Genomic DNA, 121,896 nt, shown 5'->3' with positions numbered 1-121,896 from the left:
CATTCACACACATCAACATGGAAATCACTCACACACATCAACATGGAAATCACTCACACATATCAACATGGAGATCGCATTCACACACATCAACATGGAAATCACTCACACACATCAACATGGAGATCACATTCACACACATCAACATGGAAATCACTCACACACATCAACATGGAGATCGCATTCACACACATCAACATGGAAATCACATTCACAGACACGAACATGGAGATCGCATTCACACACATCAACATGGAAATCACATTCACAGACACGAACATGGAGATCGCATTCACACACATCAACATGGAGATCACACACACACATCAGCATGGAAATCACATTCACACACATCAACATGGAGATCACATTCACACACATCAACATGGGGATCACACAGACACATCAACATGGAGATCACACACACACATCAACATGGAGATCACATTCACACACATCAACATGGAGATCACACACACACATCAGCATGGAAATCACATTCACACACATCAACATGGAGATCGCATTCACACACATCAACATGGGGATCACACAGACACATCAACATGGAGATCACACACACACATCAACATGGAGATCGCATTCACACACATCAACATGGAAATCACTCACACACATCAACATGGAGATCACATTCACACACATCAACATGGAAATCACTCACACACATCAACATGGAGATCGCATTCACACACATCAACATGGAAATCACATTCACAGACACGAACATGGAGATCGCATTCACACACATCAACATGGAGATCACACACACACATCAGCATGGAAATCACATTCACACACATCAACATGGAGATCACATTCACACACATCAACATGGGGATCACACAGACACATCAACATGGAAATCACTCACACACATCAACATGGAGATCACATTCACACACATCAACATGGAGATCACATTCACACACATCAACATGGGGATCACACAGACACATCAACATGGGGATCACACAGACACATCAACATGGAAATCACTCACACACATCAACATGGAAATCACACACATCAACATGGAAATCATTCACACACATCAACATGGAAATCATTCACACACATCAACATGGAGATCACATTCACACACATCAGCATGGAAATCACATTCACAGACACGAACATGGAGATCGCATTCACACACATCAACATGGAGATCACACACACACATCAGCATGGAAATCACATTCACACACATCAACATGGAGATCACATTCACACACATCAACATGGGGATCACACAGACACATCAACATGGAAATCACTCACACACATCAACACGGAAATCACACACATCAACATGGAAATCATTCACACACATCAACATGGAGATCACACACACATCAACATGGAGATCACACACACACATCAGCATGGAAATCACATTCACACACATCAACATGGAGATCACATTCACACACATCAACATGGAGATCACACACACATCAACATGGAGATCACACACACACATCAACATGGAGATCACATTCACACACATCAACATGGAGATCACACACACATATATCAAATGGGTATTACACACACATCAACATGGAGCTCATACATACACCCCAACATGGAGATCACACACACAACACAGAGATCACACAAGTCAACGTGGAGATCACACACACACAACCTGAAAATCACACACACATCAACATGGAGATTACACACACACACATCAACATGAAGATCACATTCACACACATCAACATGGAGATCACACACATGCAACACGGAAATCACACACACATCAACAGGAGATGACACACACATCAACATGGAGCTCACATATACACCTCAACATGGAGATCACACACACAGCACAGAGATCACACAAGTCAACATGGAGATTGCTCTCTCTACACACACACACACAGGCACAAGCCCCATCATTCATGACAGAGCCATCTCTTGTATCTGCTAGCGAAACAACACCCGTGGAAAGTCACCTCAAACTTCTAACCTCATCCCTCACAAAGGAGAAATGGAGGGTTTGGTTTCGGCTTTCACTGGAGTCTGCAGCAAGAACTGGCATCATGCTGCCCACTTCCCGCCTCTCTCTGCCCGGACCCCTGCCTCAGAGACGCCTGTCCTCAGCCCAGCCCTCAGCTGCAGCCAGGCCTTTACCCCCCATAACCCCCTCAGGGTCCCCACTCCCTGCAGCCCTGTCCCTCCAGGATGCGTGGCCTTGTCCTGTGTGGGGGTGGCCGAGAGCACTGCCCCAGCCCCGGGTACCTTGGGCAGGAAGCTGGCAGAGGCCAGGGCTACCATTCAAACAGGGGCAGGTGGTTTTGCCAGGAGGAAGTTGACAGTTCAACTTCAAACATGGGTGACGCAGGCCCCACACTGCCTGCTCCCCGTCCCACCCCTCCCTGAGCATGCCGCCCCGCCCTCTCCCTCCCTGAGAGCGAGACACCGGGCCAGACATCCTCACCTGCAGTGCCGAGCTGCCCAGGCTGAGGCAAGAGAAGGCCAGAGACCATGCCCATGGGGTCTCCGCAACCGCTGGCCACCTTGTACCTGCTGGGAATGCTGGGTGAGTACCCCTTCCGGGTGTCCTGCGAACATCCGGGCTCGCTCCAGTGCAAGGAAGGAGATCCCAGTTTTACCCAAGGCTGACTCTGGGGTCCACATGTCACCCCTCTGGAGCGTTGTGGAGATTTGGGGCCACTGGGATCCCGGCCTGCCCCCACTGCCCAGCTGCAACTTGGCCCTCTGCCCTGCATGTCCCACCCACCAGGAGCACAACCTTGCCTCTCTCCTGCGCTGTTGAGAGCCCTGCTTTACCCCCTCCAGTGCAAGAGAGACTGCAGGGGGGACCCGCATCCGATGGGGCCCAGACAACCTGATTCCTAGGCTGAGTTGGATTTTAGCAGCGCATACAGGCCTCCCTCTGCAGAGTCCCCCCTGACAGCCCAGCCTTTACTTGGTGGCCTCCAGAGACATGGAAACACCGTCTCTGATGCAGCTCTGATGATGCTCTGGACAGAGAGTGGGCCAAGGGAGAGTGGAGCCGCCTCTGAGGACAATGTCTGAGCAGATGTCAAGGACTCAAAGCGGAAGTCCTAGGCCCTCTCACACCCAGTCCTGGGTCAGTCCCAGAGGGGCCCAGCCAGGCCGGCTGGGATGAGTACACTCTGGGCCTGCTTTCCCTCGAGCCCTGGGTTGTAAGCCCGACGCTGTGTGACCTCAGATAGGTCCCCAAGCCTCTCCAGGCCTTGATCTCCCCATTTATGAAATGTGGGGGTTGGGGTGTGAACTGGATGAGACCTGACCACTTCCTGAGGATTTGGAAGGTCTGGCAGGGTGACAGAGGTGCGTGACTCCGGGCTGGAAACAGGAGGATGCGAGCGGCTTCCAGGCTGGCAGGGAGAGGGTCTGGAGGCCTCGCCTGCCTGAGCAGGGAGCCTCGGCAGCCTCCTAGGGAAGCTGGGCGTGCAGGTGTGAGTGTGGGGAAATGTGTGTGTGTATGAGTCTGTGTGCATGTGTGTGAGAACTGTGTGGGGGGAATGTGTGTGTGTGAGAGTCTATGTTCATGTGTGTGAGAAATGTGCATGGGGGAATGTGTGAGTCTGTATGTATATGTCTGTGTGTGAGTCTGTGTGTGAGTCTGTGTGAGTCTGTGTTCATGTGTGTGAGAAATGTGCGTGGGGGAATGTGTGAGTATGTGTGTGTGAGTCTGTATGTGTGAGTCTGTGTGTGTCTGTGTGTGTGAGTCTGTGTGTGAGTCTGTGTGTGTGAGTCTGTGTTCGTGTGTGTGAGAACTGTGTGTGGGGGAATGTGTGAGTCTGTGTGTGTGTGTGAGTCTGTGTGTGTGAGTCTGTGTTCATGTGTGTAAGAACTGTGTGTGTGTGAGTCTGTGTGTGTGAGTCTGTGTTCATGTGTGTAAGAACTGTGTGTGTGTGAGTCTATGAGTCTGTGCGCATGTGTGTGAGAACTGTGGGGGGGGGAATTTGTGAGTCTGTGTGTATGTGAGTCTGTGTGTGTGAGTCTGTGTTCATGTGTGAGAACTGTGTGGGGGGGAATGTGTGAGTCTGTGTGTGTGAGTCTGTGAGTCTGTGTGCATGTGTGTGAGAACTGTGTGTGTGTGCTTTCATGAGTACAACGCGGCCTCCAAATACAGGATTATCTCCCCAACATGTGACAATGGCACCTGTGCACACATGTTCACATGGCTCTTCTCACATGTAACAACAACAGGTACAAAATGCCTTCTGTCCCAAAGTAAGAGGCCTAGAGACAGACCCCTGGCTGGCTTCGGGCACTCTGCTGAGGAGGGACCAGGCCCTTAACCCCCCGCACCTGCTCCTCACCTCTGGCCTCAGACTCCATTGAGATAGGGAGGCTCCCAGCCAAGTATGGGAGCCCATGTCCTGCTCTAGGGCCCTCCTACCTGAATCCCATCATGGGTGAGGCTCCTGATGGGACCAGGCAAGTTCCCTGGCCCAACACAGGCCAGAGTCAGGAAGGCTTGGAGGTACCCCCTTCACCCCCAGTATGGGGGCCAGCTGGAACCCCAGGAACAGGCAGTTCCCAGCGTCTGAGTGAGCCGGTGGGTACCAAGCATTCCCATTTTTCAGTGCGTCACTGTTTACAAAGCACTTTTAAAGCCATTTTCTACTGCAAGCTTCACAGCAGCCAATGAAGTAGGTGGGCCCGTTGGCCCCATTTTACAGTGGGGAAAAGCGAGGCCCAGGAAGGCCAAGTGCAAACCCAGAGTGCAGCAGCTGGTGCATAGCCGAGCTGCCCCCAGCCCAGCATTCCTGCCTTCACAGAGGCCCCTCCCTGTACCCTTAGCTAAAAGGAAGGCCACCAAAGGGAAGGCCACTCCCCTGTGGGAAAATGGCCCCGGGACACAACCTCCACCAGCAGAGATACAGCCACCAGAGCTGGGGACACCAAGGGCCAGGGCTGGGGCTGGAGTCAAACAGTGCAGGCACCCTTTGAGCCATTCCAAGGAGAGATGCCGCAACGCCAGAGCCCTGGGGACACCGCAGCCTCCTGGCTGGCATCGGGGCTTGGGGACCTTTGGACCCTGAGGCATGAAGATGCCCCCAGCATGTCTGGGTGCTCGCGACAGGCCAGGGCTTCCCACAGCTACTCCCCTCTCAGCCCTACCCCGCCTGGACAGCTGCAGGTAGTGAGGTGGGGAGGCGGCTCTGACAACTGCACGACCCTGACTGGCCCAGGCGATGCGACTCTAAAAGCCAGCATTGGGACATGGGAAAGTCATGAACTCTGTAGTTTGAATTCCAGTCTGCCACTTACCAACTGGGCGATCTTGGACTAGTTCCGTAAGCCTCAGTTTCCTCATCTGTAAACTGGGTACAACAGTACCTCATAGAGGCTTATAAGGATGCAATGCATCAATGCACACAGAGCTTGAGTACAATCCTGGCATATAGTATAGTAAGTACTCAATAAACAATAATAACAGCAACAACTATTATTATTATTATTACCAGAAGTTCAAGACCAGCCTGGCCAACATGGTGAAACCTCATCTCTACTAAAAATATTATTATTATTATTATTATTATTATTATTATTATTACCAGCAAGAAACAATGCGAGGTAGGAGCCAATGGGGATAAGGGTCTTGCCAGAGGCCTGCACGGGCATCAATCTCTCTACCCCTCAATCCTCTTGCATAGGCTATTTATTCACTAATTCATTCATTTATTCATCTACAAATATTATTGAGCATGTCCTGTGCATCCGGCTCTGTGCAAAACACTGGGGATACAGAGACCAAGGCAGGAGTCCCTGCCCTCAAGGATCTGACCAGCTAACAGGAGACCTGTTAGAGAACACAAGTAAACAAGCACCAAAGACCGGGCATGGTGGCTCATGCCTGTAATCCCAGCACTTCAGGAGGCCAAGGTGGGTGGATCACCTGAGGCCAGAAGTTCAAGACCAGCCTGGCCAACATGGTGAAACCTCATCTCTACTAAAAGTATAAAAATTAGCCGGGTGGGGTGGCACGCACCTGTAATCCCAGCTACTCAGGAGGCTGAGGCAGGAGAATCGCTTGAACCTGGGAGGCAGAGGTTGCAGTGAGCCGAGATCGCACCATTGCACTCCAGCCTGGGCGACAGAGCAAGACTCCATCTCAAAAAAAAAAAAAAAAAAAGGCACCTGAAATATTTACACATTTTGACATACTGAGTGCAACGCGGGGATCAGCAAGTGCCTCGGGCACAATACAGTCTGCACTAGGAGGACACCCCCTTGGCTGGGCAGGCAGAGAGGGCCTCTCTAAGGACGCGAGGTCTCATCTGAGAATCTGAGACCTGAATGAGGGATGGAGCCAGCCAGGCAGAGAAGAAAGGGAAGAGGGTCCCAGGCCGAGCGGATGGCAGGGCAAAGGCAAGAGGAAAAGACAGGCCTGAGAGCGTGGGGCTCCCACTGGAGCAGGGCAGCAGGTCCACTGTCCCAGGCTGGGTGAGGCCCTGGGTGGATCATGCTCCTCGAAGACCCAGAGCTCCCCACCTCCAGCAGGGAATGAAGGGACCTGGGGGCCCGGGGGCTGGCACTGGCCTTCCTGGTCACTCTGTCGCCACCAGTTCAGAGGGGTTTTCCCTGCAGTGACCAGGTGGCAAATTCAGCTCAACCTGACAAAACTGATTGAACATCTGCTGTGTGTGTGTCTGTGTGTGTGTGTGTGTGTGAGAGAGAGAAATTGATTGAACATCTATTCTGTGTGTGTGTGTGAAACTGAACAACTACTGTGTCTGTGTGTGTATGTGAAATTGATTGAACATCTACTGTGTGTGTGTGTGTGTGAAACTGATTGAACATCTACTGTGTGTGTCCATGTGCACATGTGCTGTGTGTGCCTGTGAACACAGATGTGCACAGCCCTGTGGAGGGGAGCTTTGGAGCAATGCAGACCTAGTTTGATTTCTGCTTGGCCACTCACAAATGAACATCTCTCAGGGTCTCATCTATAAAAATAGGGGTTCCTTGCTGTGCCCACCTCAAAAGATCACTGCAATCATTACATCGGGTTTATTCAGAGACTACCTATGGACTGAACACCTACTATGTGCCAGACACTGTTCTAAGTGCTGAGGACACAGCAGTGAACAAAACAGTGGAAAATCCCTGCCCTGGTGGATCTGCCATAACAGTCAGGGTGTGATGGGGAGACAGACAAGAGACAAGCTAAGCTAGTGATTATGCAAATACTAGACGGTCAGGAGAGGTGTGGAGACAGACAGAGAGGAGGGCTGGGACCGGAAGCCTTGGTGGGGTGTGTGGTACCTAGGGAGGATTCAGCGGTTCTCATAAGAAGATATTTGAGTCAATGTTTGAAAGAAGGCAGTGAGCCCACCGTGTGGGACCTGAGGAGGAGTGTTGCAGGCAGAGGGGCATCCAGCCGCAGGTCAGCGAGGGGGTCCATGAGACAGCCACGAGGACCACAGAGGCCTCCCTGAGGACTTGGGCTGTTTCTCCCATGCACTGGAGAGCCACACAGGAGCAGAGAGGTGAGCATAACTCTCACCTCTCCAGGTCCTCAAGTGCATCTTGAACCCCAGGCCAGATGCATTTGGAAATTCAGAAGGTTTCAGATTGTAGAAGGAAATACTGTGTACATACTGTGTGCTCTTAACACACACAGTGAGGCCTGGGGCAGCGCCCTGCGTTCAACACATTCCCATTTCTGCAGTGAAACATGAATTTGCACACTTAGAGGGATGTAAAGACAGCAAACACCCTCCCACCAAATGCATTAGAACAAGACTTTTAGATTTTGGATTTTGAATTGCAGATAAGAGATTGTGGGCCTGGATCACTTCCTCTATAACTGCCACTATCACCGCGACCAGCATCATCATCATCAACATGTACCTTTCAAGGCCTGACTTTCATGGTGTCCAGAGAGACCCTAATACTCCTCTCCAGGGGACAGATACGGTAGGAATAGCGTAGGAAATGGGTGGTGGCAGTCTGCACAGACGACAAGGGTCCCAGGCACTGCCACAGACTCCCACAGAAGCATCTGGAATGAACCCCTCCCTCCTTCTGGCCCCAGTTTCCCCCATCTGCACTCCAGAGCAAGCAGGCTCTGGGGCCTCCCTGGGGTAGACTCCCACAGGCCCTGCCAGGCGATGGAGACAGGGTTTCTCTCCTGACTCTACCACCAGCTAGCTGTGTGACCTTGGGCAAGTCACTCAGCCTCTCTGAACCTCGGTTTCCCAATCTGAAAATGGGGGTGAGCATGGTCCCTTCTTCACAGGGCTGTGGGTGGAAAGAAGGAGCCTAGTGCATGAGAGAGCTTTGGGGTAGGTAAAGCTCTAAACAAAACCAAAGGCTTGTCGCTGTGACGGCAGAGACACCGTATATGGTGCGAAACTCATGCAAGAGCAGACCACTAGCGCGAGAGAGAAATAACAATTCCAACAGCAAAGGCCATTCTGGCCACGACCCACTGTCCGCTCACTGGGACAGGCCCTCGGGGAGCCAGATTAGAGACCTGAATCTGCTGTTCCTTCCTGCGGGCTCCATTCCCAGGCCTCTCCTGGTTTCAGCCCAGTGTGATTCTGTATGTATTTTGCACATAAAAGCCGCTTAATCATAAATCAATCATTTCATCTGTGCGCAACCCAAGAAAGGGAATTTTGGTCCTTTACGATCTTCGTTTCCCTAAAGCCCTGAGATGGCTCCAACTCCACAGATGACTGTCGTTTCAGAAACAGAGGGGCTTCTGGCCTTTCAACTCAGCCAACATAGAGGATTCAAGAAAGATCCAGAATCCTCCCCCAAACACAGGCAGAGCTACTGTATTTGATGGACATCAATGGCTGTAGCTATGGGGAGGTCTGTGGACTGTTAGAAGCAATCATGTTTACGGGAAAAAGGGAACGCCTGACTTGCAAACTACACTAAATCAGTCATAGGTTTCTTATTTGTGAAACAAACTGGTGATGGCGCCCTGTCCTCTGAGGCTCCAGGACGACATAGGGTCTTCGGTGAAAAATCCTCATCCTGGGGTCTGCACAGGGTAAGGATGCTGTCATTTTGTTATCATCGGTCACGATCACAGGCCCCTCCCTGTGAGTCCGGGTGCCTGCGGAACCCTAAGCAGGCCACACCCTTGCCTCCATTTCCCAGGGTTCAGGGGCGTCAGAGGCAAATCCCGAAGGGTCCACGCAGGACCTAGGAGTGAGCCAGAGGCGGGGGCCAGGAGGGCAGGTCACAAAGCCAGCCGCCCTGGGCTGAATTCTGGCCATGCCGAGCTCTCACTCCCGTGCACCACGACGGCCTCCTCCTCTGTAAACTGGGACCCATCATGGAAGACAACAATATTCATCTGTAATTCCAAAGCCCAAAAAACATTTGTAAGTTTCTGGCAAATGCATTTGGTGCAAATCCTGACCTGAACGAATGGGAGGCTATTTATAATCTTGACGCATCCCACTTAGTGTGAAATTGCATATGTTTCGCTGCAGACACTGCCATGTGTTTGAAGCCCGGGCTCTCTAGACACATGGCGACTGTAGGGTGCCAGCAAGGCATTGACAAAACAGAAGGCAAGGGCCACTGCCACTGCCTGGGGCCGCCAGAGGCACAGCCAGTGGAACCAGGATGTCCTATTTTTCTTTTTTTTTTTTTTTTTTTTTTTTGAGACAGAGTCTTGCTCTGTCGCCCAGGCTGGGGTGCAATGGCCGGATCTCAGCTCACTGCAAGCTCCGCCTCCCGGGTTTAGACCATTCTCCTGCCTCAGCCTCCCGAGTAGCTGGGACTACAGGCGCCCGCCACCTCGCCCGGCTAGTTTTTTGTATTTTTTAGTAGAGACGGGGTTTCACCGTGTTAGCCAGGATGGTCTCGATCTCCTGACCTCGTGATCCGCCCGTCTCGGCCTCCCAAAGTGCTGGGATTACAGGCTTGAGCCACCGCGCCCGGCCAGGATGTCCTATTTTTCAAAAATGCCTGGATCTTGAAATTTGTTTAAAAAGCAAAACAAAATTAAAAGAAACCTTTTTTAAAAAATTGGCTCGGCCGGGCGCGGTGGCTCAAGCCTGTAATCCCAGCACTTTGGGAGGCCGAGGCGGGCGGATCACAAGGTCAGGAGATCGAGACCACAGTGAAACCCCGTCTCTACTAAAAATACAAAAAATTAGCCGGGCGCGGTGGCGGGCGCCTGTAGTCCCAGCTACTCAGGAGGCTGAGGCAGGAGAATGGCGGGAACCCGGGAGGCAGAGCTTGCAGTGAGCCGAGATCGCGCCACTGCACTCCAGCCTGGGCAACAGCGTGAGACTCTGTCTCAAAAAAAAAAAAAAAAAAAAATTGGCTCAAAATTTTAAACACTGTGCAGCGCAAATAAAACTCATGGGACACCGTCATGAGAGCCAAAGTGAGAATTACCCTGGATACCTTGGGGGCAAGAGGAATGAGAGGGATGGGGAGGCGGATATAAATGTCTTGGAGCTGCTTTCGAATCCTCACCAAGACCTCAGGGCAGGCAGGGCCAAAAATATTGTCTCTGCCAATGCAAAGACAAGAGACAGGGGCTCCTGGGGTGTGATAAACCTTGTAACTTCTTTAGCCCTGAGTTTTGCCTGGGTTTGCCCAGTCCAGGCCCTAAATTGTGAGAGCTCCAAGGGGAGGTGGGCAGGAGAAGAAAGGGGTCTTCAGAGAATTCTCATCCGTAGCCCCAGTTGCTCGGGGTGAGGCGTGGCTGGTGGATAAGGAAACGGCATAGTGCTTCCAGGCCTCGGGAGGCCTCCTGGTCTCGAGTGTCAGGGATTCTGTCCACAGCTTTGGCAACAGCAGGAGCCTCAGGCTTCTTGAGGCTAGAAAGGATGGCGCAGGAGTAAGCTGTAGACTCTCCAGAGGGGTCAGGGAGACCCTGAACACAGACTGCAGGGCTCAGGGGAAGGAGGGTGCTGGTCTGACCCCTGTGAGAAACAACTAAAAAATGAAAATAGGTTGTGGACCCTCAAAACCTCAATGTTCATTCTGCTCCCTAGATTATAAGTGAAAAACAAACAAGCAAACAAACAAACAAAAAAACCCTGAACACATTCATGGACAGGCAGAAAGAATATACACTACACACTCAGGTAGCTTCCAAGTCAGCTGCCCATCTCACTGCCCTTCTCCAACAGCCGCTGAAATCCATCAGGAGCTAAAGATTAGAGATCGTAGGTGTTTGAACCAGGGGGAAGGTGAGGGATTGTGGAATCTAACTTCCTTACTTTACAGATTAAGAAACTGAGCCCAGAGAGGTTGAGTGGCTTGCCAAGGTCACACAGCACATTCATAGCTAAGTCTTCCCACTGCATGTTTTACTGACTGAACGGTATCACAGATTCATTCCTGTTGATCAGGATTGCACACCAGGGCCGTGCAGGAATCAATGAAACCTGGGGCAGGCCATCATGGGCTTCCTGCTGGAGTGAAGGGAGACAGTTTGGGTCTCACTGGCAAAAGCTCAGACTCGGTGCCAGACGGCTAGGGTGGAGTTTGGGCCCCAGCACTCATTAGCTGCTTGGACAAGTCATTTAACCCTTCTCAGTTTCCTGCTCTGTAAAATCGGGACCAAAATAATCGTACCTACTTCATAGCATTGTGGTGAGGACTGGGAGAGTTAACATGTAAAAGACCCAAAAGAGTGAAAACTGTTAAAATGTTGGTGATGGTGACAGTGATGGTGATGATGTTGACGGTGATGGTGATGATGGTGACGGTGATGGTGATGGTGATGGTGACAGTGATGGTGACGGTGATGGTGATGATGGTGACAGTGATGATGATGGTAACAGTAATTGTGGTCATGATGGTGACAGTGATGGTGATGATGATGGTGATGATGATGGTGACAGTGATGGTGATGATGGCGACAGTGATGATAGTGATGGTGACAGTGATGGTGATGATGATGTTGACGGTGATGGTGATGGTGACGGTGATGGTGATGGTAACGGTAATGGTGGTGATGATGGTGACGGTGATGGTGATGGTGACGGTGATGGTGATAATGATGGTGACAGTGATGGTGATGATGGTGACAGTGATGGTGATGATGATGGTAACTGTGATGGTGATGGTAACAGTGATGGTGATGGTGACGGTGATGGTGACAATGATGATGACGGTGACGGGGATGATGATGGTGACAGTGATAGAGATGGAAGGAGAAGAGAGGAAGTGCTGCTCATCTGGGGACCAGACAGGCACCCCGGAGGAAGGTTCCAGGGCGACACTATAGAACGCATAAATATCTTTTTTATTAAAGCATTTGTTAGAGCATTTTTTTAAAGAATTTCAATTGGTTTTCCAGCTTGTTCAGTCTTCCCCAAGAACGTTCTCTGAGAAAGGCCTAGGCTATTCTGTGTGGAATTTGCCATGATTGTCAGGCCCGGTCCCTGTCCCCAGGCCTTCAGGGTCTGACTGCACGAGCGCTTCCAGGTCAGATGCAGGTGGTGTCCATCTCTGCATCTCCAAACCTGGCACTCTGGAGGAGCGATTGGGTGGCTGGGAGCAGAGAGCATGGGTTTTGGAGTCAGACACATGGTTCGACTCCACCTGCCTGCCGTATCACCCGGGACAGGGCATTTGCCCTCTCCTGACATTTATACCAGGAGCGTACTCAACTCTCGTGATGGGGCTGTGTGGAAGGCTAACAATAATATCTATGATGAACATCCCGAGGGCTAAGTATGCAGCAGGTGCTCAATAGTTGGCAGCTGCTGTTAATAATGAACATTGAGTATGATGACTCAGGAAATAGAGATGCTCCTTGACCTACAGTGGGGTTACCTCTCAATAAACCCATTGTAAGCTGAAAACATCCTAAGTCAAAAATCATCTAATACCCCAATAAACCCATTGCAAACTTGAAAAGTCGTAAGTTGAACCACCCTAAGTCTGGACCGTCTGCGCAAAGTTTCCAAGTTAGAAGAAAGAAGTGGTGAACCCCATGGTCTGGCTCTCTGTGCTCCTGGACAGGGAATCTTCCCACTGGGAAAGGTCCCCGAGGGTCTGCCGCCCTGGGCACAGTGTCCCCCAGCCCGGCCTATTCTGCAGACCAGTAGCACCAGCTCTGAGCACCGAACACAGGCCAGGAAGGCACTGGGCTAAGCCCTTTACACCGATTAACTCATCTCGTCTTCACAACAGCTCGAGAAGGCTAGTCCCATGCTCATCCTCATGCTATGAGTGAGGAAGTCAAGGCTCGGAGGCATAGAGACAGGACAGACGTGCTCCCCAGACTCTACAGGCAGGAAGTGGCAGAGCTGATACTCAGAACTGGAGCAGTAGAAAGTTACTGGTGACTGAAAACCCATCCTGAACTGTGTAGCACTGAAGGGCAGATCTGCGGACTCCCACTCCCCCAGGCGGCACTTCAAGCTGCCTTAGCCCTCGAGACTTAGCCAGAGGGATGACTCTTTCAAGGCGGACTGCCCTGCTTCTAATGGGCAGCTGGGATGAGAGGGAGGTGGGAATGAGAGGTCAGGAGCGAGAGGTGCGGGCAGAGCAAAAGGGCCTCCCTCCCGATCTTTCTTGCTGGCTGGACATCTCCCCAGTGGCCTCCTGCGGCTGCCCTGCCCACTGCAATAAATCAGATGATTGATTGGGTGTGGTGGCTCATGCCTGTAATCCCAGCACTTTGGGAGGCTGAGGCAGGTGGATCACCTGAGGTCAGGAGTTCAAGGCCAGCCTGGCCAACATAGTGAAACCTCGTCTCTACTAAAAGTACAAAAATTAGCTGGGCATGGTGGTGCAAGTCTGTAGTCCCAGCTACTTGGGAGGTTGAGGCAGGAGAATTGCTTGAACCAGGAAAGTAGAGGTTATAGTGAGTCAAATTCATGGCACTGCATTCCAACCTGGGCAAGAGAGCAAGACTCTGTCTCAAAAAATAAAAATAAAAAATTGATCAGATGCTTGACAACTGGGCCATCCCTTTCCACCCAGGCCAGACCTCTGCACACTTCCCTGTTGATGAGAATAACCTTCCCCTTCCAAGGCCCGTGACTCCTAGAGCAACAGCTGTGAAAGGATCTTGCAGATTCAAGGGAAACTTACCACAGGGCCATGATGACTTCATCATGAAAAGTCTTGATTCGGGGGCAAGGATGAACTGTGGGGCACATCACCCCTTAAAATTCAACCACCAGCTTGAGAACACTCAAGCAAGAACAGCTTTTTCAAAGCACACCTATTTTTTAAGAGATGGGGTCTTGCTATGTTGTCCAGGCTGGACTCGAACTCCTCGGCTCAAGTGAGCCTCCTGCCTCAACCTGCTGAGTAGGTAGGACTACAGCCTTGAGCCCCTGGCCCAGCTCAACACACCTATTTTTTAACACCCAGCAACAATTTCTCACAAACAATTTGAACACAGCCTTTCACTATTAATATATAATAGTGAAAGTTATATTATATTAATATAAAATAGTCAACAGTCTCCTTGACCCAGTGCCATAAATCCAAGAGTAAACCCAAGTCAGACAGATGGAAATCAAAATACTCTACCTGCACCCTAACTGATCATGCTAGGTGGTGAATACAGAGGTTAAGCTTTGAAGTCACGTGAGCTTGCTACTCCACCTTGTCCCCACCCAAATTAAACCTCTTCCCCAGCCACAGATGAGCTGGCCAGCTGCTGCTCTGCTGAGAGCCCTGCAGTGGGCCACTTTGCCCCCGCTCCACAGTGAGACAGGGCTACAAGGAGGCAGAGCTTCCATGTGGTCCACACGGAGGAAGGCTGGTTCCCTACAGACCCCTGTTCCCTGACCTGTCACCTCGGCTCCCTTGCCAACTAGCTGGCTACACTACTGTGGGCAGGTCCCGCCATCTCTTTGAGCTTCGTCTTCTCCAGAAATGGGCAGCTGTTAAAGATAAGTGGCTGTCAGTCTTACTCTGCCTTGGGAATGCTGGAAAGTAGCAAATGTTCTCTTGGGTTCCCTTTCTTGCTCATTTCTTGCTCATTTCTTGCTCATTTCTTTCTTTCCTTTTTTTTTTTTTTCTTTTAAAGACAGAATCTCACTCTCTTACCCAGGCTGGAGTGCAGTGGTGCAATCTCAGCTCACTGCAGCCTCCACCTTCCAGGTTCAAGCAATTCTCCTGCCTCAGCCTCCCGAGGAGTTGGGATTACAGGCATGCACCATCACGCCGAGCTAATTTTTATCATTTTTAGTAGAGACAGGGTTTCACCATATTGACTGGGCCAGTCTCAAACTCCTGACCTCAAGTGATCCGCCCACCTCGGCCTCCCAAAGTGCTTGGATTACAGCCATGAGCCACGGCGCCTGGCCCTTTTCTGGCTCATTTCTCCATTCTCTAGAACTAAGGAGCTCAAATGTTTTCGAGAGGAAGCAACACACAGGACATTTTTACATTGCAACCCTCAACACACAAAAAGTGGTCCTCACCCTCACAATGTATAGTGCATTCTGACATTCTTTTTTATTTTATCTTAATGGTTTTCAGACAGTGTCTTACTCTGTCACCCAGGCTAGAGTGCTGTGGCATAATCATAGCCCACTGCAGGGTCCAACTCCTGGGCTCAAGCAGTCCTCCCACCTTGGCCCCGCTAAGTGCTGGGATTACAGTCATAAGCCACCGTGCATGGCCTCTCTATTCTATTCCATTTCATTTTTTTAAAAAATTTGATGGCCCGAGTGCCATGGCTCACACCTGTAATCCCAGCACTTCAGGAAGCTGAGGCATGAGGATCACTTGAGCCCAGGAGTTCAAAACCAGCCTGGACAACATAGTGAGACCCTGTCTCTAAAAAAAAAAAAAAAAAAAATTGTAAAAAAATTAGCCAGGCACGGTGGCTCATGCCTGTAATCCTAGCTACTCAAGAGGCTGAGGTGGGAGGAGCCTTTTGAGCCAGGGAGGTTGAGGCTGCAGTGAGCTGTGATCGTGCCACTGCACACTAGCCTGGGTGAGGAGAGTGAGATTCTGCCTCAAAAAGTAATAATAATAATTGATGGTTACATTATTACAAAGGTTAGCATGAGGGAATTTGAGGTAGGGAGTAATGGAACTGGCATATACCTTGATTGTGATGGTGGTCACACACATCTATATATGTGACATTCACGGAATCATGCAGTAAAGAAAAATCAACTTCATGTATGTTCATTTTAAAAGCAATGACTTTTTAAGAAGAAAAAAAATCGATGGTTGCAACCCACTAAATAGAATTCATATCACTCAGGGGTTCCAACCTGGAGTACAAAAATTCCTGTCCCTAAAACCCATGAGTTTGGATGAGTGTGGATAGGGGGAGGCAGAAAGGGCCATTGCTCAGGCTGTGGGCGGGTGAGCTGGGGAGAAGGGAGAGGGTGGTTGGCTTCACTTCCTGACCCTCCTCTCTCCTTTCTGCAGTTGCTTCCTGCCTCGGACGGCTCAGCTGGGATGACCCAGGTAAGGAAGAGCCACATGGAGAAAGGCCTGGGGCAGGGGGAGAGTGGGGCTGTGGTTTTGTCAGACCATAGGGGACCTCTCGATGAAGCCATCGCTTCTGCCAGAGTGAACCCCACCCTACAGAGAGGGTGAACCCCAGCATATACACAGGCACATAGATGCAGACACTGCACATTTAAGATGCTCACATGCAGATGGGTGCCCTCGATAGCCGTAAATCACCCACAAATGCCAGATGTCATGATAATTATTACTATGACCCACTCACCATGCACAGGAAACATTCCAGCTCATAAATGCACCTTGCAAAGTCCTATTTCCTACCCAATCCTGACAGACACTCCATGGTCAAAGATGTTTAGAGGGGAGTCTGCGGAGAGAGGCTGCAGACTGATTGTGAGGTGTGTGGAATGTCCAGCCTTAGAGGTTGGACTTTAGTCGGAGAGACTGTTTCCCAAATAGGGTTCCATGGAGCATGCTGGAGAAAGAGCAGGCAACACCACATCTCCCACTGGAGACTGACGGTGTCCACCAGCCTAGTAAAGGCTCTGAGAAATCCTGCAGCGAAGAAATTATTACACTTTTTAACTCAGCAGTTTGCACCCTCATTTCACCACAGACCTCTCCTTCACATTGACTGGGATAACATGGGGCTGACTGTATCTGGGGTGAATTGTAGCTGAAGGGTCTTGAGATGCCACTGTGCAGCCAGAGGGAGTGACAGGGGCCTTAGCAGGCCCTAAGCACGACCTGGACCCTGCACTGACATCCTGGCTCCAAGCTTTGGCACACTGCTTGACCTCCTTGAGCCCCAGTTTCCCCAGCTGTGAAAAGGGCAGAAAATCTCTTGCCTGGTGAAGCTGCAACGAGCCAGCTCGCTGGGCAGACAGCCTGCAAAGCGCCCCACCAATGTTAGGTGTTGAGACGCGCTCGCTCTGCCTCTAACTAGCCAAGCGTCTTTGGCAAGCCCTGGCCCTCAGCTTTGGCCCCAGACTGTCCTGGTCAGAAGAAAAGGGCAGCCTGACCCGTGGTTCCCGACCAGGGAAAACCTCCCCTCAGAATCACTTGGAAGAGCCTTTCACATTTCTAAAAATTTCTTGAATCGGTGACACACTCATCCAGCTCAAAAATTCTAAAAAATATATAAAGATCTATAGTGAATAGTCTCACTTCCATCTCTATTCCCGTCTATCCCAGTCACCCCCACGTCGGCCCCAACACCCCAGGTAATGACCACGTTTATTTGTTTCTTGTATATTCTTCAAGAAGCTCTTTATGCACAAACACACACACACCTCACACACACCCCACACACACCACACATACCACACACACACTCCGCACACACACCACACATACACCCTACACACACCCCACACACACACACACCACACACACCACACACACCACACACCCCACATACACACAACCACACACACACCACACACACACCACACACACACCACACATACACCACACACACCCCACACACACCACACACACCCCCCACACACATGCCACACACCCCCCACACACACACCACACATACACCCTACACACACCCCACACACACCACACACCACACACACCACACACCCCCCACACACATGCCACACACACCCCACACACACATCACACACACACCACACCCCCCACACACATGCCACACACACCCCACACACACCACACACCACACACACACATGCCACACACACACCACACACACACCACACACACCACACACACCCCACACACATACCACACACACCACACACACACCACACACACCCCACACATACCACACACACACAACCACACCACACACACCACACACACCCCACACACACACCACACATACAACTACACACACACCCCACACACACCACACATACACACAACCAAACCACACACACCACATACACACCACACACACGCCACACACACGCCACACACACACCACACACACCCCACACCTCACACACACACCCCACACACACCACGCATACATACAACCACACACACATACCCCACACACACGCCACACACACCACACATACACACAACCACACCACACCACACATGCCCCACATACATACAACCACACCACACACACACCACACACACCCCACACACACCACACACACCACACATACACACAACCACACCGCACCACACACACACCCCACACACACCCCACATACACACAACCACACACACATGCCACACACACACACCCCACACACACTCCACACACACCCCACATACACACAACACCACACCACACATACACCCCACATACATACAACTACACCACACACACTCCACACACACCACACATACACACAACCACACCACACCACACACACACCACACACCCCACACACACACCACACACCCCACACACACAACCACACATACAACCACACACACACACTACACACACCACACATGCACACAACCATACCACACACATTATACATACCATGCACACCCCACATACAACCATACACACACACTACACACCCCACATACACACAACCACACACACACCACACACACACCACACACACCACACATACACACAACCACACAAACACCACACACACACCACACAAACACCACACACGCACCCAACATACACACAACCATACCACACACACCACACACACCCCACATAAATATAACCACACTACACACCACACACACACACAATCACATACACTATACCACACCACACGCACACACCACACACACCGCACACCACATACACCACACACCCCACACACATACCACACACACACACCCCACACCACACACACCCCACACACCCCACACACACACTACACACACCACACACACCACACACACACAACATGCACTACACACAACACACACCCCCCACACACCCCACACACATCACACATACCCCACACCACACACACCACACACCACACACACCACACACACCACACCACACACACCACACACACATACCTACCACACACACTCCACACACACCACACCACACACACACACCGCACACACACCACACCACACACACCACACACACATACCTACCACACACACTCCACACACACCACACCACACAGACACACACACTGCACACACATGTATATTTTTCCCCTCATGGAGTTCGATTAAAATCACACAAGCCACATGTCTGCCCATGACCCAGCAATTCCACTCCTAGGTATTTACCCAAGAGAAATGGAAACGCCCACACAAAGACCCGTACGTGAATGTTCACAGCAACTTTGTTTGTAGTAGGCAAAACCCGGAAACAAATCAAATGGTGAATGGAAAACAAATGTGGCATGTGCATGTAGTGAACTGTTATTCGGCAACAAAAAGGAATGAACTACTCATGCGCCCAACGACATAGCTAAATCTCAAATACGTGCTAAGCAAAAATAGCCAAACCAAACAAAATGAAACATCTGCTTTATGAGTCCATGTCTATGACATTGTAGCGCAGGCAAAACTCATCTTTTGTGACAGAAAGCAGATCAGTGTTTGCCTGAGGCTAGATTCAGGGGAATTAACTATAAAGGGGCCTTAGGGAACTTTCTAGATGATGGAAATGTTCCATATCTAGATTATGGTGGTGGTTATATGCATGTATACATTTGTCAAATTCCATTGAACAGTACCCTTAAAATAAGTGCATTTCACTGTATAAATTTACCTCAATAAAATTAATTTTTTTTTAGATGGAATCTTGCTCTGTCACCCAGGTTGGAGTGCAGTGGCACGATCTTGGCTCACTGCAACCTCTGCCTCCCTGGTTCAAGCGATTCTCCTGCCTCAGCCTCCCGAGTAGCTGGGATTACAGGCGCCTGCCACAACACCCAGCTAATTTTTGGTATTTTTTCTTTTTTTAGTAGAGACACTGTTTCACCATGTTGGCCAGGCTGGTCTCGAACTCCTGACCTCAGGTGGTCTGCCTGCCTCAGCCTCCCAAAGTGCTGGGATTACAGGCATGAGCCACCACACCTGGCCTAAAATTAATTTCTAAAGATTGTTTAAAAAGCAGACACCAGCCCCAATCTCAGACCCCTTGAGACAGAATTTCTAGGACAGGGGCCATCCTGCTGGACAGGGGGTGCCAAGAACACCTTGCCCATTTATCTGAGCTCCCTTCTGGCTCTGAAATCTGGAGCCCCACCCTCCTGGGTCAGGGCCCTCTGGGAAGCCCCTGCAGTGCCCCAGAAGGGATGAAGCTCACAGGGGGTGAGGCAGGCAGCCCACGGGTCAGGAGGGAGCTTGACTGGGCGTGGGGCCTGGTAGGGAGAGGGTAGTGAGGGGTTCCAGTGGGGAACCCCTCCCAGCCTGACCCCCACCACACTTTTCTGACCCCCAGATTTCCAGACAAGGCTCACCCGTTCCAACTCGAGGTGCCAGGGCCAGCTGGAGGTCTACATCAAGTACGGATGGCACATGGTTTGCAGCCAGAGCTGGGGCCGGAGCTCCAACCAGTGGGAGGACCCCAATCAAGCGTCAAAAGTCTGCCAGCGACTGAACTGTGGGGTGCCCTTAAGCCTTGGTCCCTTCCTTATCACCGACAGACATCAGAGCCAAATCACCTGCTACGGACGCCTGGGCTCCTTCTCCAACTGCAGCCACAGCGGAAGAGATGTGTGTCGCCCTCTGGGCCTGACCTGCTTAGGTGGGTAACTAGCCAGCCACATGGGCACCCTGGGCCTGGGCGCCAGCCCCAAGGAGACCGCCCAAGGCCTGTGATCTAGGGTCTGAGCAGGCTGGTGGAAGGGGTCGGGGGACCCCAGTTTATAACCACTCCCCAAGACACATACCCAGGAGGGAGACTGGAAGGGGCCAGCACCCATCTGTAGGATGGCAATGGAGGACCTAGTTCTGCCAATCACTGACTTCATCGGCGCCTCTGAACCTCTATTCTTCCATCTGTGAAGTGGGGTGGTACTTCCCGCCTCTCAGGAGGCTTACAGACAACGTGTGGGTCAAGCGGACCTGGTGTACCAAGCGGCGTTCATGCCAGGAACTCCTAGTCCTCTCAAGGTTGCCAGCTGCCCCCGGCCCTCCCCACACCACCCATTCCTCCCTCACCAGACTGTCTCATTGCAGAGCCCCAGACGACAACACCTCCACCCACAAGGCCCCCGCCCACCACAACTCCAGAGCCCACAGGTAAGAGGATTCTGAACCCCCCGCAGGGAGTCAGAGCTAGCAAATAAAAACCCAGGACGCCCAGTTACATTTGAATTTCCGATAAAGTGGAAATGTTTAGTATTGGTTGTTCTACATAATATTTGGGACCCCACCACCTCCCAAGGCCAAGTGTTGGTCAGCAGCTGTCCACAAGTTGGGGCCAAACAGCAAGGAGTGCCCAGGAGCCCTCAGCGCTCAGCTGTCTCCCCCTCCTGCTCTCTCTTCTCCCAGCTCCTCCCAGGCTGCAGCTGGTGGCACAGGCTGCAGGCCGGCACTGTGCCGGCGTGGTGGAGTTCTACAGCGGCAGCCTGGGGGGTACCATCAGCTATGAGGCCCAGGACAAGGCCCAGGACAAGACCCAGGTCCTGGAGAACTTTCTCTGCAGCAGCCTCCAGTGTGGCTCCTTCTTGAAGCATCTGCCAGAGACCGAGGCAGCCACAGCCCAAGACCCAGGGGAGCTGCAGGAACACCAGCCCTTGCCAATCCAATGGACGATCCGGAACTCGAGCTGTACCTCCCTGGAGCATTGCTTCCGGAAAATCAAGCCCCGCAACAGTGGCCAAGTTCTTGCCCTCCTCTGCTCAGGTAAGTGAGACCTGGCCAAGCCCCATGACACCTTTTGCTGCATCCCAGAAGGTCAGGGAACATATGTGCAGCACGGGGCACTATGGAGAATACAAGGGAAGTGGAGGCCTGGTCTTGGCCTCTAAGAGGCAAGAAGGGTTGGGGTGGGGAGGATGCATCCACACTCAACGCCTTGGTAATCTCTGCAAAGCTACACACCCCAAGCCCAAAGGAACCACTGGCTCAGCTGCCACATGGGGAAGGGGAGTCGGCAGGACTTCCAGGAGGAGGCAAGGTCTTTTCGTGGGTTCAGGGGAGAAAAAAATGTCTAGGTAGGAATTGTGGCGTGTGCCAAAGATGGGGCACTTGGAGGGGTGGGCCTTGCAGAAGGGGCGTTTGTAAATCCCAAGGGTTGACGTTGCAGCAATGGTGAGAGGTGGGAGGGCCCTGAGGCCCGGAGGTAAGAGCACAGCAGGCAAAGAGAGAAACAGACAGCCCCCAGGAGGGCTCTGCAGAGGGTCCTGCGCCGTGCGCTGACAAAATAAAGAGAATGATGCCGCTGTGTGGTTGAGGGGAGGAGGCAGGTGAGACTGAGTCTGTGAGACCCCAGTGGGCCAAACCAGGATCAATGAAGAAAACTAAAGGGAAGAAACCGCAGCTGAAATGAAGGGAGAATCCTCGCAGCACGCCTCCCTCCGGAAGTAGCGGGTTCCTATGGTCAGAAGTGTTCTCAGTAAAGTCTGGATTGTACTTACCGAGAGCTTACTTCGTGCAGGGACCGTTCCTGGGCCTTCTAAATTTTCCACATGGCCTTAGGAGGCGGGTGTTATTATTATCACCCCTCTTTACAGTGAGGAGGCTGAGGTTTAGAGAGGCTAAACCTCTTGCCCAGTACTATGGAGCACTTGCTGGGATTTCTGTTCAAGCAGGGTCACTCTAGAGCCTGTTGTCTCAGCCTTGGTGACTCCATGTGGTCCTGGACCAGCAGCAGCCGGTTAGAGATGCAGGTGCTCAGGCCCCAGCCCAGACCTTCTGAATCAGAATCCACTTTTCAGCAAGGTCCTCAGTGATTTACGTGCACAAATCTAGGAATCACTGCTCGGGGCCACCTGGCTGTCCTGCCAGCACGCTGAGTACCTGGTGTAAATTAGTAAAATGCTGCCCCTCCCCCAGCACAAGCAGCTCCCAGGGGTCTCTTGGCCTGATGAGGGAAGCAGGGGCTGGCTCACACTCCCACCCGCCCCTCAGCTACTATCCTTCCTGCAGGTTACAACCTGTAAAACCATACCCAGGGTTCTTACCTTTGAAGCTTCTTCTAAATAGATTTACTAGGGCTTTGAAGGTGGATGTTGCTATGGAAACTGGCCAAAGCTGGTGAGATCCCAACTCTCTCTAAGCTGAGCGTGTGTGGGCCTCAGCTACGGACTCCCAGGCCCCACCTCGGCAGGCAGAAATAAATGCGTGCCTCTGTTGAGCCAGGCCCCCCTTGCTGAAAGCCTGGCCCTCAGCGTTCAGTGCCTGGGCAGCAGGATCTGTCCCAACTGTGAACTGCCAGGACTCAGGGCAGTAGGTCTTTCCAACCCCTGGGCCTCAGTTTACCTCTTCTGAAAAGTCCTTCTTCTTCCCAGAGTGCAGCGGGAGAATGACAGGATGTTTCCAAGTGGGAAGCGGACCCAGGTGGAGCCTATTTCCCACGCTCTTCTCTTACCTCCACCTGGCATGGGGCCGACTCCCTGCTGGTGGCTGCCAACAGGTTCCTTGCAGAAAGCGCCTACGCTGCTGTGTCTCAGGATGGTGCTGGCAGCTGCCCAGAGGCACCAGAGACAGCGCTGGGTCAGGGGAAGAGCCACAGAGGGTACCAGAAGAAGGGAAGGGCAGAAAGGAAGGCTGCCTCTTCTGGTGGTCCCACACAGTGCCTTCCCCTAGCCAGGGCCCCGATTTGCCAGTGGCATGGGGCCCCAGGAAGCAGCACAAAGGCTCAGGGCCACATTTGCACCCTCCTTTCCCATTGCTTCCCCTCTCAGGTTTCCAGCCCAAGGTGCAGAGCCGTCTGGTAGGGGGCAGCAGCATCTGTGAAGGCACCGTGGAGGTGCGCCAGGGGGCTCAGTGGGCAGCCCTGTGCGACAGCTCTTCAGCCAAGAGCTCTCTGCGATGGGAGGAGGTATGCCGGGAGCAGCAGTGTGGCAGCTTCAACTCCTATCAAGCGCTGGACGCTGGTGACCCAACATCCCGGGGGCTCTCCTGTCCCCATCAGAAGCTGTCACAGTGCCACGAACTTACAGAGAGAAAGTCCTACTGCAAGAAGGTGTTTGTCACATGTGAGTTGGCCACAGCCCACAGTGGGTGGAAGCAGTTACAACTTTACCTCTAGGACCCGGTCAGGGTGCATGTCTCTAAAGGGCAGCCCTGGGGAGCTAGACAGAGAGTCCCAGAGACCCAGAAAGGATGGAGAGAGGGAAATTGGAGGGCCAGGGAGTAACAGTACTCAGACAGCAATGGGCATGAACAATAACAGGAGACAGGGCAAGCAACAGGCAGAGATCACTGTCAGGCAGCTGATGAGTCACAGAACTTCTCTTTCTACCTTCTACTTTTGCAAGGTGGAAGCCAGAAAATCAAATGGTAGATAGCACATATTTGCTACATGAATGGTAACTAAATGGCAAGTAAAAGAGAGAAATGGATGGATGGATGGATGGATGGATGGATGGATGGATGGATGGATGGATGGATGGATTGGTGGGTGGGTGGGTGGATGGATGGATCAGTGGGTGGGTGGATGGATGGTTGGATGGATGGATGGATGGATGGATGGATGGATGGATGGATGGATGAACAGAAGGATGAATGGACATATGGATGGATGGATGGATGGATGGATGGATGGATGGATGGATGGACAGAAGGATGAATGGACAGATGGATGGATGGATCAAGAATAGAGGCCCGGCCGGGCGCAGTGGCTCACGCCCGTAATCCCAGCACTTTGGGAGGCTGAGGTGGGTGGATCACGAGGTCAGGAGATCAAGACCATCCTGGCTAACACGGTGAAACCCCATCTCTACTAAAAATACAAAAAATTAGCCGGGCGTGGTGGCGGGTGCCTGTAGTCCCAGCTACTCAGGAGGCTGAGGCAGGAGAATGGCGTAAACCCGGGAGGCGGAGCTTGCAGTGAGCCGAGATTGTGCCACTGTGCTCCAGCCTGGGCAACAGAGCGAGGCTCCGTCTCAAAAAAAAAAAGAATAGAGGCCCAGCTGGCTATTGGTATAAGATCATATGTTGCTTTATGATGGTATATGATGGCAAGGTGATCACTAACAACTGGCAAACGGTAGAAAATTAAATAACTTATAACAAGTGCGGCAAATGATAGCTAGATGATCAACTGTTAGATGATAAATGGTGGGTGGGTGAGTGGGTAGCAGGGAGTTCTAGAGATGGATGGAGGGACAGTCAAATAGATCATTGCCTTCCGTGCATGCTGATGATTTCTCGGATGAGCAAGGGTGACTGGTGGAAGCCAGGCAGCCAGCAGCTTCCCTCCCACAGTTTTTCTCCCCCAGGGCTGGGACTGACCTAACTCTTCCTGCTTCCCCAGGCCAGGATCCAAATCCAGCAGGCCCAGCCGCAGGCACCGTGGCAAGCATCATCCTGGCCCTGGTGCTCCTGGGGGTGCTGCTGGTCATGTGCGGCCCCCTTGCCTACAAGAAGCTGGTGAAGAAATGTAGGTGTCGTGGCCCTGAGTGGCTCCATTTCCATGTGCAGAGACTGGAGGGGCTGCCCTGGAGTCTCCCAGAGGAGGAGTTGTGCCTCCAGAGAGCTGGGCATGCAGGGCACCTCTGCTTCGCCCCCCAGCCTTCCCTTCTCCTGCCCATTAGCCATTTTCTGCCCCAAGTAACAGAAACAGAAAGTAAACAAAATTGCAATTGCCCATGTGTCCATCTCTGGCACCCAGCTGAGACCCACTCCAGGCCAGGGGTGCGGCCATTCCCGAGGCTGTGGCAGGCCCAGAGGGTGTTCAGCACGGCCTCTGATGGCAGGAGACACACATCCCAGGCCTAGCCCCACCACTTACCACTGCCCGGGATGCTGATTGGGACACTTCCTCTCTCCGACCCTCAGTTTCTTCATCTACCAAATGGGCGATCGCACACCTTGTGAACGCGGCGGGTTGTTCTCCTTGCCTTGCAGAACTTAAGAGGAAATTATTCAGACAAAGAAATGAGAGGGGAGAGATTGGGAACGGAAGGCCCAGCAGGGGAGTATTGGGTCCTAGTGCCTGCCCAGGTCTAGTTCTAAACGCCTGTGGTCTTTTCTCCTGGGGAGCCAGCCACCTCTACAGCATCCTTGGCCTCTCTTTTGGCATATGATGGCTCCAATTCCCTTCCCAAGCAAGTTAGGAAACCGAGGTTGACGAGAGACTCCGGGGGGCAGAGCCCAGCAGCCCTGCCCTCAGCTGCACCTGCTGCCACCATCTCCCTCCCAGGCCCTGCCCTGTCCCCACCCCTGCCTGCCCCCACCCCTACCTTCCCCCACCACTCTGATGCGCCTTTCATGTCTCTTGCCCAGTCCGCCAGAAGAAGCAGCGCCAGTGGATTGGCCCAACGGGAATGAACCAGAACAGTAAGTGTCCCCGCAGGCAGGAGCCTCCCTCAGGTGCTGGACAGAGACCATGGAGGCAGAGTTGAGGCTCTCTGCTGACCACAGATGGAGCCTGTGGCTGCTTGAAGCCTCTGATCTCCACGGTGCTTGTCTGACACGTGACTGTGGCCAACAGACGTCCCCACACCAGGGAGGGTGGAGGCTTCTTGATGGGCAGATGGCTGAGCGGTTTCTACCACTGAAGCCTCAGAGTGGAGAAACATCTCATGGTATCCTTTCTGTGCCTCGCCTCATCTCTAGGGTCCCCAACAGCGTTCGCCTCCTCCAGCAGTATTCCCCAACGCAGTGGCCAGTGGATGTTAACAGGCGGCACTCACAAAAGAGGCCTCCCTGATCAACAGATCTGGAAAACCATGAGTTAGGCACAGCTAAGCATGGCTATGTCAGGACTTATCAGAACCTTAATGGGCATCTTTGTATTGCCCATCTCCAAAGCAAGGATCCATTAAGAAGGGCTGTCCAAGCTATTTTTATCATGGAACAACTTACAGGGCCAGTATGAGGACATTTTGGTGCAGCCAGCCCAACACCATCCCTGGTCTTCATCCTCCCTCCTTCCAGCCACAGCCAGAGACACCCTAATGGATGGAGACATGGCGCTCTTCCTGCCTCCCATTCCACCTTCTTCCTCCTTCCTAAGTCCAGGGCCAAATCCTTCAAGAAGGCTCTGTGTTGCCCAGCCTTGCTTAATAACACACAGACCCTCGGTTCCTGGAGGGCAGGGAGCATATCTGTCCTGTCATCTGTGCTCCAGTCTCCTGCTTGGCAAATGCTTGATGACTGACTCATGGAACGCCCCACCCCGCCAGTCAGATTGCTGGGTTCCCAAACCTGCTCTCAAAGTCTGCTGCTGATCCTGCTAGCACGAACCTCCCGGGAAGAGAGGAGAGGGGGATGCATTGAAGGGGCTGTGAGTGCCTTTGCCCTCTCCCTGCTGACATCATGGGAATAGGAGATTAACGTTCTGGGCACCTGCTGGGGAAGGAGGCAGAGGACACAGCCACAAGTCTAATGACACTGTCTCCTACCATCTGCCCAGTGTCCTTCCATCGCAACCACACAGCGACCGTCCGGTCCCATGTTGAGAACCCCACAGCCTCCCATGTGGATAACGAATACAGCCAACCTCCCAGGAACTCCCGCCTGTCAGCTTATCCAGGTAAGCTCCAGTGGGTGCTCCCAGGCACGCAGGCAGGGCTGGAGCAGGCCGCCAAGGCAGGTCACGTGATGCCCTTGAAGGTGGGGTGATGGCCCAAAGAGAGAAGGGAGACCCCAGGACGCAGGGGGATCAAACGTCGCAGGATGCAGCAGGGCTGCGGAAGGGATGTAGTCTTTACAGGCCCCAGCTGTCCTGTTTGAGACCATGAACTACTCATTTGGAGAGAAGAATGCACTCAGAAAGCCATCAACCCCAGCCTTGCTGTGACCTAATGGGCCTGTTTCGCTGCAGGGCCTTGAGGGGCCTGGATGGTAAATGAGGCCCCTTGGATTCCCCCGGGCCAGAAGAGAGCCATTAAGTGGGCTGCAGGAGCGCTGCACTAAAGGCTCCCTGACTGGCCGTTACCAATGAAGCCCCAGGGAGCCTGGAGTTCAGCATCATTAGTGAACGTTTGGCTGATTTGATCAAAACAGATACCGGGCTGTCACCGGCTCATAAAGCCGCTGTGATCTTCCAACCCGCTGTGGGCAGCGGCTCTAGGACCCAAGGGGCTCTGTGGAGTCACAAACCCTCTGCAAACAGCGTCCTTTCTTTCCCCAGCTCTGGAAGGGGCCCTGCATCGCTCGTCCACACAGCCTGACAACTCCTCCGACAGTGACTACGACCTGCACGGGGCTCAGCGGCTGTAACGGTGAGCCTGTCTCCAGCCTGACCCCAGCACCCCGGGGTCCCCCACAGTCCTGGGGGTGATCAGCAGCCACTCAGTGCCTCCCCTTGGTCCCGCCCTGCCCATACATGAATAGGGGACCCCCAGCATCTTTTTTTTTTTTTTTTTTGAGACGGAGTCTTGCTCTGTCGCCCAGACTGGAGTGCAGTGGCCGGATCTTGGCTCACTGCAAGCTCCGCCTCCCGGGTTCACGCCATTCTCCTGCCTCAGCCTCCCGAGTAGCTGGGACTACAGGCGCCCGCCACCTCGCCCGGCTAGTTTTTTGTATTTTTTAGTAGAGATGGGGTTTCACCGGGTTAGCCAGGATGGTCTCGATCTCCTGACCTCGTGATCCGCCCGTCTCGGCCTCCCAAAGTGCTGGGATTACAGGCTTGAGCCACCGCGCCCAGCCCGGGGACCCCCAGCATCTTGATTGTTGTAAAGGGAAAGACAAATGTCAGCTGTTTAGGTTATACGAGCTGGTCTGACAACTAGAGCAGAGGAATCATGGACCTTAACAATCAACTCTTAACTTCATGCGGAAGGCCACACAGGCAGAGTCCCTACGAGCTCCGTGATGGAACCACACCCCTCCAGAGCTGCCAACCTGCCAGCAGGGAGAAGGAGCCCCCGGCTCAGGACAGCAGCCATCCCCAAGATGGAGCCCAAAGCATGGGTCCTGTCCCCCACCTCCCTGCATCACCTCTGCAGTGTCTTCCTCTAACACGTTTCCTTCTCACCCCACAGAACTGGGATCCAGGAGCAAAATGCCAAGAGCCAGACCTGCTTGTCCTAAGAAAACTGTCCGCTCTTCACGTGAAATGATGTCCCTATTTCTACCCCGGCCAGAACATGGACAGAGGCCAGGAGCCTTCCAGACAGGCGCTGCTGCTCCGAGTGGCAGGCCAGCTTACACTGCTGCATGACAGCTCGGCCACCCCTCCACGCGTGGAAGCTGTGGCGGGCAGAGCCCCAAAACAAGCAGCCTTCCAACTAGAGACTCAGGGGTGTCCGAAGGGGGCCCCCTTTCCCTGCCCGCTGGGGAGCGGCACCTGAGTGAAATCGGCTTTCTTCTCAGACTCTGTCCCTGGTAAGCAGTGACAAGGAAGCTCACAGCTGGGCGAGTGCATTTTGAATAGTTCTTTGTAAGTAGTGCTTTTCCTCCTTCCTGACAACTCAAGCGCTCCGACCTCTTCTGTGCAGCCTCCACCCCTGCGGATCCCTCAGGGGAGGCACAAGAAGAGGACTCCCGGGGACCTCTGCAGCCATGGTGGTCAGAGGCTGCTCACCTGAGCACAAAGACAGCTCAGCGCGTTCACCGCAGCTGCCAGCCAGGGTGACCGCTGACCCACAGCCTCACCCCACTCCCTCTGTCTTGCGACTCCCCTCCCCAACCCCCTCATCCAAAGACACCTTCCTCTCCAGAGAGCAGGGACCACCAGCTGTCAAGCCCACAGGGCACGAGTGCCAGCCAGGGCCCTGCGCAAAGGGATGCCTAGTAAACCTTAACCAACTTGGTTTTTTGCTTCACCCAGCAATTAAACGTCCCAAGCTGAGGTAGCATCAGCCCATCACAGTTCATCTTCTAACCCAAGAGTCAGAGATGAGGCTGGTCATGTTCCCTTTGGTTTAAATAACTCCCTTGACTAAAACAGACTCCTCTGGTACTTGGAGATCTTGGACATATACCTAATCCAGTGGGACCTTGGCTTCCTTAACTACAAGTGAGAAGGGGAGGTCCACCCAGGAGCCTCGGGTCTGATCAAGGGAGAGGCCATGCGGAGCTCACTGTGGCGGCTCCCTAAGAAGGTGAAGCAATGTGGGAACACATCTTGAGGACGGGGCCTTTCTCCACACCATTTGATGCTATTATCTTCTGAGAGCATAGGCATCAATGGTCCAAGCCACAGAATCTAAGTCTGGAAGAGCAAAGGGAAGTTACTAGGACATGAGGTGTGGTAATCCCAGAATCTGCTCAGCTTTCCACCCACCACCAACACCTTCCAACCAGGCCTTGCCTTCTGAGAGCCCCCGTGGCCAAGCCCAGGTCATAAATCTTCCCCTGACCATGCTGGGAATCCAGAAACAGGAACCCCATTTCTCTTCCCACATCTGGTGGAGGTGAGGGGGCTCCTCAAAAGGGAACTGAGAGGCTGCTCTTAGGGAGGGCAAAGGATCTGGGGCAGGCAGTGTCTCCCATCAGTGCCTTTTTTAATAAAAGCTCTTTCATCTATAGTTTGGCCACCATACAGTGGCCTCAAAGCAACCATGGCCTACTTAAAAACCAAACCAAAAATAAAGAGTTTAGTTGAGGAGAAATGAGTCTTTAGAAAACTGTTTTTCAAGGGGTGGCTGACTTAGGTGATGCATTTCAAAAAGATGTTTGGTGATGCGATGGAATAGAAGCATTTTAGTCTTCAAGGTGTCGCTGTTGAGTTCCTGCCTTGGCTAGAAAAGGCAACCCACTGCTCCCCCAGCCAGTGCTCAGGAGGCTGGTGTCCATTTCCCCCGGCTGTGGAGGACGTACTTCCGTGACCTGGACAACCTTCCCATTCCTGCATCCCAGCAACCTGCTAGAACAGGGGCACCCCTTCCACCCACCTGTGTGTCTCTCAAACACTGCCCATTCCCCAAAGTAAATTATGTTCCTGGCTAAATCATGGGACCTGGCCAATAAGTGTTTGGGTGTGCAACCCCTGATTCTAGCACATTAGGTCAAGGATACCAAGGACCAAGCAACAAGTCTAGCTTTCACATTGTCACGTGGCCGGACATGGTGGCTCATGCCTGTAATCCCAGCACTTTGGGAGGCCAATGTAGAAGGATTGCTTGAAGCCAGGAGTTCCAGACCAGCCTAGGCAACAAAGTGAGACCCCATCTCTCCCAAAAAGAAAGTTTTCAATTCGCTGAGCATGGTGGCACATGCCTGTAATCCGTTATTCAGGAGGCTGGTGCAGGAGGATCACCTGAGGCCAGGAGTGAGGCTGCAGTGAGCCATGATCTTGCCATTGCACTCCAGCCTGGGCAACAGGCTTTTTTTTTTTTTTTTTTAAATATACAAATAATTAGCCAGGCATGGTGGCACACACCTGTAATCCCAGCTACTCAAGAGGCTGAGGCAGGAGAATCGCTTGAACCTGGGAGGTGGAGGTTGCAGTGAGCCAAGATGGCGCCAGTATACTCCAGCCTGGGAGCCACATGAGTGAGATTCTCTCAAAAAGAAAAAAAAAAAAAAAGTTATCATGCACCCAGGGACCTGGGAGTACGGAGAAGAAGAGAGCTGTAAGGACATGACATTCATATGGCCTCACCACATCCAGCAGAGCAGTGTCCTAAGCTAGGAATCTAGAGACTCTAAATTTGATGCTTAGGGTCTGTCCCCCTGCAGCGGGAGGCCCACTGTAGTCTGGTGAAAGGCAGCCAGTGATCTCCCAGGGATGCAGGGAGGGAGGCGCGAGGAGCGCGTGTGTGTGCTGCCCTCTGAGGTGAGGTGGCCAGGGAGAGCGGGAGGCAAAAAGCACAGGGCGGGACACGTGGGCTGACCAGCTGAGGCAGCTCATGACGGTCCTTTCTTAGAAAGTCGGCCCCTCCGTGCCCCCTGCCACCACTCTGGCACCAACCCAAGGCAAGTGACCTATGTGCCTAGAGGGAGATTTGTAGCCTCTTCCTACAAAGCCAAATAGCTTCCAGCTGTCCCTGATGTCCTGTGTCCTCAGCCTTGGACACCTGCAAGGCCAGGCCAGAGTTCAGCTGGGGGTGAAGGGCAGTAAACATTTGACCGGAGCCCAGCGACTCTCAGCTCTGTCCTTGGGAGGCGCTTCTGGCACCACCAAGGCAGTGGGGAGGAGCCCCTGTGCCTCTGAAATCCAACTGACCCAGTCCAAGTCCCACCTCCTCCCAAGGCTGTGCAACATGCTCACCGAACCACCTGCCCTGTGGTTTCCTCCCATTTAAACTGGGGATGAAAGGGCTGTTGCGAAGACTCCAGGAGATAATGCACCTGAAAGCACAGCACAGCCTGCAGCCCTGCTGAGTATTTAACACTAGCGATTCAGGGCATCTCTAGGCATCCTCCGCAGGCAGCCGTCACCTTGCAGGGAAGGAGAGGCAGAGACCTGACTTGAGGGACTGTTAGAAGTCCGGTCTAAGGATTCCCTCAAAGCTGCCCGTCCTGCTGAGCTGAAGACGCCCTCCCCAGCCGCGGGACAGGCAGCTCAGCAGCAGACCTCAGGGCGACACTGGGGACGGAGGCACGCTGGGCCAAGGCCTAGAAGACCGTTGGTGCCACAGCCAGTTTAGCGGCCCGCTGTCCCTCTGAGCACATCCTGCAAGCCCAGGTTAGAATTAGATGGGTCTCAGACAGGCTAACATGCCGACGTCCCGCCAGTCCGGCAGGTGGCAGGATCACGGCACCTCCCGAGCGGGCTGAGGACCAGACGCCCCCTCGTGGCATCCTGTGGCCTTGCATGCCATTGCCCTCGGTCCAGGACAAGGCAAAACGCAGGCTCCAACAGGAAAACCGCTAAGAAGGAAAGTGGAAGAGCGGGAGAGGGAAGGTAAATGCTCCCAGGGCCAGCCCTGGGGTGAGCAGGCAGGGGAGGGCTGACATCCAGACGGATGGGGCTTTGGGATGTGAATCACAGAGGCCCCTCCACAGAGCACGATCTGAAGGCCGCAGAAGAAATCAAGGCATCCACATGCAGCCACGTCTTCACTCAAAGCCACCAACACCACACCACATGTGACTCATCAAAGTTTATTATGGCAATTAATTACACAAACATACAGGCGGTCGGTCATCCAGCTCAGAAGCACTCAAACCAGTAGAGTCCATTAGTGATTTCTCTTTATAAATAACTTAGGAGAAGCAAGCACATTTGGTAAAGAACCGGCACCGCGGACCGAGCGTCACGCAGATGGCACATAGGCCGGGGAGGGGCAGGCACCAGAAGGTCAAGGTCTCTCCTTGGCCCCAGCAGCCCCGGGCCCACCAGACGCTGGGTCCTCAGGTAGTGGACATTTCAAGGCACGTACAACTTCCTAAGCAATAGCAGCTCCAGGCTCTTCCCTGAGACCTGGTTTACCTCTGGAACAACCAAGTTAACACTCATCACACCCCTTTGTCTATTGTCTTCATTCTGATTACTGAACATGCCCCAATCCCCACAGTGCAGGGGGCTGCATATTACACAGAGCCATAATCCCCACCCTTTACATTCTGAAGACAGGGAGGTGCGAAAAAACTGCCCCTATGTAGTGATGGTGTTTTTTAAAAAGCACCATTTGGGAAGTTACGTTAGGGCCTCTTTTGATGCCTTAGGATGGACACTGGGGGTGGGAGGATTACATCAAAGGAGTGAGGGGCAGGGGAGGGAAAGGGAGGGGGCTGCTTGTGAATGAGATTCAAGGCACTAAAGGAGTGGATGGATGCGTGGGCCTCGGGCAAAGTCACCCTAAAGTGGGGGGTCCCAGAGGAGAGAAGGGTGGCTGAGGAGGTGACCTGGCCCTCCACTCCTAAACGAGGCCCAATGTGACCACAATCTCCAGGGCTAGAGCTGCTCCCTTCCCTCTGGCCAGAGGGCCCAAGGCAGCCCCCTGGGTTCTCCAAATAGTGCAAGCAAGGTCTGGGGACAGTCTTCACGACCCCCAGCCTTCTTGCTGCACTGGCGCTGCCGCCACTCAAACAGGACACAGGACAAGCTTGTCTGACATCAGGTACTGGAGTTAAATTATGGCTTTATAGGACTCAAACCTGTTGTTTTTCCCAACTCTGTTCTCTCCCTCCAATCCAACCCCTGCCACAGTGCGTGGGCAGGCTAGACACCAACTGGACTGGACAGACACCAACAGCTGCATCCCTTGGCATGGGGCTCCACGTCAAATATGCCAAACCCCAGGGGAGCCGGCGGGGCTGGAGACCCGGGGCCTCCTCCTCGAGATAACTCTGCACTGGGTTCAGATGGCCCTGAGTGCAGCCGCAAGTAGATGCTCATAAATGTGCGCACACGCTCACTCACACAGACACCGGCGAGAGGTGCCGGCTGGACTCCAGCCTGGCTAGCACCACTACAGCCAGGCACTGAAAGTAGGGGCTTCTAGGAGGACCTCCGGCCAGAGGGCCAGCAAGTGCCGTGACCAGTCACACTGCCCGGTGCCTTGTCCCTCCAAGGCCTCTGGGTGCCAACGTAAGTCCACAGGGAGCACCAACGCCACCTCCAGTTGACCTTCGAATCTCGGCGATGGCTGGGCCAAAGGTTGAGCGTGGGTGGGACTCGGGAGGGGCCGAGGGCCAGGAGTACGGCTAATACCCAGGCCAGGCAGGCCCCGGGGGCGGTGGAAACCCATAGGGAGGGGCGGGCCCGGGGGGATAAGGGGGCTGCGGGGGCAATGAGGGCTGGGGCTGGCCTGGGAAGCTGGGGAGCTGGGGCTGTATTGGGTAGGGAGGTTTTCCTCCTGTTGCAGGATATGGAGACTGTTGAGGATAACCAGGACTGGGGGCCCTGCCTCCCGCCAAGGGGTAACCAGGCCCAGAGGTGCCAGTCGGGGTCCCAGGATAGCCCGACCGGGGTGGCGTGCTCCTCTGTGGGGACCAGGAGTAACCCACGGCACCCCTGGGTCCAGGCTGGGCTGCCGGGTAAGTGGGGCCCAGAGGCCCGCTGTAGAAGGAGGGCTGGGACACCACCGGGAAAGGGGCCGGTGGCAGGGCTCCATGGGCAGTGGGGCCCACAGGCAGGCTGGGGGACGGGCTGTAGGGCAAAGGGTAGGGAGGCATGGCTGATGGTGGCTGCGGCTGCTCTTCAACCACAGGGGGCGTTGCCTGGGGGACTGGGCGCGCCGGGGGTGGCGGGCGGGGTGGGGGGGCATCGCCGGCCAGCTCCTGGGAAGCCCTGGGCTTCCTCACCACTTCCTGGAGCTTTTCCACGCGAACCCGGCGCAGGTGGGACAGCATCCTCATGGAGGAAAAATTCTCCAGGAACGTTTCCAGGGGCACCTCGCCCTCCAGGAACTTCTCAGCCATGGCCTGGAAGACGTAAGGTCCAGTGACAACAGGGGCCGGCTGGGATCAAGGTCTCTTGTTTTTCCCCAGGGTCCAAATTCAGCTACAGCCCTCCCACCTCGCGCTGCCTCGGGCACCCCCTCCTCCTCCCTGGCCATATGCCCCTTCTCACAGCTGACAGATGGTACATGCACTGTCTCCCTCACTAGAACATCAGTCCCTCGAGGGCGAGAACTGCCTCTGTCATGGTCACCTCTGTCCTGGCGCCCTGGCATCAGGCCAGGCCCACAGTGGCCACTGCATGTATGTACTGAACACCTGGCCGAGCACTAGCCCAGGGACTGGCAGGGCCTGGAAGCTTCTTCCACCCAAAGTGGACAGCACCAGTTTGCCCACAGAGGCTGAAGAGGTGGCCCGGACGGAAGCGGGAAGCAAGAGCAGAGTGGGGGGCTGGCCTCAGCCCCTGGGGGCCTCCTGCTGTACTGCCCTCTCATCCAGGGCTGCAAGCTGCCCTTGTCCACTATCACTCGTTTCTGCTTCAGCTAGGGGGACTGAGTTCCTGTTATTTGTACCCAAAAGGCCTCCCCAGGACTAAAGATGTCCTTCACCTCTGCCATCTACGAAAGCTCCTTTGTCCCATGCTTTGCAGACATCTGCTCCTCCTTCCAAGGGCCCCTGCTGCAGGGACTGACACCCCGGCGAGGGAAGGGGGGTGTCGCCTCGCCCTCTCACCTCGGACTCTTCTTCAATCTTCATGCCTTCCACCTGCAGAAGGTCTAACAAGGTCCCTGGCTGCAGTGCTGAAGAAAATTTCTCTGGAAGGGAGGAGGGAGGGCAGAACGACTGGCATTTGAAAAGTGCTTCCTGATTCGGTGTTAAAGGCACTTAGCATGCCCTCTGTGTGCATCCAGGCCCAGCCACCACCCCAGGGTCCACCAAAGGGTCCTTTCGGGTGGGCTTAATGGGCACTTTTGGTCCAGTTCCTTAGACTACTTTCCTGAGCAGAGAAGGGCCCGACTGAACCCAGCCTCGACCTTGGCCAAGCCTCCCCTGCACCATCCTGGGAAGGGAAACGACTCGGGCTTCAGAGCCCGACCGACCCGGTTCTGCCTGCCAGCCAGGGGAGTCACCTAATCTGAGCGTGAAGCTGTCTCACCATCAGGACGACTGCCCTCCCACCTTCAAACGTGACAGGTCCTGGGACACAAAGAGCCCAGAGCAGCTCAGGAGCAGCTCAGCAAAGCACAGAAGCCGAGCTGCCAGGGGTAACAGCGGCAGCAAAGGATGCAGGCTGTCTGGATTCAAATCCCAACTCCACCTATTTCTAAGCTGGGTGACCGTAGCCAAGTTCTTGAATCTCTCTGAGCCTCATTTTTCTTACCTATAAAACGGAGTAACAACAGTCCCCACCCTTCTACGGCTGTTGTCAAAAACCGTACATAAAGCACTTAGCACAGGGCTGGGAACACGGTGGGCCTCAGTAGCTATGGGCCTTGCCCATCCTGGGGACGGGACAGGGAATCCATCCTTCATGCTGTTCCAGCTGCTCAGCCCCATCCAACCCTGAATGGGGACCCTGAGTTCACAGAGGAGCCACCCTACCCAGCTTTGCCTTCTGCTCCTGGCACCGCTCCACAAGCTTCCGGAGCTCCTGGTATTTATCTGAGAGGTTTGAGCGGCTGATCTCCAGGGGTCCCTGGAACTCCAAGTTCTGCTCCGCCAGGCTCCGGTTGGTGGCCAGTGCCATCTCCCGTTCCAGCTGCAGGTCCTGGACCTAAAAGGACAGGACAACAGAACCTAAGGAAAACGTCCATCACCCTGAACCTCCTGGCAGCCTGGGTCGGGGCCTTCGGGGCACATCCTCACCTTGGGGTGGAGAGGCTCATCCGTGGGCGATACTCAGCCCTCAACTAGACAGACAAAGCCAGGTTCAAACCCTGAACGAAGTACTCTGCACCTCACTTAATCTTTTAACCCACAGCCACAAGGTGGAGACGCATGGGAACCTGGAGCTAAAGGTGAAGAGCTTGCCCAAGGCCACGTGACTGATATCCACGATGGAGTGTGCAGAGCCCCAAGGAGGGGCTGGACCAATTTACATGAGAAAATCAGAGGCTTTCTGAGAAGGGACCAAAAGTCCAAATTACTTATCCCCAAGCTTCAGAGTGAAGAGACCTACCATGGTGGACTCAGGTGGCCCTGGCCAGATGCACAGGCAAGACATGCAATGAGGCCCCAAAGTTATTGTGAGGGGTGAGAGAGCCAGGGCCCTGGACCAGACCATGCCACTGACTTAGGAGAGACCTGGACCTGCCTCCTATGCGGCACGTGTGTCCTGCAGAGAAGCTGCACAGATGAGCCAGAGGGGCCACCCTGGACATTCCCTGCTGCAAACACTTCCCCAAGCCAAGTGGCACACTACTCCTCTGCCAGCTCTTCGTCACTGCCAGCCAGTGAGGCAGAAGCCAAGGCACCCTTCCCAGCTGCTGTGATCTCATGCCCCATGAATCCACCAAAGAGTCCTCTCCTGAGAGGAGGGCTGAGGAGTCAGACCCGCACGCTGAGCCAGCGGTGACAGTACACTGACAGCAGCATGGGGCACCAGAAGACAGGCCTCGGCACCTGCCACAGGGTGCAGGGAACAGCTCAGCAAGACCGACTCTGAGTCAGGCCCACACTGTGCAGCTTCTCTGTGCAGCTTCTCCACCATGGTCAGCGTGTGACAGACCAAGCCGGACTGACTCATGCCCCACCAGACATAGGAAGCCCATGGGCATTCTGAAAGAGGAGGCTTCAGGGAAAGGCTGCCCCTCCTGCTGTCCCAGCTACAGGGGCCTAGGCCCTGCACTCTGGGGCAGGCCCATAGCCTCTTCTTTGTGCTCCAGATTGGAAAGAGGAATGCCACAGCTCCCTGCCCTTCCTGAGCCCTCCAGACGAAGCTGCCATGGTTCAGGGATTGTAGGGCCCAGGGGTCTATCCAGCCTAGAGCCCACGCTGCTGCCTTCTAGAGACATGGTCTCACTCTGTCGTCTGGAGTGCAGTGGCATGACCATAGGTCACTGCAGCCTCGAACTCCTGAGCTCAAGCAATCTTTCAGCCTCAGCCCTTCCAGTAGCTGGGACTACAGGCACGTACCACCACGCCTAAGTTCTTTCATTTTCTGTAGAGATGGGGTTTCCCTATGTTGCCCAGGCTGGCCTCAAGCAATCCTCCCATCTCATCATTCCAATAGCTGGGATTACAGGCAGTAACCACCATATGTGACTCTCAATCTAATTTTTATTAGCCATGGAAACTTTATTTACATGGCTGACCCAGAGTGAAAGGCCTAAAGCCCTCCTGCTCACCCATCCCTTGCAGGGCCCCATGGATCCTCTGGCCTTCCTATACGTCCACTGCCTTTTCGTTGCGTCTAAACCAACAAATCTACGCTGTATCATTTTCCCCTAAATCTTGCCCTACTTATTTCTGCTCCCGGTTCCCACAGCCTTCTGACATCTTTCTCCATGAAGTGGGTCAATGGGTAGAAACATACAGTTAGAAGAAATAAGTTCTAATGTTCAACAGCAGAGTAGGGTAACTATGGTCAGCAACAATGTATAGTATATTTCAAAGTAGCAAGAAGCATAAAATGTTCCCAACACACAGAAACCACAAATACTCAAGGTGATGGAGACCCCAAATGCCCTGACCTTATGATTACACATTCTTTTTTTTTTTTTGGACAGAGCTTCGCTCTGTTGCCCAGGCTGGAGTACAATGGCACAGTCTCGGCTCACTGCAACCTCTGCCTCCTGGGTTCAAGCGATTCTCCTAACTCAGCCTTCCTTGTAGCTGGGACTACAGGCATGTGCCACCATGCCCAGCTAATTTCTGTATTTTTAGTAGAGATGGGGTTTCACCGTGTTGGCTAGGCTGCTCTCGAACTCCTGACCTCAGGTGATCCACCCACCTCAGCCTCCCAAAGTGCTGGGATTACAGGCGTGAGCCACTGCGCTCAGCCTGATCATCACACATTCTATGCATGCAACAAAGACTCGGATCTACCCCATAAATATGCAAAATATGCATCAATCTTAAAAATTGCATATCGATGCATATTAGAGGTTCAGTGTGAAGTCCTCCCAGTCACTGAAAAGAGGTAAGACTAAAAATAGGTAAATAAAAGCTGTTTTCACATGTTTTGCTGCTTCTGAATTCAATCTGTCCTAGTATATTACTTTGGTGGAAATAAGCAGGAAGAATCTATACTCATACAGATATATAGCTAAGGAAGGAGTCGCTACTAACCTTTATAGATAATTATCAATTTTCTTTGAATCTACAGCAAAACTCCACAAGAAGTATCTAAGTTCTTAAAAGTTGCTATGTAAAATTTAAAAATTAGCCAGGTGTGGTGGTGTGCACCCGTAGTCCCAGCTACTTGGGAGGCTGAGGTGGGAGGGTTGTTTGAGTTCAGGAGGTCGAGGCTGCCGTGAGCCATGATGGTGCCACTGCACTCCAGCCTGGGCAACAAAGTAAGACCCTGCCTAAAAAAATAAAAATTTTAAAAAATTGCAAAGTGGGAGATAAAACCATTCTAACTATCCTTACTAAGCTACAGTGTTTCCTTTCTAAATCTGGCCCCCACCCCAAAGCAGCTGCCCTCCACACGCCCCTCCATGCACACTCTTCTACATGGAGAGCCCCTGCCACCTCCCTTCTCTCCAAGCCGCGTCCATGCCCCAAACTAAGAGAGAGCTCCTGTCTCTTCTCACAAACCCACAGTGACTCAATTACTGTCTTACAGCCCACGATAAAAAAGTTTGCCAGTGGTCTGAAGTCTAAGTGGCTTGTCCTGCTTCATTTCCACCTGATCCATGAGTGTTTCTTTCCCTCAGAGAGTTCAGATCGATGGGACAGGTGTGGCTGCACACCACAAAATTCAAATGCCTTCTGCCCAAGAGGTCGCTTCTGCTCACATTTCCCATGATTCTCTGCTTTGTCACGATTCTGTCCGCCTGCTCAGCTCTGCACACTCTAGAGGCAGGCCTTGGGCTTCCCATGGCACCACGCTCACAGTGCTTCATATGTGACAAAGGAATGCAGACAGAGCCGCACTGTGCCTAGCACCAGGCCAGGCAGGAGCAATGCCCTGGCAGAGCTCACAGCCTCACAGGCCATTTGAGTCGGCCCTGGGGCTTTGACAAGTGAGCTTTGCTCCACATCCTTGCTGAGGACTGAAAAAGCCCTAGGGTGGCAGGATGTGCCCCATGGTGTCCACCTCTCCTCACAATCTGCCCACCAGGAGGTCTTTTCAACCCAATGCTCAGTCACCTCCATCCCAGTGAAGATTCCTCACTTAGGAAGCAGAGCAGGCAGCAGGCGGCAAGAGTGCAAGCCAGAACAGGAGCAGGGGACTCACCGGCCTGGCGCCCCCCCATGGCATGGAAGCGCAGAGACACTGGATGGGGGAGCGTCATTCTTTCTTTCAAAATACTACATGTTCACAGAAGAGATGCACCATACCTGCTCATCCGTGCAAGCAAACATGTACTCCAAATACAAATCAAATGAGCTGGCATGACTTGCATTTGTGTCTCTCCCTCACATTAGGGACAGGAAGTGGGAGCTTCCAGAACAACGGATGAGCTGCAGTCACTCAAAGGGTGACCGTGGGTATTTCTGGCTGTGTGGCCTGACCTCTCCCATCTCGCAGGGGACATCCCAGGGTCACAGGAGATACTAGGGGCAGGGAACATCTTTTATTAAGTTTAAATCTCTGCACAGGCAGGATTCTGTTTGTTTCCACAGGGACTCTGTGATTAAGAGCGAGAGGATTAGGGAGGAGTTATGAGGAGAAACAGGATCCAATGGGAGATGAGCCAGATCTCAGCCCGAGAATGGCTCCTAGAAGCCTTAGAGTCACCTGGAGACATGGGATCGCACAAGGCTCTTGGGGAAAAGTAGGTACAAAACCATGCCAGTGCTCTGAGGAGCTGCCTCCAGATCTGGGCTGGAACGACAGTGTGGGGACTCCTGGGGCATCCGGGTCCTGGGAAGGCACCAGAAGGCGTGGACTCCCCAGCACTGCCAAGAACTCCCAGGAACTGGTCTGAAGCCTCAGGGATTCCTCTGAGTCCAAACCAGGATGAAGTTCACAGAAAAGGGGGATGAATTTGGCCAAAACTTCCAATAAGCCAGCATCCTTCACAAGCGCCTCTTAACAAGCCTCATCTGCTGGCCTCTGTCGGGCCCCATAGCAGCCTCCTTCTACCTCAGGGGACTCCAGGGCCAGCTGGTCAATCGCCTCCGAGTCATTCTGCAACTCCTCCAGCTCCTGCAGGGTCTTCTCCTTCAGCGTCTCCATCCTTCCCTGTGAACACAGCGACACCAAAGTAACGAACGGGCAGCCCAACAGGAAGGGACCCCCGAGCCTGTACATATGATTGATCAAAAACAAACCGGAGTTTTCCTGCGATAATACCACTCCACTGGGAGGCTCGAGGACGGGCAGAGATCTCTGAGAGCACGTTCCTGCGGCTCAGCCCACCCCCTCCCCAGGGAGACCAAGGAGCTGCCCCCTCCACCCTCTCCTGATAAACAGGATATGTGAAAGCACTTGCAGCCAGAAGCAAAACCACAATCCTCGGGTGCTAGATGGAGCTCCCCAAGGAGCAGAGGAAAAGGCAGGAGGAGAGGGCCAGGCAGCAGGGACGGAGACTAAGTCTGGCCCAAGGCTGCCTGCAAGCACTGATGCCATCATGTCCTCTGGTAGGTGTCTATTTCTGTCTGAACCAAAAATATACCAAGCTCCTCACATGGGGGCTTTGCTGGCTTCGACATCACCGGTTCAACTATGTCACTGCTTGTTACATTTAGTGCTCCAGAAACCTCAGGTTTCCCTCCAGAATTCCCCTCAACTGCAGCCCTCTCCATGTGTCACCAAAATGGACTGTCATATGCGCATCCTCATAGGAGCAGGAAAAAAAAAAATCAGCCAGTTGGCCTCGCAGGCAATCAGGAAGGAAGGAAATTGACTGACCTAAAGAGGACATCTGCTTTGACGGACAGCTGGTGTCAGCGGCCCTCTCCGTCACTCTGCCTAGAGGGTTATCGATTGTCTGTGTGGTAGATGGTTCACAGCCAGGCCTAGGAGGGAACCCCAGGGACTGAAGACAGGAAGCACAAATACACCCAGCACCTGCTTCCTTTCTGCTGACAGGGTCCTCCATTTTCATCTGGTATCTTTTCCAGAGGTGCATTCCATAGCTTTTTTTTTTTTTTTAGACATGGTCTTGCTCTGTTGCCTAGGCTGGAGAGCAATGGCACAAACAGGGCTCACTGCAGCCTTGATTTCCTGGGCTCAGATGATTCTCCCACCTCAACCTCCTGATAGCTGGCACTATAGGCGTGCGTTACCACCTCCAGCTAAGTTTTACATTTTTTGTAGAGACAGGGTCTCACTAGTTTGCCCAGGCTGGTCTCGAACTACTGGGCTCAAACAATTCTCCTGCCTTGGCCTCCCAAAGCGCTGGGATTACAGGTGTGCACCACCATGTCCGGCTCCATAGCTTTCACGTTGGTTTTTCTCATTACAAAGGTTATGTTAGTTTTCAAAAGATTCCAGCACCACAGAAATCTAGGGTCCTCCACAGCCCACCTGCACCAAGACTCAGCTAGGGTGAGCCAAGGCTGACAACCCAGCTGAGAAGGCGTTCTAGAATCAAAGACCAAGGTTACAGCTGTGTGGTCAGATGCAACCTTCTCCAGGTCTCAGTTTCCCCATTCGCAGCAGGAAGGGAATGACATCTCCTAGGGCCATCAGAAAGATAAAAGGAGGACTGAGAAACGACACATGTTCCCATGCACCAGGAAGTCCCAGTGCACTCCTCAGGGGACTCCCCACCCGCTCAAGGGTGCCCTGGTTTAAACAACAAATCATATGGCCACTGATAAAGAGCTACCCATACAGGGACGTGACCAGTGTTTGCTATGTCCTGAGGGTTAAAAGTGGCCCCAACCTCTAAGCAGGGATTGCCAAACTTCAGTGTGCACCTGAATGCCGGGAAAGCTCACTGAGGATACAGGTGGCCGGCCCCTCCCACAGAGCTCTGCATCAGTAGGTCAGGGCAGGGTCCAGAAATCCGGAATTCCTCCTGGAGAGACTGACACAGTTGGTCCAGGGCCAGATTTTGGGAAGATAACAGCTCCATGCCAGTCATATCAGAGTGGAGATCCCTGGTTTCTGAGCAAGGACAACGTCAGTTTTCCCTGTGCTGTTCTCCCCTAACAAGGAGAGGTAGCAGCAGCCAGCCATGTCATATGCAGACAGGGTATCAGAAAGGTTAGAGTCACAGCCAGCAAACGGCAGAGCCAAAATTCAAATCTGCATTCTGTCCACACATCACCTTACTGCTCCAAAACCCTTGGTCTAAAAGCCCCAGAGCCAGGTCGGACATGGTGGCTCACACCTGTAATCTGAACACTTTGGGAGATCAAGGTGCAAGGCTCATTTGTGGCCACAAGTTCAAGACCAGCCTAGGCAATATAGCATCTGATTGTAAAAATTGTAAAATGAAATAAAATAATTAAAATAAGTAAAAGCTGGGCCAGGCGCAGTGGCTTATGCCTGTAATCCCAGCACTTTGGGAGGCCGAGGTAGGCAGATCGCCTAAGGTCAGGAGTTCGCGACCAGCCTGGCCAACATGGTGAAACCCTGTCTCTACTAAAAATACAAAATTAGCCTGGCGTGGTGGCGCATGCCTAAATCCCAGTTACTCAGGAGGCTGAGGCAGGAGAATCACTTGAACCCGGGAGGCAGAGGTTACAGTGAGCGCAGATCATGCCACTGCACTCCAGCCTGGGCAACTGAGAGAGACTTGGTCTCAAAAAAAAAAGAAGAAGAAAAAAGAAGTAAAAGCTGGCACTGGAGCAGTGGAAGAGCAGCCTGCAGCTGGCCTGGGCTGGAGCAGAACTCTGGGAGGAACACTGGCAGCACACTCCAAATCCAAACCCAAATGAACTGGCCACAAACAGGAGATACCGAAACACATCAGGGGCGCAGGCTCCAGCCGGCCAGAGACAGCTCGAGTCCAGGCCCTGCCCCTCGCACAGGTGGAACCTCCCTGAGCCTTGAGTTCTTCACCAGTAAAATGAGACTCACAGCAGCACCTCCCTCACAGGGCAGGTACGAGGTTCAGTGGAATAGCACAGGCAAAGTGCTGGCTCGGTGCCAGGCCTGGAACAGGACTTGCCGGGCCACAGCAGCTGCACCCACACCGGCTCCACCCCAGGGGAGGCCCGCCACCAAGCATCTGCTCACTCTGCAGTCAGGGCACAGCACCACAGGTGCAGCCAAGTGGAGGACGGAAGCTCTGTCGCGGGCAGCTGGCCGACCACACACACACGTAGCACAGTCAGCACCACCATCTGTCCAGCAGGTTCAGGACTCAGTCTCATACTCGGAGGTCTCACGTGTGGGGAGGCCCCTAGAAGAGCTGAGATTCCCTGGGACAGGCACCAACTTCCCCGCCCAGCTGCTTACCATGGGAGGTGCCACCAGATGTTCGACAAGTATCACACTGAATAAGGTAACACAGCCTCCAACAACACAACACAAACTTTTTGGTCTCAGGAACCCTTTTCGCTCCCAATGTTATGGAGGACGCCAAAGAGTTTTGTTTATGTGGATTACAGCTATCGGTGTTTACCATGTTAGAAATTAAAAGTGGAAGAAAAGATTTTTGAAACCGGGTCTCGCTCTATCGCTCAGGCTAGAGTGCAATGGCGTGATCTCAGCTCACTTTGGCCTCACATCTCCCAGATTCAAGCAATCCTCCCACCTCAGCCTCCTGAGTAACTGGGACTAGCAGGCATGTGCCACCACACACCCAGCTAATTTATTTTTTTAATTTTTTGTAAAGATGGGGTCTCACTATTTGATCCAGGCTGGTCTCAAACTCCTGTACTGAAGTAATCCTCCTGCCTTGGCCTCCCAAAGTGCTGGGATAACAGGTGTGAGCCACCACACCCAGCCGAGAAATTTTTAAAACACAAGAATACACAAACAACACCTTCCATTAGCTTCCTGAATGACGACATGATCATGGGCCACGCAGCCTCTGAAAACTGCACTGTATACTCACGCAAGAAAAGAGGGTGATGAGAGAAAGTCATGTCTCAGAATGATGATGAAAACCACTGTAACCTCACGGATGGCCTGAAAGGGTTTTTGGAAACCTCCAGGAGTCCCCCTGAAACACACTTTGAGAGCCACTGCTCTAGAGGTTAACAGATGAGACTCTGGAGCCGAACTGCCTCAGTATGAACCCAGGTCTGCCACTTACTAGCTGTGCCATCGAACCTGTTTGTGCCTCAGTTTCTCAATCTGTAAAACAGAGCAGTGTGAGGAACATGATAAGCACCACTAAGCATTTGCTGCTATGAGGACACCGGCAACCGTCTTACACAGTGGGCGTCAATATCACCCCAACCTCACAGGGGAGGCTGACAGAGGTGACGTTACTTGCCCAAGGTCATGCAGTTTGGAATGGCAATGTCTTTACTGGTCCAGGAATTCTCAACATGTGCCTCTTTTTAGAGTCCTTGAGTCCTAAGTCCTCCTCCAGACCTAGAACTGCAGAATCTCCAGTATTCTTTTTTTTTTTTTTTTTTAACGGAGTCTTGTTCTGTCACCCAGGCTGGAGTGCAGTGGTGCAATCTCAGCTCACTGCAAACTCTACCTCCCAGGTTCAAGCGATTCTCCTGCCTTAGCCTCTTGAGTAGCTGGAATTACAGATGCCTGACACCAGCCTGGCTAATTTTTGTATTTTTAGTAGAGATAGGGGTTTCACCATGTTGGCCAGGCTGGTCTTGAACTCCTGACCTCAAGTGATCCACCTGCCTCAGTCTCCCAAAGTGCTGGGATTATACGTGTGAGCCACTGCGCCCAGCCAATTCTTAATTTTTTTTTTGAGACGGAATTTCACTCGTGTTGCCCAGGCTGGAGTACAACGGTGCAATCTTGGCTCACTGCAACCTCCACTTCCCGGGTTCAAGTGATTCTCCAACCTCAGCTTCCCCAGTAGCTGGGATTACAGGCATGTGCCACCACGCCCAGCTAATTTTGTATTTTTAGTAGAGATAGGGTTTCTCCATGTTGATCAGGCTGGTCTTGAACTCCCAACCTCAAGTGATCCACCTCCCTCAGCCTCCCAAACTGCTGGGATTACAGGCGTGAGCCACCGCGCCTGGCTGATTCTTAATTTTTAACGAAGTTTTCATTTTAACTAGGCTACCCGGGTCTGACGAGTTTGGCATCTATTATCTTATTTTCCCCTTTCCCCACCACTCTGGGGGAACTCAGGTGGATGCAACCCCAACTGACAGAGGAAAAGCAAAGACCCCAGGGGAGGAAGGGCCTTGTCACCCAGTCACAGCAGAGGCAGGAGGAGAACACAGGCAGTGCTGTTTCTACAGAGTGAGTCCCCACACAGGACCCCAAGGGCACTTCCTAAGACTTGGCTCTGTGTGGACACAGCGGGACAGGTGACACCCAGGTGCACAAGACAGGAGTCTTCATGCTGGGATTTAGGCTTCAGATTTGTAGTGATGTGACAATGCACGTTACAGAGGGAGGCAGCGTCACACACTGTCAAGACCAAGGGGCTGAACGTCACGGCCACGGCTCATGAGAAGAGTGCCCAAGCTCTGGCCAGCTCCGCGGGGGAGAGTCACGTGAAAACAGTGCCTGCCACAATGTCAGGCTTCTAACAGGCCAGGAGTCCCCCCTACACGGAGGCTGAGTCTGGGAAAGGGACTGGGGGCCTCCCCCAAGCTGGTACCTCCTCTGCTCGTGGGGCTCCCATTTCAGAAGGCACTGCCGGCATGTGCCAGACAAACATGTCCCAAACGAGGAGTGCTCAGAACCCTATTACCAACTTTGCCAAATAGCTGGAGGCCAGATGTTCTTTTTGGGACTCAATTTTCCTTATCTGTAAAATGGGCAAACAAACCCTTACATGGCTCTGTTCTTCTGAAATCAAAGCCCTCTGTACTATCACACTGGTCTTTAATTGAAACAATAAAGAGATCAAAGCCCTCTGTAAACTCCACATCCTCTCCAGTACGTAAAGCCGGCATGAGCCTAAGTGCTCCCTATTTCACAGATAAAATGAATTCCAGAAAGAAGCAGGAAGGATACTACCCCTGTGTGGGTGTTTCCATTTCACCAACATCTTTGCCCCACCTGCTCGGCCTATCAGAGGGCTGTGATGAGGATAAGGTGTTTAGCCATAAGGCCCGAGATCCAGAGATTAGGAGCCCACCCAAGCACGCTGATTATCCCGTCCCTCCCTGTTCTGCCTCCAGGTTGGGGAGGCCCACCTCGCCGCCCTCACACAGCATCTCAGGCTGGGCAGGCAAGTGCCACCTTGTGGGGTTTACTGCAGCATCACCCACCCCTGGAAATTACGGGTCCCTTTCTCTCACCAGTGCCACAGCCATCACCCGCTCCTCAGAGCCACCAGCGAGGCTGGAAGCAGCAAGGCACTTTCCCGAGTCCCTAATACAGAGGAGGAAGAACAGGAAACTCTTCTGCCCACATCCCACAGGGCTACCAACTAAGAAGATGCCCCTGAAGCCTGGCCATCCACTGCTGGCGGCGTCTGACTCCATCACCCAACGCGAGAGCAACTCCAAAATAACACTTCTCGGAGTGACTCCAGCCACCGTGGATGTCTCAAAGTAGAGAACTTGGGGGTTCCTAAGATATCCTTCGGGGACCCAGAGTCCTTGCGCTTTTGCTTCTGGAGGGTGTGACGAGTCCAACTACCTGGGCCCCTCGGTACCAGGGCCCTGGCCCAGAGCCCCTCCCACTGCCAAGATGCCCGGAAGGATGTGGCACTGCTCTGGTGACCTCCGGGGTTTGCTACGCAGGAGTGGGGAGTTGTTGAGGGTGAGAATAAACCAATCCCTTGAAGACAAAAATGTCTCGCTCATCTTCATCAACCCAAGCCCAGCAGACTGGCTCGCAGATAGCTCACAATAACGTTTGCTCAAAAAGTGATGGAGACAGGAAGGAGAGAACAAGTCAGTGAAGACACGGGGACACAGAACGGGGCCTTCTTCCCCTCACCCCCGCCTGCTCCCATTTCTCCACTCCCTGACTGAATCAATACTTATGAAGCAATTGCATTGCCAAGAACACTGGGAGACCCGCATCAAGGGAGGAAGGATAAATGGGGTAAGCAGGATGTGAGCAAATATTTGTGGGGTTCTTACTATGAGCCAGACACGGCATTCACAGGTAAGAGCTGATCCTAACTCTCAAGTAACTCAGTTTCATTTTAAAAAGCCAAAAATACTCACAATAATTTATCATGAATATAGGTGAGAGTGGCGTAACAGAGGCAGAGACCAATGGACTAAGGAGGAGAGACAGGCTGCTCTGTGGGCCTGGAAAGCTTGGCCACAGGGGTCTGCGCGTGCCAGCCCAGGTGGAGCCACTGCAGATCCAAGTGGCTGGCAGGGGAGAAGGAGGGAGGGCTGCGGGGCAGGCGGCTGCACAGCTTCACAGGTACAGCAGAAAACACCTTTTCTAGAGCGATATCATCAACTCGAAAGTGATCTGGCTGGGAGGGAACAAGGTGAGAAAGCTATGCGTGAACCAGTCTGTGTTCCCTGCACAGAGAAGAGGAATAGTGCCCCTGGTTCTTCACTAACAGCGCCTGAGAAGGAAGAACACTTGCTTTTGTTTTTTCCTTTTGCTTTTTAAAGTTGTCTCTCTGCAGTTCTCACCCCCACCAAAGGTCTCAAACCCAGTGGCCTGCAAGGGCCAGGCCGGCAACAGGAGGCCAAGCGCCAGGCAGGGAGTGTGTCTGGCTAGAAAGCTGCCCTGCTGATTCCAGGCCCCTCCTGCAACCTTGCCAGCTTTCCCAGACCCTTCCGCTCTCCAAAGGGAAGCCAGAAATCTACATCTAGGTGCATCTTCCCATTTTTAAATTTCAGCTCAAAGCTGTGAGAAACTCTGAGTAGGCCACCAAAACCCACTGGCTGCTGTGTGTGACCTGAATTGATGCCATATCCTCTATGGGAGACAAGTGCAAGGGTACAGATCACAGAAAAGGGAGTGGGGCAGAGGGGAGAGGTGACAAAGACATCCCACGGGAGTCCTGGAGCCCCACCGTTTGCCACAATGCACTGAAAGGAGGTTGGGGTGGGGACACAGGCTGAACGCGCTGGAGCTTTGCTATCAGAACCAAGGAAGCAGCATTTCTGGGTGCAGCCGGACCGGCCATCTGGCACCTGTTGCTTTGATCTCTGGTCTCAACTTCTTTCCATTACTTTTTATCTTGACTAAATCGATCCCACAGGTCTTGAGCACAGGGTACACGATCTGGTAAAAGATAGCGCAGGGCCGGTGCATCTACGCCAAAGGCAGGGCCATGTCCCCAGCAGGGGAGGCCACAGAACTTCCTAACAGACATGGAAGGGGGACTATGGGGGGGGGGTTCAAACTTGGGGCAGCCTTCCAGATCTGTTCTTATCGGAAAAAAAAAGTCATGCACTGATGGTTTTGTTCAATGAGCTAATCAGCTCAAAAACAAATCGTTTCCACTGATCAGAGATCCTCTCCAAGGATAACCTTCAAAAAAAAAAAAAAAGCTGAACTGTAAAATGCAGCATTTTCTAGACAGTGAGGGCACTGAGATCAGAGTGTAGGATGCCAGGCCGAGACAACTTGCACTGCCCTCACCCCTTGCCCCTAAGTGGTTCATGCCAAGTCTCCCCCCAAATTCTGTGTCTGCACAGAATTCTGTCCTGTGCAGCAAGGAATTTGAAAACAGATGCCTTGAGTTTGTGCTTTGGCTCCACAGCTCTCTAACTGTGTGGCCGTCAGCAAGTCTTTTAACCTGGGTTTCCTTAATGGGGCACCATGGTGATAATCCTACCTTAGGGGTTGCTGTGTGGCTCAGAGAAGCAAACAGCCCAAAAAGAGCTTTGGAAACTCCTGAGCACTGAACAAATATAAATTACTCCACCTCCTGGGGTTATTCCTGCAACCCCCGGGCTGCAATCTTGTGTCAAGTGAAATGGCTGCTGACATTGGGCAGGGGGGTTCCAGCCTCCACTGGCTCCAGCACCCAGGAGCTGAAGCACAGCTCCCACCACTCCCCTCGCCTTACCAGACAACACTTACTTGTCAGTGACCTCAAGCCCGAAATCACACTGCAAGGACGGCTGTGATATCCCCTGGTTTCTTACAATTCCCCACATCCACCTATGGCACCAGAAAAAGCTACTACCAGAGCAACCTGCAAAGTCCAATCTGCACATGTTAAAAAGGAACTGGCCCCATCTTACCCCGTATGTCAGAAACACCTGCTGTTGCCTTAGAAACCTTCCTAATTGTGCTACTGAATGAGGAAATACTTGTGGGCCTGATCTGGTTTTCTTTTCCCAGAATGATTCCAGCTGTGTATCCAAGTGCCAGACTGTTTTGTTTCCTGACTTCCCACAGGAAGTTAAAAAAAAAAAAAAAAAATCAAATCATCAAGTTCTTCTTACTGGTCCCAAAGCAGCACTGAACTGACCTTCCCACAACTGGAAAAGTTACCGTGTAAACCATGAGGCGTTTTTAGTTTTCGTTTTTTAAGAGATGAAGGCCTCACTCTGTCACTCTGTTGCCCAGGCTGGAGTGCAGGGGCGCAACATGAGCTCAATTCACAGCCTCAAACTCATGGGCTCAAGCAATCCACCTCACCTCCCAAGTAGCTGGGAGTCCAGGCCTGTGCCACTGCCCCCACCTGTTTTTCATCCTTTCTAAGGAACTGCTGGGGTTGGGGCTGGGGTGGGGTTGGAGATTCCTCCCACCCACCAGGGACAAATAGTTCAGACGACGTGAAGAGGGGCCGGACGCGGTGGCTCAAGCCTGTAATCTCAGCACTTTGGGAGGCCAAGGCGGGCGGACCACAAGGTCAGGAGATCAAGACCATCCTGGCTAACACGGTGAAACCCCGTCTCTACTAAAAATACAAAAAAATTAGCCGGGCGTGGTGGCGGGCGCCTGGAGTCCCAGCTACTCGGGAGGCTGAGGCAGGAGAATGGCGTGAACCCAGGAGGCGGAGCCTGCAGTGAGCTGAGATCTCGCCACTGCACTCCAGCCTGGGCGACAGAGTGAGACTTTGTCTTAAAAAAGAAAAAAGAAAAAAAAAGACCACATGAAGAGGCTTTAGAGACGAAAACTCCTGGATTTCAATCCCATCCTGACCCTTCACTAGCTCTATCACCATAGGCACATTATTCGGCCTTTCTCATTCTGTTTCTCATTTGTAAAATGGGGCTAATACTACCAACACTATGGGATTGTAAGGATTAAATGAGAATTAAACAAGACCACCAAGCAGCAGGTCCGGCACCCGGCAGTACTCATTCCCACACCCTCACAGCTTACTGTTAAGAAATGCTGCCTGTCAGCTGTGCCAGGCACCCAGCTAGGTCTAGAACCAGATGACTCTGAAAGAGCTGATCCCAGACGGAAGCAAAGGGTGTGGCTTTCTGAAAGAAGCTCCAAACCAATCTAGACAAGAGGCCTCAAATATAAGCATACATGGGGGAATGCACAATCTCTCATAAGGAAATTGCTTTATGAAGGAAACTGTCATCTTTACATAAATATTTACATAACAACTGACTGTTCCTCAATCCACTGAAAAACTCCATCTGACCCCCCTTTGCCCAGAGGCAGGGCCGTCAAGTGAGAAGACTTAAGAATAACGAGCCCACTCACTGTGCCAAATGCTGGGAGGCACCCGGAGTGGCAGAGGACTTCAGGAAATTAAGCCGCTCGGCTGGCTGGGAGGCTCTAACAGCACCGGGCAGGCCGCAGAGCCCAGCGCTCACACCCTGCCCCGTACGCCACAGGCTTGGCTTTGCTGACCCAGTCCGTCCCCTAAAGGGACTCCTCCCAAACCTGCTGAACCTCCGCACACACCTGCATTCCAGCATTCCTAGATCTCCACTCCCCTCACTCATCAACGTTTTTTCTCCCCCAACCAGACTCTCCTCCCAGTCTCCTTTTCTATCAGTGGCTTCAGCTCCTGGCCCTGACTTCCAGGTCAGCTCAGACATGTGAGTCCCTCCACCTGTGAGGTTCAATCACCAAGTTTTAGCTAGCCAGTGTTCCAAAGGCTCTCTCACACACCCATCCCTGCCCTGTGCAGGCTGCAAACTAGTCCTCCCGTCTCCAGGGTCTCTTTCTCACAACCATCCCACCAGGCTCCCCGGATGTGTGTCCTATCACACTGCTTCCCTAAGGCTGGCCGTCTTGCCCCGCTCCTCCCCTCACCTACCACCTGTCGAGTAGCCTAACCAGTCTGGACAGGACGCCTCCCTCCTCTGCCCATTTGCCCAGTTTGGCCTAATCCTGTCACTTTCAACCTTTTTCAAAGGAGATTTTTTTTTTCCCCCAAACAAACATTTAATCCAAGCCATACTGCACAGAACACTTCACAACACATATGTTCTGGGCAAATAGGTTGGGGAGAGCCCTGTCCTCACAGTTCAGTTTCCCCCTTGACCTAGAGTTGGCCCCTGAGACCACCGTCCTAACCCCTTATCCCTGCTGCTCCCAACCCTCACCAGCCCCTCCCCGGGTCCCCTCCTCCACTCCCTTTCAGCTGTGATGTCTTGCCAGCAGTGCAGAGCGTGGGGAGTCATCAAAGCAGGCCTTACCGCCTCCTGCCCAGTTGCCCTCCGGAGCCTCACTGTCCCATCAGTGTCAGGAATGGTGACAGGCCCTGTGTCTGAGGTTTAGAGGCTGCTCACAGGCCGGTGGCTGGCCCAGGTGTTCTACATGCAGCAACTCGGGTAACCCTCACCATGCCTACGCCGCTGTCCATCCTCAGGCTTTCCTCATTTTAAATAGGAGAACACTGAGGTTCTGTGCCTGCCCACAGTTTCCCAGGGAGGAAACGCAGAGCCTGAACTGCAACGGAGGCCGTCCAGCGTCACGGCCCATGCACCTCACTGTGCTTGGCTGCCTCGATCAAGTCCACATCCACAGAACACCAGGCCTGGCTCTGGGGACCAAGTTCATCAATGGTCGTTGGTAAGGATATCTTCAACTAGACCCCTCAAGAGTAGAACCTGTTCTATTTTCTTCAGAACCCAGCATGATGCTGTCCTAACAAATACTAAAGTGGTAACTACTCTCCTTCACCAGCCCTCAGACTGAAGTCCGAACAGGTGTACAGGCCCAGGAGCCCCAGCAGCACAGGAGCAGTGCCTCCTTTGAACCTCAGCTCTGCAGGAGACCCAGGGATTAAAGACTCTGAATCTGTAAGGCAGACAGCCCTGCACTCTTGCTTACTGGCTGGGGAGAGCCTGGATGGGTGATTTAAAATCTCTGTGCCTCAGTGTCTTCTATAAGATGGAGCTTTTGTAAGAACGAATTGAGTTTCATGGCTAGAAAGTCTAAAGTCTGGCTCTCAGGCAGGGATCAATAAACAGCCGCTCATGATTTCTATCACCGTGGCTGGGCACAGAAACTCAGCCCATTCTTACCTCTGCAACTCAAGCACTTCCCGTGTGGACTCTGAGGACAGAGAATTTAAGATTCCTCCAGAGATGGCATCAGTCAACAGAGGAACATAACTCCAATGGCTGGATGTGATCAGATCAACAGCATTCAGCGTCAGTCAAAATGTTGGCCAAGAAACAGGTGACTGAATAGGCAGCTGGTTTTTGAAACTTCCTGACAGTAAAGCCCAGCCACTTGGCAAGGCCTTTTCCTTCTTTGGCCCATGACTGACTTGAAAAGAAAAACATACTGACTTCACCCCACTTCCACTTATATCTCCTTTGTCCCTACTGTTCAGATGACTCAGAAAGGATTTCAATCTGCAGCTGTCCATCCGCCCCCACTTCTGATCTGCACAGAGCAAGCTGAGCAAGAGGATTCAACTGTCCCTTAAGGAGGGATCAAGAGGAAAGTCAAGGCAAAGACACACTCAGGACCAACATCCAGGAGTGTGCACCGGTCATGCAAGGTGTGTATTCAAAGCCCAAGATGATGAGATCGCTGAGGTGGGGCCATCCTAGGCGGATAAAAGGTGGGGCAGCTGCAGATCCTACCCCTGCCAGTGATAAGCCAGACCCAGAACTTCCGGGTCCAGTGGAATCATCCACAGGTAGACGGGTATAGCCACAGAAAAAGAGAAACCAAGCCAGGCCTTCTCAAATCAATTCTGGACTCAGGCAGGAATCCATGAAGGCCATTATCAAACAAAGGGTGGCAAAGCTGTATCTGTGACCACACTGAGCTCTGTACTCATTTTCATGCTTGTACAGAAAGTCTGCCCTGAGCCCGCCTCAGCCCTCTCCAGCCCTCTTTGACACCCCCCAGCAACCTTGGGAGAACACAGTCAGAGCTCCCATGGCCCTCTCATGGCTCCCCAGCATTTGGTATTATGTTCCAAATCTTGTGCTCCTTGGGTTGGTATACAACGCCCTGTATCAGCTGACCCCGAGCCTCTGTTTCTCCATGGGTTGCTCACACCATCCCAACTCTCTTTGTTCTACCTACTAGTCCCAGAACAAAAACCACACTTCCAGTCACTTGACATACATTCATCTCTAAAGATCAGTCAGACAGGGATCCTGCCCGGGAAGGAGTTCACCGCACAAGCTGCCCTGCCTTTGCTCTTCCTCTCTACTCTGCCCGGAATACTCTTTCCTACACTTTCCCCATCTAGAAAATGCCTGCTCCATCCCTCAAAAGCCAGCAACTCTCTAAAGCTTTCCTTGCTCCTTCCTCCCAAAGAGTTCATCCTGCCTTTCATGGTACTCTGTACACAGCACATAGCATTTCTTATTTAGAAATCAGCATGTTCCTCCAGCAGGAGTGTGAGCTCCCCAAGGACACAGCCCATGTCGTGTTTGTTTCTGCATCCCAGCGCCTAGGTCAACACTGGGCACATACAAGGTGATATGGTTTGGCTCGGTGTCCCCGCCCAAATCTCATCGTGAATTGTAATCCCCATAATCCCCACATGTGGAGGGAGGGACCTAGTGGGAGGTGATTGGATGGATCATGGGGGCAGTTTCCCCCATGCTGTTCTCGTGATAGTGAATGAGGTCTCATGAGCTATGATGGTTTTATCAGTGTTTGACAGTTTCTCCCACAGACACTCTCTCACCTGCCACCATGTGAGACGAGCCCACTTCACCTTCCGCCATGACTGTAACTTTCCTGAGGCCTCCCGAACATGCGGAAGTGTGAGTCACTTAAACCTCTTTCCCTTAGTAGTTACCCAGTCTTGGGCAGTTCTTTTTATTACAGCAGTGTGAAAAAACAGACTAATACACCAGGCATCCAAGGAATGCTGACTGGACAGGGACTTCCGCTTTTGGCTAACATGGAGGGAGGGGAACTAGATTTACTCTCCTGCCTCAAAAAACTAAAAAGCCAGACAAAGCCAAAAAAAACACATAGAACAACAGTTTGTAAACGCTGGACATCAGACAACACAGAAGAGTGACCCCTGACAGTGGAAAACAAAAAGCTGAGTACTACAGCTGCTCCAAGTTACTCCTAGAGGGCCTCCAGGCCCAAGGCACAGGGAGTGGAGGAGAGGAATTCCAACTCCAGGGAGGCCAGGGTAGCCAGAGTTCACAGGGCAGAGTACCAGAGAGGAAAGGGCCACACAGAGAACCCCAGAAACCTACAGAGGGTCCCCCTCCGGCTCTCAGCCGGTACTGATCTGTACCCGTCCAAGGCAACAATCCTTGGACCTCAAATTGAAACAGAAATAGTCTTGTGTGCCCACCAGCCGCAGTGGAAAAACCTCATCATTCACAGGACATTGGTAAAGTACTAAGGACAGTACTGCCTCAGTAGTGAGGAAAAATCAGGCCTGGGCCTAAGGCTGTTCTGACCCCAACTAACAAGCCTTGAGAGCAACCTTTAAAGAATCAAACTGTTCCCAAGTAACTTAACAGTGTTCCAAAACAATGCCAGGAACATTTATAGAAATACAAAAATATCCAGCACCCCATAAAGTAAAATTCACAACATGTGATATACAATTAAAAATTACCAGACATACAAAGAAACAAGAAAATAAGACCCATAGTGAGGGAAACAATAGAAACAGACCCAAAAAATACACAGATAATGGAATTAGCAGGCAAGGACATTAAAACAGTTACTAAAACTGTATTCCATATGTTCAAGAAGCAAAAGGAAAGATTAAGCATGTTAGAGACAGGGAAGATATTTAAAAGACCCAAATCAAACTTCTACAGATGAAAACTACAAAGTCTATGATAAAAAGTATACTGAAAGGGAGTATCAGCAGATTAGACAATGCAGAAGAGACCAGTCAATTTGAAGACATAGCAACAGAAACTATCCAGCACAAACCAGAGAGAAAAAAAAAAGAGACTAGCGGGAAAAATAAATGATCAGAGAGCTATGGAACAACTTCTAGCACCCTTATATACATGTAACTGGATTCCCCGAAAGAGAGGAAAGAGAAAAGGGAATGAAAAAAATATTTGCAGAATTACTGACTGAAAAATTTCCAAATCTGATGAAAGCTATAAACCCACAAATCCAAAAAACTCAATGAACCCAAGCACAAAAAAAATGAAGAAAACTACACTACACAAAGCACATCATCATTACATTGTTTAAACTCAGAAAAGCAGTCAGAGCCAGGCATGGTGGCTCATGCCTGCAATCTCAGCACTTTGGGAGGCCAAGATGGGAAGACTGCTCGAGCTCAGGAGTTTCTGACCATCCTGGGCAACATAGTGAGACCCTGTTTCTAGAAAAAAATAAAAAATTAGCCCGGCATGGTGGCACAGACCTGTGGTCCCAACTACTTGGGAGGCTAAAGTGGGAGGATCCCTTGAGCCCAGAAATCTGAGGCTGCAGTGAGCTATGATCATGCCACTGCACTCTGGCCTGGATGATAGAGTGAGACTCTGTCTCAAAAAAAAAAAAAAAAAAATGGAAGAAAGAAAGAAAAGCAGTTAGAAGGAGAAAAAGATACATTAAAAACAGAAGAGCAAAAAATAAAAATAAACAGGCCAGGTGTGGCGGCTCATGCCTGTAATCTTACCACTTTGGGAAGCCGATGCCATAGGGTCACTTTAGGCCAGGAAGTCAAAACCAGCCTGAGCAACATAGCAAGACCCTATCTCTACAAAAATAAAGAATAATCATTTAAAACAATTACCCAGGCATGGTATACACACCTGTAGTCTTAGCTACTAGGGACCCTGAGGTGGGAGGATCACCTGAGCCCAGAAGTTTGAGGCCTCAGTGAGCTATGATCATGCCACTGCACTCTGGCCTGTATGACAGAGTGAGACTCTGCCTCTTAAAAAAACAAGAAGAAAAAAGGAAAGAAAAATAGCAGATTACTCATATGAAACAATGCAAGCAAAAGACACTGGAACATCTTTAAAGCACTGAAAAAAAAAAAATAGTTAATCCAGAATTCTTTTTTTTTGAGACGGAGTCTCGCTGTGTCTCCCAGGCTGGAGTGCAGTGGCGTGATCTCGGCTCACTGCAAGCTCCGCCTCCCAGGTTCACGCCATTCTCCCGCCTCAGCTTCCCAAGTAGCTGAGACTACAGGCGCCCGCCACCACGCCCGGCTAGTTTTTTTTTTTTTGTATTTTTAGTAGAGACGGGGTTTCACCATGTTAGCCAGGATAGTCTCGATCTCCTGACCTCGTGATCCACCCGCCTCGGCCTCCCAAAGTGCTGAGATTACAGGCTTGAGCCACCGCGCCCGGCCAATCCAGAATTCTATACAGGGAAAATGCCTTCCAAAAACAAAGCCAAAATAAAGACTTCTCTAGACACCCAAAAGCTGAAAGAATCCATCACTAACAGACCAGCACCACAAGAAATGTTAAATGGACATCCTCAAGTCAGAAGGAACATGAAACAAGACAGAAATGTGGATCTACATGGAGGAATAAAGAGCACCAAAAATGTTCAACAGATGAGTAAATATAAAAGAACTTTACATTGTAATCTCCTTAAAAAATGATTATTTAAAACAAAAATAACAATGTGTTATGGGATTTATGGCATGTGTAGAGGTAAAACAGGTGACAACAGTATGAAGTCCAGGAGGAAGGAAATGAAAGTAAACTATTGCAAGATTCTTACACTAAAGTGGTATGACATCACTTGAAGACAGGCTGTGGCAAATTAAAGATGCATACTATATATCTTAAAGCAACCACTAAAAAAAGTGTTAGAATAAACCAACAAAGGAAACAAAATGGAATCATAAAAATTACTCGATCCCAAAGAAGTCATAAGAAAGGAAAAAGGGAACAAAGCACATGGCACAGATTGAAAACAAACAGCAAGAAGGTAGATTTAAACTTCACCGTATCAATAATCACATTAAATCTAAATAGTCTTAGCATCCCAATTAAAATGCAGCTTGTGAGACTGGATTAAAAAGCAACCCCCGGCCAGGTGCAGTTGTTCACACCTGTAAACCCAGCACTTTGGGAGGAGTGGGCAGATAACTTAAGGTCAGGAGTTCAAGACTAACCTGGCCAACACAGCGAAATCTCGTCTCTACTAAAAATGCCAAAAAATTAGCTGGGCACGGTAGGCACATGCCTATAATCCCAGCTCTCAGGAAGCTGAGGCATGAGAATCATTTGAACCCAGGAGGAGGAGATTGCAGTGAGTCAAGATCACACCACTACACTCTAGCCTGGGCAACAGAAGGAGACTCTGTCTCAAAAAACAAAAACAAAAACAAAAAAAACACCCGTCTATATGCTGCCTACAAGAAGCCCACTTTCAATATAAAGACACAAATTGTTTAGAAGTAAAAACACTTTTTAAGAGATATACCATAATTTTTAAATCTTCTATTTTTAAAAACCCTTTTATACGCAACAAAATTTACCATTTTAATCATTTTTAAGTATACAGTTCTTTCACATTAAATACATTTGCTTTGTTGTATAACCATCACCACCATTCCTCTCCAGAACATTTTCATCACCCTAAACCGAAATTCTGTATGCATTAAGCACTAACTTCCCATTCTCCCTTTCTTCCATCGTCTGGCAACCACCATTCCACTTTCTGTCTCTACAACTGGACCACTCTAGGAACCTCATGTAAGAGGAATACAACAATATTTGTTCTCTTGTGACCAGCTGGTTTCACTAAGGATAATGTCTTCAAGGTTCACCCATATCACAGGATATATCAAGTCTTCTTTCCTTTTTAAGACTGAATAATATTCTATCTAATATATATACCACATTTTGCTTAGCCATTCACCTGTCCATGGACACTTGCGTGGTTCCCAACTTTTAGGCTATTGTAAATAATGCTGCTACGAACATGGGTATACAAACACTTGTTCAAGTGTCTGCTTTCACTTATTTGGGTATATACCCGGAAGTGGAATTGCTAGATGATATGGCAATTCCATGTTTAATTTTTTGAGGAACTGCCATGCTGTTTTCCACTGGCTATACCATTTTCCATTCCCACCAAAAAAGCACAAGGGTTTCAATTTCTCTACATCCTTGTCAACATTTATTATTTACTGGTTTTTTTTGTTTGCTTGTTTGTTTTAATAGCTATCGTAATAGGTGAAGTGGTAGCTCACTGTGGTACTGATTTGCATTCCATAAGGACTAGTGAAGTTGAGCATCTTTTCATGTACTTATTGGCCATTTGTGTATCTTCTTTGAAGAAGTATCTATTCAAGTCCTTCACCCATTTTTGAATCGGGTTGTGTTTTTTGTTGCTGAGTTTACATATTCTGGAAATCAATTCCTAACACTAATTTTTTAAAGCTGGATTAGCTATACTAATATCAGACAAAGTAGATTTCAGAGCAAAGAACATTTCCTGGGGCTAAAAGAGTCATTTCGTGGTAAATGATACGGTTTGGATATCTGCCCCCTCCAAATCCGTTAAAATTTGATTCCCAATGTTGGAGGTAGGGCCTAGTGGTGAGACATGTTTAGGTCACAGGACAGATCCCTCATGAATGGCTTGGTGCCCTCCCCGCAGTAATGAGTTCTTGCTCTCTTAGTTCACATGAGAGCTGGTTGCTTAAAAGGGCCTGCCTGGCATCTCTCTTGCTCCCTCCGTGGCTGTGTGACACACCTGTTCCCCTTTCACCTTCTGCCACGAGTAAAAGCTTCCTGAGTCCTCACCAGAAGCAGATGCTGATGCAATGTTTCTTGTACAGCGTGTAGAACCGTGAGCCAAATGAATCTCTTTTCTTTATAAATCGTCTGCTTCAGGTATTTCTTTATAGCAACGCAAAACAGCCTAATACAATACAACAAAGAAGGTCAATTCATACATGGAATATAATACTCATAAAGGTTTGTGCAATTAACAACGGAGCTTCGAAACATGTGAAACACAAACCGATAAAACTACCAGGGGAAAGGGAGAAATCCACAATTATAATCAGAAGTGTCAATGTCCCTCTCTCAATAACTGAAAGAACAGAAGACCAAAAATCAGTAAGGACACAGCAGACTTGAACATTACAAACCAACCTGCCTGAACTGAAAGTTACAGAACACTTGATCCGGCAATAGCAGAATAGGCAACTTCCTCAAGGGCTCACAGAACATTTACCAAGATAGACCATACTCTGGGCCATAAAACAAGTCTCAGCAAATGTAACAGGGAAATATGTTCTCTATTTAAAAGAAAATAAATTAGAAATCAGTGTTTACCAGACAGGAGAATAAAGTAATCCTATAATGCTGACTTTACCTGTGACTAGTTGTAATCCTGCTTGAGGTGGGACCAGATAAATCAGTAGCGGGACTGAAAATACTTACAGGTCTTCAAAGGTAGGCCTACCTGCCTGAGCTATCTGTTTGACGTTCACTGGAGAGACTCCCTCTCCAGCCCATCCTAAGCCCCAGGGGTCCTACTTGTCAGCCTCGGCTAAATCAAGACAAACCTGTTTGATATTTGCTTAGTCTTTCACGTAAACCAGTAAAAGAAGATAAAGAGGTGAGATATGAATTGGAAGGAGCACCTACTAAGTAAACACGCCTTTAAACCTAGCAAAACCTCAGACAGGGCTGCCATTAGACACCTCTCTCTCTTTCGGTAAGCTCCTGGGAACAGACCGAAACCTTGTGGAAACGCCACCTTTCAAGGACACTTCTAACAGAATTTCCACACAACAGAGATCCAGCTGGATTAAAAGAGCTAAATCCATTAAGCCAGGTCTTCAGTGATCTGATTTTGTCAGCCTGGAAAACCCCTACTATTACTGGCCAACAGTGTCCAGAAATGATTCGTACCGCTAGCTAACCCAAAGGCCTCTTAAGGGCAAATTAACAAATTTCAAAGCAATAAACAAAAAGAAAACAAGAATCCTCAGGAATAATCTCACTTCCAAGCTACCAGTGGCCTAGCAAATCTACAAAGTTCTTAACAGGCGGTGTTTCCCAAACTTGCCTTACAGTAAGAATCACCCAGTGCGTTCGTTAAAAATAGATTTCTGGGCCCTCCTCCAGACAATAGCACAGGAATCTCTAGAGGTGGAGCTCTGTATTTTTAACAAGCATCAGAAATTATTCTTAAGGTCCAGCACCTTTGGTAAACTAAAGGGTCTGAGAGGCAGTATCACACAGTTAAAAGCACCTTGACTTCGAAATGAGACTGATGGCTTAGAAATCCCACTTGCGGCTGGACACAGTGGTTCACGCCTGTAATGCCAGCACTTTGGGAGGCAGAAGCGGGTGGATCACCTGAGGTCAGGAGTTCGAGATCAGCCTGGCCAACATGGTGAAACCCCGTCTGAACTAAAAAATACAAAAATTAGCCGGGCGTTGTGGCGGGCACCTATAATCCCAGCTACTGGGGAGGCTGAGGCAGGAGAATCGCTTGAACCCAGGGGGCGGAGGCTGCAGTGAGCGGAGATCACACCACTTCACTCCAGCCTGGGCAACAGTTCAAGACTCCGTCTCAAAAAAAAAAAAAAAATCCAAACTTGGTCACTTACTGGCTGTGTGACGCTAGCCAGGTTATCTAACACCTCTGCAACTCACTTCATCTGTAAAATGGGATCATCGCCTATTTGGACATGTTCACAAAATTCGGTATGTTCAGAAAGCCCTAGAACAGCGCCCAGCATATGAAGCCAAGCAACAAATCACAGCTATTGCTACCTGCAAAACAGCGGCAGAAACTGCTCAGAAAGTCTACAATGAAAATGTGCTACTTAATGGAAATTACAAAGGCATGGAATCACATTTCCAAGATAATCTAGGAAAAAGGTTTTTCTGAGCACTACCACCGCAAAGAACAAAGACTCACTTTAGCGTCCAGTATGTTCACCGCAACAGTCCCCAATCCCACCCAGAACTACAGAGTTCAGGTCTCTGCAGGGCTGCAGCTTTGGACAACAAAGTAAGAGTCTTTCCTTCCCCAGTTCCTCGGTCACCACCACCTCCAGCTCTAAGGCCAAGAGTCACAGAAATGACAGTCTGGTGGCAGCATCTTGATGCATTAGTAGGAAATGGGACTCCAGGAGCCAATAAAAAGGGTGGAAAAGGCCTTAGGTAGCAACAGGAGAATTGAGAGAAGGGAAATGAGTCTGGGAAGTTTCTGGAGCTGAAGACTGACATTCCCAGGGTAAGTGAGCCCAGACAAGGTGTAGCTAGGAAAGCACTGCCTCAGCTCAGCGACTAAAACCCCAGGTTGTAGAGTCAACTCTGCCAGTAACTCGCAAAACAGCTCCAGGTAACTCCTTCTCCCATCGGTAAAGTGGGAAATCTCCTCATCTGCTGAGGAGGAAATGGAGAGGAACCAGGCATATAATGGGTATGTATGCATCACTGCCCTTTGCGCCCAGAGGGTCCTGCGGTAAGAAATGGTCAATGATGCCGGGAGGTCCAAGTCTGAGTCCTGAACAAAGCCAAAGCTGAAAGTCTCCTCTCTCAAAGTCCTGGAGAAAGGGCACAAGCCAGTAAGTCAAAGACAAAGTCCCTCCAACTCTCACCCTGCCACTGGTCTCCCGCGTGCCCTCTGGCAAGTCAGACCCTACTCTTAGGCCTCAGCTTCCCCATCTATACAATGGGCTAATTGGCTCTAATGTCATCAGAATTGTGACCGCAAGATGCTCACATACGGGGCGAGGGCCTGCGGAGATGGAGAAAGGAGGGTGGCGGTGAGGGGTGAAGCGGAACTGGAGGTGCGACCCGCAGGGGAGCCGGGGCGGCGCCTCGCGCTCTCCCCGCGTCCCTCCCACCGCTAGGGGCAGGGGCGCCGGCCCCCGGCGCGAGTCACGCGCCCCTCGTGCCCAATCATCGGCCTCTGCCAGGATGAGGCGGGCAGGCGGGGGCGCTCCGGGAGCCACCGCCGGCGCCGCCCCCACCGTCGTCCTCTGCCCCGCCCGCCTGCGGCAGAGCTGGGACCCTCCCCAGTCCCGGCTCACCTGCCAGGGCCGCCGCCGCCGCCGCCACCGCGGGTTAAACCGCAGCCGCGCCCACACTTCCGGGGTCCGCCAGGCCCGCCCCCTGCCGGATGTGACCCCCCTTTCAACGTCCGGCGCCCCAGTGGCGCGCGTGCTAGCCCCGCCACCCCGTTGGGCGCCCCGCCTCGCGCGCCTCTGGGTTACCACGATATCGTGCCACACACACACGCTCGCAGTCACCCGTGCCACAACCACGGGAGCGCCCACGAGACCCCTCCCGCGCACGCCGCACGCCCCCCGGAAGAGGCCCCGCCCACTGGGCGGAGACCAGGCCGCTCTGGGCGAGTGCGCCGGCGCGGACGTCCACTGTCTTCCGAGTGGCCCCGAAGACTCGCTCAGTACACAGCTCGACCTTGGGAGGCTGCTCGGAGGGACCCCAAAGGAGCGGGAAGCAGATGGAAGCCCAGAACCTAGGAGGAGCCCCAGATGGGCTGAGCTCAGACTGAGGAGCCCCAAGGCCACCACACACTCATTTCCATTTACTAGTTAATCTCTTTCCCCCACCCATTTATTCTACAGAATTACCGATATTCCCTATCTCCTCCCTTCCCCCCTGGAAACAGGAGATTGCAGCATAATTAGGAAGCCGCCTCTGCTCTAACCCTTTAAAAAAGGACCCTGAAGTGACCTGATGTTAACTAATCAGGTGTTTTTTGTTTTATTGTTTTGTTTTGTTTCTATTCTGTTTCCTTTCCCATCTACGAAACCCACTGCTCTGCTATTTCCCAGCGGGATTTGAGACCAAATAAGTCTATTTACAATGGTAACTGATGTCAATGTCTTAAGTTTCCAACCTCTCAAAATCAAGAGGTTGACCAAAAGGGGAGAAGTGTTAAGCTTAACCTAAAGCTCTCTCCTGACATATTTTAAGTTTGTCCTAAAGGTTTCTCCGTACATAGTGAACTGGAACCTACTCATACCAATCACAGAGTTTCAGCCAATCACAGGCAGCCAACTGTTCAAACCTTGTTCCAATAAGGCAAATGTCAATCTGTCATTATTAGGGAACCAAACTGGATCCCTTTGCCCTCAGAAAGCCAAACACCGAAGTACCAGGTTTTTGTAGACGGGAAGATTTGTTGCAAGTCAACTGGCGAGGAGACATGCTCAAATCTGTCTCCCCAAGCCAGGGGCTGTGGCAGGTGTTATAGGCAGAGGGTAATGAGCCGTGATCTGATTGAGTCTTGCAGTGAGCAGTGATCTGACTAGATCTTGCCATGGGATGATGCCATGCCTCAATCTGATTAGATCATGGATTATACCATGTATCTACTTCTTAATTCCGTTCCCGTTCTTTGGTCTAAGCATTTAGGTTGCGCCTGTGGTTGCATGCTTGGTTCTTCTGGGCACGCTCAGGTTACATAACTTGCAACCTGGGGTCCTGGCAACTGAAAAAACAACTCACCACTTTATTACACAAAGTTGAACCAGGTGGGGCTGGTTCTGTGCTTACATAACGGGTCCAACTCTTTCTGTACTTCGCTTCTGTATTCTGGACATCTCTTTCCTTTTTCTTTTCTTATTTTTAAATTTTAATGATTGTTATTTTTTAATAGAAATGGAGATTCACTATGTTGCCCAGGCTGGTCTGGAACTCTTGGGCTCAAGCAATCCTCCAGCCTCGGCCTCCCGAAGTACTGGGATTACAGGTATGAGCCGCCACGCCCAACCTACTTTCTGTTTTCTATCCATAAATGTTATCTGACCACATGGCAGCCTCAGAGTTACTCTGAACCTATTCTGGTTCTGGGGGCTGACTGATTCACAAATCATTATTTGCTCAATTAAACTCTGTCAAACTAAATTTGTCAAAACTCCTTCTTGTAACAGAAGGGGTCCATAAAGAAGGCAGTCTCAGCTGCTGCTGACCCTTCCGAGACACTAGTGACTCCTTTGGGGGTGCCATGTTGGTTTTGCAAACGTGTCACGTGGTACATAATGTCAGAGTGACTCCCATTGACAGCACCTGCCTGAAAGCTAGGTTGAAATTGTTTCTGAGGGGTAGGGAGGGCCAGGCCAGGTGACCTTAATTTTTTGTCATAAGCCTTTTTGTATTATGTGATTTTTTTTTTTTTTTTTTTTTTTTAAGACAGAGTTTTGCTCTGGTTTCCCAGGCTGGAGTGCAATGGTGCAATCTCTGCTCACTGCAACCTCTGCCTCCCAGGTTCAAGTGATTCTCCTGCCTCAGCCTCCCGAGTAGCTGGGATTACAGGCGCCTGCCACCACACCCAGCTAGTCTTTGTATTTTTAGTAGACTCAGGGTTTCACCATGTTGGCCAGGCTGATGAACTCCTGACCTCCGGTGATCCACCTGCCTCGGCCTCCCAAAGTGCCGGGATTACAGGCATGAGCCACCGCGCCCAGCTGCTATGTGATTTTTAACTCTGCATGTGTTTCATTTCTGAAGGAAAGTAATTAGGAAACGCTATTGATGGATTAGCTTGAGTTTATATCCAGCAATCTCTTCACTGATTGGTACCATGTTGGAAGGCAGAACATGGACATGATGGCTGGAACAAGTGTAGTCATCCTGAACCATGAGGCGACCATAGAAATAGAGGTCACACTAGTGGCACAACAAAATAGAAGAAACCTGAGCCCTGATTCCGTAATGGACCATGACACCGCAGGATGGCTGCCTCTACGTTCTGTGTGAGACAGAAATAAACCACCTTGTGTCACTGTTGTTTTGGGTTTTCTGTCACTCGTGCCCTTTAAGTCTTAGACTCTACTTCTAGAAAGCCCCTATACCGTAAGACTGGGTAAGTGCCCCCTTATGTGTTATTCAAACACCCCACCCTTCTTAGCATTTTCTACACTTTTCTGTAGTTGACCTTTCACTCCCCCTAGATAGTAACTTCTCTAAGGACAGGCAGAGACTCTATTTTACACATCATTTTATGCAGATGCTGGAAACTGCTAACGCTAAAAAAAAGAAGAAGAAGAGGAAGAAGAGGAAGAGGAGGAAGAGGAAGAGGAGAAGAAGAAGAAGAAGAAGAAGAAGAAGAAGAACAACAACAACAACAACAACAACAACTTGTGAATGAGACAGACACAATGATTCTACCAAGGATGTTGAGGGGAAACGACACACTGCTGCCTATGCTCTGTCTGCGTGTCCTGAGTCACTGCCACATTATCTTATGGGGGCAGAGGGTGCTGGCCCTCCTGAATAACCAAAGATAGAGAATTAGGACAAAGGAGGGAGGAAGAGAAAACTGCAGGAAATTCAGGTCATGGGAGGGACGTGGCATTGGGAAAAAGGATACTCTTTTTATCTGGTTCCTGCTATTTTCCACTTTGGACCTTTTGCAGCTTCCCTTGGCTCTAGCCCCATCCTCTCCAGTCCTGATCTCCTATCAGATACACCTATGTTCCCACATTCTGTACCTCAGTTACACCCAATTTCATTCATATCTGGAGCGGCCCTGATAAATGAAAAATTAAAAAAAGTTATAAACACAAACAACCCCAGTTAGAGAAGGCGGTGCCTTACTCTGTTTCTCACATTCACTTAATTCCTTTGTTCATTCCACATGCATTCACTGAATACCCACACTGCTAAGACCTGCGGATACACAGATGGACAGATACCCTCTCCAGCCTCAAGGAAGTCACGTTTTTGGTTGAGATTGGAGAGAAAACAAGGTATCTCTAGCCCAAGATGCCTCAGTCCTTCAAATGACCCTGATCAGGAACGAAAAAATATGACAGTACATTGCAGTATATATTTCATTGCCTCTCTACCCCCTTCTAAAAAGGGGAGTTTGGTTTTGCTTGTTTGCTTGCCTGTTTGCTCAGCTGCTCAGCCCTGGACCTTGTCATACTGGTTGAATGGACGGACAAGTGACATAAACAAGTAAGGAAGACAAGACAAGGAAGTTAAGAGTTCGAGGTAACGAGACATTTGAGAAGCTGAGGTATTGCGAGAGATTTGGGAACTGGGTTGGAAGAGCAGTTTTGTTGTTGTTTTGGGGTTTGTTTGTTTGTTTTTTGAGACGAGTCTCGCTGTCGCCCGGGCTGGAGTACAGTGGCACGATCTCGGCTCACTGCAACCTCCGCCTGCTGGGTTGAAGCGATTCTCCTGCCTCAGCCTCCCAAGTGCTGGGACTGCAGGCACCTGCCACCATACCTGGCTAATTTTTTGTATTTTTAGTAGACAGGGTGTCACCGTGTTAGCCAGGATGGTCTCGATCTCCTGACCTCGTGATCCGCCCGCTAGGATTACAGGTGTGAGCCACTGTGCTAGGATTACAGGTGTGAGCCACTGTGCCCGGCTGGAAGAGCAGTTTTTAAAGGAAGTTTTGATTTGTGGCATGTAGAATCTCTAATTTGGTCTTCAGAAGATCACCAGTGAAGAGTTACTTTATCTTTTTATTTCTAGAGTTGGGAGTCAGATCTGTCTGGCTGGTTTCTCTCTTCTACTTCCTCCTTGTGGCTCCCGTGCTGTGCTGAGCCGTTCAGCCTGCACAACTCAGACAATGGATTATGCCTCTGAGGTAGGACCTGGCAGCTGCCTACAAAATTATCCGTTCTCTGTTTTTCCTTAAAAACAGTACATTTCATTCAGGATTGCAATGTGCCCAGTCAGCTAAAAGACTGCATTTCCCAACTGCCTTTGCTGTTAGTTGTGACTAGGTGACTCTGATATAAGCAGGAGTGTTGAGGGGGATTTCCTGGAAGGCTGCTTTAAAGGAGCTGATTCAGCTGGGACGTGAGTCTTTTTGCCTTCCCCCGCCTTCTTCTAACTACTCACTAGATGTCAGATGTGCTGGCTGGAACTCCTGCAGCCATATTGGACTATGAGGTGACTTTGGAAATGGAAACGATTCAAACTCTGAACAGCCTATCTCCAGATTTATTTAAGGGGGAAAAAATAAGTTTTATCTTTTTAAAGTTGTGGTTATTTCAGGTTTTCTATAATATACACCTAAACTTAAACCTGATACTACTACACAGTTACAGTGTGTCTTAGTCTGCTCAGGCTGCCATAAAAATAAATAAATAAATAAATAAATAAACAAATAAATAAATAAAACACAGACTATTACAGGCTCACGCCTGTAATCCCAACACTTTGGGAGGCCAGGGCGAGTGGATTACCTGAGGTCAGGAGTTTGAGGCCAGCCTGGCTGACATGGTGAAACCCGCATCTCAACTAAAAATACAAAAAAGTACCTGGGCATGGTGGCGGGCACCTGTAATCCCAGCTACTCCAGAGGCTGAGGCATGAGAATTGCTTGAACTCGGGAGGCGGAGGTTGCAGTGAGCTGAGATCGAACCACTGCACTGCAACCTCAGCAACAGAGCAAGACTCCGTCTAAAAAATAAAAAAAAAAAAAAATGCACATATACATAATCTTGCATAAATGCAAATTGTGATTATAAACATGGTTAAGCATAGTTTGGGGATGTTTTATTTTCTTTTTCTTCTTTGGTTGTTTGGTTGGCTCTCCTGCTGATTGACAGCCTAGTACACGTCCTCCTGTATAATCTTATCCAATCTGTGTATGTTGGCCAAAAGAGGCTCAGGGCAGGAGTGGAGAGAACCAAAGGTGAGTGAGGCATGAGCACATTGGTGAAGGGTGTGGCCATTGTTGCTCTTCATAACCACAGCAGCAGTTCCTCTCCCTCTTCCAAACCACCATCCCCCTCCCGCCCTCATCCCTCCCGCCACCCAACCCCGCTTGCCATGGCGGTGGAATATACTTTGACCAATGGAATGTGAGCAGAGGTGGTGATGTGTGTCACTTCCAGGCGGAAGTCTTTAGGAACCAGAGTCCCATTTCTCACCCATCCCCTTCCCCTGCATCAGGACAGAGCGTCCTTCAGCCTGAGTCCCTGCGTGGCTGCGAGGAGCAGAGCTCTCTGCCAACCCAGGTCGGCTGTGAGTGAGAAATCAGTCTTAGTTGTGTTGATCCTCTGAGATCTGGAGGATGGAAACCGGCTTATCTTCATTGAAGCAGGAGGGTATAACAGGAACTGCTCATCATCTACTTCCTCCAGTAATCCAACTCCAACTATCACCCTAGTCTGTGGCCACCCAGCTAAAGACTACATTTCCCAGTCTCTCTTTCACCTACCAGTGCCCCTGTTAACTTCATTATGGCCAGTGACATATGAGCAGAAGTAATCTTTGCAACTTCTGGACTATGCCTTTCCTATAAGGAAAGGGGCGTATCCCACTTCCCTTTCTCTATTTCCCACTGGCTGGAATGCAGATGTAATGACGTGAGCTGAAGCAGCCATAATGGACCAAGAGACGAATACCACATGTTGAGGAAGGCAAGGCAACAAGAAGGAATTTGGGTTTCAACCACTGGAGAGCCACCTGGACTATTATATGAAAGATAAATAAAATTTTGTTTTGTTTTGTTTTGAGACACAGTCTTGCTCAGTCACCAGGCTGTAGTGCAGTGGCTCAATCTCGGCTCACTGCAGCCTCCACCTCCCAGGTTCAAGTGATTCTCCTGCCTCAGCCTCCCGAGTAGCTGGGACTACAGGTGCCCGCCACCTCGCCCAGCTAGTTTTTTTTTTTTTTTTTGTATTTTTTTTCAGTAGAGATGGGGTTTCACCATGTTAGCCAGGATGGTCTCGATCTCCTGACCTCGTGATCCGCCTGTCTCGGCCTCCCAAAGTGCTGCAATTACAGGCTTGAGCCACCGCGCCTGGCCTGATTTTTGTTTTTAGAGATGAAATTTTGCTATGTTGCCCATGCTGGTCTCAAACTCCTGGCATCAGGTGAGCCTCCTGCCTCAGCCTCCCCAGTAGCTAGGATTACAGGCGTGCCCCACTGCACCCAGTAGGAAAAGATATTTCTGGTGAGCTGTGGAGAAGCCAGCAACTGGAGGAAGAATGCATTCACCCCAGTGGCACCCATGGCATTTAAATCCCTGCCCCCCAACACAAATTTTTTTAAGAGCAAGATTCAGGGAGTGGTGTGATTATTATAAAGCTTTCGGCCAAGACCAGCAGGCTCCATCCCATTAGGTTGAGCCCCTAGGAACTCTGAACTTTGGCCGCCACTGCAGCTCCCTACACCTGGATCCGTATTGGTCTCTGGACAAGGACCTGCCCAGGAACGTTGCGAAGGTTCTCAAGTTTTTGGAAATGACATGGTATCAGCAGATAAGGCCACAGGGAGTCAAAGAAATCCCCCCAACCCCTGAGATCGGCTGGACATCAGAATGAAAGGGCAGCCTCTCTTCTGGGCAGCATCCCAGAACAGCCCTCGGACCAGCCAGAGGTCAAACAGCCTCTGCTCGATCCTCGTGCAGGCCTAGAGGCTCCCAAAGCAGCACATTCATTCCTTCCTCCCACTCCATAGAATCCTGTGAGATTTCCAGACTACCACGGTGTCAGAAAAACGAGGGGGAGGCAGGGCTCAGTGGCTTATGCCATAATCCCAGCACTTTGGGAGGCTAAGGTGGGTGGATCACTTGAAGTCAGGAGTTCAAGACCAGCCTGGCCAACATGGCGAAACCCTGTCTCTACTAAAAATACCAAAGTTAGCCAGGCATGCCAGCGAGCACTTGGAGTCCCAGCTACTCAGGGGGCTAAGGCAGGGGAATTGCTTGAACCCGAGAGGCGGAGGTTGCAGTGAGCCAAGATTGTGCCACTGCTCTCCAGCCTAGGCAACAGAGCGAGACTCCATCTCAAAAAAAAGAAAAAAAAGAAAAGAAAGAAAAGGAAAACTAGGGGGAATGGGGACTGAGTTTAGACACCATAGTGATCACCCTCTTAGCCACAGCTTCCTCTGCCACAGGGTGATATGGCAATGCCTTCTGTCACTGGGCAGGTCACAGAGTGCCACTCCAAGGGCCCAAGCCAGGGCAAGGACCATTCCTAGGGTATCCTGCCAGCTCCTCCCAAAGACACATGCTCAGAAATGAGACTCTGGCATCTACCTACCTAGGATCATAAGTTCTGCCCCTTTCTGTGGCCCAGAATTGGTAGCATAATCAGCCTCAGCTGTGTAAGGAAGTCATCACCCCTCTTTCCCCCAGAGAAGGCCTCCTCCTTCTTTCATTTTTGGGGGAATTTTTGGTTTTCTTTTCTTAGATATGGAGTCACACTCTGTCTTCCAGGCTGGAGTGCAATGGCGCGATCACAGCTCACTGCAGCCTCCAATTCCTGGACCCAAGTAATCCTCCCACCTCAGCCTCCCAAGTAGCTGGGACTATAGGTGTGTGCCACCACAACCAGCTTTTTCCTCTTCCTTTCTAACATGGCACTTACCTCTCTATTTACCTCCCCATTCTCATTTAACTTCATCTTCTAAACACTGGCTTGGGTGGGAGTTTTCTTCAGTACAGCCCTAGAATACCACGAAGCCATTAACTGTCACCTCCCACTCTCAAAGAACAGTCCTAGCCTGCAGTATTAAATATTCATTCATTCTTTCCTTCAGCCACGAGAACAGGAAGGAAATAAACATTTCAAAACATTACAGGCCTCTTCACCCCAGCAAGGTGCTTGTACATAGTTCAAACAACAAGCTTAAGTTGATAACAGAAGTTGTTATCAAATAAAAGTTAAATCTGCCTCCCTATAATTCCCAGGTTTTGTCCCTATGCTACTCTGAACATTTGCCATCAAATAAGTCTAGTCCCTTGTTTTTGCGAAAAGCTTTTAGATATTTGTGGTTGGTCCCCAAGCTCCACTGAAGTCTTGATTTTCCAGTCTAAGCAACCCCTCAAAATGTCTGTCTGGTCTCTGTCTTCCCCACCTCCTCCCTCCATCCCTTTCTCTCCAGTCTCTCTCTTTCCAGTGAAAGGGAGGGTTGGAGGCAGGAGGGCCTGACTTCCACTCACTGTCCAGTGCTTCCCCAGCCCATTTCTCCGGCTTCCCTCTCTGTTTGATGTTTCGTATTTCCTTCTTCTTCCCTTGGCTCTGGCACCCTTCTCATGTTTAAACCTCACTTTCCTCTCTTCTGCTGCCTTCTTTGCAGGCTCATACCTCATACCTCCACCCACCCAAAGCTCCTCATTGCCTACAGGAAACATTCCAAGTGCCTGACCATGGCACTCAAAGCCTACCGTGATGTGGTCCTTGCTCTCCTTCCCCATGTTAAGCCGTATATCATTAGCACTGTTCTTCAGATTTTCCTAGTCCTCATTCTAAAACCGTGTTGAATTATACTTCCATAGTCCCTTGAAATTCAGCGTTGCTTGGGGCGATGAAATGCAAATAGTAGTGACCCATTTCACTCCTGCAGGCACTCCTGGCATGGCGGGTGCATGAACTGGCATGTGCCTCTTGCCCTGCTGTAGCCACCAGTGACACCATAGATGGTGAAGTCTCCATCGGTCTGCATCCCTGAGTGAAGACGTCTCAAACCAGAGCCCTAGATGACCTGTAATGGACAAATAGGGAAAGCAAAAGAGAAACCTTGTTATTGTGAAATTGGGTGTTGCTTGTTACTGCAGCATATACTGCCCATGCTGACTAATACCATGCATCAGTTGGGCCCATGACCCTTGCCATCTAACCTTACCAGGTGACTTATAATCCCTTAGGTCTATTATCATGCCAGTGCTGCCCTCTTTGGTGTTCCCTCCTCCCCATGCCCACTTGGCTAAGTTCTCTCATCCACTGAGACTCGGCTCAGTTGCCACCTCCACTAGGGAGCCTTCCTAAATTTCCACCTAAGGCAGCATTGGGCATCCTCTTTGCAGGATGCCCGGGGCATGCCTCCATTGCAGTGCTGCCACATTGCCTTTCTAAATGTTTTGTTTCCTGGACTTCAGGGCCACTGCTAGCCCACTTAGAGCCTTTGTTAGATTCAGAAAAAGCTGGCCTCCTCCAGGTGGCTGCAGCTGCCCAGGTGCATGGCTCAGCAGTGAATCATGACTTGACTTCAGGCCTCCTTCCCCCATGGCCTGACACTTGTGTTCTGGGCACAATTTGTACACTGTCCTCCATGGCCCTGTCTGCAAGGCTATTCACAAATAGTGAGCAATTTATGAACTTGGCTTCGAGCACCCTCAAGTGTTCACTGAAAGAATCAATATTTCCTAATAGATGAGACCTGTCCTCAGTTATTCCCTCCTCCTCCCACCCATCCTCTCCTCCTTTTGTTCTGCCTCATTTCCTGATCTCCCAAGCCCAGTACTAATGAGCCGCAGAGTGGCCAAGAGCCTAGAATTTGTAGTCAGACAGACCTAGTTCAAATCTTGACTCTACCACTTACTTGCCATAAATCCTTGAGGAATTTACTTAGCTCCACTAAGCCTCAGTTTCCTCATCTGTAAATTGGAGACACTATCAGCCTCACAGGGCACCCATGAAGAACACGTGGGAAAAGGCATTCAACAGGTGTCTCCAGGGCTCCTCCGAGTCAGGCTTCACTGCTGGGAGACCAGAGTGACCATGGAAGGCTTCACTGAGGAAGGAACATTGAGATGGCGGCTGAATATTGAGGAGGAGCCAGCCAAAGAGCTGGGAGAAGAAACTTCTAGACAGGGGGAAGAGCAATAGCAAAGGCCCACTTTTCCATCTCCAGTCTTCCGTCCACGCCCGAACACACCATCGTCAACCAGGCCATTGAGGCCACAAGTTACACACCATGACCTCATCACGCACTTGATTTGTTGACTCGGAGCAAGTTACCAGCAATGAGTTATCAACCCCTTTCCCAGAACAGCAAGCCCTGGGGCTATGTGCAAACCGAGGCGGGAAAATAAGAGGTGTCAATAGAACTGAGTTTCCTCTGGGCCCAGGGCCACGTAGATAAGCTGGTTATCATCAGCAGCTCCAGCTCCAAGAGGCACAGTGGGTGCCACTGCCACCACCAGGAACTCTGGGGTTTGCTTGTCCTCCTGGGTGGAACCCCCAGCACACCCATAGGGCCAGGAGGAAAGTAAACGCTCTTGTCTAATCTCCCCCAGTGGGATCACAGGGGCCCCCTGAAGGTGGCTGCTCCTTTGGCAGGGTCTGGTTCTTGCATTCCTTCTTGGAAGATGGCCATGGGGCACCAGCACCTGACCAGGAGGACTGGTGGCTAGAATTCAACCTGAGATAAGTTGAGACCCAAGTAATTCCCCAGGCTTTCTCGGTGGGTTTTCCTTGATCCATTATTTGTCTCCATACAGCAAAGCCCCCAGAAAGCATGAGTTGTTCATCCCTCATCAGGGCCTTCAAAGTTCCGAGGTCTTTCCTGAGCATCAGAGAGGCAACAGGTCCTCGAATGCACCCTTGTCTGACCCTCCCAACTCAGGGGATTCTTATCCCCTAAAGATGAAATAGAACGTTGGGTTTCAGCTGTCAAAGTCTGACCAGAACATGTTCCTTGCTCTAATACAGGCCAATGCCACACCAACTTACGAGGGTCGGTGTGGTAGGAACAAGGAGGGGAAGCTGCGGGACTGCCAAGCTGGGCACAAGTCAAGCACTGACCGGCACCACTGCCTCCTGCTTCCTGGTGCCACTCCAGCCGGGGCTGCCCACACTGTGTCTGGCAGCTTCCAATACTGCTTTCCTGCTGCCATGAGACAGCAGGTCTGGCAACAGAAGTGGAGCCGGACTTAAGGAGAAAGAGGAAAGAACTTCAGCTCTGGCACCTGCAGACCCCTGAAAGTGGCCTACGGAAGCTGGCAGCAGGGACCGCAATTGGGCATTCTCTCACCTTTCCCTTCTCGGAGCTCCCCAAGCCTATGGCCAGTGGGAAGAGGATTACCTGAGAGCCAGAAGCCCTGGGTCCCAGCACTTCACTAACCTACCTTGCATCCATTTGGCAAATTATACACCCCAGCTCTCAGTTTCCCCATCTCCAGGATAACAGACTGGACTTGTCCAAGAATAGCAATCATTCCCGATCCAGTGCCGACGCTGGTTGCTAGAACACGTGGCTGAAGGGATCACATGTTGCTCAGGATTCTGGGGCCACATCCAGTGGTCGGAGGTGCTGTTGTTCGCGGGCAACATCTGTCTTGGACTCAGAATGGAACATGGTAGACCAGGTGCCACGTCACTGACATGCAGGAGCTAAAGGACCTTTGCACCCCTGCCCGATGGAACATTCTAACACTTGGATTCTGTGGGATGAGATCTGACAGCCACAGGCAGAAGTTACCAACTGGGAAGCTTGTGGATTCTTCAACGGAAACTGAGTCAGGCTGATGAATTACCTTTACTAAAGGAATGAATAACAAAAAAAAAGAAAAAGTTCTAAGTCCAAGACATGCCAAGAAAGGTTAGATAGATTAGATAATATTTTAAAAGCAGAGATGTTTTGGGTGACCTGCTATTTTGCTGTCCAGCTTGAGATGATGCCAATGGCCACAGAGTAATAAAAGGGCCACTGAATGTGGCCTCTTTCCCATGGCTCACGGGCAGCAAGCATCTCTACCACCTCCATGTCTGGAGCAGGAGTTCCAGCAGGAAGGACACAGCCTCCAGCACCATTTGACCAGAAGATCCAAATGGGACTGGACTGCTGGTAGGTACTACAGAAATCCTAGCTCTCTCCTCCTCGCAGCCGGCTGTTCTCTGTTTAAACTTGACTCACTGCATACGTCCCACTGCCAGAGGAGACCCTTTTCCAACATCTTGTTCTGCTCTGCAGACCCTCTGTTCACGCCCCGGGCTTCTCTCCATCCCAGTCTGTCTTGCATCTTGTGCAAGCTGCCCTCCTCTCTGTTATTTAGTTATGAATCCCTCCTCCCTTCCCTTCAACACACCCCCACTGCTTCAGTCTTTGGCTCCCTCCCTACCCAGGGCCCTGCCCCTTCCCTGCAGATGATACTAAAGCAGACAAAGCTGGGAGGGAGACCCCCATTTTGTTGTTTCTAAAGCTGTTCTCATCCTTTCCACTTTCAGGCCCCGATACGGCTCCTCAAAGTCTCAAGCTGATGGTCAGACAACCTCAAGAGGTAGTGGTGGGAGACAGCAGGACAAGGGCCGGAGCCGTGGGCAGGAGCAACTTGGCCAGTGTGGGGCCCACCCAAGTCGGCCTTGCTTGGAACCCTCGGGGTACCACTAAAGACAGAACCTTCAAAATGGAAATGTTTTCAACTTATTACAAAAAAGGGCCAAACATAAAAGTAAAAATGAAAAGTGTCATGGACCTCATACTCCATCATTCAGCATCAAGAATTACACACCGTTCTGCAAATCTTTGTTTTATATACACCCACCCCCTTTTTTTTTTTCTTTTGTCTCACTTCGTCGCCCAGGCTGGAGTGGACTGGTGCGATCCCGGCTCACTGCGGCCTCTGCCTCCCAGGTTCAAGCAATTCTCATGCCTCAGCCTCCTGAGTAGCTGGGATTACAGGCATGCACCAACATACCCAGATTATTTTTGTATTTTTAGTAGAGACAGAGTTTCGCCATGTTGGCCAGGCTGGTCTCAAACTCCTGGCCTCAAGCAATCCACCTGCCTCAGCCTCCCAAAGTGCTGGGAGTATAGGCATGAGCTACGGCACCTGGCAACACTCTTTTTTTTAAAATTTTATTCTTTATATATTTATATTTGCTATAATATTTTAAGGCATACAGCTTACCATTTCACTGTAAATATTTTGTTGTACATTTCTAGGAGACAAGGGTCATATATATAATATATATATACACACAGCTGTAATTAATATATATATTCAAATATATATATATATGTATAAAGGCAATGCTCTTTTATTCCAAACAAAATTACCAACTTTATTTTTTTAATTACCAACTTTAATATCACCTAATATCCAGTCCATGTTCAAATGTCTTTGATTCTCTCAAAAATGCCTTTTAACAGTTGATATATTCAGATCCAGGATCAAGATCTCGAGATCATCTGCATGTGTTGCCTTTGGTGGCTGTTTCTTAAGACTTTTAATAGGCCAGGTGCAGTGGCTCACACCTGCAATCCAAGCATTTTGGGAGGCCGAGGCAGGTGGAACACCTGAGGTCAGGAGTTCAAGACCAGCCTGGCCAACATGGTGAAACCCATCTCTACTGAAAATACAAAAATTAGCCAGGCCTGGTGACAGGTGCCTGTAATCCCAGCTACTCAGGAGGCTGAGGCAGGAGAATCGCTTCAACCCAGAAGGCAGAGATTGCAGTGACCCAAGATTGCACCATTGCACTCCAGCCTGGGCAACAAGAGCGAAACTCCATCTCAAAAAGTAATAATAATAAATACTTTTAATAGATAGCAGTCCCCCTTTATATGCCATTAATTTATTTATAAAGTAAGTGTATGGGGCCTGTTAGAATGGCCAAAATCCAGAACACTGACAAGACCAAATGCTGGTGAGGATATGGAGCAACAGAAACTCTCATTCGTTGCTGGTGGGAATGCAAAACGGCACAGCCACTTTAAAAGATAGCTTGGCAGTTTGTTACAAAATTAAACATACTCTTGCCATATTACCCATCAGTCACATTGTTTGGATTTACCCAAAGGAGCTGAAAATTTATATCCACATGAAAACCTGCATATGACTATTTATAGCCGCTTTATAATTGTCAAAGCTTGGAAGAAACTAAGATGCCCTTCAGTAAGTGAATAAGTAGATAAACTGTAGTCCATCCAGACAATGGATTATTATTAAGCACTAAAAAGAAATGAGCTATTGGCCGGGCACGGTGGCTCACACCTGTAATCCCAGCACTTTGGGAGGCTGAGTCAGGTGGATCCATTAAGCTCAGGAGTTTGAGACCAGCAGGGGCAACGTGGTGAAACCCCATCTCTACAAAAAATATATACATAGAAAAATTAGCCAGGAATGCTGGCGTGCACCTGTAGTCCCAGCTACTTGGGAGGCTGAGGTGGGAGGATGGCTTGAACCTGGGAGGCAGAGGATGCAGTGAACCAAGATGGTACCATTGCACTCCAGCCTGGGCAACAGAATGAGACCCTGTCTCAAAAAATAAAAATGAAAATAAAAATTTAAAAAAGAAAGAAATGAGCTATCAAGCCATGAAAAGGAGGAACCTTAAATGCATATAACTAAGTGAAAACAGCCAGTCTTAAAAATGTGTATGTGGATACATAATAGTTGTACACGTTTATGGGGTACATGGGATATTTTGATTTCAAGTATACAGTGTGTAATGATCAAATCTGGTAATTAGTATATCTAGCTTGGCTACTGCGAATATGCTGCAATAAAAACGGGAGTGCAAATATCTCGTCAATAGACCGATTTCCTTTCTTTTTTTTCTTTTTTCTTTTTTTTTTAGACGAAGTTTTGCTCTTCTTGCCTAGGCTGGAGTGCAATGGCACGATCTCGGCTCAAGGCAACCTCCACCTCCCGGGTTCAAGCGATTCTCCTGCCTCAGCCTCTGCAGCAGCTGGGACTACAGGCATGCACCACCACTCCCGGCTATAAATTTTTTTGTATTTTTAGTAGAGACGGGGTTTCTCCATGTTGGTCAGGCTGATCTCGAACTCTCGACCTCAGGTGATCCACCCACTTCAGCCTCCCAAAGTCCTGGGATTACAGGCGTGAGCCACAGACTGGCCGACTAATTTCCTTTCTTTTGGATATATACCCAGCAGAGGCACTGGTGGATCATATGATAGTTCTATCTCTAGTTCTTTGAAGAATCTGCATTCTGTTTTCCATAGAGGCTGTACTCATTTAAATTTCCACCCACAGTGAATGAGCATTCCCCTTTCTTGGTCTCCTCACCAGTGCTTGTTATCTTCTGTCTTTTTGATCACTGCTATTTAACTGGGGTGAGATGATAACTCACTGTGGTTTTAACTGGCATTTCCCTGATGATTAGGAATGTTGAGTTTTTTTCCTACGCCTGTTGGCCATTTGTATGCTTCTTTCGAGAAATGTTTATTCAGATCTTTTGCCTATTTTTAATCAGATTATTTGTTTCTTTGCTGTAGAGTTGTTTGAGTTCTTTATATATTCCTGGTTGTTAATCCCTTGTTGGATGAATAGTTTGCAAATATGTTCTCCCATTCTGTGGGTTGTCTCTTCACCTTGCTGATTGTTTTCTTTGCTGTGCAGAACCTTTTGGCTTGATTTACATCCCATTTGTTAATTTTTGCTTTGTTTGCCTGTGTTTTTAAGGTCTTATCCAAGAAATCTTTGCCCAGACCAATGTCCTGAAGCATTTCCCCAATGTTTTCTTCTACTAGTTTCATAGTTTCAGGTCTTACATTTAAGTATTTAATCCATTTTGATTTGAATTTTTTGCATGATCTAGTTTTATCATTGTTCTGCATAGCATACCCAGTTTTTCCAGTACCTGGAGCACAATGGTGCGAGCGTGGCTCACTGCAACCTCCGCCTCCTGGGTTCAAGCGAGCTTCCTGCCTCAGCCTCCCGAGTAGCTGGGATTACAGGCATACACCACCACGCATGGCTAATTTTTGTATTTTTAGAAGAGATAGGGTTTCACCATATTGGTCAGGCTGGTCTCGAACGCCTGACCTCAGATTATCCACCTGCCTCAGCCTCCCAAACTGCTGGGATTACAGGCGTGAGCCACCACGCCCAGCCTTCTGCATAATATCATAATGGTGGGTACCTATCACACATTTGTCCAAACCCATAGAATGTACAATGCCAAGAGTGAATCTTAATGCAAACCGTGGACTTGGGGTGATAATGAAGCATCATCATGGGTTAATCAATTGTAACAAATGTACCATTCTGGGGCAGGATATTAATAATGGAGAGACTGTGCATGTGAGGTGGGGTGGCACGGATATGTGGGAAATCTCTGCACCTTCTGCTCAGTTTTGCAGTGAAGCTAAAACTGCTCTAAAAAGTAAAGTCTATTTTTTTAAGTAGGGGGAGCATGGAGAGGTCATTTGTCCTACAGGATGTCCCATGTATAGGATTTGAATGATACATGCTCCTTTACCTACATTATTTCCTGAAAATTGGTCATGAGAGCTCGACTTGAATTCAAAATTTTAATTACAATACTTCATAGTGATTCTCCCACTTCAGCCTTCCAAAGTGCTGGGATTACAGGTGTGAGCCACCACACGCAGCCAGGAATTTTAATAAAACAACTTTTTTTCCTTATTCCTGAAACTAATTTTAAAAAAAAAAAAATTTTTTTAGTCAACTATTTGTGATTACCCAAAATATAGTTCATATAGAAAAGGCGTATCCCTGTGTCACAGGCTTATCCCTGTGACAGTGGAGCAATCTTGGCCCCACGTCATTTGCAACCCAACCCTGGGGATCAGATCAGCCTTGGCATTGCTCTACCCAAGATGGGCATGGACTGGATCTGGATCTTGTATGGGAACATGAGGACCCTGGAAGTCCAGAAGGAGCCATACCATTCCATTTTCTTTACTTTGCCTGGAATAATACCAGTTTAAGAAGGTAGCTCTTCTCATCTCAGGCAAGCAGAAGCTCCTGGTGGTCATTTATTATCTTTTTTGATTGGTGAGACACTTTAATTATTTCTTTTTAATTGGCAGACAAAATGTTTCCAGCCTGGATCCTATCAGGGGAATTACAGCAGTTGCCCATCAGGTGGGAGCTCTCAGTAAGCCAGCTGGTTTAGCGGACCCTGGTAGTCTTTCCTTACAAGCGGAAGGAAAATCAATGCATTCCATCTGTTATTCATTCAGCAAACATGAATTGAACACCCTCCCTTTCTACCCCCTTTCTACTCTCCCTTTCTAGCCCTCTACACCCTCCCTTTCTAGGCCCCCTTCTACTCCCACCTCTAGGCCAGAAATAAAAACCTGCACATCCCACGGTTGCTTAAGGTTTGGCGCACACTATGTTTCTTGAAAAACAAAGTAATTAGCTGCTAACATCTAAAGATCAGGGATTTCACATAAATATCCAGACTTTTGACTTCTTATTATATATATATATATACACACACACACACATACACACACACACACACACACACACACACACACACACACACATCAGTTTTCATCCACAGTTCCTGGCTCATAACTCCCATAGCCCTTGTTACAGTGTTTTGTTATAAGGTTGCAGTGTGTTAGGCCCCTAACCAGGACTCGGAAAACAGAATCTTTCTCCCAGACCTCCTCCGGCCTTCTTTTCACCTGCTCCTTTTTCTCTCCAAGGCAGGCCTTAGCACCTAAAAATATATTCTAATCTTCCCTTGCCTCTGTCCATAAAGAAATTCTCTGACTGGCCTTGCATGACTGCAGGTCGTAAAACTCCACTTCAGAGGGGTCCTGCCCCACACGCTGCAGGAAGGAATGCTGCACGGAGAGACCAAGCATCTCAGCAGACAGGCATTGCTGGGTTTCCCACTCAGTCTATCAACATAGATCATTCCCTTTTTGTTCAATCACACTTCTTTTTTTTCTTTCTTTCTTTCTTTTTTTTTTTTTTTTTTTTTGAGACAGAGTCTTGCCCAGGCTGGAGTGCAATGGCGCGACCTTGGCTCACCATGCCCAGCTATTTTTTGCATTTTTTTTTTGTAGAGACAGGCTTTTGCCATGTTGTTCAGGCTGGTCTTGAACTGGGGTCAAGTTATCCTCCCACCTTGGCCTCCCAAAGTGCTGGGATTGCAGGGATAAGCCACAGTGCCTGGCTGGGGTTCTGTGTCAGTTTTACCCCTACTGCCCAAATTTGTCACCATGGATTATCACAGGCAACCTCCACCTCCCCGATTCATGTGGTTCTCCTGCCTCAGCCTCCCGAGTAGCTGGGAGTACAGGTGTGCACTACCACGCCTGACTAATTTTTGTATTATTAGTAGAGACAGGGTTTCACCTGTTGGCCAGGCTGGTGTTGAACTCCTGACCTCAGGTGATCCAAAGTGCTGGGATTACAGCACTCAGCCTCAGCCTCCCAAAGTGCTGGAATTACAGGCATGAGCCACCGTGCCCAGCTATTCAATCACACTTCTACACGGCTGTCTGTGCTTCCATCATGCCTATCCAATGAAGTCTCCATGAAAGGCCCAAGAGGACGGAGTTCGGAGAGCTTCCATAGAGCAGAGCACGTGAGATTCCTGAAGGGTGGGCGCCCAGGGAAGGCATGGAAGTGTCACACCCCCTCTCCTATACCTCCCACCGTGCAGCTCTTCATCTGTATCCTTTGTAATATCCTTTATAGTAAACAGGTAAATGTAAATAAATGTTTCCCTGAGTTCCAAGAGCTGCTCTAGCAAATTAACTGAACGCAAAGAGGGGGTCTTAGGAACCCCGACTCACGGCCAGTTGGTCAGAAGCACAGGTCAAACAACCTGGAGCTTGCAATTGGCATTGGAAGTGGGGCCCAGTCTTATGAGACTGAGCCCTCAATCTGTGGGATCTGATGCTATCCCCAGGTGGATGGTGTCAGAATTGAATTGGAGGACAGCCGGCTGGTGTCTGCTGCAGAGTTGACTGTGAGCTTGTTGGTGGGGAGAAAAGCCCCACGCATCTGGTGTAAGAAACACGTCGCAAGAGTGTAGTAAGAGAGGCAAGGCGTGGCGGCTCACACCTGTAATCCCAGCACTTTGGGAGGTCGAGGCAGGCAGATCACCTGAGGTCAGGAGTTCGAGACCAGCCTGGCCAACACGGTGAAACTCCAGCTCTACTAAAAATACAAAAATTAGCCGGGCGTGGTGGTGCACGCCTGTAATCCCAGCTACTTCGGAGGCTGAGGTAGAAGTACTTGAACCCTGGAGGCAGAGGTTACAGTGAGCCAAGATCATACCACTGCACTCCAGCCTGGGCGACAGAGCGAGACTCCGTCTTAAAAGAAAGGAAGGGGGAAAAAAAAAAAAAGAGTGTAGTAAGAGAAACACAATTTTAGTTTTTCCCACTTACACGTCTTGAAAACTTGGCCAACCTGGCGTCACAGCCCACCTGCCAGTGTGGCAACTGCTGGTGGAACAGAGAAGAGGCGGCTCCCTTGTGGGGAGACAGTCGTGCCCGTGCCCGAGATGCCCACCCAGCCCTTCCATTTGTTTCCTTTGCTGACTGGGTCTCCAGCTTGTGATTCCTGCCTGCAAACTCCAGACTGCAAACTCCCTGAAGGCAAGGCCTGCTCATGTCTCATTTGACTTTGATTTCCCAGCATCTATCCCGCTCTCCAGCACACAGCAGGTCCTCAGTAAATGTTTACTGGATACAAACAATATTTTTGGGTTGCATGCGTCACATTTCTTCCAATATTAAAATTGTCCGATGGTCATACTGCTCTAGCCTCGCTCTTTGAAGCAGATTGGCAGCATAAGTGGCCCTGCTGTGTGCCATCCCACTACCTAAATCCACTCATAAGTCAGTGGGCCGCTCCCAACACTTTCACTCTGTGATTTGACCTCTCTTCGTCCTAGCAATCCCCTCCCGGATGAGGACAGCAATGTACACCTCACAGGGTCACTGGGAAGACTGCATGAGATCATAAATGTCAAGCATAGCATCTAACACTTATTTTTATCACATTATGCTCAGTGCCTTTATCTCCAAGATAGCAAGAGTCTCCCCATTCGTTGTTCCCCTGTATGGTTTATTTTTGTTTTTTCAGCCATGCCCCAAGGAAGAGATTAGAATAGAAATCTCTGTATTCTGAGAATTTTCTAGGTCCCCTCCTCACAAACACGAAGCAGGCGAAGACTTTATCAGGAAGGTTTGTATTTCTTATCGAGTCGATACTGGCCCTCAAGGGGATGACTAGGGCAGATCAGAGTGCATTTAAATGAGCTCCTCTTGACAGCCACTGCATGCTCAGAATTCACTCTTTCCTGAGTGCTTTAAACCCACGAAGGAAGTATGAAGTGGCTTACGATCCTCGGGTTGGTGGCTCTCTCAGAATGCTTGGTCAAGTAAGTATGAGACACGTGACATCAGCTGTCTCTGTGGGCTCCTTCTTGCCCTCTTCTTCTCTTGCCTCTTATTCTCCTTCCAGTGCAGGGATGGGGAAGGAAATGTAATCATTCTCTGATGCTCATATAAAATTCAAGTCTCCATTTATTGATGAATAGCCATGTGTGCTGTGAGGCTGAAAGGTCTTGGGGCACGTCTGCAGAGCTGCACAATTTCAGGGGCACCAGTCACATCATGGGCTATGTGAATGGGACTCCCTAGAATTTTTCGGTGCCCAACCTGTGCAGCTGTACATGTGGTCCCACCTAGAAACAGAATTTCTTCTGTGCAATTTTCTAGGTTTTCTCTTTGCTCCCTCTCTGTTTCCTTATATATGTGTCTCTGTGGCTACACCTCTGTCTCTGCATCTCTCTCTTTTAGCTCTCTGTCTCTTTGGGTGTCTCTGTGTATGCAAAACTCTGTGTTTCTCTCTCTTTTGACTCATTCTTGTTTCTCTACTCTCTTCGTTTCCCCACTTTATTCCCCATCTCAGCATTCATGACTTTTCTCACTTCCTGGCTTCCTCTCTCACCCCTTTCTTCTGGTTGAACCCTGGAGAGATCAGGAGGGCTACTTCTAGGCCCAGGTTTGCCACTAACAAGCAGTGTAACCAGAGCCAAGTCACAAAGTCCCTGCATTTCAGATTCCTTCCCTATAAAAGAAGATAATGATTCCCCTTCTACCGCCCTCCCAGGGCTGCCCGAGAAAGAGACATTGAGATGGCATTAGCAATAGGAAGGGCTGTCACTGTCAGGACCTGCTATATGGCAGGCGCATTATATCCACTGTCTCACTTAACACCTCCAAACATTCTATGCTAGGGAGGGTATCATCATTCCATCTTTTTTATAGATAGATAGGGAAACGGAGGCTCAGAAAGATCATATGACCTGCCCAAGATGACACAATAGAACCTGGAATTAAACCTAGATCCACTGCCGCGGTCTTTCCTTTGCATTGGGTGTCTTTTCCTGATAATAAGATAACAATCATTAAAAAGCTTGGAAAATGCACGGTGTAATTACAGTGCAAAGTGTGACAGTCACATTATAGTAAGGAGCAGCCGATGACTGTCTCTTACTTGTTTCCCTTCCCAATGCTCGGTTGAAGAATCCCTCTGATGAAGATCAAATCCATTCGAGAAAACCTCCGGGAAAATGACATGCTGAAAGATTATCTTGAGAAATATCCTTACAGCCTGGCCTATAAGTTTCTTGATCAATATCAGGACAATGGAATATCTTTGGAACCCATGAGGAACTACCTGGATGTGAGTATGCTGGCAGGATGGAGCTCCAGAGCGCCCCCTAGGGCCCCTAGCAAGCACTGGGGCTCATGTGGGGCTGTGAGCCAGCGGGTTAGGGCTGGGGCTTCAGCAGAGAGTGGGGAACACGACCGGGGAACACGACCCGTTTCCAGAGGAGAAAGCATTCCTGCCCTCTGTTGTTGGTCCGTAGTGACTGGGCCCAGCAATGACCAGGTGCTAGATAGCATCCATTTCTGTGCCAGTGATAGTGTCACTGGGCACCCTTGAACCAAGACAGTGCTTGTTATGGGAGCTTTGCCCTTTCTGAACTAAGGCTAATCACTGAGCTAAAGGAGCCACATTGAAGGGCAATCCATGTCTGATCAAATGACAACAAAGAAAACTGCAAATCAAGTTTGACACCCTATGTAGAAGTTTAGGCCAGGCACAGTGGCTCACGCCTGTAACCCCAGCATTTTGGGAGGCCGAGGCAGGTGGATCACATGAGGTCAGAAGTTCAAGACCAGCTTGGCCAACATGGCAAAACCCCGTCTCTACTAAAAATACAAAAATTAGCCGGGCATGGTGGTGCATGCCTGTCATCCCAGCTACTCAGGAGGCTGAGACACAAGAATCACTTGAACCCGGGAGATGGAAGCTGCAGTGAACCACGATCGCACCACTGCACTCCAGCCTGGGCAACAGAGTGAGACTCCATCTCAACAACAACAAAAAAGTTTAGCCTTTTCAGTCCCAAGAATCAAACCAATAAAAAAGTTATTGAGGCCAGATGCAGTGGCTAACTTCTGTAATCCCAACACTTTGGGAGGCCAAGGCAAGAGGATCCCTTGAGGCTAGGAATTTGAGACCAGCCTGGGCAGCATAGCGAGACCATGTCGCTACAAGAAGTTTTAAATGTTAGCTGGGTGTGGTGGTGTGCACCTATAGTTTCAGCTACTTGGGAGGGTGAGGTGGGAGAATTGCTTGAGCCCAGGAGGTCGAGGCTGTGGTGAGCTATGATCATGCCACTGCACTCCAGCCTGAGCAAAAGAGAGAGACTCTGACTCTAAAAAAAAGTTTAAGTTATTGAGTCCCTGTGGTGCGGGATGCTATGATAAACTAACAATATGGTTATTGTTACTTATATAACCAAAGGTCTCATCTCTTCTTCAAGAACTCATAGCCCACCCAGAGAAATAGGCAAAAGTAAGTAAATGTCAGATAAGAGGACCAACTGTGTGGTATTAATATTATGTGATTTGAGTTTAAAGGAAGGAAAGAGCACAGTGGCCTGGGCAACCTAGGAGGGCTGCCTGGAGGAGGAGGCACTCAGACCAGGTCTTCAAGGGTGGAAAGGATTTGGAGAGCTGTGGGGAACACTGGAGAGCTTCTCAAATGAAGGTGGTGGCTTGAGCAGAGGCTGTGTGGTGGGGCTGTTGGAAAGTGATTTCAGGAAACACGGAATGCCTGATGAGGGCAGGCACCCTGGGAACCAGGGGCATGGCCAGGATGCCAGGCCTTCCCTCACCATCCCTCCCTGGTCCTGGCAGCTGGCCTACATTAGCATCATCACCAATGGAACACCGCCTCAGGAATTCAAGGTCATTCTGGACACAGGCTTCACTGACTTGTGGGTGCCCTCCATCTACTGTGCCAGCCAAGCCTGCAGTGAGTGCTCCCTCCCCCATCTCATATCCTCCCAGCACCTCCTCTTCGGTCCCCAGCAGGCCTGACAGATGCCTACCCCTGTGTCTGCAGCTAACCACAATATCTTCAACTCTCTGCTGTCCTCCACGTTCCGGGTCTCAGGCCGGCCCATCAGCATCGCCTATGGCACCGGGCAAATGTTGGGATTTCTTGGCTATGACAATGTTAAGGTAACATGGAAACCAGAGGCAGAGGCCGGGCTGGCCTTAGGCGTGACCGTCACTTACGGGACCAGATGCAGAAGCAGGTGGGAGTGTCCATCTTTCCTAAAGTCCATCAGCAGCTGGACGCCTGCCCTGTGGCGCTGTGACCTGGGGAGATGATGCCCCCGCTGGCATGCACTCTCCTCCAGAACAGCTTCCCCAGAGAGCGGGACCATCCTGCTGGAGGTGCTTGGGTGAGGGAGGCACAAATCTGCAGCCCCTTTTCCCACAATGAGTACGAGGCTGATTTTGCTGGGCACAGGGACAGAGGTGGGTGGGTAAAAACCACCCAATTTTGTGCTCTCACACTGTGGCAGGTGCCATGCTGGACGCTTCCATTGGAATAACTTGCTTAATCCTCACAACCACCTGGCATGGCAGACTCTACTATTATCTCCGTTTTACATATGAGGGAATAGAGAGAGTGAGTGCCTTGCCCAGGGTCACACAGCTGGCAAGCAGCAGAGCTGGGAGGCGAAGCAGGACTCACATGGGTGTGGAGTATTCTCGGAAGAGGATAGAACTTGTCTGGGACCGAGGGCTACAGGCACCAGGCAGGGAAAACAGGGGTCACAGCTTCAGGGGAGCCCTGCCTCATAAATGAGTTCTTCCCATTTGTCTTCTAAAAGAAGGCGATCCTGCTCTCTATCCGTTTGTCCTCAAGTGGGAACCATGTGGTCACACTCAGAGTCTAAAAAAACTAGGGACTCCTCCCCAAAAGTGCCTGCACACACACACACACGCACACATGCACACACATACACACACACATATGCGCACACACACATGCACGCACACACACATATACACACGCACACACACATACACACATATACACACATGCACACACATACACACACATACACACACATGCACACATACACACACATGCACACACATACACACACACGCACACACATACACACATACACACACGCACACACATACACACACTTATACACACACATGCACACACATACACACACACATGCACACACATACACACACATATACACACACGCACACATACACACACACATGCACACACATACACACATGCACACATACACACACACGCACACATACACACACATGCACACACATACACACGCGCACACACACACATACACATGCACACACGCACACACACATATACACACATATACACACATGCACGCACACACATACACACATATACGCACATGCACACACGCACACACATACATACACGCATGCACACACACACACATATACATACACACACATATACACACACACATATACACATACACATACATACACACACATACACACACATACACATACACACACACACACACACACACACATGCATACACACACACATCTAAAGGAGCATTTCCCAGGCAGAATTTTCATAAGAACCCTAGCGGCTACATGGTGTAACGGGCTACTGTTTCCCCCAGGGGGTGAGAAAAGACCACCTTTGGAGTCCGAAATGAATTCTCTGTTTCTGTCATCAGATCATAGTGACACCAAAAAGGGGACAATCCTGCTCTCTACCCATTTGTCCTCAAGTGGGAACCATGTGGTCACACGCGGAGTCTCAACTGTAAAAAGGGAAAGTGGCCTCTGTGGCTAAGTTCGGACGATGTGAAGGAGGCGTTGGAGTTAGTTAGAATGATAGCCCACAGGGACCCACACTCGCTTAGGTGCCGCCCACGGCACAGTGGCCCTAGGCTTCCCCATAGAGTTAGTGCTATTTCCTCAGCCACCTGCGCCTCAGCCCAGCCCCAGCCCCAGCCCCACTTCCCAAATCTTTCCACGGAAACACCCTCCTCTCTCACAGATCGGGGACCTTGTGGACATAGGCCAGGGGTTCGGCCTGAGTGTCAAGGAGCCTGACAAGTTCATGAAATACACGGTCTTTGATGGCATCCTGGGACTGGGCTACCCCAGCCTTGGCATTGAAGAGCCACCCCTGTCTTTGATAACCTGTGGAACCAAGGCCTCCTTTCTCAGAACCTCTTTGCCTTCTACTTGAGCAGGTAAGTGTGGGCTAGACAAGCCCTTTCTCCAACTTGGCTGTAAGAAGCTTTTACTTGCATGAAAAATTACAGACTCTCTGATCCAGAAGTTTCCTTAGAGATAGTCTGGTCCAAGGAGTCAGCAAACTATATCCTGGGGGCCAAACCTGGCCCGTCACTTGTTTTTGTAAATAAAGTTTTATTGTAACAGAAGAATGTTCATTCATTTATGATTGTCTGTGGCTGCTTTTGAGCACCAATGGCAGCACTGAGCAGTGTGATAGAGATTGTGCAGCCCATGAAACCTAAAATAGGGACAAACTGGCCCTTTACAGAAAGTGTGCTGACCCCTGTAGTCCAGTCCTTTCATTCAACAGATGAGGAAACAGATTCAGAAAGGGGCTCTGCACAAGACTGCCCAGTCAGGTACTGGTAGTGGCAGGACTTGAACTCAGCCTCAGGACTCTCCCCCATGGCAAGTGGTCCATCTATCAGCAAGCCTCCAGTCGCTGGGCTTGGTAAAGGAAAGCTGGTCTCCTGACTGACTTAGGGTCTGGTGGAAGGTAGGGGAGAAGGAAGAAGCACAGACAACAGGACAGCCCTGTTGACAGATTGCGCCCTCCCCACAAAGGCAGTGGTTGACCCCATAGATCCATGTAGGAAGCAGGACAGTATGATGGTGGAGGCTGTGGGCTCTGGGAGACATGAGTTCAAACCCTGGCCCCACAGCATGACCTTAAGGTGTTTAACCTCTGTGAGCCTCAGGAACACTTGTACTCAATCAAAGGAGATGATTCGTTGAGCACCTACTATGTGCTGGGTACTGCTCTGTATACGTGAAGGAGACAGATAAGAAGAAGAGAAGGCAGACGAGAAATAAGTAAATAAATAAAGGAAAAAGATAACTCTGATAGCAATTGGTTCTGTAAAAGCAACAAATCAGGGCAATAGAACAGACAGGGATGAGGATGTGAGATGGGCAATGGGGAAGTCCTCCCCGAGCCGAGACCTTATCATGGGAGAGAGTCAGGCTGGAGTGACTAAGTGCCTGGAGCAAGGAAGAGCGAATGCAGAGGAGAAATGAGAGCATGCAGCGTCCGAGGACTAGCAAGGGAGCCTGTGTGGCTGGAACATGGGAGGCGGAGGCAGGGGCAAGGCTACCCTGGGGTTTTGTACTGAGTGGAGTGGAGGCCTCTGGCAGCGGGGTAAGCAGGGAAGAGACATGATCCAATTTGCAGTTTTGAAAGCTCACCTTGGGTGCCCACTGGAGGATGCCCACGGACCAGAGTGGAGGCAGAGACGCCAGGGAAGACGCTACACAGCCTCTTTAGAAGAAAGAGGTGGTAGCTTGGTCCAGGGAAGAGGAAGAACAGTGCGGGGAGTGAGGATGTGTGTGGAGGAAGAGCCAACAGGATGTGCTGACGGATTGGATGTGGAAGGAGAGGGGTCTGCAGAGCTGTTCCTCCCTCGCTGTGATTTTACCGTGAGCCCAGAACCAGCTACACAATTTGCAGGGCCCAGTGCAACATGAAAATGCAGGGCCCCTCGTTCAAAAAATGTTAAGAATTTGAAGGCTGGGCGCGGTGGCTCATGCCTGTAATCTCAGCACTTTGGGAGGCCGAGGCAGGCAGATCACAAGGTCAGGAGATGGAGACCATCCTGGCTAACACCGTGAAACCCTGTCTCTACTAAAATACAAAAATTAGCTGGGCGTGGTGGTGGGCACCTGTCATCCCACTACTCGGGAGGCTGAGGCAGAAGAATCGCTTGAACCCGGGAGGTGGAGCTTCCAGTGAGCCGAGATTGCGCCACTGCACTCCAGCCTGGGCGGCAGAGAGACTCCATCTAAAAACAAAAAGTAAGAAGAATAGCTCCAGTTAATTTTTTGAGGGCTCTACATATGTTTTCTCATTGCAAGGCAGGTAATGTTGTCCCCATTGTACAGATAAGGGAAATTTCCTCAGATCTGTCTGGCTCCAGCACCGAGTACCAGGCACATAGTAAGCACTCTGTAAACACGTCTTGTATAAACGAATGGATGAGTAGTAAATGCCCCCACTATAGCACCTTGTGCTTCTCGGCAGGAGACACATATGGTGTCAGTATGGCTTACTTCCATTATATCAACCATAAGAGGTCAGGGTTTGCCCCTTAAATGTCTGCCTCTGTCCTCGGGGAGCCAAGGGAAGGTTTCCACGGCACAGGCTGGAGCTGGTGTCTATTAATGATTCAAACTCTTTTTTTTTTTTTAAGACTCATCAAGTGCAGGGGTAAGAAGAGGGGAGTTAAATTCTTTTTGAGGCAGGGCTCATGCCTGTAATCCCAGCACTGTGGGAGGCCAAGGCAGGCAGATCACTTGAGGCCAGGAGTTCAAGACCAGCCTGGCCAACACAGTGAAGCCCCGTCTCTACTTAAAATACAAAAAATCAGCTGGGCATGGTGGTGCACACCTGTAATCCAGCTACTTGGGAGGCTGAGGCATGAGAGTTGCTTGAATCGGGATGGCAGAGGTTGCAGTAAGCCGAGATCCCACCACTGCCCTCCAGATTGGATAACAGAGTGAGACCCTGTCTCAAAAAAAAACAACAACAACAACAACAAAAAAAACTCTTTTTTGAGGTTCTATATTTGTAGCCTGTGCCAATAGCATGAGGATGAATTCTGATCTTCAAGGCAAAACCCTGCCCAGGCATGGTGGTGCATGCCTGTAATCCTAGCATGTGGGGAGTTGGAGGTGGGAGGGATCGCTTGAGCCCAGGAGATTGAGGCTGCAGTGAGCTATGATCATGCCACTGCACTCCAGCCTGGGCAACACAGCAAGACCCTGTCTGTAAGAAAATGAAAAATAAAATAAATGTAAGTAACAAAGCAAAATTCTGCCCCCTCCACTTTTATCCTTAACCAACTGCAGACCAAACAGATTTATAACCTTTGTTGAGAGAGAATGTGCGGAAAAAGATGGCTCTCATCAAAATTAAAATTTCTGTCTTTAAAACGTTTTCGAATTGTAGGATCTCTGTGTTGTATGGGACTTCAAAAAGATAACGGAGTATATCATTCCCAATTATCAGAGTCCTTAAGCTTGGGAGGCTTTTTATTATTCATGCACGTTGCCTGGGATTCATTTCTAATCTTCTGAAAAGAATCCCAGCCTATTCTCATTATTTTTATGCTGTTTCCTAAGAAGTGAGAAGAAATTAGAGCAAGTGACTATAACGTCTATCAGCAGATTGTGTTGAGTAAATGTCCTTAGTTCTAGGTGGTGTCATTAGCCTGCAGTTTATAATTTGGGGAAAGTGAAAAAAGCATTAAAGCATATTAAGAAATAAAGCACTTTAGGAGGCTGAGGCGGGTGGATCATGAGGTCAGGAGATTGAGACCATCCCGGCTAACGAGGTGAAACCCCATCTCTACTAAAAATACAAAAAATTAACCGGGCGTGGTGGCGGGCGCCTGTAGTCCTCGGGAGGCTGAGGCAGGAGAATGGTGTGAACCTGGGAGATGGAGCGATGGAGCTTGCAGTGAGCAGAGATCGCACCACTGCATTCCAGCCTGGGTAACAGAGCGAGACTCCATCTCAAAAAAAAAAGGAAAGAAATAAAGCCCTTAAAAAAAAAAAAAAAAGACAGCTCTTGGACACTTCTTGTGAGTGTAAACTGATATAGTCTTTTTGGAGATGATTTGCCCTTAAAATGTGTATGGCCAGGCCCGGCGTGGTGGCTTACGCCTGTAATCCCAGCACTTTGAGAGGCCAAAGTGGGCAGATCACCTGAGATCGGGAGTTCAAGACCAGACTGACCAACATGGAGAAACCCCATCTCTACTAAAAATACAAAATTAGCCGGGTATGGTGGCACATGCCTGTAATCCCAGCTACATGGGAGGCTGAGGCAGGAGAATCACTTGAACCCAGGAGGCAGAGGTTGCAGTGAGCCGAGATCGCACCGCTGCATTCTGGCCTGGGCAACAAGAACGAAACTCTGTCTCAAAAAAAAACATGTGTACGGCCTTTGTCCCAGCAATTTTGCTTTCAGGATTTAGGCTAACACAAGGGTCAGAAATCCCCAGAAACATATATGAGCAGGGATATAATTTTCAGAGTCTCTTACACAAGGGAAAATCTGGAGCCTCCCAAAATCTCTTAAGCAGAGTGCCCACAGCATAGGTAGACAAATCACGCAGCCATCGTTTTGGTTTTTTATCGTTTTTGTTTCTTCTTTTCCTTTTTTTTTTTTTATTTTTTATTTTTTAGAGTGAGAGGATCTCAATATGTTGCCAAGGCTGGTCTCAAACTCCTCAACTCAAGTTATCCGCCTGACTTGGCCTCTGAAAGTGCTGGGATTACAGGCGTGAGCCACCACACCTGGCCTTTTTCTTTTTTTCTTTTATTTATGTATTTATTTTTTTTTGAGGCAAGGTCTCACTCTGTTGCCCAGGCTGAAACGCAGTGGCACGATCACAGCTCACTGCAGTATCAACTTCCCAGGTTCAAGCAATTCTCCTATCTCACCCTCCCGAGTAGCTGGGCCTACAGGCATGCACCACCAAGTCTGGCTAATTTTTTTTGTATTTTTTTGTGGAGACGATGTCTCACCATGTTGCCCAGGCTGGTCTTGAACTCATAGGCTCAAGCCATCCTTCTGCCTCAGCCTCCCAAAGTGCTGGGATTACAAGTGTGAGTCGCCACACCTGGCCTTTTTTAAAAAATATTTTTATGCCTGTAATCCCAGCACTTTGGGAGGCCAAGATGGGTGGATCACGAGGTCAGGAGATCGAGACCATCCTGGCTAACACGGTGAAACCTCGTCTCTACTAAAAATACAAAAAATTAGCCAGGCGCGGTGGCGGGCACCTGTAGTCCCAGCTACTTGGGAGGCTAAGGCGGGAGAATGGCGTGAACCTGGGAGGCAGAGCTTGCAGTGAGCTGAGATTGTGCCATTGCACTCCAGCCTGGGAGATAGAGTGAGACTCCGTCTCAAATATATATATATATATATATATATACACACATATATTTGTTTTAATTTGTTTTTTCCTGCAGCCATCTTAAGTCACGTGACCCCGGTCTTGCTGAGTGCACATCAATGTTAGACTTCCCCCATGTGAACAGTGTGACATTGCCCATGTAAGCAAATGTCTTTGGAGACACACACTAAAGATCTAGGAGCAAAGGATCATGATGTCTGCAAGCAGCCAGGCATTCAGGGCCCAGAGCCTTTCTGCCCGAGTTCAAATCCCAGCACTCAGATGTACGAGTCACACGACCTTGGAAAAGTTTGTTTCTGGGTCTCAGTGCCCTAATCTGTAAATCTGGGATAAGAATAGTCACTTCTAGTCGGGGGTAAGGGCAAGAGTAGGTATGCTAATGCTCGTGGATTTCTTCCTGGGGCATTGGAAATGTTCCGAGATTAAATCACGGTGATGCTTTTACAACTCCGTAAACATGCCAAAGACCAGTGAACTACGAATCTATGATATGTGAAACACACCTCAATAAAGCTGTTAATTTTTTTTTTTTTTTTTTTTTTTTGAGACGGAGTCTCGCTCTGTCGCCCAGGCTGGAGTGCAGTGGCCGGATCTCAGCTCACTGCAAGCTCCGCCTCCCGGGTTCACGCCATTATCCTGCCTCAGCCTCCCGAGTAGCTGGGACTACAGGCGCCCGCCACCTCGCCTGGCTAGTTTTTTGTATTTTTTAGTAGAGACGGGGTTTCACCGTGTTAGCCAGGATGGTCTCGATCTCCTGACCTCGTGATCCGCCCGTCTCGGCCTCCCAAAGTGCTGGGATTACAGGCTTGAGCCACCGCGCCCGGCCAAAGCTGTTAAATTTTATAAACAACAACAAAAAATCACAGGAAAGAACAGTTTCTGCCTTCTAGGGCTACAGTGAGGACTCAATGAATGTATCACATAAAACATTTAGAACATGCCTGTCACCTCGTAGCATGAGCTATTTCTGTTTTAAACAACACCACACAAAGACCAAAAGATTAACAGCAGTTAGCCAAAGGATGTAACACTCATTCTATCCAAAAGGCAACTGTATGGACAATTTTTTTCTCTCATACTTCTCTGAGTTTTTTCCGTGATTACTTTTAAGATCGTGGCAAAGCTAAGCATTATTCTATAAAAGAGAGAGAAAGACCCGCAAGAGAGAGAAGGCTATATCTTTGCTGGGGTTGCCTGGGTTCCTGCTGGAGTGAAATGTTCCCCAGAGAAAAAAGGCCATCAGGAAGCGGACTGTCAGTGGAGGACTGACGCCTACTGGCCAAGGCGGATATTACATGCATGCGCGCACTGGCGCACACTCTGCGTGGTGGTCCTAGACCCGCCCATTGGTTCCATCTACTTGAACAGTTACTTGGCAACACGAAACCACTGTAATATAAACTCTCCTACCTTTAGACCTGCGAATTCCACTTTGAGAAATACATCTCACATTAGTAAATATATGTTTATTATTATTAGTTATAAAATATGTATTGGCTACAAAGATTTTCCCAGGGAATCAATTACCAGTGAAAGATGGAAGCTGCCCCAGATTCTAACAGCAGGAAATTATCAGTAGGAAGAAATCTGCTCCTGGCTCTTTTTCTTTTATTTATTTATTTTTTTTTTGAGACAGGGTCTTGCTCTGTCGCCCAGGCTGGAGTGCAGTCCACAATCTCGGCTCACTGCAACCTCTGGCTCCTGGGTTCAAGAGATTCTCCTGCCTCAGCCTCCCGCGTAGCTGGGACTACAGGCACGCATCACCATGCCAGGCTAATTTTTGTGGGTTTGTTTTGTTTTGTTTTGTTTTGTTTTGAGACGGAGTCTCGCACTGTCACCCGGGCTGGAGTGCAATGGCGTGATCTCCATCTCAGCTCACTGCAACCTCCACCTCCCGGGTTTAAGCGATTCTCCTGCCTCAGCCTCCCAAGTAGCTGGGATTACAGGCGCTCACCACCATGCCCACATAATTTTTTGTATTTTTAGTAGAGATGGAGTTTCCTATGTTGGCCAGGTTGGTCTCAAACTCCTGACTTCGTGATCTGCCTGCCTCGGCCTCCCAAAGTGCGGGGATTACAGGCATGAGCCACCATGCCCCACCTGCTCCTCGCTCTTAAAGTGATGAGCATGGACAATATCTGCCCATCCATCTAAAGAAAAGCACAGACTATTTTTATGGATACACAATTTTGATATATTGCAAAAATGTGTTGTGTAGAACAGAATACAATGAAAAATTAGCTGCCTGAGTTTTTATTGCAAAGGTTATATGAACTATAGAATACAGTTTTACAATAAATATCATATTTCCTAGAGAAAGTCTACGTTTAATGTTATCTTCTAAATAAATACTATGACTTCTAAATGTTTCCAATGGTTAGATGCTTATATATTTGGCTATTTAAAAATATTTCCTAGGTAGACAATGTTTTACTTTAAGGGCTATTCATTTACTTTTTAAAGTTTTTAAATTTGTTTCTTGTTGAGACGTGGTCTCACTTGTCGCCCAGGCTGCAGTGCAGTTGCACAATCATGGCTCGCTGCAGCCACAACCTCCTGGGCTCAAGCCATCCTTCCACCTCAGCCTCCCAAGAACCTGGAACTACAGGCACACACCACCATGCCCCACTAATTTTTAAATTTTTTTGTAGAGATGGCGGTCTTGCTATGTTTCCCAAGGTGGTCTACAACTCCTGGGCTTAAGCAATCCCCCTACCTTGGCCTCCCAAAGTGCTGGGATTATAGGAGTGAGCCACTGCACCCAGCAAGATCTAATAATAAGAATGTAGCTGGGCGCAGTGGCTCACGCCTGTAATCCCAGCACTTTGGGAGGCTGAGGTGGGTGGATTTCCTGAGGTCAGGAGTTCGAGACCAGCCTGGTCAACATGGCAAAACCCCATCTCTACTAATAATACAAAAATTAGCTGGGTATGGTGGCGGAAGCCTGTAATCCCAGCTACTCCGGAGGCTGAGGCAGGAGAATTGCTTGAACCCAGGAGGTAGAGGTTGAAGTGAGCTGAGATCGCACCATTGCACTCCAGCCTGGGCGACAAGAGCAAAACTCAGTATCAAAAAAAATGTTAAAACGTATGTAGATACATAATGGATAAACAATGGAAAAGATAAAATGCAAACTAAAAACATGAAGTCTCAAAACAATAAAAAATAAGAATGTAGATACATAATGGATGAACAACGGAAAAGATAAAATGCAAACTAAAAATAAAGTTGACTTGCCTATAAAAAGAAAAAAAGAAAGAAAAGAAAAGCACAGCTCAAATCATGAGTAACAAGCACTCTCCCTCCCTCACCTCCTTCCAGTCTCCACTCACACAGCCCCTCCAGGGTGGGGCCCTCTGTTGTCCCTCTATCTAAAATATCAACCCTCCTGACACTCCCCATCTTCTTCCTTACTGTAGTTTCCTTCTGGCTTCACAGAATCACACACTATAATTTGCTTATTTATCTTGTTGGTTATCTGTCTCCTTCCCTGGTGTGTAAACTCATGAGGGCAAAGATTTGGGTCTGTCCTGTTCCTTGATGAATCCTCTGTGCCTAAAATAATAGCTGCTCAATAAATACTTTTGGAATGAACATCAGGTGAACTCAATGTTAAGAAAACCCAACGTCGTAGGTGGACGCTGAGTGCAACTCCGCAAAAGCGGGAAGCGTGAACATTGCCGCCTGCATGAGTGTGCTCAGGCTGCCACAACAAATACGGCAGACGCGGTGGCTTAAACAACAGAAATCGCTGGGCATGGTGGCTCATGCCTGTAATCCCAGCATTGGGAGGTTGAAGCAGGAGGACTGCTTGCATCCAGGAGTTCAAGACCAGCCTGGGCAACATAGTGAGACCCCATCTCTACAGAAAATCAAAAATTTGCCAAGCGTGGTGGTGCATGCCTGTAGTCCCAGCTACTCAGGAGACTGAGGTGGGAGGGTTGTTTGAGCCTTCGAGGTTGAGGCTACAGTGAGCCATGATTGCACCACTGCACTCAGCCTGGGCGACAGAGTAAGACTCTGTCTCAAATAAAACAAAACAAAACACCAAAGAAAACCCAGAAATCTATGTTCTCACAATGCTGGGGTCTAGAAGCCCAAGCTCAAGGTATTGGTAGGGTTGTTCCTTCCGAGGCCTCCTTCCTTGCTAGTACATGGCTGTCTTCTTCCAGTGTCTTCACAAGGTCTTTGTGTATGTTTGTGTCTTAATCTCCTCCTCTTATAAGGACACCACTTATATTGGATTAGGGCCCACCCTGATGACCTCATGTAACCTGGTGTTTTCTGTTTTTTTTTTTTTTTTTGAGGTGGAGTCTTGTTCTGTTGTCCAGGCTGGAGTGCAGTGCTGTGATCTCGGCTCACTGCAACCTCCAACTCCAACTCCAATTCAGCCTCCCCAGTAGCTGGGATTGCAGGTGCCCACCACCATGTCCGCCACCATGGCTGGCTAATTTTTGTATTTTTAGTAGAGACAGGGTTTCACCATGTTGGCCAGGCTGGTCTCGAACTCCTGACCTCAGGTGATCCACCCGCCTCGGCCTCCCAAAGTTCTGGGATTACAGGTGTGAGCCACCTCACCCGGCCCTCATTTAACCTTAATCACCGTTTTAAAGACCCTGTCTCCAAATACAGTCACATTCTGAGGTACTGGGGGTCAGGGCTGTTATATGTAAAAATGGTTATTTAGAAACAGAATGCTTGCTCCCCAGTGCTGCAAAGAAATGGTACTTGAACATAAATTTAATTCTCAGCAAGGCCGTTTTTACTTTCTGCAGAAAGGGTGCTCCTCGCAGATGGAACAATGGCGAGAGCACACCTGAACAAAGGAGGGAAGCAATTTTTATCCCTTACGCAGTTTGTCCCTGCTACTGTGTCCTGTCTTCATTGGCTGGAGCCAGACCGCACGATCTAAACTAAAATCCGATTGGCTAACAGCTTAAAACTTTTCTAAATAGATAAAAGTAATGGAAAAATAAAGGAAAAGAGGAAGTTGCTTATGCCAAAGAGGGAAGAGGAATAGGCTGTGAGCTGGAACATGCCTGTGAGCATGTCTAGCACAAATAGACTGGTTAAGGTACAAGGACGTAGAATGTACCACTTGCCTGTGAGCATGTCTAACAGCTACATAGGACAGGGCCCAGCAAAGAGTTATTAGCATAAAGTACAGAGGCTTGAAGGAAGTTAGTTTTTGAAAGAAACTGTTATTTTTAACACTTACGATTTATTCTTTAACAAGAAGGGAAACTTTGAAGAGGAACTTTTTACTTTCTACAAGGACTTCAATGTATGAATTTTAGTGGGGACATAGTTCAGCCCATAACAAGAAACACAAAAAGTGCTGGAATGTGTTTAAAGAACACTGGACAATTTAAGCATGAAAATAAATGGCAATAGTGGGTTATAACTCACTGACCAAAGCAGAAATCTTTGACACCACACTGATCAAGAAATACAAACAGATAGACAGATAAATAAATAGATAGGATGAAGAAAAGCTCTTCCTTGCCATAGAATGCCAAGTAAAAATGTAAAAGAAATGATAGAATCAGAAAGTCACCCCTAGGCTGGGCGTGGTGGCCACGCCCATAATCCCAACACCTTGGGAGGCCGAGGCGGGCAGATCACTTGATGTCAGGAGTTTGAGACCAGTCTGACCAACATGGAGAAACTCTGGCTCTGCTAAAAATACAAAAATTATGCCAGGTGCAGTGGCTCACACCTATAATGCCAGCAGTTTGGGAGGCCGAGGAGGGCGGATCACCTGAGTTCAGGAGTTCAAGGCCAGCCTGGCCAACATGGTGAAACCCCATCTCTACTAAAAATATAAAAATTTGCTACTAAAAATGCAAAAATTAGCTGCTTGAACCCGGGAGGCGGAGGTTGCAGTGAGGCGAGATCACGTCATTGCACTCTAGCCTGGGCAACAAGAGAGAAACTCCATCTCAATAAATAAACAAATAAATAAAAATAAAAAAATTAGCTGGGTGTGGTGGCATGCACCTGTAATCCCAGCGACTGGGGTCGCTGAGGCATGAGAATTGCTTGAACTGGGGAGGCGGAGGTTGCAGTGAGCCAAGATTGTGCCACTGCACTCCAGCCTGAGCAACAGAGTGAGACTCACTCTCAAAAAATAATAATAATAAAGAAAGAATACATCAAACAAACCCTAGTTGAGGGACATTCTGCAAAGCAACTGGCCTCTACTCTTCAAAAGTATCAACGTGATGAATGAAAAAGGCAGAGGGAGGGACTGTTCAAGACCAAAGGACACCCGGGAGACCTGGAACCCAAAAGAATGTGCGATCCTGGATTGAGTTGTGGATCAGAATATAAAAATCACGAAAAAGAGCCATTTTAGGACAACTGGTGAAATCTGAATATGTGCTGTGTATTAGATAATAGTATCGTATCAATGTTAGATTTACTGCACGTGGTCTTTTTGACATCGTCCACGTAAGCAAATGTCTTTAGAAACACACACTAAAGATTTAGGAGCAAAGGATCGTGATGTCTGCAATTGACTCAAATCATTCAGCCAAAATGATAATAATACACATGTATGCATGTGTATGGAGAAAGAGAGTAAATTCTGTAAAATGTCAATAAGTGAATCTAAAAACAATTATAATAATAATGATGAATCTGAGTGAAATATATTTGGGAATTTGTAGGGAGTGGGGGTTGTTTGTTTTGAAGAGGGAGTTTCGCTCAGTCGCCCAGGTTGGAGTGCAGTGGTGCCATCCTGGCTCACTGCCACCTCTGCCTCCCAGGTTCAAGCATTCTCCCACCTCAGCCTCCCTAGTAGTTGGGATCACAAGCATGAACCACCACGCCCGGCTAATTTTTTCTATTTTTAGTACAGATAGGGTTTTGCCATGTTGGCCAGGCTGGTCTCCAACTCCTGACCTCAGGTGATCTGCCCTCCTCAGCCTCCGAAATATATGGGAATTTGTTGCACTATTCTGGCACTTTTTCTGTAGATTTAAAAGATTTTCTTGGCCGGGCGCAGTGGCTCAAGCCTGTAATCCCAGCACTTTGGGAGGCCGAGACGGGCGGATCACGAGGTCAGGAGATCAAGACCATCCCAACATGGGCTAACATGGTGAAACCCCGTCTCCACTAAAAAAAAGTACAAAAAACTAGCCGGGCAAGGTGGCGGGCGCCTGTAGTCTCAGCTACTCGGGAGGCTGAGGCAGGAGAATGGCGTGAACCCGGGAGGCGGAGCTTGCAGTGAGCTGAGATCCGGCCACTGCACTCCAGCCTGGGCGACAGAGCGAGACTCCGTCTCAAAAAAAAAAAAAAAAAAAAAAGATTTTCTTTTGTTATTGTTGAGACACAGTTTCACTCAGGTTGCCCAGGCTGGAGTGCAGTGACACAGTTATGGCTCAAGGCAACCTCGACCTCCTGGGCTCAGGTGATTCTACACCTCAGCCTTCTGAGTAGCTGGGACTACAGGCGTGCGCCACCATGCCCGGCTAATTTTTTCTATTTTTAGTGGAAACAGAGTTTCACCATGTTGCCCAGGCTGGTCTCAAACTCCTGGACTCAAGCAATCCACCCACCTTGGCCTCCCAAAGTGCTGTGATTATAGGAGTAAGCCACCGCACCTGGCTCTCCTTCCCATTTTCACATACCTCTGTGCTCTGTGCCAGACTAGGGTGGGTGCCGGAGGGAAAGGATAAGACCCTGCCCCTGCCCTCGTGCACAGGGTGGACTGCAGGTAGTCACACACCATCTGCTGGGTGCTGAGGGGCAAGGCGGCCGCAGGACATGGGAGGAAGGTACAGGGGAGCAGGGTCTGAAGGGGAGCATTAGCAGGGGCCCTCCTCCTCCTCCTGTCTCCTGCCTTCCACCAGGATCTCCCCTTGCTCTGAGGCTGAGAGACTGGCCCACAGGCTCCAGGGCCCTCCACCTTCAGCCCCAGCTCGGGTCCTGGCAGTGCTGGTCCCTCCCTGTGCTCCTTTTGATTTTCCACTGCTGTTGACTCCCGGTGCCTCAACATCGCTTTGGGGGTCCTTTACCCTTGCCCACCCCTTCACTAAATCTCTTCAAACCTCTAGGTGGGCCACCTGCTTCCGCAAGGACCCTGACACTCTAGGTAATGACAGAGAAACGCATTCAAAGGGAACAGCCTGTGCCAAGGCTCAGAGCCAGGGAAGGACATGGCCCAGTGGGAGAATTCAGATGGCCCAGGGCAGAAGGGCAGAAAGGGAAGCTGTTCCAGCCCAGGTCACAGCTCTCAGCATTGAAACTGAGAACTCTGACACCTCCCACCTGAGCCCCACATCCACCACCCCCAGAGGATGCATTGGCCAGGGCCTGCCTACAGCCTTACCTGAGCCCGTCCTGGAGCATGGACTGGGACAGAGGAGCAGGCTCAGGGCTCCACCATGGATGACCCAGGCACACCCCTTGCTGAGGTCGAAAACAGGAGGCTTGTGCTCCTCCTCCACAGTGGTGTGATTTTGGAGCCTCCAGCCTGGTCCAGAAGCTCCTCTACCTTTTCTTTTTTTTTTTTTTTTTTTTTTTGGTGTGTGTGAGACAAAGTCTCATTCTGTCGCCCAGGCTGGAGTGCAGTGGCGCAATCTCGGTTCACCGCAACCTCTGCCTCCCGAGTTCAAGTGGTTCTCTTGCCTCAGCCTCCTGAGTAGCTGGGATTGTAGGCACGCGCCACCATGCCTGGATAATTTTTATAGTTTTAGTAGAGATGGGGTTTCACCATGTTGGTCAGGCTGGTCTTGAACTCCTGACCTCATGATCCGGCCACCTTGGCCTCCCAAAGTGCTGGGATTACAGGTGTGAGCCACCATGCCCAGCCCTCCTCTACCTTTGCTAGCAATGAAAACTTCATACCTGACAGTCAACCTGGATGCTTAATGCTCAACCATTCCCTCAACATCTACACTGCCCCAGGTCCAGATCCTTGTAAAAATGAGATGTTCCCCTAGGAAGGAGGAACACACTCCTGGGTTGATTTCAGCCTCCAGATACCAAGACAGTTTAAATGCCTCCTCCTCCACGATGGCTTCCCATATGTCCCCTGGAAGTGAGCTCCTTTTCCTGAATGACCCATAGCACTCTGTCCCTTTCATACCCTTCTTAGTGTCTGCCTTAGTTAATAATTTCTGTTTTCTGCTTTTTATTACAGTGACTGAGGTGTGGGTCTTACTACTCCCACTCAGATGTAAACCCACTGAGGGCAAAACTCATTGCTGATTCATCCCTATCAAGCCTACTTCCTGGCATGTGGAACGAATGAATGAGTGAATGAGAAGACGAACAAGGCAAAGGGCTCATGAGCCTGGCCAGTATGGCATGTGGAATGAATGAATGAGTGAATGAATGAGAAGATGAACAAGGCAAAGGGCTCATGAGCCTGGCCAGTATGGCATGTGGAATGAATGAATGAGTGAATGAATGAGAAGATGAACAAGGCAAAGGGCTCATGAGCCTGGCCAGTATGGCATGTGGAATGAATGAATGAGTGAATGAATGAGAAGATGAACAAGGCAAAGGGCTCATGAGCCTGGCCAGTATGGCATGTGGAATGAATGAATGAGTGAATGAATGAGAAGATGAACAAGGCAAAGGGCTCATGAGCCTGGCCAGTATGGCATGTGGAATGAATGAATGAGTGAATGAATGAGAAGATGAACAAGGCAAAGGGCTCATGAGCCTGGCCAGTATGGCATGTGGAATGAATGAATGAGTGAATGAATGAGAAGATGAACAAGGCAAAGGGCTCATGAGCCTGGCCAGTTAGGCTGTAAGAAGACGGCAGAGCCTTCTGCTTGAATCTGCTGCCTTGCTGCCCACCGCAGGCTAAGGCACAAAGACCCTCAAAGCTGCTGCTGCAGGTCCTTTGGAGGGGAAGGCAGCTGGGCTCCCTGGCTTTTCCATCTGGAGCAGGAGGCCCAGGACAGGCGCTTTAAATACCCTCCAGCCACACCCCCAGTCTACTGCCCCTGGAACCAATGGTGAGAGTCACAGGTCAGAAACCAGGATTCAGGTCACCCCTTAGAAGGAACAGGGCGTAGATGGGATCACATTGAATCAGAAAAGGCTGAGGAGGCCAGGTCCAGAGCTGTGCACACTTGGGAGTAACGTGGTGTTTGAGATACCGAGGACAAAAGAGCTGCGGCCGTCGGGGGCAGGACGCACTATCAGAGGACCTTAACCTCTGCCCCCAAGAGGGGTTCACACCCCAGGTCACCGGCTTCAGTGGATTTACAGTGGGGCTCTGGGCAGGTGCAGCTCAGGGCAGGTGCCCTGAGGGAAAGCAGGGCTGTGAGGGGCTGAGGAGGCTGGCCCAGAATCTCCCTGTGCCCGCCTGGAGACTGCAGTCCAACTTCCTGGTCGTGCCCCAGTTCCCAGGAATTTTCCAGCTCCTGCTTAATAGCTCCATCCTCTCTCCATCTGCCCCCAGCCCGCTCTCAATTTCCAAACATTTTCTTTTCTGCTTCCAGTTAACCCTTGCTCTGCCCAGTACCAAATTTCTGTCACTGCCTCCTCCAAGACCTTCTCTTGTATTTTGCCCAAAGCAGGTGTCAGAACCCTTTCTGAGGGCCAAGCAGCTTGGTGTTAGAAGGCTGTGGTTGAGACTCCCGGCTCTCCTACTCCCTTCCCAGGGCTTGGGCACATTGCCTCCAGTGCCTTCTCTCTGCTTCCTGATTCTCCCTTGAGAGCTTGGACCATAGACCCGAGCACCCTTCCTGCTCAAGGACACACTCCATTCTGGGTATACACCCAACAGAAACACATACTTATGTTCTCTAAAAGATGTGTATTAGAAGCCGGGCACAGTGGCTCACGCCTGTAATCTCAGGACCGTGGGAGGCCAAGGCATGTGAATCACTTGAGCCCAGGAGTTTGAGACCAGCCCGGGCAACATAGGGAGACTCCATATATACAAAAATAAAAAAATTAGCCAGGCATGGTGGTACAAGCCTGTGGCCCCAGCTACTTGAGAGGCTGAGGTGGGAGGATTGCTTGAGCCCGGGAGGTCAAGGCTATGGTGAGCCATAATTGTGCTTCTGCACTCTAGCCTGGGTGATGGAGCAGGAGCAAGACACTGTATCAAAATAAAATAAAATAAAATAAAATACTGTGTATTAGAATGTACACATTAGAATGTAGACTGTAATTAGCTATAGTATGTAATATAGTTTCAAATATCTAGAGGGAAGATATTGAATGCTCCCAAAACAGAGGAATGATAAGGCCAGGCGCAGTGGCTCACACTTGTAATCCCAGCACTTTGGGAGGCCGAGGTCGGCAGATCACCTGGGTTCAGGAGTTCGAGACTAGTCTGGCCAACATGGTGAAACCCCATCTCTACTACAAATACAAAAATTAGCCGGGCGTGGTGGCAGGCACCTGTAATCCCAGCTACTAGGGCAGCTGAGTCAGGAGAATCTTCTGAAGCCGGGAGGCAGAGGTTGCAGTGAGCCGAGATGGCGCCATTGCACTTCAGCCTGGGTGACAGAGCAAGATTCTGTCTCAAAAAAAACAAAGGAATGATCAATGTTCAAGATGATAAATATGCTAATTACTCTGATCTGATCACTAAACATTACATGTACGGAAACATCCGTATGTACCCAATAATATGTACAATTATTACATTTCAATTAAAAAAAAAAAGAGCCAGGCACAGTAGCTCATGGTGTAACCTCAGCACTTGGGAAAGCCAAGGCGGGAGGACTGCTTGAGGCCAAGAGTTCAAGACCAGCCTGAGCAACATAGCAAGACTTCACTTCTATTGTTTTTAATAAATAAATAAAAGGAAAAGAAAGAAGATGTGTGTTATAAGAGAACGTTCATAGAGCACTGTTCCTAAGAACCTCACACTAGAAGCTACCCAAATGCCTATGAACTGGAAAAGAGATAAGTAGAGGGTATATTGATGCAGTGGAATGATACACAGCAATGAACAGGACTCAGTAACAACTCCACACAACACCATTCATGGATGCCTCTCCTAAACATGATATTGAGCAAAGAAGCTCAACACAGAAAAAGTGCTTGTTATGTGGTACTTTTGATGTGTATCAAAAGTACAAAAACAGGTGAAATAAATCTTTGCTGTTTGGAAATTAGAGTAGTGATACGCTTGCTTTGGCACTGGGATAGTGACTGGTAACAGCCTGGGGTGGGATCCGGGGGTACCTGAAATGCTCTTTTGCTGGGTCTAGGTTGTGGTTACATGCGTGTGCTTGGTTTGTGAAAATTCATCAAGCTGTTTCTTATGATATGCACCTTTCTGTGTGCATATTATATTTCAAGAAAGGTTTAAAAATGATAATGTATATTCATTAAAAATGACTTGGAAAATACAGGACCGTGAATTTTCTTTTAAAAGCAGGTTCAGGTTGCAGCGCAGCAGAAGCAAGCTGGTCCCATCAAAGCGGGTTGGTTGCAAAACAATGTGTGCCATATCTTGTGGTCCTATCTTTGTAAGTAAGTCAATATATTCATTTACTACACTAATGGTGGTTAGTTCTGGGTAGTGGGATTATAAGTAATTTTAAAATTTTTATTTACTTATAAATAATCTACAGTGATCATGTATTACTTCTATGCTTGAGCCAAAAAAGTTATCATAAATTTAACTTTTAAAAGCTGTATGCATCTCTGGAGAAGCAGGCCAGGTCTAGGACTGGGGAGTGGAGAACACAATGTTCTCTTTCTTGTTGGAAGATTGTGTCCCTGGGGTGAGACGTTGATTGAAAGCTGCTAGGGGACCAGTCGCCCCAATGCCTATCAGAACAGCTCGATAACACTTTTCCTGCTTAAGTGCTCTGTCCCAGGCTTGCCATGATTGAGTTCCTTAGATTTCATTCCATTGCTTGATTTGATTTGTTCATGGAACATTTCTGAACACTGTGATTGAAAGCTGCTAGGGGACCAGTTGCCCCAATGCCTATCAGAACAGTTCGATAACCCTTATCCTGCTTCAGTGCTCCGTCCCAGGCTTGCCAGGATTGAGTTCCTTAGATTTCATTCCATTGCTTGATTTGTTCATGGAACATTTCTGAACACCTGTGCCCTTGGCAGGGGCTGCCCTGCATTACAGACACTGCTACCAGTGCCCCTGAAAGCCAGGCATTATCATACTGAGGACTAGGCAGGGCTAATGGCAAAGTAAACGTTGTTGTCTAATCTTTCTGCCGGGCCAGTCTGGTACAATGAGATGATGTGGCTTCCTTGCTGGCAGCCACGGATCAGCCCTGGCTGACAATCAGATCTCATGGGAGCATGTGATGGCAGAATCAGGATTCCCTTTTCCATCCCAAGGTTCCTCTGGTAACGGGGGCTGAGTGGAATGGCTTCTCCAAGTGCCCCTGGGACAGAGGCTGCAGCCATCATTGAATGTTCATGTCACACACTAACCCATGAACAGAAACCGGGTGGATGTACATGGTCACACAGTCTGGCCAGGGACCAGAGCCTCCTGAGACCCAGGTTCAGGTCCCACCTGTGTCATTACTTAGTTATGTGAACCTGCACTGATCACTTAACCCCTCTGAGCTATGTCAGTTGGGAAAAACTGGGGGTAATCGTATAATAATTCTTTTTAAAAATAATTCAAAGCATTCAGAAAAGCACAAAGAGCCACAGAAATATAAGCACTGCTGTGTTGAGGGAGGTTTGCAGATGACCTGACCAACAATGTCACCTTTCCCCATTTCAGATCACTCACATTGCCTGAGCAGAAAACCACCTAGCAGAGCACTGAAAAGGTCTCAAAACACGGAAGAGCAAGAGGCAGCCAGGTGGATCTTTCTGGAGATTTCAACGAGGTTTCCAGTCCTGTTTTCTATTGCTGAAGACACTGATGACAACTTAACACACATTTCATGACTTACAACAACTCACATTGACTATCTCACAGTTTCTTTGGCTCAGGAATCCAGGCTCCATTCAACAGAGGCCTCTGTCAGTCAGGGATGTCAGCCTGGTCTGTGGTCTCATCTGAGGCTCGACGGGAGAAGGATCTGCTTCCATGCTCACACGGTTACTGGCAGGATTCAGTTACTTACAGATTGCTGCACTGAAAGCCTGAGTTCCTTGCTGGCTGTCAGCTGGAGGCCACCCTTGGTTCCTTCCCCTTGGGCCTCTTTATAGGGCAGCTTTCTTTCTCAGAGCCAGCAAGGGGAAGAGTCTATACAGAGAGTGTGCTAGCAAAACACAAGCTATGAGCCTGTATAATGTAATCGCAGAAGCAACATCCCATCTACTTTGCTGTATCCTGTTGGTTAGAAGCAAGTCCTGCCTACACAAAAGGGGAGGGGATTACACAGGGGTGTGAACACCAGCAGCATGAATAATTGAGGGCCATCCTAGAGTCTCTCTGCCATAACCCTGTATTGGTGTCAGCAAGCATACCAGCGCCCCTCAGGATGCTAAAATCTCTAATGTGGAGAAACATTATCATCCTCACCAATCCGAGAGCTTCCCCTCAATGTGATCCAAATATCCATCCAGGTGGAAAGAAAGAGCCCCTTCCACACCAGCTTTCCCTTGAATTGACCACAAACGCGCCAAAGGCACGGCCTATTCCTACCACGCTCAGGGATGTACCTCCAGCAGCTAGAGCATCCCTGCACGGTACACAGCGAGTGCACAATCAGGCATTCGAATGAATGTGTTAAGGGGCTTGCAGGTTTCTGCCTGGGGCATCTTCCTTCTGCTTCCCAAATATACTTCTCCTCTGCTTAAAATTCCCATGTGGACCCCAGAGAAGCTGTGCCCCCAAAATCAGTGCCCATCCTTGGGCTCCAAGTTCCCTCCCTTCCATTTGGTGGCAGCCTTGAGTGAGGAGATTCCATCTGGTGCCCCCAGAACTTACGCAGGCACCGTCAGGACCATCAAGTTCTTCGTATGAGTGCTAGGATCAACCCATACTTAAGGTGATGGATACTCCAATTACCCTGACTTGATCATTACTCTTTCTATGCATGTAACAGAATATCACAGGTATTCAAAATATATGTAAAATATTATGTTTCCATAAAGAGAGAGAGGGCCAGGTGCGCTGTGGTTCACTGTAATCCCAGCACTTTGAGAGGCTGAGGCAGGAAGATCGCTTGAGCCCAGGAGTTCGAAACCAGCCTGGGTCGCATAGTGAAGCCCTGTCTCTACAGAAAATACAAAAGTTAGCTGGGTGTAGTGGCTCATGACTTTAGTCCCAGCTACTCAGAGCCTGAGACCAGAGGACTGATTAAGCGTGGGAGGTTGAGGCTGCAGTAAGCCGTGATCATGCCACTACATTCCACCCTGAGTGATAGAATAAGACCCTGTCTCAAAGAAAAAAAAAGAGAGAGAGAGAGAGAGAGTGCTAGAGAGAGGCTTGAGAGGGAGGAAAGAGAGAGGAAGAGAAGCAGGCACCAGAAGACGTGAACGTGGCAAATAGAAGCGCTAGTCATACTGGAGTGAGATTGACTGCTTAGAAAAAAAAAGAAAAAAAAACAGGCCCAGGATTCACATTTGGGGCACAAACATGTCAGCTAACAGAGAAGACTGAAATGTCAACGTGTTTTTTACTAACCACCACTGTCCCTGAACTTATCCACACTGCCCACTTCTGAATACTCACCTGGAGGCACTGGAGGCAACTTGGAGCTTTAACAGAACCTGTAGCTCTCATGGCTGGACAGTCTCAGGATGCCCCAGGGGATCTGATTTCAGAACAAGACCCTGAGACAGGGCTTCCTATCTACCTGGGGACTACCCCACTCCCCTGTCCTCCTCCCCAGTAATTTATGCATCAGAGTTTTCACTCTACTTTGTCCACTGAATAAATGTTCACAAAGTGGAGGATCCATTGCTTTGGTAAGCATCCTCTTTCTTCCTTTCTTTTTTTGTTTTTTGTTTTTTGTTTATTTGTTTGTTTGAGACGGAGTCTAGCTCTGTCGCCAAGGCTGGAGTGCAGTGGCAGGATCTCAGCTTACTGCAACTGTATCCAGAATTGGTTCCTTCCGGGGTTCTTGGTGTCGCTGACTTCAAGAATGAAGCCGCGGACCCTCACGGTGAGTGTTACAGTTCTTAAAGATGGTGTGTCCACAGTTTGTTTCTTCAGATGTTCAGATATGTCTGGAGTTTCTTCCTTCTGGTGGGTTCGTGGTCTTGCTGGCTTCAGGAGTGAAGCTGCAGACCTTCTCAGTGAGTGTAACAGCTCTTAAAGGTGGCGTCCAGAGTTGTTCCTTCCTCCTGGTGGATTTGTGATCTCGCTGGCTTCAGGAGTGAAGCTGCAGACCTTCGCAGTGAGAGTTATAGCTCATAAAGGTAGTGCACACCCAAAGAGTTGAGCAGTAGCAAGATTTATTGCGAAGAGAAGAGTGAAAGAACAAAGCTTCCACAGCCTAGAAGGTGACCCAAAGGGGTTGCCACTGCTGGCTCCAGTGGCCTGCTTTCATTCCCTTATTTGGCCCCACCCTCATCCTTTTGATTGGTCCATTTTACAGAGAGCTGACTGGTCCATTTTACAGAGAGCTGATTGGTGCATTTACAATCCTTTAGGTAGACACAAAAGTTCTCCAAGTCTCCACCCCATTAGCTAGACACAGAGTGCTGATTGGTGCATTTACAATCCTTTAGCTAGACACAGAGTTCTGATTGGTGCATTTACAATCCTTTAGCTAGACACAGAGTGCTGATTGGTGCATTTACAATCCCTTAGCCAGACACAAAAGTTCTCCAAGTCCCCACTTGACTCAGAAGCTCAGCCGACTTCACCTCTCACAACCTCTGCCTCCTGGGTTCAAGCGATTCTCCTGCCTCAGCCTCCTGAGTAACTGGGATTACATGTGCCCACCACCATGCCCAGCTAACTTCTCTACTTTTAGTAGAGATGGGGTTTCACTATGTTGACCAGGCTGGTCTTGAACTCCTGACCTCAGGTGATTCACCTGCCTCAGCCTCCCAAAGTACTGGGATTACAAGCGTGAGCCACGGCACCCAGCTAAGCATCCTCTTTCTAAGTCACTCACCCACGAGTATGAATTCTTTGCCCAGATTGCTTTGCTCCATTGTTGCTGATTTCAGCCCAGTTATAAGCCTGGAGCACCTGGAGAAATCACACCCAGGTGGGATCTCAAAAGTGGAGAGGGTGGGAAGGGACCAAAAGAAAGAGAAGAGGTGCAGAAAGGGAGGGACACAGATTCCAAAGAAATACCTGGCCGGTCTCAAGTTTGCCTCCTCCAGGAAGGGAAGGCAGCATTCTGCCGGTGCTCTCTCCCTCCTCCCCCATGTACTGCGCACATCTCCTTCCCAGACTCAGCCCAGTTGCCACCAAAAGTAAGCCAGAAAGGAAAGGAAAGAAATAAGCCTCTGGCTGGACGACAGAGCAAAACTCTGTCACAAAAAAAAAGGAAAAAGAGAGAAAGAGGGAAAAAGAGAAGGGAAGGGAAGGGAAGGGAAGGGAAGGGAAGGGGAGGGGAAGGGAGGGGAGGGGAGGGGAGAGAGAGAAAGAGAGAAATAGGGAAGGGAAGGGAGGAGAGGGGAGGGGAGGGGAGGGGACGGGAGGGGAGAGGAGGCGAAGGGAGGGGAGGGGAAGGGAGGGGAGGGGAGGGAACGGAAGGGAAAGAAAGGGAAGGGAAGGGAAGGCAAGGGAAGGGAAGGGGCCTCCAGGTCATTGTTCCTCTCTCTCCCTGCAGGTCCACCCCCATGTCAACCCCCCCCACCCCCACAATGGTGCAAGGTTACAATGGAAAGTGCCTCAGCTGGAACAGTATCAGAACTTGGCTTGGGGCAGCAACAATCTTATCAGGAGCTTTTCTGTTTGGGATCAGGGAAACCGGTGACTTTCAAAGAGTCCGATAAGGCAGGACCCAAGTTGTATATAAGGGGCAGCTCATGCTGCTGCTCTGCACCTTCCTCCCGTCTTGCTTCTCCCTGGAGTTGGGACCCGGGAAGAACCATGAAGTGGCTGCTGCTGCTGGGTCTGGTGGCGCTCTCTGAGTGCATCATCCACAAGTGAGTCCGGGTGGCATGGGTGTGAAGATGCCTGCCTCCCACATCGCCCTTCTTTACTCCTGTGTCTTCCTTCTTCCCTTTTTTTCCTCTCTCTCTTTGGCTGTCTCCATCCCCCTTGTCTGCCTCTCTCTCTGCCCTTTTGGGAGGCAGCTCTGCAGATGTGGTTAAAACTCGGGCCCAGCCCGAGTCTGGTTCCCAGCTCCAGCCCTAGTCAACTTAACTTCTTTGCATTATTGCACAGACGTGGGAGCTCCTCCCTTCCTTCCATCTTCCTCTCTTAGACCAGCTGGTTAAGAGTCCAGCCTGGGTTTGGTTCCAGCTCCACCACTAGGCAGCTTAACTTCTTTCCATTATTGCACAGATGTGGGAGCGACTCCCTTCCTTCCTTCTTCCTCTCTTAGACCAGCTTCCCTTCCCTTCTGGGGCTGCCACAGCACCCGGTGAGCAGAATCCTTGCCTAATTCCTCTTCCTCCTCCAATCCACAGGGTCCCCCTCGTCAGAAAGAAGTCCTTGAGGCGCAACCTGTCCGAGCATGGCCTGCTGAAGGACTTCCTGAAGAAGCACAACTTCAACCCAGCCAGCAAGTACTTCCCCCAGGCGGAGGCGCCCACCCTGATAGACGAACAGCCCCTGGAGAACTACCTGGATGTGAGTGTGTGGGCAAGCGGCAGGGCCAGCTCTGCTCTGAGGACTTGGCCCGCAGGAAAGAGAGTTTCCCTGGGGTCTTGGAGGATGGGCCGGGGCTCTGAGGCTCCAGGCAGTGACCCAGGGTCTGCCCCCTAGGTGTCAGTGGCCCCGGGCAGGCAGGAAAGCTCACACTCAGAGCTGCTGCTTTTTGTTCATTCATTCATTCCTTCACTCGTTCATGCAATGTTTATTTCTTCTGAGCACCTCGTTACATGTCACGGCCTGTGCTTACATGTCAGGGCCTGTGCGGGGCTCAGGTGGAAACCGCGGTAAGCAAAGTCATAGCCGAGGAGACAAAGACAGTAATCAAGGAGTTTTGCAAACCAATGAAAAGAACAGGCAGCAGGAGGACCACAGAGTGAATGTGTCACACTACAAGACTCTGCCACTTGGGCAGGGAGCCTCCCGGGAGCCATGCAGGAAGAGCGGGAATTTCCAAGAGAAGAAGACAGAACTCCACACAGCCTGATCACTTGTGCCGAACCCTGTGCAGGCGGGAGCACAGGGCATTTGAAGGAGAGCCCAGAGGGAGGGAAGAAGGGTGCTGCAGACTGCGGCCCGAGGAGCCGAGGGGTGGACGGAGAGAGGCTCCATCCTAACTGCCACTGATTTATCTTAAACAGGGGGTGACAAAATCAGATCCGAGTTTCAGAAAGATCACTCTATTATTTGAGACCCGACAGCAAACACCCTGCCTTCCCACAGATATCGTATGTCCCCTCTGTGCCTGGCACAGGGCAGAGGGCACAGAGCAGTGATGACTGTGGTTCAGAGATTGGCCTCTGCCATCCAGCAGACCTGTTGCAAATGTGGGTTCTAGTGCCTCTAAGCCACAGGACCTTGGCCAAGACATTGAAATCCTCTGAGCCCGTTTCTTGGTCTGGAAAACAGAAACACTAATATCTACCAACAGAGGTTGTTGCCAGGAATTCACGCAATCATGTTTTCTGGAGTGCTTAGCATGGGGTCTGGCAGGCCCTTGGTAAGAGGCTTAGTTAGCGCATTTATTTAGTTAACAAATATTTAGCAAATATTGGCACCTCTCTATGTGCCAGAGGCTATGCAAGTTGCCAAAACGATGGTGAATAAACAAAGTTCCTGGAGCTTATATTCTACAGGGGATGACAGATAAGCAAGCGTGGAGGATAATTTCAGGTACTGATGAGGGCCAAGACAAATTAATTAATTGGAGTATGAGGAAAAAGAAGATCGAGAGAGGGCAAATTTAGATAAAGTGGTCACAGAAGGCCTGTTGGCAGAGGGGACATTTGACTAGAGACCCGAATGATTGATTTTCGAAAAAAGGATCAACCAAAGAAAGATCTAGAATAAACATTTTCATAGCACAAGAAATACCCAGTGCAAAGGCCCTAGGGCAGGAGGGACTGCTCATCGCCAAGGAGCAGCAAGCAGACCAGTGTGGCGGGAACAGAGCCAGCAAGGGGGGAAAATGCTGCCACTCAGAAGAAAAATACTGGTTGGTTGGCTGAGGTGGGTGGATCACTTGAAGTCAGGAGTTTGAGACCAGCCTGGAAACATGGTGAAACTCTGTCACTACTACAAATACAAAAATTAGCCAGGAGTGATGGCATACACCTGTCATCCCAGCTACTTGGGAGACTGAGGCAGGAGAATCACTGGAACCCAGGAGGCAGAGGCTGCAGTGAGCCGAGATCATGCCACTGCACTCCAGCCTGGACAACCGAGCGAGACTTGCCTCAAAAAAAAAAAAAAAAGAAGAAGAAGAAGAAGAAAAATACTGGCAATGCCCTTTCTTGCAACCTACTGTACACATCTAGATGTAGAAATAAGAAAATCGGCCAGGTTTCCATCTTTAGGTAGCTTGCTTAGCTTCCGATAAACAATTTAAGGCACAAGCACTTAAGCTGTCACTTGCCCAGTGCTAGAAGGTTCCACCCAGATACTCTGTGCTGTAAGGATGGGAAGACTGTGACAGACAAGACAATGGCTGAATAGGGAGCAGCAGATTGTTAGGTGCTTGTGGTGCTTAGGAGAGAGCAGAGGGTAAATTGGGGGAGCAATCAGGGAAAACTTCAAGGAGGAAGGGATACCAGGGCTGGGCTTTGAAGGATGAAGGCGGTGGCTGGGAAGAGAAAGACAAGAACTGTGAGGAGGGAAGGAAAAGGTAGAGAGGCACACCGAGGAGATGACCCAGAGAGAGCCCCTAGGGAGGCCCCGACAGAGAGACCCCGGTCCATGAACTGCGCTGTCCCGGCCTCGGCAGATGGAGTACTTCGGCACTATCGGCATCGGAACCCCTGCCCAGGATTTCACCGTGATCTTTGACACCGGATCCTCCAACCTGTGGGTACCCTCAGTCTACTGCTCCAGTCTCGCGTGCAGTAAGTTCCCAGCCCGCCCCACCCCAGTCTCGATCCCCAGCCCCAGCTGACCCTGGGGAACCCTGGACACCCGTGGGCTTCAGACACCTCCCCCCCAAACCTGCTGGAGCCACTCAACAGGCATTTACTGAGCACCTACTACGTGCCAGGCACTGGGCGCAGGTGCTCCACGGGGTAAAGGGATGAATGATATGATCCCTGCGGTCAAAGATTTTCCAGTCTGAGGGCAGAGAGAAGTTCCCCAAAATAACCACAGCCTGGGAGAGGATGTATAGGGGCCCAAAGCAAGACAGGGCCAACGGGCTGTAGAATAGCCCACTAGGACATGCTAGAGGTGAGTGCTGAGCTCGTTTAAAAAAAAGAAAAATCATTGTTTGCTAACGAAAGAGAGCTTGTCTTTGGAGGTGATGAGCAATATGTGTTACAGGTTCCTTCCTCTTCTAATGTATTCACCTGAGTTTTAATTAAGATGAGGTGCCTCCAGCTTCTTCCACAACATAACGGGAGCACCGGCTGGGGGCTGGAGGGTGAAAGCGCTCATCACTGGGCAGCCACCAGCCTGCTCAGCTCAATGTTGGCCTGGGGAGTCCCCGGGAGGCCCTTGGGGTTGGCTGGGAACCTGCCATCAGTGAATGGTCCCAGGAGTTCAATGAGACAGGACAGAACATGGGGTCTCTTGGGGTCCAAGGGTCTAGGGGGAAAGGTCACTGCTCACCTCCAGAGCCCTTCCTGGGGCCAGGGCACCCCATCCCAGGAAGACATCCCAGCCTGTGACCTTCACCCAGCTCTGAGACTGACAATCACTGCTTGCCCTTGCAGCCAACCACAACCGCTTCAACCCTCAGGATTCCTCCACCTACCAGTCCACCAGCGGGACAGTCTCCATCACCTACGGCACCGGCAGCATGACAGGCATCCTCGGATACGACACTGTCCAGGTGGGCGCCTGCAGGCTTCCGCTGCACCCCGCCATCAGGCACCCCCAGAATCAGCTTATTCCAGCACGATGAGTCTCGGTGATCACAAAAGTAACCTGATTGGGGGTACGGGCTGGGGGAGAAGCAGCAGAGATGTCACAGACGTTGCTAACTCGGGTGGCAGTGAGTAAAAGGGTGGGCTGCCGGGAGCCATAAGCCAGCCTCAGCTCCACCCAAGCAGAATGTTATGGAGGGTGGAGAGAGTCCGTAAAGGCTCAATTCTCTACTAGCACCTCCTCTTCTTCCTCCTTCTCCCGACCTGAAGCCCCCGCACGTCAGGAAATCTCCACAAGCCCGCTCTGCTACTTTTGGGGCATGGCAGGGGTCAAAGGCCCTGATTCGTCCGGGGTCTGCTTTGCATTTGTTCATCCGTAACACAAACACACAGCGAATATCGGTTCTCCAGCAAAATCTCACACTGAGTCATAGACCGTGGCCATCTGCAGATCAGATGCCATGGTTACCTCCAGCAGAGGAACGAGCATTCCAGGAGACAGTCCCTCTCCCCTCCTTCCGGGCTGATACCCTGGCAGCCAAGTCCTGCATGGGATGAACCAGGGCAGCTGTAGGCCTGAGGCTGGCACCCAGAGCTCAGTGAACGTGACCTGAGGGTGAATATCATCTCGGTTCCCCCACCCAGGTTGGAGGCATCTCGGACACCAATCAGATCTTCGGCTTGAGCGAGACCGAACCCGGCTCCTTCCTGTATTATGCTCCCTTCGACGGCATCCTGGGGCTGGCCTACCCCAGCATTTCCTCGTCCGGGGCCACACCCGTCTTTGACAACATCTGGAACCAGGGCCTGGTTTCTCAGGACCTCTTCTCTGTCTACCTGAGCGCGTAAGTTGGGTGGAGAGGGGCCTCCTCCCACCTCCCCCTCCAGAGGTCACAGTGTTCTGGCCCAGCAGGAGCTGTCCGAGGCTGGCTGCGATGGAGAGGGTCTAGGGAAGCAAGGCATTTGGAAAGTCAATGTCTGAGGCTACAGAAATGTGTCTTTGCAGACAGATAGTGCCAAGTCTCTCTCTGATGGGCCATGTGCACTCCACCTCATTTACCAGCGACTTTATCCCCTTGATGTGCACAACTCAAATGTCATCAGCCATTTGCCCTTCAGTGCCAGTTCCTTCATCCTTGGCCCCCAAAGATGTCATTAAAAATGAATACACTTGGCCGGGCGCGGTGGCTCAAGCCTGTAATCCCAGCACTTTGGGAGGCCGAGACGGGCGGATCACGAGGTCAGGAGATCAAGACCATCCTGGCTAACACGGTGAAACCCCATGTCTACTAAAAAATACAAAAAAAAACTAGCCGGGCAAGGTGGCGGGCGCCTGTAGTCCCAGCTACTCGGGAGGCTGAGGCAGGAGAATGGCGTAAACCCGGGAGGCGGAGCTTGCAGTGAGCTGAGATCTGGCCACTGCACCCCAGCCTGGGCGACAGAGCAAGACTCCGTCTCAAAAAAAAAAAAAAAAAAAAAAAAAAAAAATGAATACACTTGGCCAGATATGGTGGTTCATGCTTGTAATGCAAGCACTTTGGGAGTCTGAGACAGGAGGATCACCTGAAGTCAGGAGTTCAAGACCAGCCTGGCCAACATGGCAAAACCCTGTCTCTACTAAAAAATACAAAAATTAGCCAGGCGTGGTGGCAGGCACCAGTACACCCAGCTACTCAGGAGGCTGAGGCGGGGAGAATCGCTTGAGCCTGGGAGGTTGAGGTTGCAGTGAGCCAGGATTGTGCCACTGCATTCCAGCCTGGGCAACAGAGCGAGACTCCATCTCAGAAAATAAATAAATAAATAAAGTGAATACACTTAAAACAGAACAAAATTCCATAACACAAAAATGAAAAGATTTGATCAAGATATATCATGGATGATGACATTTTTAAATCATGAAAGCAAGTTTCTTTTGTGATTTAATAAAACCTAGGTTCCATTTGTGACCGTGGGCTAATTCTAGGAATGAACAAAGAAATACATGAACAAACAAACAAATGAACAAAGAATAAATCAAATGTCAATCTGGGCTGAGTAGAGTGTTACGCAAGAACATCTGAGGGCATCATCCACTTTCTTAAGACACTCAACGTTCCTCTAACACTCAGGAACGTCCTCCTCTTTTGAAAGGGTTCGCCGTCATTCACTTGTTTCCTCGGTTGGTAACTATGTGTCTAGGTCCTCACTGTATAGCATTACACTGTGAGACGTTCACAGCAAAGGTGGGTGGGTTCAGTGAGGGGGTCATGTTTTATACATGGCCAGTTCTCCGATGACTGATTTCTTATTGCCATCTACATTTGTTCTGCATCTACCCTGAAACTGCAGAGATTTAGAAAATGAATATTGAAATAACAAGGACTCCTGCAATTTACAACAGGAAGGCTCTTTGTCATGTGTTCCTCTTGGCCAGTTGATGTTCAAGGTGGCTCTGAAACATAATCTGCCTTTATGAGCACTTAAATATTTCACGTGGGGCCGTTGTATCTCCCCAGCTAGATCTGAGTCTCTCAATCTGGGCATTATTAACATTTCAGACCAGCATAAGTCCTTGCCAGGGACTGTCCCATGCATTGTAGGACATTTGGCAGCATCCCCAGCCTCTAAACATTAGATGCCAGTAGCATCCACTACCCCCACCCAATCAATCCAAAATGTCTCCAGACATTCCCCTGGGGGCAAAACTGCTCCCAGCTAAGAACAAGAGATCTCCACCATCAAGTCCTTAAGAGCCGACACTGTCACCCATTCACATCCCTGGGGTCGCCATGGCAACTAGAGTGAGTACCACAGTGGAAACCACACATCAACCTAAAAGACCCGTGTTCTTCCAAACGTAGTTCCACCACTCCCCCGCTGTGTGACCTTGGGCAGGTGACCTCACCTCCCTCAGGCTCAGTGTCCTCATGGGAAGTGGAAATAACAGTGACAGTGTCCACTGCGTGGGCCCTGGCCTAAGAGGACAAGAAACCACATTTGTCACACCCCAGGACAGCCCTGCCAAGTGCCCAATCAAGGGTAGCTCTGAGGAGCCAACAGCAGTTGTTCACACAAATGAACGAACAGAGAAATTCATGTCTTCTTCCCTCACTTTCCACAGCGATGACCAGAGTGGCAGCGTGGTGATATTTGGTGGCATTGACTCTTCTTACTACACTGGAAGTCTGAACTGGGTTCCTGTTTCTGTCGAGGGTTACTGGCAGATCTCCGTGGACAGGTGAGACTGCCTTGGATGGGCAGCATCGAGGCCTGGGCCCCAGATTCCATTTCCTTATGGATTCATAGCTAACCAGCTTTCCAGAATCCCCCCAAGAACAGCTGACACAGGGGAACACACTCCAGGGGGAAGGCGGAAGTTGCCCCAGCCAGAGAAACCCTAGAAAGACACGTCCCGGGCAGAGGAGGGAAGAGCTGTCTGGGAAACCGAGACTCTTCAAGGGTCAGATAGCCACTGTCCTAATAGTCACGGAGGCAGAACAATCCACCAGCATCCCTGGGGAAAGCTGGGCAACCACCTGTCCACACATCTCAATTTAACGGGCCTGGGAACCAGCACACGCTCCTCCAACTTGAGGAAATGTGTTGTCACTTTCAGTCTAGAAGTAGGGCAAAATGGCTAAGAAATTATGTGAAGTCATTTCTCAAGAGTGAACAATTTCCCATGACAAAGACTTCAGTACTAAAACTAGGATCATCCCAGGTAAACCAGGACACATTGATCACCTCATGTCTGCCCAGCCATGCTAGCATTTCACCAGTTCCTCCAACTCCTGCCCCAGTCCTCTGGTCTCTGTCCCTCCCCGCATACCGTCCCCTGTTGATGTCCTCCTTCTCTCTTCACCTGCCTGGCATCCCTGGGTGTCTGCTCCCCTGGCTGCTTCCCTCCACTGCCTCTCACCCTGGACCCTGTTTTGTTCCCTGCCGCACACCTGGGTTATCATTCTGCCCTTCTGCCACCATAACTTATCTTGCCAGCCAGGCCGGGAGCTCCCTGCAGCCTGGAACTGTGAGGCTGTCTGGTTTAGCTTTGCGTTTCCCATGCCTGGCAGAGAGTAGGCACTTGTAAAATATTTGTTGGGTAAATGAATGCAGGATGAATGAGTGTGTGAATGAGAGGAACAGAAATTTCACGCACTGGCCAATGGATGGGTGGGGAAGAAATGTCTGGGGTCACCTCCTGGTTCCTCCTTGGAGAGATGTACCCCTGAGGGCTCAGGGACCTTCACTTGCTCCTTGCTCTCAGCATCACCATGAACGGAGAGGCCATCGCCTGCGCTGAGGGCTGCCAGGCCATTGTTGACACCGGCACCTCTCTGCTGACCGGCCCAACCAGCCCCATTGCCAACATCCAGAGCGACATCGGAGCCAGCGAGAACTCAGATGGCGAGGTGAGTCCAGCCCCGACGGCTCTGTTCTACACTCAAATAGTGGGTGTGCCAGGCACACGGGACCAAAACCCTTGTAACTTTTCTCACCTCACTCTTTCCAGATGGTGGTCAGCTGCTCAGCCATCAGCAGCCTGCCCGACATCGTCTTCACCATCAATGGAATCCAGTATCCTGTGCCACCCAGTGCCTACATCCTGCAGGTGAGGGGGCTCTGGACCATCCACTAGAGGGGCTCACACAGAATGTGGCCACAGAGTCCCCTCTGCAGAGGGAAAGTGCGCTTCCACGAGCTGAAGCCGAGAGGCAGAGGCAGACGAACATCTGCCCCAGACAGCTCCGGAGGGAAGGAACAGATTGAAAACAAACGCAGGAATAAG

The 121,896-nt window shown here is 50.1% G+C and overlaps 3 protein-coding genes and 2 long non-coding RNA genes across 17 annotated transcripts in view; 3 read left to right on the top strand and 2 right to left on the bottom strand.

The window, feature by feature from the left end:
• The first annotated feature begins 2,445 nt into the window (after nt 1-2,445).
• On the top strand, nt 2,446-31,040 carry CD5 (CD5 molecule). 3 transcript variants are annotated; one of them, XR_012423186.1, is made up of 12 exons: nt 2,446-2,578; nt 16,387-16,425; nt 20,807-21,112; nt 21,547-21,609; nt 21,862-22,215; nt 24,219-24,512; nt 25,793-25,918; nt 26,764-26,817; nt 27,097-27,766; nt 27,896-28,015; nt 28,616-28,706; nt 29,469-31,040. XR_012423186.1 is itself a non-coding variant. In XM_045371939.2 (11 exons), exons 1-10 carry the CDS (start codon nt 2,524-2,526, stop codon nt 28,702-28,704), a joined length of 1,500 nt encoding a protein of 499 aa, XP_045227874.2. In that variant the 5' UTR covers nt 2,446-2,523; the 3' UTR covers nt 28,705-28,706; nt 29,469-31,040. The 3 variants fall into 3 exon arrangements, 1 of the variants encoding a protein (XP_045227874.2); XR_012423185.1 differs by lacking the exon at nt 27,097-27,766 and having other exon boundaries at nt 26,317-26,817; XM_045371939.2 differs by lacking the exon at nt 27,097-27,766.
• A 2,421-nt stretch (nt 31,041-33,461) lies between these two features.
• VPS37C (VPS37C subunit of ESCRT-I) lies at nt 33,462-64,242 on the bottom strand. 11 transcript variants are annotated; one of them, XM_065528120.2, is made up of 7 exons: nt 64,182-64,242; nt 60,925-61,042; nt 42,743-42,849; nt 41,975-42,073; nt 37,321-37,492; nt 36,451-36,533; nt 33,462-35,742 (listed from the first exon to the last, which is right to left on the bottom strand). In XM_065528120.2, the coding sequence occupies exons 4-7, from the start codon at nt 42,065-42,067 to the stop codon at nt 35,023-35,025; spliced, it is 1,068 nt and encodes a 355-aa protein (XP_065384192.1). In that variant the 5' UTR covers nt 42,068-42,073; nt 42,743-42,849; nt 60,925-61,042; nt 64,182-64,242; the 3' UTR covers nt 33,462-35,022. The 11 variants fall into 11 exon arrangements, with proteins under 11 accessions (XP_065384192.1, XP_065384191.1, XP_065384193.1 ...); XM_065528119.2 differs by lacking the exon at nt 64,182-64,242 and adding an exon at nt 63,872-63,996; XM_065528121.2 differs by lacking the exon at nt 64,182-64,242 and adding an exon at nt 63,876-63,973.
• Nucleotides 64,243-64,733: 491 nt separating this feature from the next.
• LOC135967007 (uncharacterized) lies at nt 64,734-67,245 on the top strand. Its single transcript, XR_010580785.2, has 3 exons — nt 64,734-64,866; nt 65,777-65,869; nt 67,127-67,245. It is a non-coding gene; the product is annotated as an uncharacterized lncRNA (long non-coding RNA).
• Nucleotides 67,246-72,597: 5,352 nt separating this feature from the next.
• LOC135967006 (uncharacterized) lies at nt 72,598-76,147 on the bottom strand. The gene is made up of 2 exons (XR_010580784.2): nt 75,941-76,147; nt 72,598-73,575 (listed from the first exon to the last, which is right to left on the bottom strand). It is a non-coding gene; the product is annotated as an uncharacterized lncRNA (long non-coding RNA).
• A 36,854-nt stretch (nt 76,148-113,001) lies between these two features.
• Nucleotides 113,002-121,896, top strand: part of LOC102141063 (pepsin A-2/A-3) — a 10,142-nt gene continuing 1,247 nt past the window's right edge. The window contains exons 1-8 of the mRNA XM_065528117.2: nt 113,002-113,108; nt 113,595-113,757; nt 116,042-116,159; nt 116,979-117,097; nt 117,777-117,976; nt 120,232-120,348; nt 121,375-121,519; nt 121,621-121,719. Coding sequence (XP_065384189.1) covers nt 113,053-113,108; nt 113,595-113,757; nt 116,042-116,159; nt 116,979-117,097; nt 117,777-117,976; nt 120,232-120,348; nt 121,375-121,519; nt 121,621-121,719 — 1,017 coding nt within the window. The 5' untranslated portion in view covers nt 113,002-113,052. The remainder of the gene's footprint in view (nt 113,109-113,594; nt 113,758-116,041; nt 116,160-116,978; nt 117,098-117,776; nt 117,977-120,231; nt 120,349-121,374; nt 121,520-121,620; nt 121,720-121,896) is intronic.

The sequence above is a fragment of the Macaca fascicularis genome, chromosome 14, assembly GCF_037993035.2.
Source record: "Macaca fascicularis isolate 582-1 chromosome 14, T2T-MFA8v1.1".
NCBI classification, from domain to species: domain Eukaryota; kingdom Metazoa; phylum Chordata; class Mammalia; order Primates; family Cercopithecidae; genus Macaca; species Macaca fascicularis.
Note: the sequence above shows the minus strand (reverse complement) of the source record. Positions and strands in the feature narration are given on the sequence as shown.

Coding starts and splice junctions, on each gene's coding strand:
- VPS37C (XM_065528118.2), bottom strand. Junction 36,534..37,320: donor GGAGCAGAAGGCAAAGCTGG/GTAGGGTGGCTC, acceptor CCTCCCTTCCAG/AGAAATTTTCTTCAGCACTG. Junction 35,743..36,450: donor AGATTGAAGAAGAGTCCGAG/GTGAGAGGGCGA, acceptor TACGTCTTCCAG/GCCATGGCTGAGAAGTTCCT.
- CD5 (XM_045371939.2), top strand. CDS start 2,524: ATGCCCATGGGGTCTCCGCAACCGCTGGCCACCTTGTACCTGCTGGGA. Junction 24,513..25,792: donor CAAGAAGGTGTTTGTCACAT/GTGAGTTGGCCA, acceptor CTGCTTCCCCAG/GCCAGGATCCAAATCCAGCA. Junction 25,919..26,763: donor CAAGAAGCTGGTGAAGAAAT/GTAGGTGTCGTG, acceptor TCTCTTGCCCAG/TCCGCCAGAAGAAGCAGCGC.